Here is a 144,179-nt window from a genome sequence, read left to right on the forward strand (position 1 = left end):
TTTTTATACGAATGTACTAATGCAGCCAAGTAATTTAGGATGGGATCAACTCTAGTGGACTTCACAAGCAGGTTTACTTTTGTTGGACAGCTACTTCTTTTAAGTGTCTTGTTGCTAAAAATGTGACAGAGTTACTGTTTCTCCCATGAGTGTTCTGAAGACATATTTAAACATTTCAACCTGTGAGAATCTGCTAAATTCCTCTGCAGAATATTAAAGGGAAAAGAAGTTACTCTTTGACCAGGAAAGTTTAAGGCATTTAAATATGATCAGATATCCAGAAATAAAATAGTTCATTCCATGAAGAAACTAGGAAATCACAACACAGATACTTCATTGTACATGAACAACTCAGAAACTTAGTATAAAAGAAATATTAAGTGATATTATTAAAGTAAGCTAACTAGAATAAGAAAATAACACCAATACCACATTAATTCTATTGGTTTTTCTTGCACAGAACAGAGGAAAAACAACGATAAAAATTGGACATATTAAATTTCTCCATTCTTTCCACTTAAGGGTAAAGTCTAGTTTGAAAATGTCCTCATAATTTCCTTTTATTTTATTATTATTATTTTAATAATATTTATTATTATTTATATGGAGCCCAATGCAGAACCTGAACTCATGACCCTAAGATCATGATTTGAGCTGATACCAAGAGTCAGACACTTGATCAACTGAGCCACCCAGGTGCTCTGAGAATGTTTTTGAGAATTTAATGGATAATTATTTCTCTTCAATCCAAATTTTTCCTTAATAGATTTTGAGAGAACCATATGTCCCTCAATAGTACTTAGTGTTGGCTTATGAATAAGATGAAAAACGTTTGAGGGATAATGGCTTTTATGTACGGACCTGGGTGTGCATATGCACACACACACACGTGTGTGTCTGTATTTCCATCAACTGTTTATAATGGAAGTGTATCCAGAATAAGGATAAAACTACAGATTGGAGGGGATCCCTGGGTGGCTCAGTGGTTTCGCGCCTTTGGCCCAGGGCGCGATCCTGGAGTCCCGGGATCGAGTCCCACGTAGGGCTCCCGGCATGGAGCCTGCTTTTCCCTCTGCCTGCGTCTCTGCCTCTCTCTCTTTAACATAAATAAATAAATAAAAATAAATCTTTAAAAAAAACAACAACTACTGACTGGATTCTTAAATGATATAACTACTGCCTCAGAGTCTTAGAAAAAACTGTTGCTCAGAGGCTGCCAGGATTCTAAGAAATCAACCAGGAAATCTACAAGCAAATGTGCAGAACATTGATTAAAAGTCCACTACCTAATCTAAGGTGATTTGAGTACATCGTTAGGTGTTTATGAGATTTTATCACATATCACTATGGTTAATAAAACACATTATTTATACAAACAATAACCACAGAAGTCCAACTCTCTAAACTTTCAAGTTACCACTCAGTAGAGCAATCAATTACTTTGATTTAGTACACTGCTCTGGATTTTTCCTGGATGGCAAAGCCTAGATATTGGGAAAGACGCTAAAGACACGGCCAAGCTTCAGACCTTATCCTTTCTCCATAAAAGGCATTTAAATAGTACCTACCTGTTGGAGACAGATATCATGTTGGTTTATGTAGATTTTCATCTATATCAAGTGTTAGTACCTTGCAGTACAAAAGATCCTTTTGGTCTTCCTAAAAAACAAGGGAAAAATTGAGCAAAGGCATTCCTCATATGTGTGCTTTACTCAGTTACTTTTGCCACTTTGGCTTTGAACTTTTTGGAGTGGAAGGTGAAATCTAGATGAAAATCAGACCCTTATCGTACCCTGTTAACTCTTAACTCCTTTTCTTTTAATTCCAGTACAATACCAACTTTATTTCTTAAAGGCCCTTCCAGTTCTGTGTAATCCATGATCCCATGAAGACTTCCACAGACCCTGACCACAGCAAATTCAAATTATTTGATAAGAAGACACCCTTCAGATAAATGGGACTTTTGTGCTGCTCTTTCAAATAATCTCTGGGACCCGGTCTTGCTATTGTGGTTTGTTGTCTGTTTTTATTTAGGGTTTTTATTTATTTGAGAGAGACGCAGAGACAGTGACAGAGAGCACAAGCTCAGGAGGAGAGGGAGAAGCAGACTCCCCACTGAGCAAGGAGCCTGATGCGGGGCTCCATTTCAGGACCCTGGGATCATGACCTGAGCCAAAGGCAAACGCTTAACCAACTGGTCACCCAGGTGTCTTCTCTTGTTGTTGATCATCCTGTCTTTAGGAATTTTCTCCACATTTGGCCACACTAATCTGACTTCCCCACTTAACCCACCACCATTGCATCTCATGAGCGGCTTTAAACGACAAAAAGGAAAATCCTGAAAGACATCAAACTCCTAAAAGACAGGGGAATTGTTAGGGACACTCCCAGAGCTGCAGCCCACCCCCTGACTTGTGATGGTATTTGAGGGCACTGAAACCAAGGGTAGAGCAGAACACACAGTTGTCTGGTAAAGCTCAGCAGTAATGACCAACTGGTGTTTGGCCAGAAATTCAGTTTTCCCTCCTCTTCCCCTAAAGACCATTAACGTTTTTTCTTTTTTTTTTCTTTTAAGGATTTTATTTAGTTATTCATGAGACACACAGAGACAGAAGCAGAGACAGGGGCAGGGGCAGAAGCAGGCTCGAGGCAGGGGGCCCGATGCGGGACTCGATCCCGAATCTCTAGGATCAGGCCCTGGGCTGCAGGCCACGCTAAACCGTGAGCCACCCGGGCTGCCCACATTTTTTCTTTAATGTGATGGATTTGGCAGGTGAATTTATTCCATCTAAATACGAATGCCCGGTCTCGATTCATTCTTATAGCCTGAACTTTTAAAAAGTCTTCCGCCAGAAACAAACCGCCATCGCTGTACCCTCCGCCACCTCCCGCAGAACATCCGGTCATCAAATTGCATGAAAATCCTCTCCTCACGGGGCTGCAAAGACGCATCCGATCCCTTTCCCCCGTCCCGCCCTCAGAAAGGCAGGCCCGGGGGGCGCACGTACCTCGCGGAGGCCCCGCCGGTGAGGGGGGCGGCGGCCCGGGAGCCCGCGTGCCCTCCACAGAGAGCCGTCCTCCGCGGTGCGGCCAAGGGCTCCCGGACACTGGCCGGGCAGGGCCGCGGCGGGAGAGCGCACCTTGCGGGGTGTTTTCAGGCAGGCTTCCAGCTCGGCGGCCCGGACTCTCGGATGCGCCCCGAAACCCTGGTCTCCCTCGGGGAGTCCCTGCCGCCGCACCGCGCACGTGCCGGCAACTGCAGGTGCCCAAAGGCCTCCCGCCTGCCTCTCACCTGCGCGTGCGCAGTCGCTCCTCAGAGCCAGCGGGCGCCGGAGCACCCGAGGCCTGTGGGAGCGGAGCTGCTTCCGCTCAGGCGGGCGTCCCCGGGCCTGGAGCTGGTCCCGCGAAGCCTGCAGCCGTGCTCGCCATTGACGTGCGGTAGAAAGCAAGCTCGAAGCCGGCTCTTTCCTGCCTGCGGCCAGAAGCCTCTGCCTGTACGCAGATCTGGGTCGGTGCGGCCGAGTCCTAGACGTGGGGTTCACGTGCCGTTCCACAGCCCAGCCGCTCTCGCGGGGGCGGCCGCGCGGGGAGGAGCTCGCCGTCCGGGGGTCTCCCTGCCAGGACCCCCTTAACTGGCCGTCCGGCTCCCCGGGACCCTCTGGAAGGCAGCTCGGACAGAGGCCCAGGAGAGCAGGAGGAAAGGAGGAGAACTTGCTGCCCCACCTGCCGTGCCCCAGAAGGCGCCGTCCAGCCTGGCGGGCGGGGGGCGGAAGCCGGTGGTCACCCCAGCGCGCGGGGCGGCTGTGCAGGCGCCCCAAGGCCCGGAGGAGCCTGCAGCAGCAGCCCAGGAAAAGCTTTCTCAGCTGACAAATGAAACGATTCTTGGAGCCAGAAAGGAAACACGACGGGTCCATAGGGGCTGTGGTTTTAGATGCTCATCTCCTTCAGGGCAGCCCGGGGGCCCAGCGGTTTAGCGCCGCCTGCAGCCCGGGGTGTGCCCCTGGAGACCCGTGATCCAGCCCTGCACGGGCTCCCTGCCTGGAGCCGGCTTCTCCCTCTGCCTGTGCCTCTGCCTCTCTCTCTCTCTCTCTTGCCTCTCCTGAATGAATAAATAAAATCTTCAAAAAATAAAATAAATTATAATCCCCTTCAAACAGTGTTATGCTAATCCACATAGGTGGATTTTCCATTTCCCTGTCTCATTCTTTGTGCCAAAATTTGCGTTCAATTTACTTCTACATGTGTTTAAATAAAACACTGCCAGATTTCAGGTTGTACTACAAAGCTGTGCTCATCAGACAGTGTGGGACTGGCACAAAATCAATCAATGGGACTGGCACAAAAACAGACACATCAATCAATGGAAGAGAACCAGAAGGGGACCCTGAAATTTATGGTCAACTAATATTCGACAAAGGAGGAAAGACTATCCACTGGAAGAAAGACAGTCTCTTCAATATATGGTGCTGGGAAAATTGGACATCCACATGCAGAAGAATGAAACTGGACCACTCTCTTTCACCATACACAAAGATAAACTCAAAATGGATGAAAGATCTAAATGTGAGACAAGATTCCATCAAAATCCTAGAGGGGAACACAGGCAACACCCTTTTTGAACTCAGCCACAGTAACTTATTGCAAGATACATCCACGAATGCAAAAGAAACAAAAGCAAAAATGAACTATTGGGACTTCATCAAGATAAGGAGCTTTTGCACAGCAAAGGATACAGTAAACAAAACTCGAAGACAACCTACAGAATGGGAGAAGATATTTGCAAATGACCTATCAGATAAAGGGCTAGTTTCCAAAATTTATAAAGAACTTATTACACTCAACACCAAAGAAACAAACAATCCAATCATGAAATGGGCAAAAGACATGAAGAGGAATCTCACAGAGGAAGACCTGGACATGGCCAACATGCACATGAGAAAATACTCTGCATCACTTGCCATCAGGGAAATACAAATCAAAACCTCAATGAGATACCACCTCACACCAGTGAAGGGGGAAAATTAACAAGGCAGGAAACCACAAATGTTGGAGAGGATGCTGAGAAAAGGGTACCCTCTTACCCTGTTGGTGGCAATGTGAACTGGTGCATCCACTCTGAAAAACTGTGTGGAGGTTCCTCAAAGAGTTAAAAATAGACCTGCCCTAGGACCCAGCAATTGCACTGTTGGGGATTTACCCCAAAGATTCAGATGTAATGAAATGCTGGGACACTTGCACCCCGATGTTTCTAGCAGCAATGTCCACAATAGCCAAACTGTGGAAGGAGCCTCGGTGTCCAATTAAAGATGAATGGATAAAGAAGATGTGGTTTCTGTATACAATGGAATATTACTCAGGCATTAGAAACGACAAATACCCACCATTTGCTTCAACGTGGATGGAACTGGAGGGTATTATGCTGAGTGAAGTAAGTCAGTCGGAGAAGGACGAACATAATATGGTCTCATTCATTTGGGGAATATAAATAATAGTGAAAGGGAATAGAAGGGAAGGGAGAAGAAATGTGTGGGAAATATCAGGAAGGGAGACAGAACATGGAAGACTCCTAACTCTGGGAAATGAACTAGGGGTGGTGGAAGAGGAGGAGGGCGGGAGGTGGGGGGGAATGTGTGATGGGCACTGAGGGGGACACTTGACGGGAGGAGCACTGAGTGTTATTCTGTATATCGGTAAATTGAACACCAATGAAAATTAATTCATTAAAAAAATAAAACTGGGGATCCCTGGGTGGCGCAGCGGTTTGGCGCCTGCCTTTGGCCCAGGGCGCGATCCTGGAGACCCGGGATCGAGTCCCACATCAGGCTCCCGGTGCATGGAGCCTGCTTCTCCCTCTGCCTGTGTCTCTGCCTCTCTCTCTCTCTCTCACTGTGTGCCTATCATAAATAAATAAAAATTTAAAAAAAAATAAAAAAAATAAAAAAAAAATAAAACTATAGCTCTCTCATGTGCATTGTCAATAGGAAACTCTTTAATAAAGATAAAATATGGCCTGTGAGATTTAAATCTGGTGACAATTTCAATTAAACTTAAATTAATAATGCTGTAGCTAGAAAAATATTGGCGTTAAATATACTGCATATAACGCAACGCTGAATTTATTTGAAAAGGCGTAGATATTTTAAACTAATCAACAGTAATGTAGTTTTCAGGGTTAAAAAAAAATGTCAGGGTACTTGACTAAAAAGGTAATTTATCTCCATAAAGACTTTTTACATCTTGAAACTTCATATATCAATCAATTATTTTATCAATAAGCACATTTGTACTTAAGCATATTTTGAGTAGTGTATTAGTTTCCAAATTAACATCTATCTATTGATAAAATATACTGTTTCCATAAATTAGTTTAATACTCCATAGGAACCCATTCAGTGTAGGTTAAAAAATAAACTAGTGATTAGTGAGTGAGAGAGGGTTGAGTGTCAAGTTCAGCACAGATCATCTTTAAATAGAAAAAAAATACAAGTATGAGTAAAGTCTTGGGGATTAATGTAAAAAAGACCAAAAAATGCCATTTTTAATACAGATTATAAATCCCTATGATATAGACCTAATATATCAGTAGATTTTTGTTTGGGGTGTTGATATTGTGCCTTTCATCTTTTGTTATTTCTGTATGGTTATCATGACACCTAAGTGTGACTCCATGTTTGGACTGAAGTCCGGCAGGTTTAAGTATTGTGATTAGAAGATGAAATTATGTACATGATGAAAAATATATCTTAGGGTATAAAATAGAAATATCACCTACCAGCCAGCTCAACAGAAGTTTGTATAGGACATACTTCCTGAGGGGTTCAGGTGGACACCATTTACACCTACTTCTGCAAACTCACCCCTGGCCGTGTCTCTCATGCAATATCACCAAGCTCTATGACCCTTAGGTCTAGGTGGTAATTTCCTTTGTCCTGGTTATTAGTTCTCCATCCTTTTTTCTCTGCCAGAATCCTTTGTATGAGACTCTTCCTAGTTCCTGGCTCTAGAATTGAATCTCTCCTAGTTTAAGCCAAATCTTCACTCTCTTCCCCATGGATTAGATATCCTGTCTTTAAACATGTGCATTTCTGCAAATACAACTTTTTTTCCTCAGATCTCGGCAACTCCACATCATTCTATGTAGCCAACTCTGTTGAAGGCAGCTACCTTAATAACTGCCCCTTCCCCCATCTCTTATACGTTAGACCTGAATTAAATTCCTCACCACAGCTTAAATAAAATCATTAAAGATTATTGTATTTGACCTTCTGTTGAAACTCCCAATTAAATAATCCTGTTTTTCACCTTCATGTTTTAAATATTTAAAAAAGACGATTTAACATATCTTGTCAAAAAATTTTCAGTCGGAATCACCCTCCTGATACCCACTGATACATGACAATTCCTAATAAGACAAAGTACCTCAATTATTTGAGTTCACTGTTGTATAGCTTATGATATACCAAAATATCAAATATTCCTAGATATTTAGGGCCGATTGTTCAGCTTCACAGTTGACTTTATCTGTTTTTCTACTGTGTTCTAAATTAGGTGGAAAGCACCCAAGGTTTGAGAGTTTCTTCTTTAAGCATGCCACTTGTCTTCCTTGACCTCATTTCTTTATTTTTATCCCTATTGGAGTCCTGTGTTGAGCTCCAGCTTCAACCAGAAATAATTTTCAGTCCTACTTTAAGCCAGGTGCAGAAGAAGATACAAAAAATGACTTTAAAATATTCTTGCTAATACAGTTATTTGAGATGATTTCAGATGGTTATTCAATGGGCTCTCAAAAGACTTGTGGTGATGCCTTCAAAACAAGGCCTTTAAAATACAACACTTCTTAAGTAGAAGGATCTACTTTTAAATTACATTTGCTTTTTCGCCCTTCTCTACCAAGTATAATCCATTACATTGAAAATATACAGCTAAGGCCTAAACACAGTAATGGAGACATACTTTGTTTATATCATTCTATAGTCTAATACAAACCAATATGGGGATCCCTGGGTGGCATAGCGGTTTAGCACCTGCCTTTGGCCCAGGGTGTGGTCCTGGAGACCCGGGATCGAATCCCACATCAGGCTCCCAGTGCATGGAACCTGCTTCTCCCTCTGCCTGTGTCTCTGCCTCTCTCTCTCTCTCTCTCTCTGTGCGACTATCATAAAAAAATGATTTTCCAGATTTTAGGGATGAGAATATGATCCAAATCAGGCCACTCAGATTTGGGGGATGTGTGAGGGAACTATAGGAAAGAGAATCTCTTTTTTTCTTTTTGCAGGTGGAACTACATAATATGACAAAATATGACAAAAAATAAAGAGACAAAAAATAAATATGACAAAAAAATTACCCTGCATATCCCCCAAATCTAAGTGGCCTGATTTGGGCCATGTTCTCATCCCTAAACTGCTGGCTGAGTACAGGGGCCAGGGAATCTCTATTTAGTCAGATGTAGGTCACATAAGTACTTCCAGATTTTGGGGGACGACAACCTATGAAAATCTGTGGAGTGAGGCACGTTTTTCTAAAAGAAAATCAGACTGCTGAAGCCAGAAAACAGACACTGCTTAAAAAAGAACATCCATCTAACACACACAAACTTGATATAAAATGTTATATACTCAAAAATTCATGAGTTTAAATTATAATTAATATATAGTAGTTTTAATATTCAGATCAAAGAAAGACATTATATCTATTTGTACATCAACACTTATGTTTATGAAATGAAATCAATTTAGTAATCATAGGATTTTTTAAAATTTTATCTTTTTTTGAGATAGAGAGAAAGCAGGAGAGCAGGAGCTGAAGGAGAAGGAGAAGCAGGTTCCCTGCTGAGGGAGGAGCCTGATGGGGGCTTGATCCTGGGACCCTGAGATCATGACCTGAGCACAAGGCAAATGCTTAACTGACTGAGCCACCCAGGGGCCCACAGGAATTATTTAAACATCATTTTGATGACACTGACTGTATTGATTTCCTCGAGCTGCCATAATAAAGTACTACAAAGTGGGCAACTTAAGTAAACAGAAATTTTCCTCTCACTTTTCTGAAACTTGAAGTGTGCCATCAAGAAGAATGGGTCCTGGGACTTTCTTCCATACTCAGGAGGAGACCCTATTCCATGGCTCTCTCCCAGCTTCTGAGACTGTTGGAATCCTGGGAGTGCCTTGGTTTGTGGCAACCTAACACTATTCTCCGCCATTGTGGCCACATGGCCTTCTCCGTTATGTCCATCTGTCACCTTGTTCCTCTTGTTCCTCTTTATATAAACACACCAATCATACTGGATTACAGTTTACCCGAAATTGGTATAATCTCATCTTCATTTGTGTATATCTACAAAGACTCTATTTTCAAATAACGTCACAAATACAAGTGTGAGGGGCTAGGATTTCAACATATATCTTTTTTGGGGACACAATTCAACCCATAATAGTGGCTTTTACCTTATTAGAGAAAATAGTGATTAAAATCTAGTAATTAGAGCCCATTTAATAGAAATAATTTAAATCCAGGACTGACACTTAGCTGACTATATATGTCTTTTTTTTTAATTTTCATTTCTTCAGTTATATATAATCTCTATTTTATTTCCTAATGTTTTCAATTTAAAATGGGTAGGGAATAGAAGTTTGTGCATAGGTGCAGTTCTGACCTCCATTTACTAAGAGTGCTCAAAATCCACACAAAATTTACAGTATAGTGTGTCAAAACTAAGTGGAAATCTATATGTTCTTTAGTTCCTTTTTTGATAGGAGTTCTTTTTTAAATTCCCGTATAGTTAACTGTTATACTAGCCTCAAGTGTATAATATAGTGATTTAACACTTCCATACATTAGTCAGTGCTCATCCTAAATGTGCTCTTAATCCCCTTCACCTATTTCTCCCACCCCCTGCACTTCCCCTCTAGTAACCATTAGTTTGTTCTCTATAGTTAAGAGTCTGTTTGTCTCTTTTTTGATAGGAATTATTGATATTTTAGAATACAAGCTTCTGTGCATAGTTTAAGTGCTCTTGAAAAAAACATTTTTAAATGTGTGAAATATATATATATATATATATATATATATATATATGACAATATTGTGTAAAACAGTAAGATGCTTTGACCCTAAATGACAGCCTATTAGTTTTCCTACATCTCTCCTCTTGCTTCTTTATCAATTATTTCCTGAAAGCCCTCAGGGCTTTAGTTAATTACCTGCAAACATTACCTTTGGCTTTGGGTTAATTAATTTTTCCAAGTTAGAAAGACTAATAAATAGTAGAGTGCAGACTCACTTTATACTATTTGATTCTCAAGAAAATTCCCACAAAATTTCCTAAAATAATGCTACCTCCTTTCTTGCATTAAAGTCTGAAAATTTAAACATGTTGTTGCCCATCTTGCACTACAATTTATTTTAATTTCTAAATGCTCTGTCCTTACCTGGAGACAACCGCCTCTACTGCAGTACAGCCGTTAATTAGCTTGTCTTTAGGATGATGGTTAAAAGTAGCAGGTAAGAATTGTGGGGGGTATAGTATAGTGAGAGGCACAGGGCTAGGTGATAAATGACATAAAACCTAGCTCCAGATGCACTACTTAATATAAATAGTTAGCATTATAGGCTCTTTAATGTAATTCTGGGCAAGTCCCTTAACTGTCTGACTGAGTAGCTGCAAAGTTAAGGAGGAGCAAGCCCTGTTCTTCCAATCATATGAAACTGAATCATATCAAACCTGTAAGAATATCGTGAAATACTACAGATCTAATGCATATGAACTGATGATCAGCTGACTGTATGGATGTTGATAAACTATTTCAAACTAAATTTGATAAATTAAGTTGCTAACAAAGTTTTCTCTAGATATTATTTTAAAATGTTACTTTTGCAAAGTCCTCCTGAAAATCAAAGTCATCCTTCTAATGCCAAGCTACTGCTCTGTTTCAAATGATATAAATAAAAATTATTGGCAGAGTTAAGTGTTACAACATTTCAACCTTTATGATTAAAGACCTATTCACTAGCCTGCCATTCACAGGGCTTGCAGAACCCTAAAAAGACAAAACAGGAGATAGGAAGTTTAGAAAGCATTCTCTGCAGACTTCTCATTTTAAAGATCAGAAATTAGAAGCTAAATGCATTTGATTAAATGATTTTATACAAAGTTACAGTAAGTGGAAATAATTCCATCCTTTTCCTAGTAGCAACAGCAACTTCCCTAAGAAGTCTAACTTGAAGTTGTAATGAATGATTATGAAAATAGCCAGGTCCGAACTGTGTAAATCCGACCCAGGTCATGATTTGGAGAAGCCTCAGAATTTGGAATCAAATGAGATATATATGAATTCTAGTTCTTACTCCAAATAGCCGCATGATCATAGGCAAATTATTTGCATTCACTGAACATCAATTTTCCTTCTCGTTGTAATGGGAGCAATGAAAGGAATAAAAATGTGAGCAAAATAAAAGCAAGAAAGATTAAAGTTGGTATTGAGAACTGAATGAGATAAAAGCTAAATTCTCATGGTATGTAGTAAGTATTCAACAAATGACAGCTTTTTTCTGGACTCTTAAAAATTATGCTTTAACACAATGAGCTAAATAAATAGGTTGCTTTGCTTTTAAACCATTAGTAAATTAACAGAAGCTGCATTATAGCTTGGAAAACATCGAGGTCAATATCTAGGAAATCTGACTTCTAATTTCAATTGCATTATCAGTATTTGTGAGCAAATCAAAATCCAAATTATTCTGTTTGTTCATATGTTGCAATTAACAACAACCTCACTCCCCTTAAATAAAACTTTGAAAGATTTTTTGTGTGTGAAGGTCAAATGAAACAACATATTTGAAAATGCTAGGAAGATGCTCCTCCATAGAGAAGCCAAGTTACTATCAATAAACAAAAGAGTAAACGTAAATTATAACTTAAATACAATAAAGCATAACTTCCTCAGCATTGTATCAAATAGTCAAATTCATCTGCTTGTATTTGAAGGAAGCAAAATCACACTCAAAATTCCATTCTTCTACTCATTGAGGCATTTATTCAGTCCTTTAATTAGATATGTCAAACGTAGTAAGAAATATAGCAAAATAACAGATAATTCAATGTATAGAGCATCGAGTTAAAAGAACAAAGAAGGTAGAGTAAGGAGTCATGTAACTTTTTTTTTTTAACTTAAGCTCAAAACAGGTAGAGGACAGATGCATTTGTTGGAGAGTTTGTGAAAAGTAGAAAGTAGAGGACTCCATGCCCTGAGTTGATGATGCAGCGGGTAGGGTACGGGGCTATGCATACAAACACTGCCCACGTGAATTTGATGAGACCTTTGAAGCATATTTAATCAACTTCTTGCTCTATAAATTTGATTCACAATTTAGTAACACACAAGGTCATTGAAAGGAAATAAATATAATTTGCCTTCCTACACATGTATGTAGGCTACCGTGATACGCACCAAACGAAGCATTGTTAATCTTGATTTTATCGCTTACATTGAAAATGCAAACCTTTATACAATATTTATTACTCAATGGAAGAAATAGCACTGACATAAAAGAGAACAATGTAAGATTTCTGATTCCTACATTTTATGGAATATTCCTATATTTATTTTCCTAGATTGTGGGATAAAACAAATTAAATATCATTCTTGTATAAGAAATCAGAATTGGATAGGAAGGAAAAATACATTTCTCATGTATAAACCCTAGATAGTTCTTGTGTACTAAGCTTGACGTGGACTAAATTAACATGTGCCGTTCAATTCTAAGCTGAATGCTATTTTTTTTTTTTGTAGGTTTTCTAGTGCCGAGGTTGCTACCCTGGATGGTCTAACTAATATACGGTGCAAACTGACATGGCTGGTGTCATCTGAATACCTCATAAGTAATTCATTCAAAATGATACAAAAATACGAAATCCTTTCTTGTGAGTTGATCAGATGATTGTTGAAATCACATAAGGGGTCAGAATTTACATTTTGAATGGTTGAAAGGGTTTTTAGAAGATATTGCAATCATCTCCTTATCTTTGCACATGTCCTCACTGAGCTTCAGTTGGGAGAACCCCGGTTTCCCACTGCAGAGGCGCCCGGAGGCCCAGCACTGGCCCAGGGCAGTGCTGTGGGAGCCCGTGCCTCTGCTGTGAAGCAGGCAGAGCACCGACCACTGTCCCTGCCACTACCATGGCCACCTTTTAAAGACAGGAAAAAATTAATAAGCCCCCCCCCCCAGCAAGCCGGGATCCAAGTCATCCATGGGAAGTTACAGCCGCGTGTTGCTTGAAAGGAAAGAGAAGTTAGGGCTGTGTGTGCTCAAACCCTGGTCCTTTTCAGTTTGGAGAATGAGCAGAGGCAGGAAGCACTGAGAAGCTCTGCTCACTGGGGAGCTCAGGCTTCAGAGGGGCCTGCTCAGCTCCTCCCCTGTGGCCAGAGGTCACGGCCAGGGGTCATGGCCATGGCCCCCAGGCTGGGCCTGCTGGAAGGAAGGCCTGTGCCACAGAGGGGGGCTGGCGGGGTCAGCCGGGGCCCCACAGAGGTGAGGGGCGGCTCAGCCCGGCCCGGGGCCCCACCATCGTTGCAGGTGCAGCCCCCGCCTCAGAACCAGTGCGCACCTGCCTCCGGTGGAGCGGCCAGCCCAGCCCTGCGGTGTCCCCAGCACACCCACCAGGACACACCAGCGCCACCAGCAGACCTGCCGTGACCTCTCTGCATCCATTTAGCTGCAGCTTTGTTATCACTAGGCCGCTGACTGACCCACTGCCACGGGAGGCCCCGGGGCACAGCACGTTCAGGGAGAGGCAGGCAGAGCCCTGGCTGCCCCCAACCACGTCGCCTGGGGGCCTGCATATCACACCCTGTGGAGGAGAACTTTTCAATAGGAGGTATTCCTTGTACACATAGCACTTCAGCACCTGCAGATTATCTAAACAGCTGATAGGAATTCCTACTAGAAATGTCAATACTTACCCATTATAAACCCAAATTAATCCATGGCCAGGGCCCCTGGTTGGCTCAGCTGTTGACTGTCTGCCTTAGGCCCAGGTCATGACCCCAGGGGTCCCGGGATTGAGTTCTGCCTCAGGCTTCCTGCAGGGAGCCTGCTTCTCCCTCTGCCTGTGTCTCTGCCTCTCTCTCTCTCTGTGTCTCATGAATAAATAAAATCTTTTTTAAAAAGTCCATGACTTAAAACAAGGCAGGGTTAATGAAATGAAAAGGAAAACAGTGATTTTTTCGAATTTCTTTTTTATTTTTTTACAAAGATACTCATTTATTTGAGAGAGAGAGTATAATAAGCAGGGGGGTGGCAGGCAGAGGGAGACAGCGGCTCCCAGCTGAGTGGGGAGCCTGACCTAGGGCTCCATCCCAGGACCTGGGATCATGATCTGAGCCTAGGTCAGACCCTAACGCACTGAGCCACCCAGGTGCCCAAAAAGTGATTTTTTTCAAAGTTACAGCCTATCTAAAGCTTATTAAATTGTTTAAAATCTTGATCATGCCACCACTGTATAGTTTCATCCATGCAGTTACCCTCTAAATTTGTCATAGTAAACATTAAATTTTCATGTCATATTCAAGAAGATGCATGTCCTCATTAAAACTCTCTTTCAGTCAATTTCTGTTGTGTCAACTCATGATTAGCCACACTAATGAACAGAAGCAATGGCACAGAAGATCCTACGTGGGGAAATACAAAGAAGTCTATTTTTGGCTTCAGTATGCTTTCCTTTATTATAAAGCAGATTTTATCACACCAAAACAGTTGTACTTGAATTTATTTGAAACTATTATATTTTCCTAAAACTCTTACCATTTTACCGGAAAAACAAAAAAACAAAAACAATGCTGATATATTGTGATTTATGAAAAGTAACTCAGAAGAGGAAAAACTCTTCACAGGTAAACCGCAAGGTAGATAAGCTATATATGAACAATCAGTTGGGTCCTAGTCAGATAGAAGAAAGTTTATAGAGGCAAAGACGTGTGTGTCTACACATGTGTAAATGATGTATATGCTTACGTATGTACACTTGTACATATTTATGCATATATGCAGAAATGGCTTGGTGATGAGAAATTGCACCATTTGTCATGAAACATTATTTTTTCCATTAGTAATATTTTAATTTCTGCATATTTCGTGGGCCATTCTGTAGAAAAGGAAGATATAATTCACAATGTGGATGGTTAAAATGGTGTAAATATCGGCATTAAAAAATGTAATGCTAAAAAAACGTTATGCTAAGGCAATATTTTTTTCATTTCTTTCAAAAATATGCAAATAGTCCCCAAGAGACTGGAGAAAATCAACTGATATTGATATGAGATATGGATGTCCACATACCATGAGAGTATATTAAAAATTATAAATACTTCTAAAAAGTCATAAATTATTTTATGTCCAAAAGTTCAGATTTTGAAAATGGAACTTAGCAAGATTCTTTCATCATAAAAACACAAGAAACATTACAAATCAGCAAATCTCAAGCCTCTTCTATCCAAATGATGCCCACCATCTATCTTAGTCAGAGACAGATGAGAAGAGGACAATTTGTCTCACCCCTCAGGGAGTAACCCAGGGTCCACCAGTGGGTTAATATGACTGAAACCAAAACAAATATATGTATATCAATCAATCTAGTTTTTTGCATTTTTCTTTTTCTTTTTTTTTCTTTTGATACAAAAAAAATAAACCCACTTCCCCATATATGTTTATCAACTATGCATGTTCAATCAATCAGAACCCTGGGCCTGAAAATCCAAAAAATATTCTTTTAAAATATAGAAACACAGCTACTAGATCTATTTCTAATGTTCACTCAAGCAAATACTCATTTTCAAAGCATAAACGTCAAAGTACCAGCAGGATGTCATTATTTCATTTTAATGCTATCGTGGGAGTGGCAGTGACACACAGGAAGTAGGGCTATTTCCTAGTTAGGAAATTGGGCTCAGGGGTCAGGTTGCCTGGACCCAAATCCTGACTCTGCCACTTTGTGGGACTATGAACTTGAGCAGGAGCTTAAGCCTCTTAAGTGCCTCACTTTCCTCCTCTACTTGACAGGGTTACTGCAGAGATTCAATGGACTCATATACTGAGTACTTAGAATAACACCTGTAACCATTAGCTATTATTATGTTGGGAGCTTTTCTCTGCCCAATAAATAGGATATTTTTGACGACTTAGTAGATTAAAATCATCTTTGAAAAATTAAAGTAAATCAATCTCACCAGGGTTTGGAAGCCTCCTTATAACAATCTTTTCTTTCCTCTTTTTTTTTCTTTTTTAAACAGGAGATAAAGAGTAATTCAATAAATTATCACACATACACGCACACACACACACCACAAACAATCTTTATTGTAATTGGATGCATCCAGTATGCCAATTTAAGTGTTAAGATCCATTTCATAGATAATTCTGGTTTTTCCAAGGTTTATGATTCCATCATAAAAATTCATTCCCCATGAAAGTTTGCAAATGTATCTCAGTCTATATCTCATTATTTCTTTATTACCTGTCTTTTAGTACATTTGGCTTGGTTTACATATTGTTAGCAAGATCAAAAATACTTTTCAGAAGTATAAAATGCAGATTCCACAAACACTCTAGATATTACTAGTGAAATCGGGTGAAGTATAGCAGAGAGAAACTAATATTAATGAGGGGACTGGATGTGAGCGACTCTTTGAGAGTGCACACCAACATCAGTGTTGATGGGCGTCCCTAGCTAGGGCCGCTCAGGTTGGTCTCACGCGAGGTTGGCTGTTGTAGCCGACCTTGCGCATGTGAAGTCAAAAATTGGGAGACACAGCAAAACCCCTAAGATTCCTTTAATAACTTACAAGTCATACTTAAAAACTTCTATTTTTAATTGGTCCCACTTCAGGAAGTCCTATCTTCTGTAAGGTTTACCATAGTTAACGTAAAGTAGAAAATTCTTTTGTACTAGACTCTAGAAGGAGTCCCTGGTCCTAATGCTGCAGAATTTCACAAACAAGTGTGCTTAATTGTCCTTATCATTATGATTGCATTGTGCTGGATATTTCTATTCTCATGTGCATCTTCCTTTCCCAAGCATCTTTTCTGCTTTCCCTTCTCAAGGGCAAACCATGTGTGGAGGTGAGAGAACTTCAGTTTCATCCACGACTTCTTCTTTGGGGTCTTACTAAGACCCCGACTGAGTCTAATTACCAGTCTGCGCTGTTTTAAATGAAAGCTTTGATTAACTGAAACACAGACTGCAAAGGCATTTGTTTTGAAATTTTGCACAAATAAGTCTATTTCTTAGTGAATGCACTTGAGTGTATTTGAGAACTGGATGAAGTGATTCGTATCAGCTAATAAAAATGGGCAGGATGAAGCTCAGAAGCCCGGATCAGGCAACGTAAGATATGTATCTAAAAATGAAAGACGTCCTAACATAATCAAGGCATCTAATTCGTTTATTCTTGACTACATATTCTAGTAATGAAATAATTGTTGTATGAACCTTTCCATGATCTAAGCTCTCCTATTTAGTATCGGAAGAATCTAACAAACAATAAATATCAACTTAAAGTATGGTGATTATAAACATGTAAGGATTTTTATTTAAAATAGATTCTTACCCTGATCGAAGGCCTTTCCTGGACTCCAAGTGTGGAAATAATCATCCTAAGGAGGAAAATAATGTGAATTGAGTGGATGTGAGTAATTCAGTTCTAAAGATTCATATAGGGATCCCTGGGTGGCGCAGCGGTTTGGCGCCTGCCTTTGGCCCAGGGCGCGATCCTGGAGACCCGGGATCGAATCCCATGTCGGGCTCCTGGTGCATGGAGCCTGCTTCTCCCTCTGCCTACGTCTCTGCCTCTCTCTCTCTCTCTCTCTCTGTGACTATCATAAATAAATAAAAAGATAAAATAAGAAAATAAAGATTCATATAAAATCTAGAATAAAATATGAAATACAGAAGCTAAATACAAACTTCTACTTCCTGCGATGGCAAGCAGCAAATAAATAAATAAATAAATAAATAAATAAATAAATAATAAAAAAGGAACAAGAGAAAAACAGTAGTTATCAAAAGGGAACACGTTGTTTACATGTCATAGAAATGTTTTTCAAAAATGTGTTCATTTTCATTGCAAGTCAAAGTTTACTATGATAATTCAATTATATTTGGTTGCCACGTCACATAAATATTATAATGCAACACCTTCAATTGCAATTCAATGTGCAATAGAATATGCAGATAATTACCCTAAGCTAATAAGCTACGAAAGTATGTCACCAGTGTCTAGTTACACAACTTCATTTTCCACTAGTATGACACAGCAGCGAAATACCAAGGGGTCTGCACTAGCTGGTACAGTATATATAGACTTTGCAAATCAGTTACATGATAATTGAATATGTAAGTTCATCAAAATGCAATTGGAAGCTTGAAAAGAAAATACACACCTAATTAAATCTTGCCTGAAGCTTAACTCCTTAATATGGAAAAAATCATTACAATATACTTACTATGTATACACTTAATAAATATGAGTATAGGACACTACGGAGGGGCCATGTAAACTGAAAAGATTTTTTAGAAAGCAAAAAAAGAAAAAAAAAGTTTACTGACTATTGTATTTGCTATTTTACCTGCCAGGCTCCACAGGGAGGCTGCTCTGTTTCCCCCTTTCCCTCTCCCCCCTCCCCACTCCCAGGCTCCAGCACTCTCCCCTCTGTCTCTCTCAGTCCCACCTCTCTCAAATAAATAAGTAGAGTCTTAAAGAAAAATACAATTATGTAGGCCTCAGATCCTGGACTGAAGTTGGGAAAAGAATACCTGTGCCTGTGAGCAAGGTGCCTGCGGTTAGTTGCAGAGTGTAGATGTGGTCTGGCCCACGTGTGCACGAAGGGGCTGCCAAGGCCTCCCTGCTCCACAGAGGCACTGGCCAGGGAACCGCCGGTCTGCAAGTGCCCCCCAAAATACCCAGCAGCAGACACGGTGAGCTCCCCAAAAGCTGACCACTCATCACTGGGGTCACTGTGAGGAGGCCAGGCCTCCGCTTCCAGCCGAGCCTCTCATGCAGCACGGCCCCGCCGTTGCCCCGGCATCCGGCTCCCCGCACTCAGGTGTCAGCGGGAGGACAAGGAGCAGCGCTGAGCTCCTGGCACCTTCAGCACTGACGCTCAGCCATGGCGAAGCAACATGCTTGGGGGTTGTTTAGGATTTTATTATTCACTCAGGGGAGACCCAGAGAGAGAGGCAGAGACCCAGGCAGAAGGAGAAGCAGGCTCCCTGTGGAGAGCCAGATGCAGGACTCGATCCAGGACCTGGGGGCATGCCCTGGGCCCAAGGCAGGTGCTCAGCTGAGCCCCCTGGGCGCCCCTGAAAGCAACATGTCTCATGCAACACACAGTGGTTGAAACACCAGCCTCCCACGCGGAGGGGGCTACGCGTCCCGGGAGCTGCTCGGAGGGGCTCGGGCAGAGGCTCCACGCAGGGGGCTGGGCCGCCAGGAGCACGACTCCAACAGCGCAGGCCCGGGAGCACAGGGCGCCGGGACACAGCCCAGGATCCGACCTCCCCCGGGACAGGCAGAGGCCGGGAGGGCCCAGGACAGCGAGGAGGCTCCTGCCCCGAGCTGAGCAGATCAGCGGCCCCGCCCTGGAGCCTCCAGGCCCTGCAGACGGAGAGCCCCGGAGTTACTGCGGGAGCTGACTCCAGGGCTCCAGAGCTGGCCTGCGCCTCTGGGGTTGTTCCTCCTGGGGCTTCACAGGGTAAAGAACCCCCACTGAGCCTCACAGTGGCCTCACAGGGTAAACAGCTTAAACATCTTTCAGTGAGCCCTGCACCAGGCAGGAGGCTGAGCGGCTCCCCCAAGTGCTAACACCTGAGAACCAGCACAGCAGGCCCCTCCCCCAGAAGACCAGCTACATGGACAGGGGAGAAACAAATTATTGACCAAGCAGCACTGGAAAGTTCCAGGGGAAGTGGAGGGATTTACAGTATACAGAATCAGATGATAGTCCCCCTTGTTTTTTGTTTTTTGTTTTCTGTTTGCTTCCCCCCTTTTTCTTCCCCTTTTTTTCCTTTTTATTTCTTTTTCTTTTCTTCTTTTTATTTTCACTTTTTCTCCTTTTCCCAATACAACTTGTTTTTGGCCACTCTGCACTGAGTGGAGAAGGAAAACCCCACCTCAAAAGAAAGAATCAGTCCTCTCTGCCACAGAGTTACAAAATTTGGATTACAATTCAATGTCAGAAAGCCAATTCAGAAGCACTATTATAAAGCTACTGGCGGCTCTAGGAAAAAGCATAAAGGACTCAAGAGACTTCATGACTGCAGAATTTAGATCTAATCAGGCAGAAATTAAAAATCAATATATGTTATCCAAATACCCATATATTTGGGATCCCTGGGTGGCGCAGCGGTTTGGCGCCTGCCTTCAGCCAAGGGCGGGATCCTGGAGACCCCGGATCGAATCCCACGTTGGGCTCCCTGGATGGAGTCTGCTTCTCCTTCTGCCTGTGTTTCTGCCTCTCTCTTTCTCTCTCATGAATAAATAAATAAAATATTAAAAAAAAACAAATACCCATATATTTTCCCATAGAGATAAGAAAAAATTCCACATAAGACATTTTGAACATAGTGGTTTCTAAGTTTCACACTGATGCAGATAAGGTACGTCTATAAGATCTGATACTAGCCATGTGTTTAGGATGGATGCATCTGGAGCTTGACTCTCCATTGCCAGGGATACCTAAAACTACTTTGAAATGTAAAGTGCATGATGCTAAGAAATTGGAAGAACCTCTAAGCTCTCTTTCTCTCCACTTTGGTAAATTATCCAAAGGAACGTTTTTCAGCATGTGTTACTTAAAATGTATAGGGTCATTGGGTGTTTGTAAAACAACTGGTTAATTTTAACAGGTTTCTTTATTGCAAGCTTTCCCAGAACATTTGCTAAACTAATGTGCAGGCTCCCTGCGGGGGATATATGAAATATCAGCTCTCTAGGCTTATTTTCCCATAGAAGAAAGGTATTGTTCTTTTTCCTGAGCCCATTGTCCCTCAGAACACTGACTTCAACCTACTGCCACCCCTCATTTAGGGCAAGAAAGGGTCAATATGTGTGCAGCATAAAAAAGAGGATGGGGGTGGGGAAATTAGTGAAGGTAATAAAGGCAGGAAGAGAAAAAAGAAAATTTCCACAGGGCTAAAATTAAAGCCCCAGAAAATCAGGGCCATGTCTTTATTCAAATTGTTCAATTTACAGTGTGAGATAAATAACTTTTCTGAGCTGAGACCAGACTTGTTACTATTAGCTAGACTCATTCTGTTATAGTGTATAGCAGTATTTTTTTTTAGCAGTATGGTTTTTTGATGCACTAACTGATCAGGCTGTCCTGCCTGCCACAGCCCTCCTCAGTCTATGTGGGCCTCCCCCACGCTGACCCACCTGGAGGATCCCCACAAATCCCCACCGTCTCAGCAGATGGTCTTTACATAGGAAGTGGGAAAGGTGCCAGTGATTCAAAGACTTGATTTTCCAATTTCAGAAAAAAAAATTCCAGTTTCAAAAAACTATTCTGACCTAAGATAGTATCCCTTCTCAGGGACTAGACAGTTGGAGAGGGAGGGGTGAATCAGAATGGACATAAGAGATTTAAATTCTGTTGAGTCCTTTAAGAGGGCCTGGTGCTCTACTCCCCTCTAGTTTCCAAGGTCACAAAAACATTTTATAGGTTTGGCATACAAAAGTAGGAAGGTTCTCGGTGGCTTCTCTCTCCTGAAAGGGACATAGGAAACATTTCCAGTGTTTTCAGCATGGAAGGATGTGAGGCAGTGGTGTGAAGGGGCCACAGGTGTTTGTGGGATGGAGCCTTGAGGTGGTCTTGCCCAGCTTCCTGGAACCCAGAGGCAAGAGGCTGCAGTTCACTGAGTCAGAAAAACCCCGAAGGGAGGCTGAGAAGGAAGCAACTGCTTGCACCAGAGCTGAAGCAGGGGGATGAAAACAGCTGTGGCAAGGGGCTGGATGACCACCCTGAGTCTTTTCCCTTTCTTCACCCTTGTCGTTCAGGATTATTTCATCTACTTGCAGAAGAGAGAATCAAGGAATACAGAGAGTAGGTGTCCTAGGAAGGTTCACATAGGTTAATAAATGGCCCAACTGGAGCTCTATGAATCCAGATTTGATGCTCCTTGAACTACTTCATGGCAAATGGAAACACAGTTGGCTTAGGGAGAAAACAATGAATTGCATTTTTAAAAATTGTTTTTGTTTGAAATCCCAGTTAGAAATTTATTAGTTGGAAATTAAAGGCTCAATATCAGAAAGGAAGGCTTAGGGAAAGAAGCCAAGGTCTTGGTCATGGAGTAAGAGAATATGGTGAAGGGGAATGTTAGTGGTGGAGATGAAATGGAGGGCAGGCCTGGGGGGGAGGCCTGCAGGTTGGCAGCCAAGGAGGGGAAGAGCCCAGTTAGAAACAGAGGGTGAGAATGTGAAGATGATCCCACAGTCAAAGAATGTGTTTCCTACTCTCAGTTAAAAAGTTAATGGAGAGCCAATCACAACTGTTCTGGAGGCCTCCTATCAGAAGGACAATAATTAAATTTTGAGCAATGAATCCACAGGAAAACAAGTCATTTTCTCAGTCACTTACTATACACCCAATTCCTATAAATGTAGTTATAGAATTTCCTAATACTACACAGACAATTTGGAGGAGTAAATCAGGAGGAGTAGGAAACATTCTAGAATGAAAAGAAAGCATAGAATAGAATACGCAACATATAAAATCACGTCTATGCTAAAGAATGCAGAAAATTATTCAAAGAAGATCTAATACCCCCTAAAAAACAGCAATGGCAATAAGGGTATGGTAAGCAGCTTTACAGACTTCCATACTTCTGAATCCATTACCTAGAACACAAAGTTAGAAAAATCAAAGATATTTTGATTGATGTTCCAGAATCTGCATAAAAAATTTGCAATTAATGAGCTCTGGCAAAGAAATCACAAACGTACACAGTTTCTTTTAGAATAAATACTCCTCAGAAGTATCAGCTAAAGGAACATGTTAAATTAAAAGGAAGATTTATTTATGTGGAACAGTTTAATCCTAAGGTAATTCTTCATTTCCCCAGGGCTTTGGTCAGTCAGGATTCTTCTTTAGGCAATAGCAACATGACATAAATGTGTTTGACAAAGTATCCATGCACTTTAGTGTCTCCAGAGCTTGCCCTCTGGAGTTAGCAGTTGGAGTTAGAACCCTGGATCTGATGTTCAAACTGTATGACTTTGTGCAGGTTTTCTGTGTCTCTCTGCCTCGGTTTCTTCATCACAAAATGGGAATAATAAATACATTATTTTGTGGGAATTCATATAAAATAGTGCCTGGGACACTGCAAGTTAACATACTCTATAACTTTGCCATTATTGTTTCATGCCGTGTGATTTCATTAATTACAGCTTTTGCGAGGTTTTTGGAAAATGCAGAGAGCAGAATAACCTTGGATAAATTTGATGAAACTATCCAGTAATAATTTCCCTTTACTGTGACTTATTCTGTAGAATATCTTCTCATATGTTTCAGTGTAACTACTTTTACTTGGCCTTAAGAAAAATAATCCAGAATATTATCATGATTGAAGAAAAAGAAAAGACCGCAGTATTCTAAATACCATATATGATGATCTTAGAGAAATGTCTCTTAAACTCCCCTGTCAAATCTGGATGTCTGCCCTAGGGAAACGAAATGAATATTAGACTTTTCCGGTTTTTTGTAGATTTACCAAGTTACTGTGTGAATGTCTGGACACAGGTATACAAAGGCTTATAAATTTGAGCTGTCCTGTACATAGATCAAATAATCCTATTGTGGATGGAGGTGGAGACAGATGGAGAGCACAGCTACTGCCCATAGGTATTAGTGATTACCTTCCCTTTTTTTTTTTTAGATTTTATTTACCTATTCATGGGAGACACACACAGAGAGAGAGAGAGAGAGAGAGAGAGAGGCAGAGACACAGGCAGAGAAAGAAGTAGGCTCCATGCAGGGAGCCTGACATGGGACTCGATCCCAGGTCTCCAGAATCACGCCCTGGGCCAAAGGCAGGTGCTAAACCACTGGGCCACCGGGGCTGCCCAGTGACTACACTCCTATCGGGGTAGGGGGACTGCTAAGCTTTCAGAAAATAGACCCAATAGGAATTTTTTAACAATGTACATCTTTCCTTCTGGAAATAATACACCAGTCTGCAAATAATCTTGTTTGTCTTTCAGTTGTTGGAATTTAGACTACTTTGAGTTTTTGTCTCTGACAAGGATTACTTCCCAATGGACATGCTTATTGGGAGTTTATTCCTTTCTTTCTTGATGGCTCTTCTTCTTGGAAATTCACACCTGCTTTATATATAGACAGACATAGTTATGGACATAAAAATAGATATAGATTAACAAATCATTTCTTTTTGATTTTTGCTAACATTCTTTCAATTTTATTCTCACTCAAATAAAATTCTTGAAAAGACTCTTTTCATCATTTCAAGATGAAAACGGGGCTGCAAATAACCAGGTGAAAAAGTACCAATTGGAAGGAGGGGCAAGATGGTGGGAGAGTAGGGTCTCCAAGTCACCTGTCCCCACCAAATTACCTAGATAACCTGTAAATCATCCTGAAAATCTACGAATTCGGCCTGAGATTTAAAGAGAGAACAGCTGAAACGCTACAGTGACAAGAGTTCGCGCTTCTGTCAAGGTAGGAAGACGGGGAAAAAGAAATAAAGAAACAAAAGGCCTCCAAGGGGGAGGGGCCCCGCGAGGACCTGGGCTGAGGCCGGGGCGAGTGTCCCCAGGACAGGAGAGCCCCGTCCCGGAGCAGCAGGAGCTGCACCAACCTTCCCGGGCGGAAAGGGGCCCGCAGGGAGTTAGAGCAGGACCCAGGAGGGCGGGGATGCCCTTGGGCTCCCCAGGACACTAACAGGCACCTGCGGCGAGCAGTGCGCCGAGCTCCCTAAGGGCTGCAGCGCGCACGGCGGGACCCGGAGCAACTCGGAGGGGCTTGGGCGGCGGCTCCGCGGAGGGGGCTGCGGGGCGGGAGCGCGAATCCAACAGCGAAGACCCGGAGCACAGGGCGCCGGGACACATCCCAGGATCCGGTCTCCACAGGGGACAGGCAGAGGCCGGGAGGGCACAGGACAGCAAGGACGCTCCTGCCCCGAGCTGAGCAGATCAGAGCCCCCGCCCCAGAGCCTCCAGGCCCTGCAGACAGAGAGCCCCGGAGTTACTGCGGAGGCTGACTCCAGGGCTCCAGAGCTGCCGCAGCCACTATACTTGTTCCTCCTGGGGCCTCACGGGGTAAACAACCCCCACTGAGCCCTGCACTAGGCAGGGGGCTGAGCAGCTCCCCCACGTGCTAACACCTGAAAAGCAGCACAACAGGCCCCTCCCCACAGAAGACTAGCTAGACAGACAAGTTCCAGGGGAAGTCAAGGGAATTAAAGTATACAGAATCAGAGAATACTCTCCTGTGTTTTTGTTTTTGTTTTGTCGTGTTTTGTTTTGCTTTTTGATTTCTGTTTGCTTCCCCCATCCTTTTTTTCTTTCTCTTTTTCTTCTCTTTTTTTTCTTCCTTTCTTCTTTTTCTCTTTTCTTTCCTTCTTTCTCTCCTCTCTTTTCCTCCTTTTCCCAATACAACTTGTTTTTGGCCACTCTGCACTGAGCAAAATGACAAGAAGGAACACCTCACCTCAAAAGAAAGAATCAGAAACAGTCCTCTCTCCCACAGAGTAACAAAATCTGGATTACAAGTCAATGTCAGAAAGCTAACTCAGAAGCACTATTATACAGTTACTGGTGGCTCTAGAAAAAAGCATAAAGGACTCAAGATACTTCATGACTGCAGGATTTAGATCCAATCAGGCAGAAATTAAAAATCAATCGAATGAGATGCAAACCAAACTAGAAGTCCTAACAATGAGGGTTAACGAGGTGGAAGAACGAGTGAGTGACATAGAAGACAAGTTGATGGCAAAGAGGGAACCTGAGGAAAAAAGAGACAAATAATTAAAAGACCATGAGGATAGATTAAGGAAAATAAATAACAGCCGGAGGAAGAAAAACCTACGTTTAATTTGGGTTCCCCAGGGTGCCAAAAGGGACAGAGGTCCAGAATATGTATTTGAACAAATCCTAGCTGAAAACTTTCCGAATCTGGGAAGGGAAACAGGCATTCAGATCCAGGAAAGAGAGAGCTCTCCCACTCAAAATCAATAAAAAGCCCTCAACACCAGGACATTTAATAATGAAGCTTGCAAATTCCAAAGATAAAGAGAAGATCCTTAAAGCAGCAAAAGACAAGAGATACCTAACTTATATGGGGAGAAATTTCAGATTAACAGCAGATCTCTCCACAGAGACCTGGCAGGCCAGAAAGAGCTGGCAGGATATATTTAGGGTCCTAAATGAGAAAAACATGCAGCCAAGAATACTTTATCCAGGAAAGCTCTCATTCAGAATGGAAGGAGAGATAAAGATCTTCCAAGACAGGCAGGAACTGAAAGAATATGTGACCTCCAAACCAGCTCTGCAAGAAATTTTAAGGGGCACTCTCAAAATTCCCTTTAAGAAGAAGTCCAGTGGAACAATCCACAAAAACAAGCACTGAATAAATATCGTGATGACACTAAACTCATATCTGTCAATAGTAACTCTGAACGTGAAGGGCTTAATGACCCCATCAAAAGATGCAGGGTGTCAGACTGGATAAAAAACCAGGACCCATCTATTTGCTGTCTACAAGAGACTCATTTTAGACAGAAGGACACCTACAGCATGAAAATGAAAGGTTGGAGAACCATTTACCATTCAAATGCTCCTCAAAAGAAAGCAGGGGTAGCCATCCTTATATCAGATAAACTAAAATCTACTCCGAAGACTGTAGTGAGAGATGAAGAGGGACACTATATCATACTTAAAGGATCTATCCAACAAGAGGACTTAACAATCCTCAATATATATGCCCTGAATGTGGGAGCTGCCAAATATATCAATCAATTAATAACCAAAGTTAAGACATACTAAGATAATTATACACTTATACTTCAATCTAGCGCTTTCTACACTCGATAGGTCTTCTAAACACAACATCTCCAAAGAAATGAGAGCTTTAAATGATACAGTGGACCAGATGGATTTCACAGATATCTACAGAACTTTACATCCAAACTCAACTGAATACACATTCTTCTCAAGTTCACGTGGAACTTTCTCCAGAAGAGACCACATACTGGATCAGAAATCGGGTCAGAACCGATACCAAAAGATTGGGATGGTCCCCTGTGTATTCTCAGACCATAGTGCCTTGAAATTAGAACTAAATCACAACAAGAAGTTTGGAAGGACTTCAAACACGTGGAGTTAAAGGACCATCCTGCTAAAAGATGAAAGGGTCAACCAGTAAATTAAGGAAAATTAAAAAGATTCATGGAAACTAATGAGAATGAAGATACAACCATTCAAAATCTTCGTGATGCAGCAAAAGCATTCCTGAGGGGGAAATACATTGCAATACAAGAATCCATTCAAAAACTGGAAAGGACTCAAATACAAAAGCTAACCTTACACATAAAGGAGCTAGAGAAAAAACAGCAAATAGATCCTACACCCAGCAGAAGAAGAGAGTTAATAAGGATTCGAGCAGAACTCAACGAATTTGAGATAAGAAGAACTGTGGAACAGATCAACAAAACCAGGAGTTGGTTCTTTGAAAGAATTAATAATACAGATAAACCATTAGCCAGCCTTTTTAAAAAGAAGAGAGAGAAGACTCAAATTAATAAAATCATGAATGAGAAAGGAGAGGTAGATCACTACCAACACCAAGGAAATGCCAACGATTTTAAAAACATATTATGAACAGCTATATGCCAATAAATTAGGTAATCTAGAGAACTGGACATATTTCTGGAAAGCCACAAACTACCAAAACTGGAACAGGAAGAAATAGCAAACCTGAACAGGCCAATAACCAGGGAGGAAATTGAAGCGTCATCAAAAACCTCCCAAGACACAAAAGTCCAGGGCCAGATGGCTTCCCAGGGGGATTCTATCAAACGTTTAAAGAAGAAACCATACATATTATACTAAAGCTGTTTGGAAAGATAGAAAGAGATGGAGTACTTCCAAATTTGTTCTATGAGGCCAGCATCACCTTAATACCAAAGCCAGACAAAGACCCCACGAAAAAGGAGAATTGCAGACCAATATCCCTGATGAACATGGATGCAAAAATTCTCAACAAGATAGTAGCCAATAGGATCCAAGAGTATATTAAGAAGATTATTCACCATGACCATGTAGGATTTATTCCTAGGACACAAGGCTGGTTCAACACTCATAAAACAATCAATGTGACTCATCATATCAGCAAGAGAAAACCATGAACCATATGATCCTCTCAATAGATGCAGAGAAAGCATTTGACAAAATACAGCATCCATTCCTGATCAAAACTCTTCAGAGTGTAGGGATAGAGGGAACATTCCTCAGCATCTTAAAAGCCATCTATGAAAAGCCCACGGCAAATATCATTCTCAATGGGGAAGCACTGGGAGCCTTTCCCCTAAGATCAGGAACAAGACAGGGATGTCCACTCTCACCACTGCTACTCAACATAGTACTAGAAGTTCTAGCCTCAGCAATCAGACAACAAAAATACATAAAAGGCATTCAAATTGGCAAAAAAGTAGTGAAACTCTCCCTCTTCACCGATGACATGATACTCTACATAGAAAACCCAAAAGACACCACCCCAAGATTGCTAGAAATCATACAGCAATTTGGCAGTGTGGCAGGATACAAAATCAATGCCCAGAAGTTAGTGGCATTTCTATCCACCAACAATGAGACTGAAGAAAGAGAAATTAAGGTGTCAATCCCATTTACAATTGCACCCAAAAGCATAAGATACCTAGGAATTAACCTAACTAAAGAGGTAAAGGATCTATACCCTAAAAACTATAGAACACTTCTGAAAGACGTTGAGGAAGACACAAAGAGATAGAAAAATATTCCATGCTCATGGATTGGCAGAATTAATATTGTGAAAATGTCAATGTTACCCAGGGCAATTTACACGTTTAAAGCTATCCCTATCAAGATACCATGGACTTTCTTCAGAGAGTTAGAACAAATAATTTAAAATTTGTGTGGAATCAGAAAAGACCCCGAATAGCCCGGGGGAATATATTAAAAGAAAACCATAGCTGGGGGCAGCACAATGCCAGATTTCAGGTTGGACTACAAAGCTGTGGTCATCAAGACAGTGTGGGACTGGCACAAAAACAGACACATAGAACAATGGACCAGAATAGAGAACCCAGAAGGGGACCCTGAACTTTATGGTCAACTAATATTCGATAAGGAGGAAAGACTATCCACTGGAAGAAAGCCAGTCTCTTCAATAAATGATGCTGGGAAAATTGGACATCCACATGCAGAAGAATGAAACTAGACCACTCTCTTTCACCACACACAAAGATAAACTCAAAATGGATGAAAGATCTAATTGTGAGACAAGATTCCATCAAAATCCTAGAGGAGAACACAGGCAACACCCTTTTTGAACTCGGCCACAGAAATTTTTTGCAAGATACATCCACGAAGGTAAAAGAAACAAAAGCAAAAATTAACTATTGGGACTTCATCAAGATAAGAAGCTTTTGTACAGCAAAGGATATAGTCAACAAAACAAAAGACAACCTAGAGAATGGAAGAAGATATTTGCAAATGACATTATCAGACAAAGGGCTAGTTTCCTAGATCTATAAAGAACTTATTTAACTCAACACCAAAGAAACAAACAATCCAATCATGAAATGGGCAAAAGACATGAAGAGAAATCTCACAGAGGAAGACATAGACATGGCCAACATGCACATGAGAAAATGCTCTGCATCACTGGTAATCAGGGAAATACAAATCAAAACCACAATGAGATCCCACCTCACACCAGTGAGAATGGGGAAAATTAACAAGGCAGGATACAATGAATGTTGGAGAGGATGTGGAGAAATAGGAACCCTCTTGCCCTGTTGGTGGGAATGTGAACTGGTGAAGCCACTCTGGAAAACTGTGTGGAGGTTCCTCAAGGAGTTTTAAAAATGGACCTGCCCTATGACCCAGCAATTGCACTGCTGGGGATTTTTCCCAAAGATACAGATGCAATGAAACACCGGGACACCAGCACCCCAATGTTTCTAGCAGCAATGTCCACAATAGCCAAACTGTGGAAGGAGCCTCGTGTCCATCGAAAGATGAATGGATAAAGAAGATGTGGTCTATGTATACAATGGAATATTACTCAGCCATTAGAAATGACAAATACCCACCATTTGCTTTGATGTGAATGGAACTGGAGGGTATTATGCTGAGTGCAGTAAGTCAATCGGAGAAGGACAAACATTATATGGTCTCATTCATTTGGGGAATATAAATTATAGCGAAAGGGAATAGATGGGAAGGGAGAAGAAATGGGTGGGAAATATCAGAAAGCGAGACAGAACATGGAAGACTGCTAACTCTGGGAAATAAACTAGGGGTTGTGGAAGGGGAGGAGAGTGGGGGGTGGGGGTGAATGGGTGACGTGCACTGAGGGGTGCACTTGACGGGATGAGCACTGGGTGTTATTCTGTATGTTGTCAAATTGAACACCAATTAAAAATAAATTTATTATTAAAAAGTAGAAGATGTGGTTTATGTATACAATGGAATATTACTCAGCCATTAGAAATGACAAATACCCACCATTTGCTTCGACGTGGATTGAACTGGAGGGTATTATGCTGAATGAAATAAGTCAATCGGAGAAGGACAAACATTTTATGGTCTCATTCATTTGGGGAATATAAATTATAGTGAAAGGGAATAGAGGGGAAGGGAGAAGAAATGGGTGGGAAATATCAAAAAGCGAGACAGAACATGGAAGACTCCTAACTCTGGGAAATGAACTAGGGGTGGTGGAAGGGGAGGAGGGCGGGGGGTGGGGGTGACTTGGTGGCGGGCACTAGAGGGGGGCACTTGACAGGATGAGCACTGGGTGTTATTCTGTATATTGTCAAATTGGACACCAAGAATGTTGGGAAATATCAGGAAGGGAGACAGAACATAAAGACTCCTAACTCGGGGAAACGAACTAGGGGTGGTGGAAGGGGGGAGGAGGGCGGGTGTTGGAGGGGAATGGGTGACGGGCACTGAGGTGGACACTTGACGGGATGAGCACTGGGTGTTTTTCTGTATGTTGGTAAATTGAACACCAATAAAAATTAATTAAAAAAATAAATTTATTATTAATAAAATAAAAATAAACAAAACAAAACAAACTTTAAAATTGAAAAAAGAAAAAAAGAGTTAGCTGTGAAGGGTGACCTAATGTGCATTTATATGATTCAAGTGCAAAGGAAATGGATGTTGCACGCATACATAGAAATGTGTGAGTTTTACAGGCTCTCTCCTTTTACCCACGATTTTTTAATTGAGCCACTTTTCATTCTGATCCCTTTGGTTAAAAAAAAAAGCCTCCTGGGCACATCAAATTACCAGCTCAGTAGAACACCAGAATTAATCACTGAAGATGGAGGACACTGCATATCATTAGTGCAAAGGACAAAAGGGAGGAGTGGGAGTGACTGGGAAATGGGAGACTCCTCTCACACAAACTGGCAACCCTGAACTCTCTAACCTATCAAAAATAATTAAAAGTGCCATCTTCTTAGTAATTTTAACCTTACTAACAGGTGACCTGCACAGAGAAGTTGCATGTGTCAGCTCGCATCTTGGTTTAGGAAGCATTTTCCCCCCAAGGATATAGAACTAGCAAATTACATGCTCAAAACAAAAGAAAGAAGCAACCTTACTATTTATAAATCTAGGCAGAGTAAAAATACATAAAATAAGTAGCTGGAAAAGTTTTAAATAACAGCTCATTCTTCTTTTCTTGTATCTCTCACTAAAGAAGTTCCAAGGAGCTAGGTCAATTATTTGGGGAAAAAAGAACAACTTTATGTTAATGAATCTACTAAAATCACATTTATAGTGCTATGAGCAATGATTTGCATAAAAATACTGAAGTGGCATTTTGGGGTCTTTTGATGTTTGTAAGTCCCATAGATGTATTTGTTTGTTTATTTCTGGCCATGAGTAGAATTGCAGTGTTGCGATAAAACATTTCAGGATTTCAGGATAAAGAGACACATCTTAAATCTGTTCTTAAATTATCAAGCAATCCTTCCTTACCAAATGGAAATTACTAAAGTTGTTTTCCACCTCATATTTTAGGGGAAAAAATGATGTGATATCTGTCTTCATGGAAACTACAGTATCTGCAACACATGATAAATGAGGTCATATATTTGATTACAGTGGCCCTAGTCGAGACCCTGGTTATTGACACTAGCAGCATTTTCTGCTCTTTCCACCACCTTTCCCCACAAAGTGATGTAAGTTAGATCTCAATAAAACTGTTCAATCTATGTGGCTAGAAGTTTTACATCTATGAACGTGTGTCAGTGTCTGTGTGCATGCGTACTTGTGTGTCAATGAGGACTAGTAAAGCATGATATTGGATATTGAGCCCTTGTTTTTGAAATGATTACCGATTCTCAAAATGGTCTGTGCGTTTAACACATGGGAATGTTAACATTTAGTGTAAAATTGATTGTTCCTAGATGGTTTTGTGCTGTGAATTCTTTTTGTGCTACATTCTCGATCATATGTCATTAGAGGAATGTGATTTTGGCAGTTCTCATGTCAGCGACTGTTATTTGGTGCAAGTGTTTAAATGTTTAATGGACGGGGACCTCCTCCGAAGTCTCTTAATAATTTCTTAGATTAGCAGATCATGTGAAGTTCTTTTAAATGAGCTCATAAAAATGATCTCCCAGTATTCTTGTAAAGAGATTTTCCTGCCATCTTCTGATATAGAAGTATAAATACAAGACCAACATATAAAGACTAAATGTGATTATACAAGTTATGTCAGTAAATTCTGACAGTATGGTCCTTCAGGTAAAAGAGGGTTATTATGGGTGACAATGCATGATTCATAATAATCACATTTTCTTTCCCTTGCCTTTGTCAAAGAACTAAAGAACAGTTTGGTGCATATAATGTTTCAAAGAAGTTTCCTGGAGTGTTGGGATTGATCTTCATGCCTCCAGATCTTGGTCCTTGCAAGTTTGTCCCAAGCCTGAGACACACATCTACTCATTAGGTGCAGCAAAAGCTGATTTCTGAACTCTCAAGAATGTAGGACGTAACCTGGGCTGCAGAGAATCCAATACCGTGATCCTGTTAAATCAATGATACTGCTTCAGAATGAGAGAGTAGGTACAGAACAAAGAGTGTTTTTATTCCTTTTCGAGTCCTCTTTTAGTCCACTGCAAACATTTAGTCAGGAAGCCATGCTTTGTTAAAGAACAAATGTTTTTCAATTTCAAAAGCTTCTCTTTACAATTGAAGGTGGTGGCCTTGATTCATTTAATTTCTATAGTATTGCATTTATAAGAAAACATAGTATAAAGAACAGAGACCATATTGCAAACAAAGTTTCCTTACAACAGGAAGGAAAGTTTCCTTTACTAAGAAGCATAGGATTTGGAAAGGAGAGAAAGAGGAGAAGAGTATAGGTATTAGTGACCTACCCACCTACTTGGGAACTAATGCTCCAGGGAGAGGGAAGAGGGAATGCTGTACACTCCTTTGCAAAGCCTTATATTATGCCTTTTGTTGGTGTTATATAATCCCTGGGCAGAGAAGCAATGTCTGAGGAAGTATCTGAAGCCTGCCTCTTTCAAAGAATTCTGCATACTGTGGCATGATGAGGAAAATCAGTGATAGCTTTTGGGTCTCCAGCAAGAATCACAGATTTGAGACAATCAGAAAAATGTGAAAGAGCCACTGTGGGGTCATGACAAGATCCAGAGGCATTAACAGACATGACACCACAGAATAAGCCAGACCAGTCATACCTCAGTAGGCACTCCAGTGGGCCATCCAGTGATGAGAGAAGGAAAGGAAAATTCCAGAAGACAGAATGTGGACCTCTTTATACCCACCATGCTGGCATGCACCCAGAAGCCAGTTGTACAGGAAAGAAAGTTAGAGAAGACTCTGTAGAGGGGAGAAACAGTTGTGACTAGCGTTTAATAGATTTTTTCCCCCATAGTATTTTGTTGTTTTTTTTTAATTTTTATTTACTTATGATAGTCACAGAGAGAGAGAGAGAGGCAGAGACACAGGCAGAGGGAGAAGCAGGCTCCATGCACCGGGAGCCCGATGTGGGATTCGATCCCGGGTCTCCAGGATCGCGCCCTGGGCCAAAGGCAGGCGCCAAACCGTTGCGCCACCCAGGGATCCCTCCCCAAAGTATTTTGAATTCAAGTTGAATTAATCTTATTTGGCCAGTGTTACTGTATTTTTTCCTGCTAGTAAAAGGACTCAGATTCTGGAAGACTTGTGAGATTAAATAACAAAGGCAGCTAACTTTTCTTTTAACAGCTGAATTTACATTTAGTTCTATTATGTTCATGTCAGAGACAGGAAATTTCAGGATTTTCTAAAACCAACCTTCCTGCTAAATGTTGTGAGAATTTGGCCACACACAAGAGACAACAAGGATTTCAATTACCCTCCATCCATAAACAACTAGAAAACTGGACATAGTTTAGGAAGTAACTACTTTAAGAAACTTGATGGTAGGCAGTATAGGAGAATAATCTTGGAGGAAAGAGAAAGGAATGAGGTGAACTCTACCTTTGTCTAGACCTTCTGCCTAGAAGAATTTCTACTGAAGTTCAGGAAGGGGAATTCTAACAAAACTTGTGTATATGAATGAATTGAGGAGATAGAAATCATCATTTGGGGAAGCCAAGGCAATTAGAATTTGTGAGGCAGACTACCTAAGAGGAGGGAGCTATGCAGAAGTGCTCAGGATATTTTCATGGAAGTTGCATCAAGTCTTTGGCTGAAAATGAATTTGCAAACCCATCACTGGATATGAATAATTTCAGAGAACAGAACAGTTACCAGTGAGCTGAACAATTAATTCCTGGAGATTGTAAAGGTCTGAGAATCATTCAAGTTCCCATAAACCCAAGCAAAGAGACCTTCATGAATACATGGTACATTTAGTGGAGAGCCCAGAGAAGCCTCATCTTAAAAGTGGGGCTAAATGAGCATTAAAGGTATTCTAAATTCACCCAAAAAGATGTAACAAACGCAGTACTCAAGAACATAAAACCATGATGTCCCACATCACTAAAATCACTGCATATATGAAGAAGCAGAAAAATGTGACCCATAACTTGGAGAAAAGTCAATCAATGAAACAGACCCAAAATTAAACATATAATATATAAAAATATATAAAAATATAATCTTGATTAACAGACAAGAACTTTAAAACAGCACAAATCCAATATGTATATTGGATAGTGATAGAAATGCGAGAACGAAGCCCAGAAAACTAACAAAGGCTGAAGAAAAATTAGTCTTTAGTGACCTTCTGAGACAATAACAAATGATTTGACACTTGTGCAACTGGAATTTCAGTAGGTAAGGAAAGGAAGAGAAAAAAATACTTGATGACATAATAGTACAACTTTTTTTTCAAATTTAATAAGTTATAAACTTTCAGAACCAAAAGACAAAATGAAGCCTAAGTAAAATAAACATAAATCAAATCTCTCCAAGTTTTATTGTAATCAAACTGCCAAAAAAGTGTTAAAGAGGGAATCCTAAAAGCATCAAGAAAACAGACACATTGCACGCAGAGACACAAAGTTAAACAAAACAGCAGACTTTTTGTCAGAAATCATTCAAACCACAGAAAAGAGGCTTATCTCTCTAAAATGCTGACAGAAAAAAATAAAAAATAAAAATAAAATGTTGACAGAAAAAAATTCTAAATTCTATATTCAGCAAAATATCTTTCATAAATGAGAGTAAAGAGAAATTGACAAACTTAATATATAACTGATAGGGAAATTCAAGTGATCTAGAATTTGCAAATGATTTTTAAAACTAATAAAGTTGGAGGATTTATACCATTTGATTTCAAGATTACAAAGTTAAAGTACCAAGGCACTATAGTAATGGCAGAGAATAGACAGATAAATGGAACAGAAATGACAATGCAGAAATACATCAATTATATAACCAATTGATTTTTCAACAAAGATGTCAAAAATTTACGGCTGGGGGAAAGATTGTCTTTTTAGTAAACTATGCTAGAATAATTGGATATATATATATATGTATGTATATATATATATATATATATGTATGTATATATGTACGTATACACACACACACACACACACACAAATGGATCTCAGCCTTCTCATTACACCATACCTGAAAAATAATTCAAAATAAACATAGGAGCTAAATCTTTTAAAAGAAAATATAAGGGAAGATCTTTATAACCTTGATTTAGGCAGAGATTTCTTAGGCAAGACATAATCATAAGCCCATAAATGAAGATTTTGTTAATTGGACTCCACCAAAACCAAAAATTTTACTTGTCAAAGGACACTATTGAAAATGAAAAGGCAGCCACAAAATGAGAGAAAATATTTGCAAAACATACATCTGTCTAAGGTAGATCCAGACACATAGCACAAAATATACAAAGAACTTGTATAACACAATAACAAGAGAAACTTTTCAATTAAGAAATGAGCAAAAGAAAGACACTTCATAAAAGAAGACACTCTGGCTAACAAGCTCCTGGAAAGATACTCAACATCATCAAGCATTAAGAAAATGCAAACCAAAATTATAAAATACCAGTATAGAACCATTAAAAAGCTTGAAATAAAAAGGCTGACAAATGCAATTATCGACAAGGACATAGAGAACACTGGAAGTCTCCTATATCTCTGGTAGGAATGCAAAACACTGCAATCACTTTGTATAATAGTCTGGCAATTTCTTTCTTTTTTTTAAATTTATGATAGTCACACAGAGAGAGAGAGAGAGAGAGGCAGAGACAGAAGCAGGCTCCATGCACTGGGAGCCCGATGTGGGATTCGACCCCGAGTCTCCAGGATCACGCACTGGGCCAAAGGCAGGCGCCAAACCGCTGGGCCACCCAGGGATCCCTAGTCTGGCGATTTCTTTAAAAGTTAAACATAGGGCACCCCGGGCGGCTCAGTCCTTTAAACATCTGCCTTCCACTCAGGTCATGATACAGGGGCCCTGGGATTCAGCCCGCATCTGACTTGTGGGCAGGTGCTCTCGCTCCCTCCCTCTCAAATAAATAAATAAACTCTTAAAGGAAAAAAAAACCATACAGTTAACCATGTGTCTACAGAAACAATAGTAAAAAATCTTTAAAAATAAATAATAGTAATGTTTGCCAGTGTTTTTTTAAACATATGTAGAAGTAAACCGTATGCAAATTTTGGCACAAAGAATGAGACAGGGAAATGGAAAATCCACCTATGTGGATTAGCATAATACTGTTTGAAGGGGATTATAATTTATTTTATTTTTTGAAGATTTTATTTATTCATTCAGGAGAGGCAAGAGAGAGAGAGAGAGAGCGAGGCAGAGGCACAGGCAGAGGGAGAAGCCGGCTCCAGGCAGGGAGCCCCTGCCGGGCTCGATCCCGGGTCTCCAGGGGCACACCCCGGGCTGCAGGCGGCGCTAAACCGCTGGGCCCCCGGGCTGCCCTGAAGGAGATGAGCATCTAAAACCACAGCCCCTATGGACCCGTCGTGTTTCCTTTCTGGCTCCAAGAATCGTTTCATTTGTCAGCTGAGAAAGCTTTTCCTAGGCTGCTGCTGCAGGCTCCTCCGGGCCTTGGGGCGCCTGCACAGCCGCCCCGCGCGCTGGGGTGACCACCGGCTTCCGCCCCCCGCCCGCCAGGCTGGACGGCGCCTTCTGGGGCATGGCAGGTGGGGCAGCAAGTTCTCCTCCTTTCCTCCTGCTCTCCTGGGCCTCTGTCCGAGCTGCCTTCGAGGGTCCCGGGGAGCCGGACGGCCAGTTAAGGGGGTCCTGGCAGGGAGACCCCCGGACGGCGAGCTCTTCCCCGCGCGGCCGCCCCCGCGAGAGCGGCTGGACTGTGGAACAGCACGTGAACCCCACGTCTAGGCCTCGGCCGCACCGACCCAGATCTGTGTACAGGCAGAGGCTTCTGGCCACAGGCAGGAAAGCGCCGGCTTCGAGCTTGCTTTCTACCGCACGTCAACGGCGAGCGCGGCTGCAGGCTTCGCGGGACCAGCTCCAGGCCCGGGGACGCCCGCCTGAGCGGAAGCAGCTCCGCTCCCACAGGCCTCGGGTGCTCCGGCGCCCGCTGGCTCTGAGGAGCGACTGCGCACGCGCAGGTGAGAGGCGGGCGGGAGGCCGTTGGGCGCCTGCAGTTGCCAGCACATGCGCGGTGAGGCGGCAGGGACTCCCCGAGGGAGACCAGGGTTTCGGGGCGCATCCGAGAGTCCGGGCCGCCGAGCTGGAAGCCTGCCTGAAAACACCCCGCAAGGTGCGCTCTCCCGCCGCGGCCCTGCCCGGCCACTGTCCTGGCGCCCTTGGCCGCACCGCGGAGGACGGCTCTCTGTGGAGGGCACGCGGGCTCCCGGGCCGCCGCCCCCCTCACCGGCGGGGCCTCCGCGAGGTACGTGCGCCCCCCGGGCCTGCCTTTCTGAGGGCGGGACAGGGGAAAGGGATCAGATGCGTCTTTGCAGCCCCGCGAGGAGAGGATTTTCATGCAATTTGATGACCGGATGTTCTGCGGGAGGTGGCGGAGGGTACAGCGATGGCGGTTTGTTTTTGGCGGAAGACTTTTAAAAAGTTCAGGCTAGAAGAATGAATCGAGACAGGGCATTCGTATTTAGATGGAATAAATTCACCTGCCAAATCCATCACATTAAAGAAAAAATGTGGGCAGCCCGGGTGGCTCACGGTTTAGCGGGCCTGCAGCCCAGGGCCTGATCCTAGAGACTCGGGATCGAGTCCCGCTTCGGGCCCCCTGCCTGGAGCCTGCTTCTGCCCCTGCCCCTGTCTCTGCTTCTGTCTCTGTGTGTCTCATGAATAACTAAATAAAATCCTTAAAAGAAAAAACGTTAATGGTCTTTAGGGGAAGAGGAGGGAAAACGGAATTTCTGGCCAAACACCAGTTGGTCATTACTGCTGAGCTTTACCAGACAACTGTGTGTTCTGCTCTACCCTTGGTTTCAGTGCCCTCAAATACCATCACAAGTCAGGGGGTGGGCTGCAGCTCTGGGAGTGTCCCTAACAATTCCCCTTTCTTTTAGGAGTTTGATGTCTTTCAGGATTTTCCTTTTTGTCGTTTAAAGCCACTCATGAGATGCAATGGGTGGTGGGTTAAGTGGGGAAGTCAGATTAGTGTGGCCAAATGTGGAGAAAATTCCTAAAGACAGGATGATCAACAACAAGAGAAGACACCTGGGTGACTAGTTGGTTAAGTGTTTGCCTTTGGCTCAGGTCATGATCCCAGGGTCCTGAAATGGAGCCCCGCATCAGGCTCCTTGCTCAGTGGGGAGTCTGCTTCTCCCTCTCCTCCTGAGCTTGTGCTCTCTGTCACTGTCTCTGCGTCTCTCTCAAATAAATAAAAACCCTAAATAAAAACAGACAACAAACCACAATAGCAAGACCGGGTCCCAGAGATTATTCGAAAGAGCAGCACAAAAGTCCCATTTATCTGAAGGGTGTCTTCTTATCAAATAATTTGAATTTGCTGTGGTCAGGGTCTGTGGAAGTCTTCATGGGATTATGGATTACACAGAACTGGAAGGGCCTTTAAGAAATAAAGTTGGTATTGTACTGGAATTAAAAGAAAAGGAGTTAAGAGTTAACAGGGTACGAAAAGGGTCTGATTTTCATCTAGATTTCACCTTCCACTCCAAAAAGTCCAAAGCCAAAGTGGCAAAAGTAACTGAGTAAAGCACACATATGAGGAATGCCTTTGCTCAATTTTTCCCTTGTTTTTAGGAAGACCAAAAGGATCCTTTGTACTCCAAGGTACTAACACTTGATATAGATGAAAATCTACATAAACCAACATGATATCTGTCTGCAACCGGTAGGTACTATTTAAATGTCTTTTAGGGGGATCCCTGGGTGGCGCAGCGGTTTGGTGCCTGCCTTTGGCCCAGGGCGCGATCCTGGAGACCCGGGATCGGGTCCCACGTCGGGCTCCCGGTGCATGGAGCCTGCTTCTCCCTCTGCCTGTGTCTCTGCCTCTCTCTCTCTCTGTGACTATCAAAAATAAATAAAAATTTAAAAAAAAATAAATGTCTTTTAGGGAGAAAGGATAAGGTCTGAAGCTTGGCCGTGTCTTTAGCGTCTTTCCCAATATCTAGGCTTTGCCATCCAGGAAAAATCCAGAGCAGTGTACTAAATCAAAGTAATTGATTGCTTTACCGAGTGGTATCTTGAAAGTTTAGAGAGTTGGACTTCTATGGTTATTGTTTGTATAAATAATGCTTTATGAACCATAGTGATATGTGATAAAATCTCATAAACACCTATAGATGTACTAAAATCACCTTAGATTAGGTAGTGGACTTTTAATAAATGTTCTGCAGTTTGCTTGTACATATCCTGGTTGATTTCTTAGAGTCCTGGCAGCTTCTGAGCTAGTGTTTTTCTAAGACTCTGAGGCAGTAGTTATATTGTTTAAGAATCCAATCAGTAGTTTTATCCTTATTCTGGATACACTTCCATTATAAACAGTTGATGGAAATACACACACACATGCATGTGTGTGTGTGTGTGTGTGCATCTGCACACCCAGGTCCATACATAAAAGCCATTATCCCTCAAACTTTTTTCATCTTATTCATAAGCCAAAACTAAGTACTATTGAGGAGCATATGGTTCTTTAAAAATCTATTAAGGAAAAATTTGGATTTAAGGGAAATAATTATCCATTAAATTCTCAAAACATTCTCGAAGCACCTGCGTGGCTCAGTTGATCAAGTGTCTGACTCTTGGTATCAGCTCAAATCATGAGTTCAGGTTCTGCATTGGGCTCCATATAAATAATAATAAGTAATATTAAAATAATAATAATAATAAAATAAAAGGAAATTCTTAGAACATTTTCGATCTAGACTTTACCCTTAAGTGGAAAGAATGGAGAAATTTAATATGTCCAATTTTTTATCATTTTCCCTCTGTTCTGTGCAAGAAAAACCAATAGAATTAATGTGGTTTTGGTGTTATTTTCTTATTCTAGTTAGCTTACTTTAATAATGTCACTTAATATTTTCTTTGCTTTTATACTAAGTTTCTGAGTTTTTCATGTACAATGAATGTATCTGTGTTGTGATTTCCTAGTTTCTTCATGGAATGTACTATTTTATTTCTGGATATCTGATCATATTTAAATGCCTTAAACTTTCCTGGTCAAAGAGTAACTTCTTTTCTCTTTAATATTCTGCAGAGGGATTAAGCAGATTCTTACAGGTTGAAATGTTTAAATACGTCTTCAGAACACTCATGGAAGAAAGAGTAGCTCTGTCACATTTTTAGCAACAACACACTTAAAAGAATAGCTGTCCAACTAAACTAAACCTGCTTGTGAAGTCCACTAGAGTTGATCCCATCCTAAATTACTTGGCTACATTAGTACATTCGTATAATAAAGAGCAAAACATAACAGGAAGGTAAGATAGCTGTGTCTGAAACACATGAGGTACTGATATATATTAACAGACATCAGTTTCTTTTCTTTTTTTTATAATAAATTTATTTTTTATTGGTGCTCAATTTCTAACTTGTGCTTTCAAATTATGAAGGGGAATTTGAGATGCTTTCTATCTCGTTTTTGGAAAATTTAAGATAATTTTAGAATAGGTTAGATTTAGAATAGGGTTTTTTTCTTAGTTTGAAGAAATAGTTGAAAAAGTAAATAGGAATTGTGTGCCATGGCCCCTCCTCCATCAACTGGGTCTCAGAAACAGTGTTCTCTTCCTCTTGGCTTACAGAAACCAAGTTTCTGTACTTGTGCTGCTAGGTGGACACTGTGGGTGAACAGGGAGGGACAGAAGGACCAGAATGCACAGACTTCTCTTTCCATTTCAGTTTTCTATCATCTATCGGCTATGAATGACCAAGCCTTGTTTCTGTCCACTTGCAGCCCCCTTAAATGAGGCTGTAAGAGAAGACCCCCTGCCCCGGCAGCATTCACAAATTGATAGCTTCTGGGTCACATTAGAATGTTTTAATTTTTTTAAATTCAACTTTGCTTTTTTTCTTTGCTTAAGGTACTTGTCATACTTGAATACAGAATGATACACAAATTAAAGTGTATTATATTAATTGGAACTGATCACATCATGGGGAAAGTTGGCTGGGGCCTGAGTGGCAGTTATAAATCCCAACTGCTTGAGTCCTTGATGAACATTGGTTTACTGAAAGGTGTTAGGACCAGGTTTTGCCAAATTCTAGAACTATTCTCAGATTGTGGTATGTGCCTTTATTCTGTAATTACATTGAGGCTGCTTCAGATCTTTATTACTCCAGTAATATAAAATTGTGTAGTCACAGAATATCCCAGTTACTATTTCCTGCAAATTAATTGGCTACCTTCAAAGGCTGATGAACAGGATACCTCTTATTGATTGTAGTATTGAGTATTGTGTGACTACTGAGTAATAGCTCCTGCATCCCTCCCCACTTCTTTCTAATGCTGATTTTCATTCAGGTAATATAATCTTTCACATGACCATATGCTTTCCTAATCCAATTACGGTAATTTTTTTTTAAATTGTATTTAAGTTCTACTTAACATAGATTTGCAATATTGGTTTCAGGAGTAGAATTCAGTAATTCATCACTTACATACAACACCCAGTGCTCATCCTGACAAGTGTCCTCACCACCCATCTAGCCCATCCCTGCTCATCTCCCTCCAGCAGCCCTCAGTTTGTTCTCTGTCCTTAAGTCTCTTATGGTTTTTTCCTTCTCTCTTTTTTCCCCCTTTTCCCATATGTTCATCTGTTTTGTTTCTTAAATTCCACATATGAATGTGAAATCATATAGTATTTGTCTTTTTCTTACTGACTTATTTCACTTAGTGTAATGTGCTCTAGCTCCATCCACATTGTTGCAAATGGCAAGATTTCATTCTGAGTAATACTCCATTGTATATAAAAGAATGCATATTCTACTTTGGGATGAAATGTCCTGAATATACCTGTTAAGGCCATCTGGTCGAGTGTATCATTCAAACACTTGTTACTGTCTTTGTTTTAAAATCTAGTTTGATATAAGTTTGGCAACCCTGGCTTTGTTTTGCCATCCATTAGCATGATAAGTGGTGCTCCATCTCCTTAGTTTCAATATGGGGGTGTCTTTAGGTCTAAAATGAGTCTCTTGTAGGTAGCATATAGATGTGCCTTTTTAAAAAAATCTATTCTGATACCCAATGTATTTTGATTGGAAATTTAGTTCATATACATTCAGATTGCTTATTGAAAGATATGAATTTCATGGCACTGTGTTACCTATAAACTTGGTGTTTCTGGTGATGTTCCTTTCTAGTCTTTGTTGCTTTTTTTTAGAAAAGATTTTTTATTTATTAATTCAGAGAGAGAGAGAGAGAGAGAGAGAAGGCAGGCAGAGAGGCAGAGACACAGGCAGAGGGAGAAGCAGACTCCATGCAGGGAGCCTGACATGGGACTTGATCCTGGATCTCCAGGATCACACCTTGGGCTGCAAGCAGTGCTAAACCACTGGGCCACCGGGGCTGCCCGTCTTTGTTGCTTTGGATCTTTTTTCTCCCACTCAGTTCCTCTTAATATTTCTTGCAGGGCTGGCTTAGTGGTCTATGAACTCCTTTAGTTTTTGTTTGTGTGGGACACTCTTTATCTCTCTTCCTATTCTGAATGACAGGCTTGCCAGATAAAATATTCTTGGCTGCATATTTTCCCCATTCAGCACAATTATGGTAATCTCATTCTTCTTGGCTGCTCATATTTTAGAAACAGGTATGATGCATTTCTGGTCAATGAGCTATGAAGTGGAATATTGTGGGAGCTCAGGGAAAAACTTTGTCATAATTAAAGAGACACAAAAACACAGCATTTTTACTGGATATCATTTTGTCACATATGGTGTAAGGTAGTTAACATAAGGATAAGCCTATATCCTGAATAATGCAATATTGAAAAATGGAAAGATCCTTGATGATGTTGTCGAGGCACTGAATTAAGCAACCGTGTAGCTGCCTAACTGCAGAATTTCTCTTATGAAATGATCAATTTCTTAAGACGTCAGCTAGTGAGGCCAGGATTTTCTGTTTCTTGTAGCTGAAATCTTCCTCATTAATACACTATGGGAACCATTTCATTATTGAATAATTTATAATTATAAGATTTATCAGGCTATGTAGAAAGGTTTTTATCTCAGCCTGTTTCGCAGAATAAATTATCCTTGAAAGGAGAGGGAAAATTGGATGATGGTAGAAAGATAAAACAGAGTAAGGTTAAACGACAAAAAAGATGTGATGGTAGCCGAGACCAGGGGTCAGAATGTATTCTAACACATTCATTTAGATTAAAATGTTATATATATATATCATAAGTCTATAGGTATATGTAAATCTTTCTTCTAAGATTGTGCAGATAGTTCATATAGTTTGTGCTTCTGATGAATCTTGAGTACTTTCATGTTTCTTAAATTGCTAAACCTAAATTATGAATGTTGTGTTTACTCAACAAAGTCCTCTTATCTACCATTTATTGAGCTTAGCTTCAATAAACTTTGAACATAAATTAAAGGTTTCTATGAACTAAGCTTCTCTTCTGAAACTGATTTATGATCTCAGTATAAGCAGGAACAAAGAATACTGGCTTAAGTAAAAGGCAGGTAGGGATCCCCTCCTCTAGCCATCTCCCACCAATGTGTCCCAGAGCCCTGAGAGTGGGGCAAAGCTCTTTTTTTTTCTGGATGGAGAACCCTCTCTGGCAGTTCCTTCTCAGTTGCTTGTGATCTACTAGCCTCTGGAAGGGGAAGGGCAAGGGCAAGATGTGCAGACTTCCTATGTTACTTTCCAAGAGCTTCAGACTACTTGAAGAGTCAAGGAGAAGGATATTGTGGATCAAATAGACACAAATCCTGAGTATATATTTAGAAATGCTCAGCATACTTGGTTTGAATTTAGAGACAAAGAGTTTTTCATTGTGATCAGGTTCCTATTCCTTTGGAGGCAGGTATCTTATCTGTCCACCTGTCTGTCTATTCACCTATAGCTTCCTAGTTCAGCCTCTCTGGTATGTTCTATTTAATCTGCCAAAGAAAAGGAAACAGTTACACCATCACATCATTTGATAGGAACTTTATATTACAAGTTAGAAGTCATAAAGGAGGAACAGAAATATTTTTTAGGATAAGTTAGATGAGTAGAAGATAACTTCTCTAAAGTCACATATGCCAGAAAATACACATAGGTTTTTAGAGTCCTGGGGAGAGTATGGGAGGAGGGGTAACCTGCTGGCTAAACAGTGATGTGGCATTAGCCTAGATTAAGACTACTGACTCTGATCTACAGGCCAGATCCTACCTGCTGCCTGTTTTTTTTTTTTTTTAATGATTTTATTTATTTATTTATTTATTTATTTATTTATTTATTTATTTATTTATTTATTTATTTATTCATTCTTGAGACACATAGAGAGGCAGAGACACAGGCAGAGAGAGAAGCAGGCCCCATGCAGGGAGCCTGATGTGGGACTCGATCCCGGGTCTCCAGGACCATGCCCCGGGCTGAAGGTGGCACTAAACCGCTGAGCCATCCGGGCTGCCCTGCTGCCTGTTTTTGTATGGTACACAAGCTAAGGGAAGGTTTCAACATTTTTAAATGGTTGAAAAAAATTAAAAGAATATTTTGTGATACATGAAAATTGTATAAAATTGAAACTTCAGGTTCCATACTTGGTTTTATTGGCATGGAACCGTGCCCATTTATTTACATATTTTTTTCTGGCTGCTTTTGAGATAGGAAGGCAGATTTGAACAGATATTATAGTCCTGCAACAAAGGCTTAAATATTTACTCTCTATCCCTTTACAGAAATTTTGTTAACCTCTGACCTAGACCACTGTTTCTCAACCCTTAATGTTTGTAAATCATTTGAAGATTTTGTGAAAATATATAGTTTCTGATTCAGTAGGTCAAGGGAGCCTACGTGTCTGTATTTCTTTTTTTTAAAGATTTTGTTTATTTCTACATGAGAGACACACAGAGAGAGGCAGAGACACAGGCAGCGGGAGAAGCAGGCTCCATGCAGGGAGCCTGATGCAGGAATTGATCCCCGGCCTCCAGGATCACGCTCTAGGCGGAAGGCAGGTGCTAAACCACTGAGCCACCCAGGGATCCCAGTGTCTGTATTTCTAATGAGCTGAGGACCACATAGTAAGTGGCGATGCTCTAGTGCAGGATTAACACACTTATTGTTTAAAGAGCCAAGTAATAAATGGTTCACAGTCTGCAGCCTATTCAGTCCTTTTGTTACAACTATGTACATCTGCTGGGTAACGTAGACATAGACAACATATAAAAGATCAGGAGTGGCTGTGTTCCGATAAACATTTACAGAAGTAGGCTTTGGGCTGGAATTGGCACGAAGATTTACTTTAGCATTCACTGGTCTCAGCTGTTCAGTGTGGGTGTCCATTAAGTAATAGGCACAGTCCTACCCTCAACTTGCTTACTAGTTTTATAACATATTCCAGTAATGATGATAAAGACAGCAGTTAACTTGTATTGGGTAATTATCATATGCCAGGCTCTATGTGAAGTCCTATGAGCCATCTCTTATTTAATTACCACAACAAATCCTAGGAAGCAGATACCATCATTATCCTTGCTTACAGATGAGAATACTGAGCTTCAGGAAAAAAAATTAATCAAAGCTGCCAACAGCAAATCAGTGGTGAGCCTAGGGTAAGGCATAACTCATGATTATTGAATGACTGTTGGATTATAGATGACTGGATCAAATCTGTGCATTCTTGGGAGTTCCAGAAGCTGGAGAACCAGACTGTGACTATACTGACTTCCTTCATTGTGAGGCCTGGTTCTCAAGGACCTGAGCAGTGAAAGACAAGACATCTCTTTAGAGGCAACATTGAATGTAGGTGTCAGAAACTGGATGTTTGACTCATGCCAGAGCATTCTTTTTCTTGAAAGATTTATTTAGTACCTTCACTGCATGTTTTTGAAGTTAAGGCTCTTAGAGATCTCAGAAAGCACATTTTTCATAGTTTTGGGATTTTCCATGCTCCAAAAATGAAATTGCTTTACTTTATAATAACATGTTATTTTAGGCACCAAATAAGTATGGCATTTTGCCTTCCTTGTGTACTTTGGATTTTTTAATATAAATTTATTTTTTATTGGTGTTCAATTTGCAAACATATAGAATAAACCCAGTGCTCATCCCATCAAGTGCCCCCCTCAGTGCCTATCACCGAGTCACCCCCCCCCGCCCACCTCACCTTCCACCCCCCGCCCAGTTTGTTCCCAGAGTTAGGAGTCTCTCATGTTCTGTCTCCCTTTCTGATGTTTCCCACTCATTTTTTCTCCTTTCCCCTTTATTCCCTTTCACTATTTTTTATATTCCCCAAATGAATGAGACCATTTAATGTTTGTCATTCTCCTATTGACTTATTTCAATCATACAATAAATGTCCCTTCTAACCACAGTGACTGAAATTACATTTCTCCTTCCAAATTCTATATTTTTTCCTTCCTTCTTAGCTGCAATTACTAACGTAAAGAGTAGATAGACCTTGATTCTGGCCTAAATATAAGACTACTTTTATCTGTCTTTACACTGTTATTTCCATGTAAATGAATGTTTTTAGGTAAGATGCCTATCAGTATAACTACATTATAATAAATTAATAGGTCCCTGAGAGCAAACATGTTGTTAATAAAAATGCTTTGGAAAAAACTTTCTGGAGTCTCAGACACAATCTCCTTGGACTATAGATACCATATTAAGATGAATAAGTATGCCATTTTTTACGAATCACCTGTTGAAAAACTTTTATGTCATTGCTCTGATGAATAAGACTAGGTTTCATTTTATAAGCAGTCAGTGTAGGTACAGGGCAAGGAGGAATATGTCAACATTTTCTAAGTCTTAAGTATCAATCTTGATATGCCTAGGTGGCTCAGTGATTTGGCACCTGCCTTTGGCCCAGGGCAAGATCCTGGAGACCCAGGATTGAGTCCCGCATCGGGCTCCCTGAATGGAGCCTTCTTCTCCCTCTGACTGTGTCTCTGCCTCTTTCTCTCTCTTTCAGTGTCTCTCTGAGGCAGAGACACAGGCAGAGGGAGAAGCAGGGTCCATGCAGGGAGCCCGATGCGGGACTCGATCCTGGGTCTCCAGGATCATGTCTTGGGCCAAAGGCAGATACTCAACCACTGAGTCACCCGGGGATCCCATGAATAAAAAAATCTTAAAAGAAAAAGCATCAATAACCTTAATTTTTTAGGTGGGCAAGGAAGTTAAATATGATACTTAAATAGGAAATCAGGTACTTACAGATTCTTAAAGCCAGAATTTAGGATGGTCTAATCTAGCCATCTCTGTACACTCCTATTTTTCTATGTAAGTCCCAATTGATTAAGTAAAATTCTTAAAGTCATTTGCTTCTTTAACACAAATATGTTAGTTTTTCCCCCTGAATCTGGGAACATGTATTGGTTTCCTCGGGCTGTTATAATGAAGTACCATAAGTTGCTGGCTTAAAACAACGGAAATTTATTATCTCGCAATTCTGTAGTTTAGAAGTCTGAAATCAATGTTTTGGTCGGGCCACAGTCCTTCTGAAGGATCTGGGGCAGAATTCTTTGCCTCTTCATAGGTTCTGATGAAGGCCAGCAATTCTTAGCACTCTTTGGCTTGAGATATATATCACTCCAATCTCTGCCTCTGGCTTCATATGGTGCTTGTGACTCTGTGTCTTCACATTGCTGTCTTCTTAAAAGTATATCATTTGTTTTGGATTAGGGCTCCACTCTACTCCAGTATGATCTTAACTAATGATATCTGCAACAACTCTGTTTTCAAATAGGTCACATTTTGAGGTACTGGGTATTAGGACTTTACTATATCTTTCTTGGGTGAGGGATGGTACAGTGTACCCATAACCGAGTATGGGGATGTCAAGATATTATTGTTTTCCATGCAGATCTTACACTATAGGAAGAACACATATATAGAGATTTATGAAGATGCAGGTTGTAATATACAATATTCACAAAATGCTGTAAGCGTATTTCAGTGGGGAAAGCTACCTTTTCCCAAGTGAAATGGTAAAGGAAGGCTTTCAAAGGCAGGTGCCATTTGAACTAATCTTTGAGGGACATATAGGAGTTCATTGAGAAAAGGATGCCAGATGGGAGGACACATCAGCCAGAAAGTTTGGGGTAAAGGCATGGATTAAGTGTTTGTTTGCTGTGATTATTACTAGCTACTCTTTCTTTCTTTTCTTTCTTTCTTTCATTCTTTCTTTCTTTCTTTCCTTTTCTTTTCTTTTCTTTTTGTTCTTTTCTTTTCTTTCATAATAAATTTATTTTTTATTGGTATTCAATTTGCCAACATACAGAGTAACACCCAGTGCTCATCCCGTCAAGTGCCCCCCTCAGTGCCCGTCACCCACTAACCACCCCCCCTCCTCCTCCCCCTCCACATCCCCTAGTTCATTTCCCCGAGTTAGGAGTCTTCATGTTCTGTGCTACTCTTTATTTAATATTAGTGTGTGTCATTTAATTAACAACAACCTTTTGATCCCAATTGTACAGATGGGAAAACTGAAATTTCAAAAAATAAAGTATTTGGTCTCCCGCTAACACATTTTGAAGGTGATACTATTGAGATTAGAACCCAGGGAGCCTGATTATATAGTCTATAATTTGCCATTGTGATGAAAACTACAGTTTAGGATATTTGGGAGCGCATATGGATAGTTAGACATAAGGCCAAAGAGATAGGTTAGAGACAAATTGTGAAGAGGTTGGTTTATCAATTGATTTGCTTAACAGAAAATTGTTGACTTACTAGAGTTTGAACTTTAAGGGCTATTGACATTTGAACAATTTCCAAAGCTCTGTTAGGACAGGTGTCAAATGGCCACATTCCTATGGAGTGTAGGGTAGTTTGGAGGCCCAGATGCTAGAGAGGAGGTTACTGTCATGGACCATTTTAGAATTAATGAAGGTTGGAACTAAACAAGACAATGGAACCGGAGGGGTGATAAAGTCAGAGATACTTGTGAGTCAAGGTCAGTGAGGTGTTGAAGTCATTGCCTCTGTTGTGTGGCCATTCCTGATCCTTTGGCTCAAGTGCTGAAAGTAGAGCTGTCTCCACTAATGTGGTTAAAAACAATAATTTAATTCATACCCCTAACTTAGGAAGAGTCTAGTATGTGGAAGTGTGATGGTTGTATTAGTACACATATAAATGATTATATTAGAGAAGATATAAAAATGTCTTTAAAATTCCAAAGACTGAGTTGACATATTTTAAAACAAACTACATAAAAGTGGTAAAAAATATTTTGCCATGTGCTCTGATGAAATCTCATCTATCTGTATTTTTTTTAAAGATTTTATCTATTTATTCATGAGAGATTAATAGAAAGAGGCAGAGACATAGGCAGAGGGAGAAACAGGCTCCCTAAGGGGAACCTGATGCAGAACTCCATCCTAGGACCCCAGGATCATTACCTGATCCAAAGTCAGACACTCAACTACTGAGCCACCCAGATATCCCTCATCTATTTGTATTAAGTTGTAATTCCTTTAGGTTAAATTCATCCAAGTGTTATTGGAGTTATAGCCACACTTCAGCTCAGCTTATTCAACTAAAGCCTGGTTATTGTAAAAAATATATTATTTCTTTAAAATAGCTTAATTGATTCCTGGGTTAATGTAATAACATTTTGCATTAATTTGAAAGCAAGGCATTATTTAAGAGTCCCAAGTTGTCTTTGTGTGGGACAGAGGGAACCAAAACTGTGTCTCCCTGTTAATTATGGCCCTCGTGAGAAAAGCTGCCCAAACAATCATAAATATCCAGCAGGATATTTATGGTATTTCCTAAAAAGATAACAATTACTGGAGGAAAGTTAATTAAAAGAAGCTGCATTTCTCTTAAGTGAATTTTCTCTTATTTTGAGAATTTATTTTATGCAGGTATCTGGTGCCACCACAGATGGTGCATTGTGACTTGCTCATCTTTAGTGACTTTTGGCTTGTCTCTGTGTACTTGGCTGCTTTCCCCAAGTGTTGGCCAAGGCCTTCTGATATAACTGCCATTAATCAGGCTAAAGCAAATATAAGCAATGTGAATCTTTTTCCATTTTTAGCCCATAAGTTAAAAGTGTGGAAATGTTATGTCTTCTTGTGGTTGATTTTCAACTTGATACTTTGCATCATTGCAAGATTTAAAAAATTCCTGGAATGTTGATTTAGAATGTTGAGGCACTAAATTAGAATTCAGTTTTAAGATTTGAAACACACAGTGCAATTAAGGGGTTTAAAATTCTTGTACTTCATCTCTTGTAAGAGACCATTCTTTTATAAATTAGGATGTTTTGTAAAATAGCAGCCAAAGGACAGGGAGGTGGAAAAGGAAAATAGAAAAACAGGAAGAATTATCCTTCTTTGTTCCATTCAAAAACACACCCAAGAGAAATATTAAGTATAGATAGTGAGGGAAAAGGCTGACAGTGCCAACTTACTAGCATTGATTAAGCAGTTCAAATGTGTTAATATAGTGATTTTCAGATTACTGATAAAATATGTAACACAACAGGAGGAAAAAACCCACAACCGTATTCTCAGTATCCAAACTATTGCTGCCAACGTGAAGAAAGACTGTGCGTCATATAATGTTCTGCTGGACTTAACTGTTGTTTAGGTCTGTGGGGATATATCAATACCTAGAACTATATGCCAGCATGTGAAGTGAGATCAGCTGTGAAGGGCTTCTTCCTTTGCTTAATAAAACTCCTGGAATCTAACAGGGAACCAACCTGGAATCAGATGCCTATGTGAGATTTGCAATGCCTTTTTCATAGTAAAGAATCTAAACACATCCAGAGAGTGATTATATAAATATGCAGTTCATATAGGTATATGGTCTACCCAGAGTTTCCTAGCAGTTTAAAAATGGTTCCGTAGATAAGAGGGATAGACCTAGAGTCTAGAACTAGAGCTGAAGCTGGAGCTGGAGTGCTTTCCAAGACCACCACCAGTTCTTCCATCCCTGGGAAAAAGGACAGAAAGGGGTGGTTCTGCTTGGCCCATTCAGAGATTTACTTGATTAGGATTCAGTCTGGACTAGACCACCTCATACTTTGACACTCTTAAGTTCTAGTGTTCTAATACATGGCCTCAAATTATTCAGAATCAGTGGGACATGGTCAGGGAACCCTTGCATTTCTGTCCCTCCTGTAGAGAGAATTCAGCATTTGCCCAGTGCCCTCCAAGACAATAAAAAGTAGTGGACACAGCCAGATCCACACCAACCAGCTTATATCCTATTCTTATGGATTCTTAAGTGATGACACATTGATCAAGTTCATGAATATCACTGTTGCATGGAAACAGCAATATCTCTGATACCTGGTATGTTCTAAGAAAAAACATTGTCATTTTACTTTTCAGAGTTAAAGTCACTGAAGTAGGATTTTAATAAAGAAAATTAATACTGATATAATGTCTACATTATACAGTTTTACAAAGATACTTGATTTCTTTAATACAAATTTAGAGAAAAACTATAAGTAATGGTGATGATGTGAATAAAAGAGATAAGAGTAACCGATCTGGAGGGCTTGCCCTGCCTGAACTAGAAGACTTTGTTCTTTTTCTTTTTTAAGATTCTATTTATTTATTCATGAGAGATAGAGAGGCAGAGACATAGGCAGAGGGAGAAGCAGGCTCCCTGTGGGGAACCCAATGTGGGACTCAATCCCCGGACCCTGGATCATGACCTGAGCCATTGAGCCACCAAGGTGCCCCTGGAAGACTTTGTTCTTATGTGTTGTATGGATTGTAGACAAGTGATCTGGAGGGCTCGAGTCTGAATCTGCTGCCCTAAATTTGGTAGTGAGTTTAGAATATTTGTTTAAAGCAGTTATTTAAAATGAGACAACATTTACAAAGAGATATTAGAACTGTGGCTAAAGTTTCTGGAAAAACCATGGAATAAGACAATTTAATGAACAGAATAAGTAGTGGGGATTTGGAATGATCTTTACGAATCGATAACAAGTGGAAGAGAAAAATGAGTTACCAATTTTCCAGCTATGTGGAATGAAACTGCACTTTCTGGGATTCACATTTCATATCAGAATTGTTTAACTAGCAAAATGCTGAAATGATTAAATATAAAACCATGAAGTTAAAGCTCGAGAAAACTTTGGTCAGAGATGTTTCTGGAATGAGCCTTCAGCTTTCGTAGTTGTTTCTGTTCTGTTGGTCAGTGATGAAATGTGCTCTAATCAACCTACTAAATTATCCACAATGGAAGGTTTACTTTGGTGTATATTTGTATACAGATACAGCCATCTGTATCTCCTTTCAGAGCTGTGATTCACAGAGCAGCGCATCCCTTAACAGCTCATTTCCTCAGGGATACTAAGCAAGATCCACACCCAGGAAAAGAGAAAAGTTTAAGATCTCTTCCCTTACTGTGAACCCTTTCCATGTTTAAACACAGATGGCTCTCTTATTTGCAGTCTGGCTTAAACTGAACACTGCCACAAAGGCGCTAAATACTTCCTGTGCAGAGACCCAGGGTCCATTTTTCACCAGGAAAATAAGAGCTGTCTTTACCAGCAGTGTGCTTTGCCCAGATGTGAAACTGAAGCCGAAATGAATGAAACAACTTTATTTTTCCTATGACAATTTAGATGGAGAACACTGTAATAAGTTGATATACAGTTTATTTTTTTTATTTTTTATTTTTTAAATTTTATTTATGATAGTCCCAGAGAGATAGAGAGAGAGGCAGAGGAAGAAGCAAGCTCCATGCACCAGGAGCCCGACGTGGGATTCGATCCCGGGTCTCCAGGATCGCGCCCTGGGCCAAAGGCAGGCGCCAAACCGCTGCGCCACCCAGGGATCCCTACAAACAGTTTAATATGTGTTGGTTGCCTGTTAGAAACTGCCAAGAGTTCAGGTCTTATTTAGTAAAGCATGGTGCTGATTTAGGTCTCAATCTGGTCCTTCCTCTGTCTTGGAAGTCCTCCCTGGCCATCACAGTAAACCAATAATGTTGGGCCTGGGAAGCTGTCTCCTCCTAAGGTTTTTTTACATTTTAATTGGTGTTTATTCTAATTTCTATTGATTTGACCATTGCCTTCTGACTTTTTTGTCTTACTTCAGCAGAGTAATGTCAAATGACTATGTAAACATACATATTTCATTTATATAGTTACTTATAAAATAATGTGTTCTTTGGATGTCCAATTGCTGTATCAGCAGAGTTAACTCCTCAAAACAGGTGGGACAGCAGGAAGAGACTACAGTGAATGGAGAAATTCACTAACTTACTGTGTCTGAGTAAAATGAATATATATCTTTGAAGGACATCATTTCCAACTTTAAAATCAAAACAGAGAAGCCTAATCTAATGTGATTTGACTGGCCCATATTTTTTAAGCTTAGTAGTACCAATTCTTGAAATTTTGAAATTATTAATACAAAAAATAAACATAAAATATTTTAGAAGGCATTTTGGTCAAAGTTGTATTATATAGTAGGCTTTATTTTCCTTGGCATATTATGAAAAAGTCAAAGAATAGCTCTGACCAACGGTGTACTTATACTTACTGGTAAATATTTATTAACTAGCTCTGGATATGGGGTTAGAGAAGTCCTGATTCGTAGCATTTGACAATTAACATGATGTAAATACTCCTACATGGGGCCAGTTTCAGACTACCCCTGGGATGTCAATTGGCTTGAAAACCTCTTGAAAGTTTAATAATTAATTCTTACAATGCATAATAAGTCCACTCCAGCATATTGGCCAAGGATGAATTTATACAAACCTTAAAATGATCTTCACAAGTTAAGAGTTTGTCAAATCAGTTATCTAATGGGGACATGGAACCTCAAATATCTGTCTTATGATCCTCCAAATACCTCTAGAAAAAAAGAATAAAAACATAATAGGGATAAGAATGGGAAAATTCTACTATATTTGCTATATTTAGAATCTTACATCAAATATATTGGAAAAGTGTATTAAATGGAATGAATAGTTCCTTAAGCCTTTGAGATAAATAAATGTTTCTCTAAAAATAAAGATTTTAGTATTACTTTAGCATGCTGTTGGAAGTATAGTATCAATAAATGGCCATGAATAAATGATTTACTGTCAGTCATGAAACCTTTTCCTCATATTACTTTTTAATTTATTTTCTTGCATTGTGTCTTCTTTGGTATCCCTTTTCCCTCAAATCAGTTTCTATGCATCAGTGCCGATTTATTTCACCGAAAAAAATATCCCTACAAAAGCTCTTTATTGTTTTTTTTATAATTTATTTATTTTTTTTTTGGTGTTCAATTTGCTAACATATAGCATACCACCCAGTGCTCATCCCATCAAGTGCGCCCCTTAGTGCCCATCACCCAGTCACCCCTACCCTCTGCCCACCTCACCTTCCACCACCCCTAGTTGGTTTCCCAGAAAAAAAAAAACCTTTATTGAATTCTGTCTTTATTTTACATGATACTGGAAGCAATTTTGGGGTAGTTTTAATTTGTGAGGACAAAAAAATTGTACTTAAAATAATTATTTATTTTTCCTTAAAGTTCGAATGAATTTTTCAAACATATATTTCTGTATAGAGTCTCAGTTATGAAAATTTGTTCCAGGTCTTAGATAATATTATACATTTGTATGTAATTTTGCTATATAAACATTTTATGTTAATTATACATAATTAAATAATAAGACAAACTAAAAAAAACAAAAGCTCTTTATCAGCTAGACTGTTTACAATGCTTAATGATTTTATTCCCCCCTCCTTCCCACCATTATTTAAATTAAAAGAATTAGAAGGATGTTGCTAATCCTGTGCTAGAGTATGGGAATTATATGAAAAATAACCTCTGAATAATCCCACCTTACCTGGAAATATTAATAATTTAGGAAAAAGAGACTTAGTTGTTTAATCTGCCAGAATGAAAAGTTACAAGTAAAAGCTTCTTAACTTTATTCATTCCTTTCAGCATCTCAGGCCTGGGACTCAGAAGGTCTATGTTGATTAAATTCATTGCTGCTTGAGAATTTTTTTAATTGGCAGCTGATAAGGAGTGTTTTCAAATAAATGTATTCTAATGTGGTCCTTGGGTGTGATCTTTTCTTTTTAGGAATAGCCAAGAAATAGATTTACCAAAGAACATAATCCAATAATCTTTACTGAGTTGTCATCTTTTTTTTAAAGGGCTTATATCAGCACTGGGGGTTATATGCAACTGTGAATTATTAAAAACGACATCTGAAACTAATGTTGTACTATATGTTGGCAAATTGAAGTTAAGTAAAAATACATAGATAGATAGACAGACAGACAGACAGACTGATATTTTTAACTTGCCTAGTCCTCTCTCATCTGTTCTTGTTTGCTCAAATACAGGAGAAGCATAATGGCAATGCTCTAGAACAATGAAGAAGAAATTGTTCCAAAGTGTTTGATTTCATCAGGACCAGAATAAGATTAGGTGTTTGTAATACAGTTTGACTCACAGATTAGATCATCTTCTGACAGAAAGTGGTAAGAAAGTCATAGCTTTGAGATATGCCTGCAAACTAACACATCTGCTCATAAATAATAGTTTCTGGGAGAAGGAAGACCAAAACAAATGTAAAACAAAAGACATAACAATGTCAACAGCAACAGAATATAAAAATTTGATATAAACCAGGAGTCAGATTTTGTAGCATACCAGTAAAATTCCCCTGAGTTACCAAGGGAAATGCTATTTCATCAGTTTTGAAATGACTTTCCACTAGACCATTGACAAGTACTTCCAATGCCGGCTTCCAGTCTAGCTTAGTGGAACATATTACTCTTCTGTGAAGGTTTGAGGGACTGTGTACAGCATTGCTGTTAATATTCCCATTTCATGTGTGAAACTGGGGTATGAAGGGTTAGTCTGTTTCTCTGGGCTTGCACAGCTCTCTGAAGCAAGAATATCCAGAGGAATTATAGAAGTATGATTATATTGAAGCTTATTTTAAAAATTGTATACTATTTTGAAACATAAGTTAATCGGAAAATTGGGCTGTTATCAATTATAATTTAACTTGAATGTCTGAAAATAGTTCATAAGTAGGCTTTACTTTCTATAATTGAGGTTTCCATGTAAAACATGTTTTATTTATAACATGCTGTACCTTATTTTTTTACATGGTTACTAACCATGTACCTTTTGAAATAGTTATGATTTTAAAAATGATAATTCTGAAAGGTCTATTTCTATGCCTAAGAAAATATTTGAATACTCTTGCTGTGTCATTTAATTTTGTATTGACTCCAGCTGCTGGTTGCAATCTATTTTCTTCCAGCCAGTGGCCATGAAGATGACTTTCTAAGGTGCCTCAAATCCATATTTTATTTAAGATGTATGCTTTCAAAGGTGATCATCCACTTTAAAAGTAAGAAACACCAAAAATAAATAAAGATACTAAGTCCTTTATTCCATTGAATATTCAAGCTAGAGGGAGTGTGTGAGGTCCTGCAGTCAGGGCTCCTCATCTTCTCTTTTTTAAAGATAAGGATACTAAGCCTAGTGAGATGGTGCAGCTTGCCAAGGCCACACAGCTAGTAAAGGAGGAGCCAGCACTGGAGCCCACATCTCTTGGCTTGCAGTTGAGACCTATTTCAAGGAGACCATATTTAGCAAAGATTAAAATGCTGAAATTTTGTCTCCACATCTGTATTTTTCAGTAAATCAATCTTGGACATGAATCATACTCACCATTTCCAGTATTTATCTGAAAAGTCCTAGAGCTCTGAACATTTTGGGGTTTGCCTTTCATTAGCTACAGTGAAAATAGTGAAAGAGCCAGTCCCACCTCCTGTCCTGAATATACTGTTCCTCTCTGATATATTGGGTTTGCAGCTACTTTTTGAGCCTCTCTCTTGAACACCATCCTCTTTACCTTATTGAAAAGTTATTGGGAATTTGGGAATCAAGTGAAATATTTCATAGTTTACAACAATGTAATTTAATGTTCACCATTAAAAATCACAAACATAATGATACTCATTTATAGTCTGCCTTCCCTCTGGCTATTATTAATAATTTAAATAATGTTAAGATATTGTTTCAAAGGAATATTTCCATTTTCACCATATGTGACATTTAACATCTTAATGCATAGAAATAAATGCTTAGGGGTATCCCTGGGTGGCTCAGCGGTTGAGCGTCTGCCTTCAGCCCAGGATGTGATCCTGGAGACCTGGGATCGAGTCCTGCGTCGGGCTTCCTGCGTGGAGTCTGCTTCTGCATCTGCCTGTGTCTCTGCCTCTGTCTTCCTTTCTGTCTCTCATGAATACATAAATAGAAAGAGAGAAAGAAAGAAAGAAAGAAAGAAAGAAAGAAAGAAAGAAAGAAAGAGAAAGAAAAAGAAAGCTCGATTTGAGGAATTTTTTTTTTAACTATAGGAAGTGCATTAACTGAAGTATTTGTATCTGCTTTACTTCCCTTGAGGACCAGAATAATAGTAATCACATTTTTCCTGAGTGCTTACAAGCTGCCAGTTCTGGGAATAAACACTTTATTTGCATCATCTTATTGAATTCTTATGGCTACCCTGTGAGATGGTTATTATGGACCCCATTTTAGAGATGAAGTAACTGAGGCTAAGGGATTAAGATCACAAAGTTGATAAATGGCAGAACTGTGGAAAAATCCAAGCAGTCTCAATTCAGTTCCCAGCTCTGTGCTAGAATATAAAACCCTCTGGAGAGGGGACAGCTTCCTAGGCCCAGCATTGTTTGGTTGCTTCTGTGAGCATGGAGGGCCTCTGGGAGTGGGAAATGATTGGGTTCAGACTGAAGAAACATCATGGAATAGTGGTTGAAAACCTGGGCTCTAGACAAACAGTGTGCTGAGGGTGGCATCCCTGCTTTGCTACCTACCAGGCTTTAATTACCCTGTCTGTATAATGAGAAAAATATTACTACACATGTCTGTAGGTCTGCTGTGAGCACGGGACAAGATAATCCATGGAAAATACTTTACACAATGCTGGGCATGTAATATACACTCAGAAAAGTTTAGCTATACTTACACTTGACTGATAACAAAAAAAAAAAAAAAAGAATTCCTAGACCATTGTCCATATCTCCAAACCATAAAAATACCCCATGAAAAAGGAAGATCTGAAGAGTGGTCTGGGGGCTCTGGGTGAGAACTTTCATTCTCCTTTGAATAGCTCAGATGTCATTAAGCCTTGCTCACAAGAAAGTAAAGCAGCCAGGCAGCAGTTATGATATGATAACAAGTGAAAACAAGACAAAACATCAACCAGACATGGCCCTAACCTTGGAAAAGTTGAAGAAGAGACTACGTAGCCAGGGATACTGTGAACAGAGGTGCACACGGGTATTACAAAGTGCACTGCTGTTGGGAGTGAGGCATGGGGTCTTTGTAGAGACTAAGGAAGTACTATATGATAGCATCCTAGAGATGATAAAGCCCTTGTTATGTGAAACACATGAGGCAGACCTGTTGTTGAGTCAAAGAGTTGTTCTCTGCACCTAGGATATTTAATTTGGCAAAATTTCTGGGATAGGAGTTGCAAAATAAACGCACAGATCTTTCCTAGCACCAATGAAGGTTTTTGGCTAAAGCATAGAATGGGATGGGAGTGGTTGGGCAGGGTAAAAACCTAGTGTGAAGAGTCCTAAAGAATGTGGTTTAGAGTCAAGGTAATTTGCAAACTACTAGAGGTTTAAAGAAGAAGAGTTTATGGACTGTGTTCCTCTTTCTCCCTCTTTCCCTCTGTCTCCCCCTCTACTCCACCACACTTCCTGGATTATGTATCTGGAATACCTCTCTATCCTTCCTCTCCCCATTCCCCTCCTGTTTGCTTAAACTAACTCCTGCAGTCTTCATGTCTCAGTTTAGGACTTTCTTAAAAAGCCATCCCTGACCATAGAGTGGTTAGGTCTATTCCTGCGTGTACTACTAATATCCTCCTCTTACCCGTCAAGTTTGTTTTCTTTATGTATTGCTTTGTAACATATCACCACAAATGTAGCAGCTTGAAACAAAATTTATTTTCTCACAGTTTTTGTGCCTTAGGTATCCTGGACACTCTGCTCAGGAACTAAAGCTAAGATCAGGATGTTGGCCAGCTGTGTCTTCATCTGGAGACTTGACCAGGGAAAATTAAGCTTCCAGGCTTCTGTAGCTTGTTGGAGGAATTTGTTTCCTTGCAGCTGTAGAACTGAGGTTCCTATTTCTTTAATAGCTGTAGGTGGGGACCTACTCTCAACTCAGGTCCTTACCATGTGACCCTCTACAACATGGTAGTCTGGCACTTCAGGGCCAGCAGGGAATCTGCTAAAATAGGAGCTTATGTAACATACATAATCATGGGAGTAACTTTCCCATCATATTCAAAAATTCTGCCCATACTTAAGCGGGAGGGGATCATCCTGTTTGTGTATACCAAAGGGTAGGGGATCTAGGGAGTCATCTCAACATTCTGCCATTTTTGCTTTATGACCGAGACATCAGTCATCTCAAAATATCCTTTATCACATTGCATTATAATTGCCAAATTGCTGAGATCCTAGAAGGATTATCTCTTGGTGGACCTGGCTTGTGCTTTGCATAGTGCTTGGCAGATATTGGACTCTCAATAAATACTTGCTCAGTCACTTAATAAATGTTGACAGTTGTGTTTGGGTGGTAGAAAGCATGGAGGCCAAAAGAGAAAAAAATCTTAATAATCAATACATTCAGTAGAGTCCTAGGTGAAAAAATGTTTCTGAATTGAATTGTTTCTGAATTGAATGAAGGACAGAGAAATTTTGAACTAAATCTGGAAACTACAGAATCTATTAATGAGGTGTTAGGGAGCAAGAATTTTCTGTTCCCTAGTAGGTCATTCTAGGTGGGCTAAAATCAAATTGACGTGAGACAGATTAATAGAAGAAAACAAAATTTAATTTCCTACATATGGAGAATCCACACACTCAGAAATACACCAAAGATAGTCAAACCAAGGGAGGTATATATATGTCATTCTGAACTAATAAAAAAGAGATAGGGATCTGGTACTTCAAAGGTAAGGAATGCAATTGTCAGGAAGACATAAAATAATTAATGTTTGGTAAAATGTTGTTTACCACTCAGAAACAATGGGAGAGAAAGGACTTTGATCAAACAGGCCCTGCTATGTTCTTTCCTCTCTACCGTATCTAGTTTGTAGTGTACTATAGTTAGCTCTGATGATAGCTCTCTTCCTGGAGCAGGGTGTCTATCTAAACTATTTTTAGTCAGTTGTGGGGGAGATGAACTTTTCCTGAATCTTCTAAGTTTTGATTACTTTTTAACTCAAAGTAGCTATCCATCCTGGGGTGGTCTGCCTTTTGGCCCCTGAGAGGATGGTACCAGCATTGTGGTGATGGGGAAACTTGACACTGTATTTTTGGAGGTGGTGATTAAGTGATACTCAGTCAACACTGTTTGGTTGATTATGTTGCATGGGGTGTTGAATAAGTAAGAATGAACAGTTCCCACTAATTTGCTGACGTGTGGGAGGCTGTCCATGATAATCATTGCTTAAAAAAATATTTTAGCTTTTCCTCTGATTGAGGCACAAGGATAAATACTATAGGAGAGTTATCAGGGCTGAACCAAGAAAATATAGGAAATTTAAAGCAGGGAATTCGTTTACTCAGTGATGGGAATGCTGAGAAGACAAAGGAGGGACCGTGAGACTAACCAGAGATCAGTAGACCCAGGAAGCCTCTACCATCTAGGGTTCTAGGTCATTCTAGGGAGGAGGTGATCACATAGGAGCTTGGAGGTCAGGGTTAGGGAATTCATATGATAAAAGAAAACAAAACACAAAAAAGAGTCAATACTTATAATGTGCCTACCAAGTAAGAAAAAGACAACTAACCAAATAGAAAAGTACGCAAATGTATTAGCAATTCATGCAGCAAAGTAAGATAATATAGTTCAGTTTTTATAAAGCAAGACATTAAACAACAGTCCTCCATGGATGATTTCTGAAATGGAGAGAAATGTGAAAGGTTGCATAAATGGCTGGCTTCTTACATTGGTTACTGGAAAGGAGGAGTGTGGAGTGTGGGATGGAGGACTAGGGAACGGGAAAATAAAAGAAAAAATGAGTACACAAGAAAAGTTTAAAGAACACATTCAGCATATACCTAGTCCCATTCATGTAAAATTATTGAAGTATATGTCTATGTATAGGTCTGTGTATATACTACTTCCACTGCTCCCACCCAAGTCCAAACATCAGCTCTTCACCCGGATTCCCTTTAGAATCTTCTTTCTCATTTCCCTCTTCCATGCTTGCCTTCTTGCAGCACTCTGCACACAGCCAGAGTGATTATTTGAAAAGCTAAATCAGATCCTTCTCTGATGAGTACTGTCATGATAGTACTCTCTGAGTACATGATAGTACATGGTAGTACATGATAGTACTTTCCATCTCACTCAGAGTAGAATGTGGCCCCTGTAGCTTCTCTAACCTCAGGTCATTCTCTCCCTTCCCTCAGGACACTCCAGCTACACTTGTCTTCACTATTCCTCGGATGTGCTGAATGCCATGTCACCTTACAAATTTAGTACTTTTGCAATCCCCTTTGCCATCTCCATCTTCCTGCCCTCTCCTCCATACTTCTGCTTAAATGTCACTTCTTTAAAAAGGATTTTCCTGACAACCCTACCCAAAATAACATCTCTGGCACTAATACCCTTCTTTACTTTTCTTTAGAGCATATTACCACCTGACATATGACTAGAATATAAACATCTTGAGGACATAAGCTTTGTGTCCCATGGCACACAGTAGGCACTCAAAAATTATTTGCTGAATGAATGAATAAATGGAGATATTTGGACAAGGATAGTCACCAAAATATTAACACTTATAGGTTTCATGTGCTTTTTGTTTCTTCTTTATAATCTTCTCTATTGCTTGAGTAACAAAATTCTTTTTTTTTATTTTTATTTATTTATGAGAGAGAGAGAGAGAGAGAGAGAGAGAGAGAGAGGCAGAGACATAGGCAGAGGGAGAAGCAGGCTCCATGCACCGGGAGCCCGACATGGGATTCGATCTCAGTTCTCCAGGATCGCGCCCTGGGCCAAAGGCAGGCGCTAAACTGCTGCGCCACCCAGGGATCCCGAGTAGCAAAATTCTTAAACATTATTTTTCCTCAGTGACAAATCAGAGGTTTGGCTTGTTTATAGGAGTCTCTGATAGTTTTAGATGAAGAAATCTTAAGGAAAAATGAACTTATTACTTATTATTATCAATAATAATCTCTGTAGCTTTCATTTTCCCACAGAACCTCAAGATGTTACTTAGCTATTGCCTTATTTTCTAGACATGAGTAGGAAGTCATATATTCAGGGTCCTAGTTCCTATACTAGTATATGTGCCTTGCATCTTCCTGCTTATTGTAGTGGAGATAAATGTATCTTGTCTGTGTCAAAAGCTACATCACTAGTGTTTGCTGTAGTACTTAAGAAAAAGGAGATTGGTGTTTCCATTTACTTTGAAGTTCATAAAGAAAGACCAAGATAGGGGATCCCTGGGTGGCTCAGTGGTTTAGCGCCTGCCTTCAGCCCAGGGTGTGATCCTGGAGTCCCAGGATCGAGTCCCACATCAAGCTCCCTGCATGGGGCCTGCTTCTCCCTCTGCCTGTGTCTCTGCCTCTCTCTCTCTCTCTCTCTCTCTCTCTCTCTGTGCGTCTGTCATGACTAAATAAATAAAATCTTAAAAAAAAAGAAAGACCAAGATGTATTAATGGATGGAGAGTTGGATAGATATAGAATGAAACAAGATAGTGAGATATTAATGTTAGAATCTAAGGGGTGAGGGATGCCTGGGTGGCTCAGTGGTTTGGTGCCTTCCTTCCGGCCAGGGCATGATCCTCGAGTGCCAGGATCGAGTCCCACATTGGGCTCTCTGCCTGGAGCCTTCTTTTCCCTCTGCCTATGTCCCTGCCTCTGTCTCTCTGTGTCTCTCATGAATAAATAAATAAAATCTAAAAAAAAAAGATTCTAAAGGGTGAGTATGTAGGTCTTCACAGTTTCACTGTGAAATTCTTTCAACTTATAAATATTTGAAAAATTTTATAATAGAATTTCTTTTTTCAATAATAAATTCATTTTTTATTGGTGTTCAATTTGCCAACATACAGAATAACACCCTGTGCTCATCCCGTCAAGTGCCCCCCTCAGTCCCCGTCACCCATTCACCCCCACCCCCCGCCCTTCTCCCCTTCCACCACCCGTAGTTTGTTTCCCAGCGTTAGGAGTCTTTATGTTCTGTCTCCCTTTCTGATAATAGAATTTCTGAAAAGTTAAATGACTAGATATAATGGAATGTAGTATAATATTATTTATTTCTTTTTGATGAGAGAACAAAATGAAATTTAGATACTCTGATGAAAGCATTTAACAATATTCTTAGAAATAATAAATATTATAGTCCATGTATTGTGTTACTGAGATTTATGGTCGTGTTAACTACATTTATTTCATTGGGAAAAGTCCATTTTGATCATTTGGTAATGTAGTTTCATCAAGCATCTTTGGTACTTTAAGCATGTATAGAAGAAGCAGTGAGAGTCTGGTCTTTTCCATTAATTAGGGCTTTCAGAAGCTTACTGAAAAACACCCTCTAAACATGACAAGCATTGAGAGCTGTTGCACTGAACTACAATTAGCACAGTTAATAATAGCTTTTCCAGGAAAAGAATTTAAGGACTGTGCAGAACCAAAAAATCTAAATTAAGCATCATTATGTATATCACTTCAGGGTGTTCTTTGCTTTTCATGTGATAAATAGGCAGAAAAGTTTGTCTCGATGCTAAATACTATTACCTTCTAAACCTCTAAAAACACATTCATTCATTTCAATGTGTCACGCTGTTCATTACACAGAAGCCATAGAGAGGCAGGGACAGAATTTCAACTCATGGTCTCCCCCTCCCTTTCCCCTGATCCTCTCTCTCTGTCTCCTTCTTGTTCTTTACCCTCTTCTCTCTTTTTTTTCCTCCCTCCCTCTTCCTTATCTCCTAGTCCTTCTTTTCCCCCTCCTGTCTCTTTCTTTTTCTGTTCCCTTTCTCCTTCTCCCTTAGGCTGCCAGAGAGAGGCAGTAGGCCATTTCTGCACACTCATTTCTCCTCTAATAAGACTATGCTGAGTTAGAGTGTGGAGAGATACTAGATTCTCTATTTAAGATATATAAGCTATGTATTTATAATTGTGGGTTATACTTTTCAAATTCTCTGTTTTTTTTTTCTGACTAGGGCTCTGATTTGAAAAGAGATGTATTTCAATTTCAAGCTGTAAATACATTTTTAGTCAGATTCCCCTTCTATTATAATAGTTTTTGCTTTATATGGTTAGCACCTGTGTTGACTGGTACATTCATACAGTGCATTCTTTTGTGCCTTTTATGAGGATATGACTTCCCTTTTTATCTAGTTTAGTGCTTTTCCCTGTCTATTGAATTTAATATAATACTTAAGTTATATATTGTCTGCTATTAACCTTGCTATTTGTCTTTTTTACTTTGCTTGGATTTACCTGGTATTTTTTTCCTATTTCTTTATTTTCAGTTTTCAAATTACTTTATATTTAATAATATTCTCTAATTTCTTCTTTTATTAATCCAATATGACTGACTTAATGGAAGCATATAGTCCATTAACACTGAGCATATTGACTGATCTGCTTTCCTTAATTTTTTTCTTATTTTACATTATTGTTTGCAATTTATTCTTATTTCTCTGGTTTATTCAAGTTACTATTCATTCTATTCCCCTTTACCTTTATGTACCCCTCTTCTGCTCTAAGTCAGACACACATTTCTCTCCTACTGTTTAAAAGCAAGATATATATATTTTTAAACCCATACTTAAAGGAACTATACTGATTCACAGAAGATGAAGTCCAAGAGGTATAGCAGGATGAAGAAATTCAAAACTTCACTAGACTTATTTTCTCTATCTTGTTCCTGCTCTCTTCCATTTTTTCAGTTTTATTGAGGTATAACTGACAATAAAATTGTGATATATTTAAAATGCACAATGTGATGATTTGATGTACATACTCATTGTGAAAAGAGAGAACAGTTGCCTCCCCACCACCCCCCCAACACCCTGGAGGCTTCCCTCCTAATTATCATAACACTCAAACCAATAAGATGAGTCCTTTAGCAAACTTTCACTTGCTGCTTTTCTGTGTTTCATCCCATCAGATGAGAGGTTTGGAATGTGGGGTTTTAAAAATCATTTTTTTATATATTCATTCATTCATTCATTCATTCATTCATTCATTCATTCATGAGAGACACAGAGAGAGAGGCAGAGACTCAGGAGGGGGAGAAGCGAGAAGTAGGTTACCTGTGGGGAGCCCCATATGGGACTGAATCCCAGAACTCTAGGATCATGTCCTGAGCCAAAGGCAGATCCTCAACCACTGAGCCACCCAGGTGCCCCAAGGAATGTTTTTATCACCTAATCACTCCACTCTAATCCAACCCTGCCACCATCTTCAACTTCTGGGTTTTGCTGAGATAATTAAATACTTTTATTCTAAACCAATTCCACTTTCATTTCAAGAATTCTTATTTAGTACTTTTAAAAACACATTCCCAGACAGTCTACCAATATCTACTTAGACTTAAATATATATTTAGATTGTGTGTGTGTGTACTCTACTAAAATGCTCTTCAAGTTTTTTGTACAACTTGTCATAAATCTGTCCAGCAGCACTATTTCACTGGATACCTATATCCTTTGATCTTGCTCTTTCTCTTTCAGATTCTTATTCTAAAAGGTTGTTATTTTTTTGATGTAGACCTGGGTACAAATATTGAAGGTTCCCTAAGTGATGGGAAGCAAAGCATCACCTGCCTAACTCCCTGGGGAATTGCATAGAAGGTAGACAGTTAGACTATCTAGACAGCAGAGAGTCTTCCTGTCCCTTTTCCTACTCATACCTTCCTGCCCTCAGAAAAAGGGATGTTTAGCCTTCTAGATATGCTTTTTCAGCTTTGTAGGGGTCAGACTAAGAGCCCTTCACAAGAGACCAAGTCATCCTTAGATGCTTGGAGTATACAGAACTTTGAAGCTATCCCTAGTATTCATCAAATGCAAACTTAATCTTGAGTCTCTGAATTTGGCTTTCAAACTCATGCCTCACCCATGTTGGAAAAGGCCCCACATTTTCTCCTCTGCCAAGATCTTTTCATAACTCAACATCTTACTTATACTCAGTGGCTCACCACCACCAACTGCTGCTTGGCTCAAGGTAGACAAATATATTTAAGCCAGAAATGGATAGGAAATAAGACATTCAAATTTGATCACTGTTGTCCCAGAATTCTCTTAAAACAGATTCTAGCTTTTAACAATTAATTATTTTATACATCATTAGAATGCCTTCAGAATGGGGACGTAGAAATGAAAATGATCAGGATTTGGTCATGTATAGATTGTGATAGGAGTTTTTATTGACTGTGCAAAATTCCTCCAGGAACCACTACCCTTTCCCTCAGCCAGTTCATGCAGTTTCAGCCTTGGTAAATTGAACTATTAGTTAAGGATATTTGTTTTGCAAATAACAGAAAAATATAATAAGGCTTATGTAAAAATGGTATTTTTTTGCTAGTATAACTATCTTGAGATAAACAGACTTTGAGGAAATTAAATAGAGATATATTGAACTTTGGGTAGCTGGATAATTACTTCTGTCATCATCAACTGGTTTCTGCTTAGCTTCTATTCCTTCTGTGCCAAAACTGTTCTTTTTCAAGACTGAAGATGTCTGCTAACAATTCCCAGGGATAGCGATCTTGGTCACATCCAGTGGCAGAACGTATGTCTTTCCATTAGCTATCTGAGAAGCCCCCAGAAAATATCACGTTCCTTATTTGGATCATATGCAGTAATGGACAAAAATCTGCCTCAGTGGCTTGGACATAAATCATCAAAGTTACATACATGTGCTAACATAGAGACACAAACAGTGTCCACCAGCCTTCTCCTGTCAAGGTCACCAAAGATTTCTGTTTTTTTTTTTCCTGCTAAATCCAGTGATCAATACTCAGTCTTCATTTTACTTGACTTATTAGTATCATTTGACTCAATCGATCATTCCTGAAACACTTTCCATTGCTCCCATGACTTTGTTCTCCTACTTTTGCTCCTACCTCACTGCTCCAATTTAGTCTCCTCTGTTGGTTCTTTCTCAAAATCCTAATATCTTATATGCCAGAAGACTCTTTAGACCTCTTCTCTTTTCTGTCTCTACTCCCTGCTTTCATGGTCTCATCCAGTTCCATAGTTCTTCATATGAGCTATACAACTGTGTATAATCAATATCCTCATCTTCATTAGCAAAATATACCAAATTAGCATTATCATTCTTATCACTAAGTGTCAGAGAAATGTTATCTCATTTACTCCTGACAGAACTTCATGATGTAGATGAGTTATTATCTCCATTTCACAGGTGAGAAAACCGAGACTGAAGACCACCTCACTCTGGCACAGTCACAAAGTGGTATAGAGCCAGGCCTTGAATATGGATAGGTGATTCCAGAACTTTTTTTAAAGATTTATTTCTTTATTTTAGAGAGAGAGGAAGAGAGGGCAAGAGGATGTGATTGGGGGCAGGGAGAGAGAGAGAGAGAGAAAGAGAAAGAGAATCTTAAGCAGACTTCCTGCTAAACACAGAGCCCAGCTTGGGGCTACATCTCACGATCCATGAGATCATGACTTGAACTGAAACCATGAGCTGGATGTTTAACTGACTGAGCCACCAAGGCACCCGCAGAACCATTCTTCCGAGATCAGACGAGATCGGGCGTGTTCAGGGTGGTATGGCCGTAGACCGCAGAACCATTCTTAACCACCATGCATTACCGCCTCTACAGTGCCAATAGCTTTTTGATGTGTAGGATCTCTGAAAGACATTCCTTTGCTCTTTATGCCAGTATCTGACATTATGGTGCCCTGCTTTTAGAAGGTTGTTTCTCTGTTGCCAAGGATTTCCAAAATGTTAAAATTTCTGTTGTTTCAAATGACTTCAAAATTTTTAGTAGTGAATTTTCTGGCTACCAGGAAAATTTTAGAGGCCAAACTGCTAGTGATCCTATTTTCTTAAAAGGAAGACAATGAACTGACATTAAAAAGAAGTCTAACAGGGACGCCTGGGTGGCTCAGAGGCTGAGCATTTGCCTTTGGCTCAGGGTGTGATCCTGGGAGTCCAGGATTGAGTCCCCACATTGGGCTTCCTGCATGGAGCCTGTTTATCCCGCTGCCTATGTCTCTGACCCCCGCCCACGGTGTCTCTCATGAATAAATAAATAAATCTTAAAAAAAAAAGAAGTCTAACATACTCTTTGAAACTTTTTTTCCCCTGGCTAATGCCTTTTTTTATGTTTGTCTTCTCCACCATCTTTCTGGAATAATAGCTTTATAAAATAAAACATAAAAAATTGAATAAAATAAATAAAATAATAAATACATCACAAAATAAAAGAAAATACCTTTGTTTTATTGCCCTCCATTTGAAATCTGAATTCTAACTTCCCAATTCCACTGAAATTACCACTGTGTTATTTTTACCTCAATTGCCAAATCCAATGAACATTTTTCAGTCACTATTTCACTTGGGTTTTCTGTGGTACTTAACAGTGTTGATTATTTCTTTCAACTATTTTCTCACTTGAGTTCCATGACAACATAGTCTGGATTTCTTTGTATTTCTGTGACCTCTTCTTTAGAGCACCCCTTACTTGAATGTATGATTAACTTTGTTTTTCTCCAGGGTTATTATTCCTCTTCTCATTATATTCTCTCCCTGGATAACATCATTTGTCTCTGGGTATAATTTAAAAACGGATAACCCTAAATATGTACCTTCAGCTGGAGGTCTTATAAGTCCCTTAGTCAACATCCCCAGAGTTTAGTAATGTGGTTCCTCTTTCTTTACTCTGAAACGATTCCACTTTTCTTGTCACTGTCTGCATTAGTGATATGGCACCACTGCTATCTGAAGTCCATAACATTCTAAGCTATCCAGTGCTTCCTTTCTTCTCTCACCTTCAATACCCATGTGCTCACTCAAGTGATCTGTCAGGCCTGTCTTCTCTGCAGCATCACCAGTAGCCTTGTGTTAGTTCAAGCACGTCACCTCCAGCCTGAATTATAATAATAGGCTGCTTTTTGGTCTTCCTGGTTTCCTTCTTGCCCATGCAGTTTTTTCTTTTTGTATGTTGTTACTGGAGTGACCTTTCCAAATTTCAAATCTGACTATATTGTTCTCCAGATGAATTCCTTCAGTGACTTCCTGATGCCTAAAAGAGGAGGTTCCAGCTCAACAAAATCCTTTCTAATCTGTTCCCAGCCTACTTCTCCAGCCTCCTTTCCTTCTACTTCTTTTTTTATTTTTTTAAAGATTTTATTTATTTATTCATGAGAGACACAGAGAGAGAGGCAGAGACACAGGCAGAGGGAGAAGCAGGCTCCGTGCAGGGAGCCTTATGTGGGACTCGATCCCAGGACTCCAGGATCAAGCCCTGGGCTGAAGGCGGGCGCTAAACCGCTGAGCCACCCAGGGATCCCCTACTTTTTACTTCTTGCCTTCTTCCTTCTCTTTCTCTTTTTCCTTTTTTGATCATCTTCCCCTCCCCTTCTTTTTCTTCTTTTTCTCTCCATACCCTCCTTTTCTTCCTTTTAGCATTAAATTGTTTGTAGTTCTCTGAAGATGACAAGGTTGTTTTATAGGTCTGGGCCATTTGAAACACTTTCACCACCCATTGAACTGCTACTTATCCTACGAAGGCCAGTTTCCATATTATTCCTTCTAGTTTCTCCAAACTGAATTCATTATTGCCTTCTTTGTACTACTTTTGTAATTTGCCTTTACTTCAGTATACATAAAGCTCCCTAGTTATATCTGTTTAAATTCTGTGGCTCTGTCAGATTGAAAGTTTCTTAAAGGTAGTAATTCTGCTTTTATTATCTTTTTATCTCCTGTTAGAATGTTCAGCATATAACAGAGTGGCAGCATTTGTTGAGCTGGCTTAACTGAAACCATAGCTAGACAATTTCTCTTGGGATATTAATAATTCTATTAGAAATGATATTATATATTTTATTTTATTTTTTTTTTTTAAATTTATGATAGTCACAGAGAGAGAGAGGCAGAGACACAGGCAGAGGAGGAAGCAGGCTCCATGCACCGGGAGCCCGATGTGGGATTCGATCCCGGGTCTCCAGGATCGCGCCCTGGGCCAAAGACAGGCGCTAAACCGCTGCGCCACCCAGGGATCCCGATATTATATATTTTAATAACACCTTACTGTGTACTATGAATTTCTGTGCAACCTTCTATTAAGCCTAAGCAATTTTCACCATAAATTAAGCATATAAGGAATCACATCTGTTATTCCATGTCAGTAAGATAACCATTTATTATTTTTAACAAAATACATATGTTATTTTATGCTAAAAATCTGTAAAATTTTCCAAATGGAAAAATCATTTCTGTTTTCTCATAGAAATGACAGCAAAGGCAGTACCATCTGGGATAACATTAATAGCTGAATCCAAATTGATTACATCATTCTCAAAGAGTTTAAGTCTCATATTCTTAAGTCACTATTTTTGCAGTTTCAAATTTATGACACATATTGAGATAGATTATTTATTTTATTAAATTTATTTTTTATTTGTGTTCAATTTGCCAACATACAGAATAACACCCAGTGCTCATCCCTTCAAGTGCCCCCCTCAGTGCCCGTCAAACATTCACCCCCACCCCCCGCCCTCCTCCCTTTCCACTATCCCTAGTTCATTTCGCACAGTTAGGAGTCTTTATGTTCTGTCTCCCTTTCTGATATTTCCCACACATTTCTTCTCCCTTGCCTTATATTCCCTTTCACTATTATTTATATTCCCCAAATGAAAGAGAAGATATAATGTTTGTCTTTCTCCGATTGACTTACTTCACTCAGCATAATACCCTCGAGTTCCATCCACGTCAAAGCATATGGTGGGTATTTGTCATTTCTAATGGCTGAGTAAATTCCATTGTATAAATAAACCATATCTTCTGTATCCATTCATCTTTCGATGGACACCGAGGCTCCTTTCCAGATTGGCTATTGTGGACATTGCTGCTAGAAACATCGGGGTGCCAGGGTCCTGGCGTTTCAATGCATCTGCATATTTGGGGTAAATCCCCAGCAGTGCAATTGCGGGGTCGTAGGGCAGGTCTATTTTTAACTCTTTCAGGAACCTCCACAGAGTTTTCCAGAGTGGCTGCACCAGTTCACGTTGCCACCAGCAGTGTAAGAGGGTTCCCTTTTCTCCTCATCCTCTCCAACATTTGTGGTTTCCTGCCTTGTTAATTTTCCCCATTCTCACTGGTGTGAGGTGGGATCTCATTGTGGTTTTGATTTGTATTTCCCTGATGGCAAGTGATGCAGAGCATTTTCTCATGTGCGTGTTGGCCATGTCCATATCTTCCTCTGTGAGATGTCTGTTCATGTCTTTTGCCCATTTCATGATTGGATTGTTTCTTTGGTGTTGAGTTTAATAAATTCTTTATAGATTTTGGAAACTAGCCCTTTATCTGATATGTCATTTGCAAATATTTTCTCCCATTCTGTAGGTTGTCTTTGAGTTTTGTTGACTGTATCCTTTGCTGTGCAAAAGCTTCTTATCTTGATGAAGTCCCAATAGTTCATTTATGCTTTTGTTTCTTTTGCCTTCATGGATGTATCTTGCAAGAAGTTACTGTGGTCAAGTTCAAAAAGGGTGTTACATGTGTTCCCCTCTAGGATTTTGATGGAATCTTGTCTCACATTTAGATCTCTCATCCATTTTTAGTTAACCTTTGTGTATGGTGAAAGAGAGTGGTCTATTTTCATTCTTCTGCATGTGGATGTCCAATTTTCCCAACACCATTCATTGAAGAGACTGTCTTTCTTCCAATGGATAGTCTTTCCTCCTTTATCGAATATTAGATGACCATAAAGTTCAGGGTCTACTTCTGGATTGTCTATTCTGTTCCATTGATCTATGTGTCTGTTTTTGTGCCAGTACCACACTGTCTTGATGACCACAGCTTTAGAGTACACCTGAAATCTGGCATTGTGCTGCCCCCAGCTATGGTTTTCTTTTTTAAAATTCCCCTGGCTATTCGGGGTCTTTTCTGATTCCACACAAATCTTAAAATAATTTGTTCTAACTCTGAAGAAAGTCCATGGTATTTTGATAGGGATTGCATTAAACGTGTAAATTGCCCTTGGTAACATTGACATTTTCACAATATTAATTCTGCCAATCCATGAGCATGGAATATTTTTCCATCTCTTTGTGTCTTCCTCAATTGCTTTCAGAAATGTTCTATACTTTTTAGGGTATAGATTCTTTACCTCTTTGGTTAGGTTTATTCCTAGGTATCTTATGCTTTGGGGTGCAAATTGTAAATGGGATGGACTCCTTAAATTCTCTTTCTTCAGTCTCATTGTTAGTGTATAGAAATGCCACTGACTTCTGGGCATTGATTTTGTCTCCTGTCACACTGCTGAATTTCTGTATGAGTTCTAGCAATCTTGGGGTGGAGGCTTTTGGGTTTTCTATGTAGAGTATCATGTCATCGGCGAAGAGGGAGAGTTTGACTTCTTCTTTGACAATTTGAATGCCTTTAATGTCTTTTTGTTGTCTGATTGCTGAGGCGAGGACTTCCAGTACTATGTTGAATAGCAGTGGTGAGAGTGGACATCCCTGTCTTGTTCCTGATCTTAGGGGAAAGGCTCCCAGTGCTTCCCCATGGAGAATGGTATCATGGTATCTGCTGTGGGCTTTTCGTAGATTGCTTTTAAGATGTTGAGGAATGTTCCCTCTATCTCAACACTCTGAAGAGTTTTGATCAGGAATGGATGCTGTATTTTGTTAAATCCTTTCTCTGCATCTAATGAGAGGATCATATGGTTCTTGGTTTTTCTCTTGCTGATATGATGAATCACATTAATTGTTTTACGAGTGTTGAACCACCCTTGTGTCCCAGGGATAAATCCTACTTGGTCATGGTGAAAAATTTTCTTAATGTCCTGTTGGATCCTATTGCCTAGTATCTTGTTGAGAACTTTTGCATCCATGTTCATCAGGGATATTGGTCTGTAATTCTCCTTTTTGGTGGGGTCTTTGTTTGGTTTCGGAATTAAGGTGATGCTGGCCTCATAGAACGAATTTGGAAGTACTCCATCTCTTTCTATCTTTCCAAACAGCTTTAGTGGGATAGGTATGGTTTCTTCTTTAAACATTTGATAGAATTCCCCTGGGAAGCCATCTGTCACTGAACTTTTGTGTCTTGGGAGGTTTTTGATGACTCCTTCAATTTCCTCCCTGGTTATTGGCTGTTCAGATTTTCAATTTCTTCCTGTTCCAGTTTTGGTAGTTTGTGGCTTTCGAGGAATGCGTCCATTTCTCCCAGATTGCCTAATTTATTGGTGTATAGCTGTTCATAATATGTTTTTAAAATCGTTTGTATTTCCTTGGTGTTGGTAGTGATCTCTCCTTTCTCATTCATGATTTTATTAATTTGAGTCTTCTCTCTCTTCTTTTTAATAAGGCTGGCTAATGGTTTATCTGTATTACTAATTCTTTCAAAGAACCAACTCCTGGTTTTGTTGATCTATTCCACAGTTCTTCTGGTCTCGATTTCATTGAGTTCTGCTCGAATCTTTATTAACTCTCTTCCTCTGCTGGGTGTAGGATCTATTTGCTGTTTTTTCTCTAGCTCCTTTATGTGTAAGGTTAGCCTTTGTATTTGAGTTCTTTCCAGTTTTTGAATGGATGCTTGTATTGCGATGTATTTCCCCCTTAGGACTGTGTTTGTTGTATCCCAAAGATTTTGAACGGTTGTATCTTCATTCTCATTAGTTTCCATGAATCTTTTTAACTCTTCCTTAATTTCCTGGTTGACCCTTTCATCTTTTAGCAAGATGGTCCTTAACCTCCACGTGTTTGAGGACCTTCCAAACTTCTTGTTGTGATTTAGTTCTAATTTCTAGGCATTAGGGTCTGAGAATACAGGGGACGATCCCTTTCTTTTCGTATCGGTTCAGACCCGATTTGTGTCCCAGTATGTGGTCTATTCTGGAGAAAGTTCCATGTGCACTTGAGAAGAATGTGTACTCAGTTGAGTTTGGATGTAAAGTTTTATAGATATCTGTGAAATCCATCTGGTCCAGTGTATCATTTAAAGCTCTCATTTCTTTGGAGATGTTGTGTTTAGAGGACCTATCGAGGGTAGAAAGAGCTAGATTGAAGTCACCAATGTAAGTGTATTATTATCTAAGTATGTCTTATCTTTGGTTATTAATTGATTTAAATATTTGGCAGCTCCCACATTGGGGGCATATATATTGAGGATTGTTTAGTCCTCTTGTTGGATAGATCCTTTAAGTATGATATAGTGTCCCTCTTCATCTCTCAGTACAGTCAACGGGGTAAATTTTAGTTTATATGATATAAGGATGGTACCCCTGCTTTCTTTTGAGGACCATTTGAATGGTAAATTGTTCTCCAACCTTTTATTTTCAGGCTGTAGGTGTCCTCCTGTCTAAAATGAGTCTCCTGTAGACAGCAAATAGATGGGTCCTGCTCTTTTATCCAGTCTGACACCCTGCCCCTTTTGATGGGGTCTTTAAGCCCGTTCACGTTCAGAGTTATATTGAAAGATAATGAGTTTAGTGTCATCATGATATCTATTCAGTCCTTGTTTTTTGTGGATTGTTCCACTTAACTTCTTCTTAAAGGGGAATTTTAAGAGTCCCCCTTAAAATTGCTTTCGTAGCTGGTTTGGAGGCCACATATTCTTTCAGTTCCTGCCTGTCTTGGAAGCTCTTTATGTCTCCTTCCATTCTGAATGAGAGCCTTGCTGGATAAAGTATTCTTGGTTGCATGTTCTTCTCATTTAGGACCCTGAATATATCCTGCCAGCCCTTTCTGGCCTTCCAGGTGTCTGTGGAGAGGTCTGCTGTTACCCTAATACTTCTTCCCATAAAAGTCAGGGATTTCTTGTCTCTTGCTGCTTTAAGGATCTTCTCTTTATCTTTGGAATTTGCAAGCTTAACTATTAAATGTCGAGGTGTTGAACGGTTTTTATTGATTTTAGGGGGGGGGAATCTCTCTATTTCCTGGATCTGAATGCCTGTTTCCCTTCCCAGATTAGGAAAGTTTTCAGCTAGGATTTGTTCAAATACATATTCTGATCCTCTGGCCCTTTCGGCGCCCTCGGGAACCCCAATTAAACGTAGGTTTTTCTTCCTCAGGCTGTTGTTTATTTCCCTTAATGTATCTTCATGGTCTTTTAATTGTTTGTCTCTTTTTTCCTCAGTTTCCCTCTTTGCCATCAACTTGTCTTCTATGTCACTCACTCATTCTTCCACCTCGATAACCCTCTTCTTTAGGACTTCTAGTTTGGATTGCATCTCATTGAATTGATTTTTAATTTCTGCCTGATTGGATCTAAATTCTGCAGTCATGAAGTCTCTTGAGTCCTTTATGCTTTTTTCTAGAGCCACCAGTAGCTGTATAATGGTGCTTCTGAATTGGCTTTCTGACATTGAGCTGTAATCCAGATTTTGTAACTCTGTGGGAGAGAGAACTGTTTCTGATTCTTTCTTTTGAGGTGAGGTTTTCCTTCTAGTCATTTTGCTCAGTGCAGAGTGGAGAAAAACAAGTTGTATTGGGAAAGGGAGAAAAAGAGAGGAGAGAAAGAAGGAAAGAAAAGAGAAAAAGAAAAGAAAGGAAGAAAAAAAAGAAAAAGAGAAAAAGAAAGAAAGTAAAAAAAGGGTGGGGAAAGCAAACAGACATTAAAAAGCAAAAAAAAAAAAAAAAAAAAAAACAGAAAACACGGGGGAGTATCTTCTCTTTCTGTATACTTTAAGTCCCTTGACTTCCCCTGGAAGTTGTCAGTCTAGCTGGTCTTCTGGGGGAGGGGCCTGTTGTGCTGATTTTCAGGTGTTAGCACTTGGGTTTGCTGCTCTGCCCCCTGCCTGGTGCTGGGCTCAGTGGGGGTTGTTTACCCCGTGAGGCCCCTGGAGGAACAACCCTGGTGGTGGCGGCCAGCTCCAGAGCCCTGGATTCAACTCCCGCAGTAACTACGGAGCTCTCAGTCCGCAGGGTCTGATGCCCCGGGGCGGGGCCGGTGATCTGCTCAGCTTGGGTCAGAAGCGTCCTTGCTGTCCTGTGCCCTCCTGGCCTCTGCCTGTCCTGGGGGGAAGCCGGATCCTGGGCTGTGTCCCACACGCAGTGCTCCCGGGCCTGCGCTGTTGGATTCGTGCTCCTGGCCGCACAGCCCCCTCCGCGGAGCCGCCGCCTGAGCTTCTCCTACCTGCTCCCGGAGCCGTGCAGCCCACTCTGCACGGAGACTCTTCCTCGCCCGAGCCCCTTCGAGGTGCTCCAGGTCCCGCCGTGCGCGCTGCAGCCCTTAGGGAGCTCGGCGCACTCTCCCGGGGCGCAGGTGTCTGTTAGTGTCCCAGGGAGCCCGAGGGCATCCCCGCCCTCCTGGGTCCTGCTCTAACTCCCTGCGGGCCCCTTTCTGCCCAGGAAGGTTGGTGCAGCTCTTGCTTCTCCGGGCCGGGGCTCTCCTGTCCTGGGGACACTCGCCCCAGCCTCAGCCCAGGTCCTCGCCGGGCCCCTCCCCCTTGGAGGCCTTTTGTTTCTTTATTTCTTTTTCCCCGTCTTCCTATCTTGAGAGAATCGAGAACTCTTCTCACTGTAGCGTTTCAGCTGTTCTCTCTTTAATCTCAGGCCGAATTCGTAGGTTTTCAGGATGATTTGAAGGTTATCTAGGTAATTTGTTGGGCTCAGGTGATTTGGGGACTCTACTCCTCTGCCATCTTGCCCCTCCCTCCCGGTATATAAACTTATTGTTAGTATCCCCATAACTTAGATGAAAACAGAGGCCAGTCATGTGGCTAATAAGTGGAAGTCCCCCAACTTAACCACCACTCTAAATTACTGACACTAAAAGAAAATTCTCCAGAAAAACATGTGAGATTTTTCCCAAAGTAGGAAAAAGAAGGGTAAACAAAAGAACATAGTCAAAGAAAAGGAGTTAAAATCACTGTAGCTGTTTTACAAAATTATCAGTATTATTGTGAGATTTTTATCTTATTTTACTTATATGGAGAAAAGAATAAAATAAAGATGAACTAAAATAAAGATGATTAATGTAAATTTATCACATTAAAATCAAGAAGAAACATAGTACTTAGTGTGCAAGTTCTCAATGTTTTGGTATTATCATTGAAACAATTTTTTAATTTTATGAGTCTCTAGAACAGGGCCATATACTAATGTGTATTTCATTAAATATAGCTTAATTAAATACATTTTTGCGTGTAAGATTGTATAAACCAAATATAACATTGCTTTCACCTTAGGACCAACAGTGACACATCCAAAATATTTACAAATTCAACTCCAAGAGCCTGGAAGAAAGATGCAGCCCTTCACAGACATTCTCAAGAAGCAGTTAAGAGACTTTACCCCCATATAACACAGTATTCCCTCAGTCCCATTTCACATGGCAGCTGCTGTTTCTATAATATTTCTTTTTGTCTCTTCTGCCTATTTTGGAAGAGACACCCTATGACCTTACTTATATAGGACTATTTACTTCCTCTTCTAGGCTTCCTCTGAATCGTGGCACATTTCTCCACCTGTATATTAAAGGCCCTTCCTATCTTCCCATGAAAGAAAGGACCTTCGTTCAAACAAAAGAATAGGGAGAAAGGCTGATAAAGGTCAAATGATAGCAATGCCATATTCTAGGCAAGTACTTACTTAATATAGCTTCATGAAAATGAAGTTTCCCATACATAGAAAACCCAAAAGACTCCACCCCAGGATTGCTAGAACTCATACAGCAATTCGGTAGTATGGCAGAATACAAAATGAATGCTCAGAAGTCAGAAGCATTTCTATACAATGAGACTAAAGAAAGAGAAATTAAGGAGTCAATCTCATTTACAATTGCACCCAAAAGCATAAAATACCCAGGAATAAACCTAACCAAAGAGGTAAAGGATCAATACCCTAAAAACTACAGAACATTTCTTGAAACAAATTGAGATAGACACAAAGAGATGGAAAAATATACCATGCGCATGGATTGGAAGAATTAATATTGTGAAAATGTCAATGTTACCCAGGGCAATTTATACGTTTAATGCAATCCCTATCAAAATACCATGGACTTTCTTCACAGAGTTGGAACAAATTATTTTAACATTTGTGTGGAATCAGAAAAGACCCCAAATAGCCAGGGGAATATTAAAAAAGAAAACCATATCTGGGGGCATCACAATGCCAGATTTCAGGTTGTACTACAAAGCTGTTGTAATCCAGACAGTGTGGTACTGGCACAGAAACAGACACATAGATCAGTGGAACAGAATAGAGAATCCAGGAGTGGACCCTGAACTTTATGGTCAACTAATATTCGACAAAGCAGGAAAGACTATCCACTGGAAAAAAGACAGTCTCTTCAATAAATGGTGCTGGGAAAATTGGACATCCACATGCAGAAGAATGAAACCGGACCATTCTCTTACACCGTACACAAAGATAAACTCAAAATGGATGAAAGATCTAAATGCAAGACAAGGTTCCATCAAAATCCTAGAGGAGAACACAGGCAACACCCTTTTTGAACTCAGCCACAGCAACTTCTTGCAAGATACATCCAAGAAGGCAAAAGAAACAAAGGCAAAAATGAATTATTGGGGCTTCATCAAGACAAGAAGCTTCTACACAGCAAAAAAACCAGTCAACAAAACAAAGGCAACCTACGGAATGGGAGATGATATTTGCAAATGACTTATCAGATAAAGGGCTAGCATCCAAGATCTATAAAGAACTTATTAAACTCAAAAGAAAAGAAACAAACAATCCAACCATGAAATGGGCAAAAGACATGAACAGGAATCTCACAGAGGAAGACATAGATATGGCCAAAAAGCACATGAGAAAATGCTCTGCATCACTTGCCATCAGGGAAATACAAAACCACAATGAGATACCACCTCACACCAGTGAGAATGGTGAAAATTAAAAAGGCAGGAAACAATGAATGTTGGAGAGGATGTGGAGAAAGGGGAACCCTCTTGCCCTGTTGGTGGGAATGTGAACTGGTGCAGCCACTCTGGAAAACTGTGTGGAGGTTCCTCAAAGGGTTAAAAATAGATCTGCCCTAACAACCCAGGAATTGCACTGCTGGGGATTTACCCCAAAGATACAGATGCAGTGAAATGCTGAAACACCTGAACCCCGATGTTTCTAGCAGCAATGTCCACAATAGCCAAACTGTGGAAGTAGCCTCGGTGTCCAGCAAAGGATGAATGGATAAAAGAGCTGTGGTATATGTATACAATGGAATATTACTCACCCATTAGAAACGGCAAATACCCACCATTTGCTTCGTCGTGAATGGAACTGGAGGGTGTTATGCTGAGTGAAATAAATCAATTGGAAAAGGACAAACATTATATGGTCTCCTTCATTTGGGAAATATAAAAACAATGAAAGGGAATAAAGGGGAAAGGAGAGAAAATGAGTGAAAATATCAGTGACAGTGACAAAACATGAGAGAGACTTAACACTGGGAGATGAACAAGGGGTAGTGGAAGAGGAGGTGGGCGGAGGGTTGGGGTGACTGGGCGATGGGCACTGAGGGGGGCACTTGGTGGGATGAGCACTGGAGGTTATGCTATATGTTGGCAAATTGAACTCCAATAAAAAGTAAATTAATTAAAAAATGAAACTTCCCACCTTTGATAAATAATAAAAGAATTGGAGCAAAATCCTATTGATAATTTATTTTCCTATGGCAACATATGGCAAAAATAACAGTCACTGATTTCACAGATCTTTACTGTGAAACAGAGGCAGGAAAGTGAAAGATAAAGATAATGACTAAAAAGACATAAAGCAACAGCAATAGTTACATTTTTGTTAGCAGACCATGTGGAACTGGAAAGGCACTGCTGGAAATAGGAATTTAAAAGTAGAAGAAGAAACACAGTATTAAACTATTTAAACTTAGCAGTTTTTCCTTCAATTATTTATTTTACTGACAGCGTTGTGATGTTAGAGGAGGATAGAAGAGGAGGGAATTTGACAGTCACACTAATTTTGAAATGCTTATTGGACATACAAGTAGAGATGTGAAGTAAACTGTTGGATAAATGTAACTCAAACTCAGAGGAAAAGTCTAGACTTTAGATATAAATTTGGAGATCATCATGAAACAATGGTGTTAAGTCATGAAATTGGCTGGTATTACCTCAGAAGATGATAGAGAAAGAGAAGGAAAATTTATATTAGGGTAAGAGGAGAATAAAAAAAAAGAGGTAGAAAAATAAGTCAGTGAAATAAGAATAAATGGATGAGTGTGTGGTGCTGGGAAAACAAGGAAAAAGTCAGAGTGGTCAGATATGCTTAAGGTTAGATCATTTGGAAGAAAAATTTCACTGATTTGGCAATGTCAAAGTCAACGGTGAACTTAGCATGAGCAATTTCAGTGGAATGTGGAAAAAGAATCAGGATTGAAGTGGATGTAAATATTAAGGGGAAGTGATTGTGAGTAGAAAGCGCCTTCAAAAGAAAAGAAAAAAGAAAGAGCCTTCATAGGATAATTCCACTAAACTTCTTGTTATTCTCATCAGGCAAAACCCAACTTTAATTACTGCCCTCCTTACCTCTATGGTAGCATCGTCCAGTGATGCCCTCATTTTCTGTATGTTTGTTTATCTCTTATTTATCCCTCTACTTCATCTTACCTTTCAAAATTTCTTCACTGTGTCTCAGGGAATTCATTTTCTAAGGTAAAAAGACTCCCCTAATATCCTCAACCATATTTAAAATGTTATCTTGGGGACGTCCGGGTGGTTCAGTGGTTAAGCTGAGCCTTTGGCTCAGGGCTTGATCCTGGAGTCCCGGGATCGAGTCCCACATTGGGCTCCCTGCATGGACCCTTCTTCTTCCCCTGCTTGTGTCTCTGCCTCCCTCTCTGTCTGTCTCATGAATAAATAAATAAAATCTTTTTAAAAAGTTATCTCAGCTTCCTTATTTTATTTTTGCCTTGACTGGAACATTGTTTGTCTCCCCTCACATGCTATAGTGGCCAGGAGTGGGAGCATTATTGTTGCTCACTTTTGCTATTTCCATGCAATACTCCTCCTCTCTTGAGAGTTTCCCCAAAAAGTTGAGTAGGCTTGTTAGTTATCTTTAAAGTAGGAAAGTTCTAAGACAGTATTACAAATAGCCTTTCTGTTGCTGATGACATCCAGGGCTCTTACTAGCGTTTGTTTATTCTCCATAATTATTATTTGGTGTCAGAATATAACTCAAAGAAATACTATTTCAGTTATGTCAGAGGGCAAGGATTTTGATCATGAAGTTTTTAGCTGCTTTAACTCCCTCTGGATGTTATCTCTGAATAATAAGCTAACATATTTTTCGAAGTATAAAATACCAAAAATAGTCATGTGTGGAAGAATATTGTGAAATAATGTGAGTTGAGAAAACCCAGGAGCTAATACAGTGCACGAGAGAGTAGATAGAAACTTTGTTGTAACTGTATGATAATGAAAATATTCCATATGCTAATTTCCATTCTAATTTCAAAATTAGGTTATAAAATGCTTTGGCAAAGCAAGATTTTTCTCTGAGTGTATGATCCATTTTGTTTTCATGAAACGTTCATCAGCCTTTAACCCTAAGAAACATTTGAACCTAGGAAGATTATCTCTTTGGTGCAAGAATTTTCCTATTAAATGGCTCATTATTCAGTTTTTATTAACTGAATTTGATCAAAAAGATCAAGTGCCCAAGAAGTTGTATAATCTGTAATTTTAGATAATCTTTTAATAATCAAATACGTTTCTTTCATATGCTCATAATTAAACCCATGGTTCATTAAATGACATTAATTTTTAAATTTTCTATAACATTCACTCATCATCTCAAATCCCTTAAGTATTTCCTTAGTAAGGATAAATGATATATTGGATCATGACTAGTTTCATTGTTTAGCATAACAACTTGGAAATGAATCTACCTTCAGGATTATTTTCCACCTATGAATAGGCCTCAGTGGAGATAATAAACCCTTGGATACCAGAGAGATTAATTAGTGTGATGGTCTCCAGAGGTCCTCACTGTCAGTTCTCTGCTTTATCTTGGGATAAAGCCTTCTTAGTGAAAACTTTCCTCTGCTTTGTGAGTGTAATGTGGTTTTTCTTTTAGAAAGTGGTCACGTATCCCAAGAGTCTAATTTAATGTATTTGCTGGTCAGTTTGACTTTTCCTTCTCATAGTGTTCTCATAGAACATAGTTCAAGGTAGAGACTGAATTCTCTAGCTGAACTTTTCAAACTAGTGTTGCAATCATTAAAATAACAACAAATAGGAAATCTGTGGTTACGTAGACTGTCAGTTCCTTGATTGCAGATAAAACATAACTGTGAATGTAGATTGCTTTCCAAATTTCTTAAGACAATTTTTTTTGTAAAAACACTTCCAATTGCCTATTCCCAGAAAATACCATTGACTCTGTCAAAACCATAGGTTAGTATTAAATACACACACCTGTAGATTTTTTTCACATAAAAATTATGTATATGTCATTTTGTTTTTGCTTCCTGTTTGTAGCAATCACACTGTTTTTCTTACACTGAATATGAAATGTTTTCCTTTTATGAATTAAACAATTACCAGTAGAGTACATTTGGAGATGTACAAAGTGATCTGATATGTTTATCTTTGAGTATAAGAGAGAATTTGCAAGTGAGAGCTAAGTATTATGCCTTACTTTACAAGTTCTTGGGGCTTAATTTACCTCATCTATGAAGTTAAAAACTTGTACTAAATTATAAATCCTTGAAGAGCTGAAGGGTTAGTAATTGTTAATAGATGGCCATGAGCCCGTCTAAGATTAAAAATTAAAAGTTGAACAATGGATATTTAATAATCATAAAAGAATTATTAAGCACTAAATTTATGCATGACATTTAATTTCTTCAAGAAAATGTAAAGAATAAAGTCTCTTGCCTTAAATTGGCTTATTTTATAAAGAAAGAATCACACAGGCAACCAGATACATTAAAGAAGATGTTCTATATATCTTGATTTTTTTTCTTCATCCAATCTATTTACTTAAGTCTCTTAGCTACACCTTGTGCAATGAACAGTGGATTGAAAGATGAATAAAACATAGCCTCTTACCTCAAGGAATTTGTAGTAAATATGTTTAAAAATCACAGCAAAGGGGCTGGGTGACTCAGTTCATTAAGGGTCTGACTTTGGCTGAGATCATGATCTCAGGGACCTGGGCTTGAGCCTCCCGTCAGGTTCCCCACTCAACGGAGAGTCTGTTTCTCCCTCTACCTCTCTCTCTCTGCCCCTCCTTCTATTCATGCTCTTTGTTTCTCTCAAATAAATAAATAAAATATTTTTAAAAATCACAGCAAAAATATGACCATGGAAAAGGAAATATTAAATTTATAAATTTATAACTTAGGCTGTAGAACTTACCATTCCGAACTGATATGATTTCTTTATTAAATCAGTGGCTTTCAATGTAAGTGCTAAAGTCTTGAATTTTCCTAGTATGGCGTTTCTTAATGCCATATTTTTCCTAGATAGTAAGCTTGATGAAATTAGGGATGTGTGTGTGTCTCTCTCTTTTTTTGTTTTTGTTCTTGTTTCTATACATAAGTTTATTTTAAAAAATGTATGGCCTTTTTACAAAATTTTTCCTTAAATTCCAGTTAGTTAACAGACAGTACAATACTGGTTTCAGGTGTAGAATTTAGTGATTCAACAGTTACAAACAACACCCAGTGCTTATCACAAGCGCACTTCTCGATCCCCATCACCTATTTAACCCATCCTGCTGGGCACCTCCCCTCTGGTAACCATCATTTTGTTCTCTATGGATAAGAGTCTGTTTCTTGGTTTTCCTCTCCCTCTCCCATGTTGTTTGCTTTTTTTCTTAAATTCCACACATGAATAAAATCATATGGTATTTGTCTTTTATTTAGAGTTGCGAGGCTAACACAGCATCATGGCTGGCATGAGAAGATGCTCAATGTGTTTACTGGAGTGAATTTAAGGGTGTAAGCATGAATTGACATTTCTTATCGTGGTAAGTTTTTACTGTCTACTTTGAAGTACAACACACAGAGAAGTGCACAAAATACTAATGTGCAGCTTGATGAGTTAGGGCAAAGTAACACGTGTATAATGACCACTAAGAAAAAAAGAAAGATCATCATCCTTTCTTAATCCTTACTCCCTCCTTCCTTCCAATAAGCCACTATTCTGAATTCTTACACTGTCTACTGTGGCCCCAAGGCTGTCAAAAGCACTGCTCATCTTCTAATCACCTTGAAGAGAATCAGGAGACACTACAATGGGAAATGCTAGACTCCCCTCCTGTGTTTCTTTTTTCTCCTGAATCTTGGTCCTTAACATTTGGTCTACCATAGCTGGAAATTCATGACAATACTTTAAATAAAGATTAGAGGTCATATTGAAAATTATGGCTGTTTTTTACAACAGAAATACAAATACACATGTTAATTTGTTGGTTTTCAAGTTATCTTTATTCCTATTTACCAATATTTGTTCTTCAGGTGTGATTCTTAGACTTAAATACGTAAATATTGTCATATACAAAGAATGTATTCAGTCAGATGCACATGAAGTAGGTAGAGTTGAATAGGTTTGAATGTGAAAGTAATACTTTTGAGGTGTATTTTCTATAGAATTAGCTTTTCTTCAAGCCAAGAGGACAATATAGAAGATACATATTTAATTGTATATTTACTTAGGTTCTAATTATAGGACAGTTTTCTCCTTTCATATTTATTCCAGGTAGTCCTAGAAAATTTTTATAATAATCTAATCACAGCTCAATATACATTATATATATTGAGGATATATATTATATTATCTTCTTCCAACAAATTAATTTATCATAGTTATTTAAGTGTTAGTTTCTTCATAGAATATTTAAATATGATTGAATTTGGGAAGAAGGTATTCACATATGCATTTTCAGGATCACAGACTTAGGAAAAACATACTCATATTTTATAATTGGACAGTAATTTCAATTATTATGTCCCTCACATTCCTGGAAATTTAATGGATACATATAGGAAGAGAACCTGGAATACACAGTATAACACTAAGACATGGATTAAATTCCTCTCAGGAATCCTTTTTGCCCTTATGAAGTCTGTCCTACTCTCTTTTCTGTCACTTCACTTTCTTGTTTGATTATCTGTATTTAAAATTGCAGTTAGTCAGTTGCCTTTTTGTTACAATTTACATGTGGCAAACCTCTTGCTCTCATCATAAAGAAGGGTCACTGAAAGTTAGGGAAAATCAGCACGTATCCACAATAATAGGCTGAAGTTCCTATTGTCTGATAGGCTTGTACTAGACACATTTTCCCATCCATTTCACAACACCTGATTTCTTGTCTCTGCCTGTCTATAGATGGAATGTTCTTTCAGCCAACCCTTGAATAGACCAATTCCTACTGAGAGTAGGGTAAGACTAGATTCAGATCTAATTTCTCCTACCTTCAAGCAGGCTGAGGTCTCTATGTATTTAATCCCATTCACTTTCCTCTATGTATTCAATCCCATTCACTTTCCTCATACCTATTTACTACACTGAGCTAAATAAATAGCTCTGTCAGTTTTCTGTGGACAAGGATGATTTCTTATTCGTTACATCCACTAACAATTATCCCAGGAGTAGTACATGGCAGATGCTCAATAATGTACGCATACTGAGTGCCTGATTTAAAATAGAGCTACTGAAAACTGACAAAATCTAGGTGATCTTGGAATGTCTAAAATTGGGGGAGGGTTTAGTGGTCTGCCTATCTATTTACCTACCTACCTATCAGTTTCCCTGCCCACTTATTTATGTATCACTGAAAACCTTCAATAGTATGATAACTAAAATTAATAAACAATTGCTCTAAGTCAATGGAATTGAAATGGGGGATGAAATCACCAAGTCACTGCAACCTTAAATAAATGTTTTACTTCACCTGTCATCAATTTCTTCATTTGTAAATTGAATGGCTTTAATAGATCCCCTCTGAGGACTTCTTTTACTCATTTTGTGATTTAAAAAATTTTCAGTTCTGTCTACATTTTGATCCAGTTGTTAATTAACAGGGATATAACTAGTTAATAGAAAAAATCAGAAGGAAAATTTGGGAATTATCATAATCGACAAACAGGGAGATAAGTCCTTTAATAGTCAGTGATCTATGTAGTTTCTTATTAAGTCATTTTCATTCTGTTGATATTTCTATTTTCATGATTTCTTTGTTTTTATATTTCTGAGCAGATTTCAGTCATATAAAACTTTAGGGATTTTTCCAAGGAAGTATTGCAAATTCTTTTAATAAGTTGTTTGTGAAAAACAGCATTTAAAACTGGAATTATTAGAATTAATGTTAATCCTCTCTAGGTATATTTCTCAGCAGATGGGAGAATACTTAGGCTATTAAACCTAATTCATGAATCACTATCTAGGGTAATGAGACTTTAATATTCATTTCAATTTTTTCATTAATTCAAAGTGTCCAGGGCTTTCAGATAAGCCCGAATGAATAGATAAATAAAAATATTAAAAAACAGTTTAATGTACTTTTATTTTATTATTTTTAAAGATTTTATTTATTTATTCATGAGAGAGAGAGAGAGAGAGGCAGGCACAGACACAGGCAGAGGGAGAAGCAGGCTCCATGCAGGGACCCCGATGTGGGACTTGATCCTGGGACTCTGGGATCATGCCCTGAGCCGAAGGCAGACACTCAACCCCTGAACCATTCAGGCATCCCTGAATGTACCTTTAAAAGGTGAACAAGTAGAATTATATCTCTGTTTCTTACCTGGCAATTATACAGTATGAATGGTTTCCAAAAATACAGCCAGAAGATTGAACGTAATTTTTTTCTGAGGATAAATTGACAATTGGTGGATTTGGTAAACTGAAATAGCCTCCCAATAAAAATTCCATAAAAAATTTGGAAACCATTTATCTGATAAAGGGTTAACAACCCTAATATATGAGAAACTCCCACAACTCAATAGCAAAACAAAAACAAGCAAAACAATCTGATTTAAAGATAGACAAGACAACTGAATATTTTTCCAAAGAAGACATACAGATAGCCAACAAGCCACATGAAAAGATGCTCAACATCACTAGTCATTAGATAAATGCAAATCAAAACCACAATGAGATATCATCTCATGTCTGTTATAATGGCTATTATCAAAAAGACAAGATATAATAAGTGCTGGCACAGATGTGGAGAAAAGGCAATGTTTGTGGCTATTGGTGGAAATGTAAATTGGTATAGCCACTATGGAAAACCCCCACTGTCGATGTTTCTTGAAAAATTAAAAATAAAACTACCATATCATCCAAGAAATCAACTTCTGGACATTTATCTGAAGAAAATGAAAGCAGCATATCTGCACTCTCATGTTTATCACAGCATTATTTATCGTAGCCAAGACATAGAAACATCCTAAATGTCTAACAATGGACAAATGAAAAAAGAAAATGTAGTGCATGTATATTGTGTATATATACACATTATATTCCATATATAATAATGCATTATTAATCAGCCATGAGAAAAACCAAAGAAAATCCTTCCCATTGTGACAGCGTTGATGAAATTGAAGGTATTATGCTAAGTGAAATAAATCAGAGAAAGACAAATACTATATATTACTTACATGTGGAATAAAAAAAAGAATTCATAGGAGCAGAGAATATATGTATTTATTCATGAGAGACACAGAATGAAAGAGATAGAGGCAGAGACACAGGCAGAGGGAGAAGCAGGCTCCATGCAGGACTCCATCCCCGGTCTCCAGGATCATGCTCTGGGCTAAAGGCAGCGTTAAACCGCTGAGCCACCCGGGCTGCCCTAGGGTCTGTTTTCATCTATTTCACCGAACACCTATATTTTCACCCTAAATATCAAATAGAAGGGATACTGTAAGGTGATCTTTATGCCCATAATACCATACCATTGATCAATTGTCTGTTTTTGTCAATACCATACTGTTTTGATTATTACAGCTTTGTAATATATCTTGAAATCTGGGACTGTGATACCTCCAGTTTTTTTCTTTTTCAGATTGCTTTGGCTATTTGGGGTCTTTTGTGGTTCCATACATGCTTATGAATTACTTGTTTTAGTTCTGTGAAAAATACTACTGGTATTTAATAGGGATTCCATCAAATCTGTAGATTTTTTTTGAGCATGGGATATTTTATTAATACTTGTTCTCTCATCTATAAACATGGAATATTTTTTCATTTGGTCTTCAATTTTTTTCATCAATGTTTTATAGTTTTTCAGTATCTTTCACTTCCTTGTTTATGTTTATTCCTAGGTATCTTATTCTTTTTGGCGCAATTGTTAATGGAACTGTTTCTTAATTTCTCTTTTTGCTTCTTCATTATTAGTGTATAGAAATGCAGTGGATTTCTGTATATTGGTTTGTATCCTGTGACTTTCCTGAACTCATTTATCAGGTCTAGTCAATTTTTGGTAGAATCCTGAGGGTTTTCTACATATAGTATCATGGCACCTGCAAATAGTGAAAGTTTTACCTCTTCCTTACCCATTTGGATGCCATTTATTTCTTTTTCTTTTCTTATTGCTGGGGATAGGACTTCCAGTACTATGCTGAATAAAAGTAGTCAGGTGGAAATCCTTGTCTTGCTCTTGATCTTGGGGAAAAGCTCTCACTTTTTTCACCATTGAGTATGATATTAGCTGTTATTTTTTCATATATTGTCTTCATTCTGTTGAGTTATGTTCCCTCCAAACTTATTTTGTTGAGAGTTTTTATCATGAATGGATGTTGTACTTTTAAATGCTTTTCTGCATCCATTGAAGCAATCATGGTGTTTTACACTTCTCTTGTTGATGGGATGTATGATGTTAAATGATTTGTGAATATTGAATCACATTTGAATCCTAAGAATAAATCCCACTTGATCATGGTAAATGATTTTTTTAGTGTATTTTTGGATTTGGTTGGCTAATATTTTGTTGAGGATTTTTGCATCTATGTTCATCAGAGACATGGGCCTGTAGTTCTCTCTCTCTCTTTCTCCCTCCCTCCCTCCCTCCCTCCCTCCCTCCCTCTCTGTAGTGTCTTTATCTGGTTTTGGTATCAGGGTGATGCTGGCCTCATAGAATACATAGGAGCTTTCCTTCTGTTTTTCAAGTAGTTTAAGAAGAGTAGGTATTAACTCTTCTTTAAATGCTTGTTAAAAAGAAATATTTAAGAACTTATTTATTTATCCATGACAGAGAGAGACAGAGGCAGAGACACAGGCAGAAGGAGAAGCAGGCTGCATGCAAGGAGCCCAATGTAGGACTCGATCCCGGGACTCCAGGATCACACCCTGAGCTGAAAGCAGATGTTCAACCACTGAGCCACCCAGACATCCCCCCTCTTTCTCCTTTTTATGAGTCTGGCTAAATGTTTATCAATTTAGTTTATTTTTAAATTGGATTTCAATTTTCCAACATATAGCATAACACCCAGTCCTCATCCCACCAAATTCCCCTCAATGCCCATCACACAGTCACCCCAACATCCCGCCCACTTCCCCTTCCACTGCCCCTTGTCCATTTCACAGAGTTAAATGTCTCTCATGTTTTGTCACCCTTACTGATGTTTTCACTCATTTTCTCTCCTTTCCCTTTATTAGCTTTCACTAATCTTTATATTCCTCGGATGAATGAGACCATATAATATTTCTCCCATTCCGATTGACTTACTTCACTCAGCACAATACCCTCCAGGTCCCTCCACATTGAAGCAAATGGGGCTATTTGTCTTTGCTAATGGCTGAGTAATATTCCATTGTATACATATAACACATCTTTTTTTTAAATTTTTTTAATTTATTTATAATAGTCACAGAGAGAGAGAAAGAGAGAGAGAGAGAGAGAGAGAGAGGCAGAGACACAGGCAGAGGGAGAAGCAGGCTCCATGCACCGGGAGCCTGACGTGGGATTCGATCCCGGGTCTCCAGGATCGCGCCCTGGGCCAAAGGCAGGCGCTAAGCCGCTGCGCCACCCAGGGATCCCCCATATACCACATCTTTATCCATTCATCTTTCGATGGACACCGAGGCTCCTTCCACAGTTTGGCTATTGTGGATATTGCTGCTATAAACATTGGGGTTCAATTGCTGGGTCATAGGGCAGATCTATTTTTAACTGTTTGAGGAACCTCTACAGTTTTCCAGAGGGGCTGTACCAGTTCACATTCCCACAAACAGTGCAAGAGGGTTCCCCTTTCTCCACATTCTCTCCAACATTTGTTGTTTCCTGCCTTGTTAATTCTCCCCATTCTCACTGATGTTAGGTGGTATCTCATTGTGGTTTTGATTTGTATTTCCCTGGTGGCAAGTGATGCGGAGCATATTCTCAAGTGCTTGTTGGCTACACCTATGTCTTCCTCTGGGAAATTTCTGTTCATGTCTTTTGCCCATTTCATGATTGGATAGTTTATATCTTTGCTGTTGAGTTCAAATAAGTTCTTTATAGATTTTGGATACTAGCCCTTTATCTGATAAGTCATTTGCAAATATCTTCTCCCATTCTGTAGGTTGTCTTTTAGTTTTGTTGACTGTTTCTTTTGCTGTGCAGAAGCTTCTTATTTTGATGAAGTCCCAATAATTCTTTTTTGCCTTTGTTTCTCTTGCCTTCATGGATGTATCTTGCAAGAAGTTGCTGTGGCCAAGTTCAAAAAGGGTGTTGCTTGTGTTCTCCTCTAGGATTTTGATGGAATCTTGTCTCACATTTAGATCTTTCATCAATTTTGAGGTTGTGTGTGTGTGTGTGTGTGTGTGTGTGTGTGTGTGTGTGTATGGTGTAAGAGAATGGTCTAGTTTCATTCTTCTGCATGTGGATGTCCAATTTTCCCAGCACCATTTATTGAAGAGACTGTCTTTTTTCCAGGGGATAGTCTTTCCTCCTTTATCGAATATTAGTTGACCATAAAGTTGAGGGTCCACTTCTGGATTCTCTATTCTGTTCCACTGATCTATGTGTCTGTTTTTGTGCCAGTACCACATTGTCTTGATGACCACAGCTTTGTAGTACAACCTGAAATCTGGCATTGTGATGCCCCCAGCTATGATTTTCTTCTTTAGTATTCCCCTGGCTATTGGGGTCTTTTCGGATTCCACACAAATCTTAAAATAATTCATTCCAACTCTCTCAAGAAAATTCATGGTATTTTGATAGGGATTGCATTAAACGTGTAAATTGCCCTGGGTAACATTGACATTTTCACAATATTAATTCTTCCAATCCATGAGCATGGAATATTTTTCCATCTCTTTGTGTCTTCCTCAATTTCTTTCAGAAGTGTTCTGTAGTTTTTAGGGTGTAGATCCTTTACCTTTTGGTTAGGTTTATTCCTAGGTTTCTTTTTTTTAATTATTTTTCTTTTTTCATTCATTTTTTATTGAAGCTTGATTTGCCAACGTATAATATAATGCCCAGTTCTCATCCCATGAAATGCGCTCCTCAGTGCCTGTCACCCAGTCACCCCAACCCTCTGCCCACCTCCCCTTCCACCACCCCTAGTTCGTTTCCCAGAGTTAGGAGTCTTAGTTTTCTTATGATTTTGGGTGCAATTGTAAATGGGACTGACTCCTTAATTTCTCTTTCTTCAGTCTCATTGTTAGTGTATAGAAATGCCACTGACTGCCACACTGCTGAATTGCTGTATGTCTGGCACTCTTGGGGTAGAGTCTTTTGGGTTTTCTATGTACAGTATCCTGCCATCTGCGAAGAGGGAGAGTTTGAATTCTTTGCCAATTTGAATGCCTTTTATTTCTTTTTTGTTGCCTGATTGCTGAGGCTAGGCCTTCTAGTACTATGTTGAATAGCAGTGGTGAGAGTGGACATCCCTGTCTTCTTCCTGATCTTAGGGGAAAGGCTCCCAGTGCTTCCCCACTGAGAATGATATTTGTTGTGGGCTTTTCGTAGATGGCTTTTAAGATGCTGAGGAGTATTCCCTCTATCCCTACACTCTGAAGAGTTTTGATCAGGAATGGATGCTGTATTTCGTCAAATGCTTTCTCTGCATCTATTGAGAGGATCATATGGTTCTTGTTTTTTCTCTTGCTGATATGATAAATCACGTTGATTGCTTTACGAGTGTTGAACCAGCCTTGTATCCCGGGGATAAATCCTACTTGGTCATGGGGAATAATCTTCTTAATGTAATGTTGCATCCTATTGGCTAGTATCTTGTTGAGATTTTTTGCATCTGTGTTCATCAGGGATCCTAGTCTATAATTCTCCTTTTTGGTGGGGTCTCTGTCTGGCTTAGGAATTCAGGTGATGCTGGCCTCATAGAAGGAGTTTGGAAGTACTCCATGTCTTTCTATCTTTCCAAACAGCTTTAGTAGAAGAGGTATGGTTTCTTCTTTAAACGTTAGATAGAATTCCCCAGGGAAGCCATCTGGCCCTGGACTTTTGTGTCTTGGGAGGTTTTTGATGACTGCTTCAATTTCCTCCCTGGTTATTGGTCTGTTCAGGTTTTCATTTTCTTCCTGTTCTAGTTTTGGTTGTTTGTGGCTTTCCAGAAAAGCATCCGTTTCTTCTAGATTGCCTATTTTATTGGCATAAAGCTGCTCGTTATACGTTTTTAAGATTGTTTGTATTTCCTTGGTATTGGTCATGATCTCTCCTATATTATTCATGATTTTTTAAATTTGAATCTTTTCTCTCTTCTTTTTAATAAGGCTGGCTAATGGTTTATCTATCTTAATTCTTTCAAAGAACCAACTCCTGGTTTTGTTAATCTGTTCCACAGTTCTTCTTGTCTCGATTTCATTGAGTTCTGCTCGAATATTTATTAACTCCCTTCTTCTGCTGTGTATAGGATCTATTTGCTGTTTTATTTCTCCAGCTCCTTCAGGTGCTAGGTTGGCTTTCATTTTTGAATTCCTTCCAGTTTTTGGATGGATGCTTGTATTGCGATGTATTTCCCCCTCCGGACTGCTTTTGCTGCATTCCAAAGATTTTGAACGGTTGTATCTTCATTCTCATTAGTTTCCATGAATCTTTTTAATTCTGCCCTAATTTCCTGGTTGGCCCTTTCATCTTTTTGCAGTTTGGTCCTTTAACTCCTGGTGTTTGAAATCCTTCCAAATTTCTTATGATTTAGTTCTGATTTTAAAGCATTATGGTCTGAAAATATGCAGGGGACGATCCCAATCTTTTGGTACCAGTTAAGACCTGATTTGTGACCCAACATGTCATCTATTCTGGAGAAAGTTCCATGTGCACTTGAGAAGAATGTGTATTCAGTTGCATTTGGATGTAAAGTTCTGTAAATATCTATGAAATCCATCTGGTCCAGTGTATCATTTAAAGCTCTTGTTTCTTTGGAGATGTTGTGCTTAGAATATCTGTCGATTGTAGAAAGCACTACATTGAAGTCACCAAGTATAAGTGTATTATTATCTAAGTATGACTTCACTTTGTTTATTAATTGACTGATATACTTAGCAGCTCCCACATTTGGGGCAAAAATATTCATGATCGTTAGGTCCTCTTGTTGGATAGATCCTTTTTATTTTTTTATTTTTTATTTTTTTGGATAGATCTTTTAAGTACGATATAGTGTCCCTCTTCATCTCTTACTACAGTCTATGGGATAAGCTTTATCTAATATAAGGATGGCTACCCCTGCTTTCTTTTGAGGACCATTTGAATGGTACATGGTTCTCCAACCTTTTATTTTCAGGCTGTAGGTGTCTTGGAGAGCTGGTTTGGTGGTTACATATTCTTTTTGTTCCTGCTTACCTTGGAAGCTCTTTATTTCTCCTTCTATTCTGAATGAGAGCCTTGCTGGATAAAGTATTCTTGGCTGCATGTTCTTCTCATTTAGGACCCTGAATATACCCTGCCAGCCCTTTCTGGCCTGCCAGGTCTCTGTGGAGAGGTCTGCTGTTATCCTAATGCTTCTCCCCATAAAAGTTAAGGATTTCTTGTTTCTTGCTTCCTTAAGGATCTCTTTTTCTTTGGAATTTGCAAGTTTCACTATTAAAGGTCGAGGTTTTGAGCGGTTTTTTATTGACTTTAGAGGGGGGAGGGGATCTCTCTATCTCCTGGATCTGAATGCCTGTTCCCTTCCCAAGTTAGGGAAGTTCTCAGCTATGATTTGTTCAAATACACATTCTGGACCTCTGTCCTTTTCAGCGCCCTTGGGAACCCCAATTAAACGTATATTTTTCCTTCTGAGCCTGTCATTTGTTTCCCTTTCCCTTAACCTATCCTATGAGCTTTTAATTGTTTTTCTCTTTTTCTCCTCAGTTTCATTCCTTGCCATCAGCTTTTCTCCAGTGTCAGTCACTCACTCTTCTACCTCATTAAACCTCATTGTTATGACCTCCAGTTTGGATTGCACCTCATTTAATTGATTTTTAATTTCGGCCTGATTAGATCTAAATTCTGCAGTCATGAAGTCTCTTGAATCCTTTATGCTTTTTTCTAGAGCCACCAGTAGCTTTATAATTGTGCTTGTGAACTGGCTTTCTGATATTGAATTGCAATCCAAATTTTATAACTCTGTGGGTGAGAGGACTGTCTCTGATTCTTTCTTTAGAGGTGAGTTTTTCCTTCTAGTCATTTTGCTCAGTGCATCGTGGCCAAAAACAAGTTGTACTGGAAAAAGGAGAAAAAGAGAGAAAAAAAAGAAAAGAATAAAAGCGGGGGGGGAACAAACGGAAAACAAAAATCAAGGGGGAGTGTCCTCTGATTCTATACACTGTAAATCCCTCGACTGCTCTTGAACTTTCTAGTGCTGCTTGGTCAATAACTTTATTTCCCCCTGTCCTTCTAGCTGTTCTTCACCTGGGGGAGGGGCCTGCTGGGCCTGCTGTGCTGATTCTCAGGTGTGTGCACCTGGTGGAGATGCCCAGCCCCCTGCCAGGTGCATTGCTCCATGGGAGCTGTTTATCCTGTGAGGCGCCTGCTCAGTCCGGGGTAAAAGGTGACACCAGTAGGAACAACAGTGGCAGCGGCCAGCTCTCCAGCCCTAGAGTCAAGTCCCGCAGTAATACCGGGAGCTCCCAGTCCACAGGGACCTGGATGCTCCCTGGGCAGGGGCACCAATCTGTACAGCTGGGGGCGGCAGCAGGAGCATCCTTGCTCTCCTGTGTCCTCCCAGCCTCTGCCTGTCCTGGGGGGTGCCGGATCTTGGGCTGTGTCCCCCGTGCCCTGGGCTCTGGGGTCCTAACCGTTGGAATCCCGCTCCTGGGCTCGCAGCCACCTCCGTGCATCGCCGCCACCTGAACTGCTCCAGGGCCATAGTGGTCGCATGCTCCAGGCCTTTAGGGAGCTCTACCTGGGGTGTGTGGCTCGCTCTCCCCCAGGGTGCACTTCCTCCATTACTGCACCTGGGAGCCTGAAGGCATCACCACCCCTCTTGGGATCCTGCCCGAGCTCCCTCCCAGCGCCTTGCCATCTGGAAAGTTTGGTAAAGCTCCCGCTTCTCCGGGCCTGTGCTTTCCTGTCTTGGGGGCACTTGCTGCGTGGCCTTAGCCTGGCTCCTCACGGGGCCCCTCCCGCTTGGCTGCTGTTTTCTTTATTTTTTGTTTCCATCTTCCTACCTTGATAGAAGTGCCAACTCTTCTCACTGTAGCATTCCAGCTGTTCTCTTTTTAAATCTCAGACTGAATTCGTAGGTTTTCAGGATGATTTGAAAGTTATCTAGGTAAGTTGGTGGGGACAGGTGCCTTGGGGACCCTACTCTTCCGCCATCTTGCCCCGCCTGGCCACGCTCAAAATTTTTAATGATTCTTAGAACCTGGATATCCTGACTGATGCAGCAAGAGGGCAACAATCCGTGTATATTCAACTGTTGCCTTTCTTCCAGGGCAAAAGCCAAGTCAGAAGAGTTAGAGGCCATGCAGTCCCATTGTTTGAAGAATGGAGTCACCGACCTCTCCATGCCCAGGATTGGATGTGGTCTTGATGTCCAGAGCGTGTGAAGGATATCTGAGGCTCTCAGAACGCCTCTTCATCCAGGATGGACCGGCAGGGCCCCTTCTCTCCAGAGCAGCCTCCGGGAATTGCCCCACAGAGGGGAAGCGGTGAGTTGGGGGGCACGTCCAGCAGGGGCTGAGCAGGCGCCCACCTGCGGTCTTCACCAAGTGCACGATGCCTTCCCAGAGCCTGATAGTCCTTCCTTGGCTGGACGGCCAAAAGGAGTAGCCAAAAAGGACTATCAACGGGTTACAGCCTCTTTTCCCCCAACGGGCTGCTGAGGGGCAGCAGCACCGGGTGCCCACCCACCTGGGGGCATGGAGCCGCATGTGGCCCCTGCAGGCCCTTAGCCCCAAGGACAGCTCCCCGGGAGGGCCGGCAGTGGGACAAGGCCAAGCTGGGGACCCTCTGCAGGGCTGCATCTGCCCAACAGTGGCTGACAGGGTCGGCCAGGGAGGGCGGCATGCAGGGCAGGAGGCAGAGGCTGCTGGGGCCCTGGTACAGGCTGGTTGATCTTCTTAAAGAACCAGCTCCTGGTTTCATTGATCTGTTCTATTGTTTTCTTAGTTTCTATTTCATTTATTTCTGCTCTATGCTTTATTATTTTCTTTCTTTTGCTAGTTTGGGGTTTTATTTGTTCTTCTTTTTCTAGCCTCTGTAGGTGTAAGTTTAGGTTGTTTATTTGATATTTTTCTTGCTTCTTGAGGTAGGGCTGGATTGCTCTAAACTTCCCTCTTAGAAAGGTTTCTGCTGGATTGCAAAGTTTTTGGACCACTGTGTTTTCATTTTCATTGGTCTGCAAGTGTCTTTAAATTGCTTCTTTGATTTCTTCTCTTACAATTTTAAATATTTGATTACATGTGTATATTGGAAAACATTATGTAATGTCAAGAGCATGAGGTCTGGAATCCCATTACGTAGTTTTAATCCTTCCTCATAATTTACTACCTACATGACACTGGATAGACTAGTTACACTTCTGAAGCCTCACTGTTGTCATTTATAAAATCAGGATGGTGATAAAAGCACCTGCTTCCAGAGAAGGATACAGTCAACAAAACTAAAAGACAACCTACAGAATGGGAGAAGATATTTGCAAATGACATATCAGATAAAGGGCCAGTTTCCAAGATCTATAAAGAACTTATTAAACTCCACAGCAAAGAAACAAACAATCCAATCATGAAACGGGCAAAAGACATGAACAGAAATCTCACAGAGGAAGACATAGACATGTCCAACATGCACATGAGAAAATGCTCTGCATCACTTGCCATCAGGGAAATACAAATCAAAACCACAATGAGATACCACCTCACACCAGTGAGAATGGGGAAAATTAACAAGGCAGGAAACCACAAATTTTGGAGAGGATATGGAGAAAAGGGAACCCTCTTACACTGTTGGTGGGAATGTGAACTGGTGCAGCCACTCTGGAAAACTGTGTGGAGGTTCCTCAAAGAGTTAAAAATAGACCTGCCCTACGACCGAGCAATTGCACTGCTGGGGATTTACCCCAAAGATACAGATGCAATGAAACGCTGGGACACCTGCACCCCGATGTTTCTAGCAGCAATGTCCACAATAGCCAAACTGTGGAAGGAGCCTCGGTGTCCATTGAAAGATGAAGGGATAAAGAAGATGTGGTTTATGTATACAATGGAATATTACTCAGGCATTAGAAATGACAAATACCCACCATTTGCTTCAACATGGATGGAACTGGAGGGTATTATGCTGAGTGAAGTAAGTCAATCAGAGAAGGACAAACATTATATGGTCTCATTCATTTGGGGAATATAAATAATAGTGAAAGGGAATAGAGGGGACGGGAGAAGAAATGGGTAGGAAATATCAGAAAGGGAGACAGAACATGGAAGACTCCTAACTCTAGGAAATGAACTAGGGGTGGTGGAAGGGGAGGGGGGTGGGGGTGGGGGCGACTGGGTAGTGGGCACTGAGGGGGGCACTTGATAGGATGAGCACTGGGTGTTATTCTGTATGTTGGCAAATTGAACACCAATAAAAAATAAATTTATTATTAAAAAAAAAGCACCTGCTTCATCGGGTTGCTATGAGAATTAAATGAGATCATACTGCAGAAATCTTAGTAGGATACCTAATAGAGTAATCCAGAGGATGACTGCTGAGATTCCAAATACAGAATGAAAGAGCAGCTCAGATCCACTCTTACCTAGCCACACTCCATCAGTCTTGAAATATGTATCAGGTACAGTTTTAAAGACTTCATGAAAATTTACTGCTAGCAATAATGACACAAATGATACACCATCCATGATGTGAATTCAGTGGCAAATGTGTATTAACATTTTGAGATCAGCCTGCCACATATACATTTGCTGCTTTCACTCATTGTCTCTTCCACCAAACCTACTATGCAGGAAAACCTCTGATACACAAAGCTGTTGGGAATTTGGTCTTTGTGGCTAGAGAGAGCTCTTTGAACTCCTGATTAGTTCAGAGATTTTAGGTCTGTAGCAGATTGGAGACCCTTACAAGGCTCAAATCATACTGCATTTTATTTGGTCGAGTAAGGTAAAACTAAGTAGAGCAGAGTGAGGGAAAGAAAACAGAGCCTAATAGGTAATGACACACAGTGATGGTTAATTTTATATGTTATTGTGGTTATGCTATGGTGGTTATGCTATGGTGCCCAATAATTTGTTCAAGAACTAGTGTAGACATTACTGTGAATATATTTTTTAGATGTGAATAACATTTAAATTAGTAGGCTTTGAGTTAGGCAGATTACATTCCGTAGTGTGGGTAGGCATCATCCAAACACTTGAAGGCCATTAGAGCAAAGACCAGTTTCCTTAGAAGGAATTCAGCCTCAAGACTGTGCCATAGAAACCTTGCCTGAATTTCTCATTTGCCTGTGCAATTTGGGCTCAAGACTATAACATCAATTCTTACCTGAATTTCTAGCCTGCAAGCTTGCCCTATAGATTTGAGACTTGCCAGACTCCACAATTGTGTGAGCCCATTTCCTCTTTTGAAATAACGATTTGATTGATTGATTGATTGATTGATTGAGAGCATGCAAGAAAAGGGGCAGAGGGAGAAGTAACACGTTTCTAGATAAAAGTTGTGGTTGTTTTTCCCTCCAAATTCTAATCTTCTCTTAAGGATAATACTTTCCTCTTAAATTATAGCCATTTACAGATTTTCTTAAAATCCATTCATGTGCTTTGGAAAGAAATCTAAAATTTGTGGTCTGGAAAGAAATACTAATGCTATAAAATTCGTGTTCATTCTGGGAGGCCTGAGACACTTTTTTTTTTTTTTTAAAGAAAATGTTAGAAGGGAACTAACATTAGGAGATTGGCACAGAGTTGTTTGAAAAAATTAAGAGGTTGATCACTATGGATGTAGTCTGCATGTTTGCACACAATCCAATCAAGAATAAGCTGACCCAATTATCTAGACATAACTGTGCCAGTCTCTTTGGGTGCAGAAGCCTGTGTTCTCCTAAGAGAGACAAAGCTAAAACATACTACACATTTATAACAATATTTTTGGGTTCACAAAACTTTTTGCTCAGATCCATAAATAAAATAATAGAGCAAAAAGTATCAAAAAAAAAGAGTTGAGCTGCTTGTTCAAGGCTGTAGGAGTGACCAGGGCAAGGCTCCACTGGTTTGCTTAAATTTCACACTGCTCTAGCCCTGCTCTTGTAGGTGCCATGGAGAACCATCTGAGAACCATTCAGAACTCACATTTTCTATTTCCTCATATTCTAGAACCCGTGGATTACATGTGTGTTATCCATAAAAAGCATTTGAGGCTAGCCCTAGAATTGCTGAAAAGATATACATATATACATAGACAAAAGAGTAACATTGAAATTTCAATTTCAGAAAATGTTAAATTAAAAAAAGAAATGGGCATTAAAGACTACATGTCACAAAAATCACAGGAAAATGATTATAAGGCTACAGAAATTCACAAGAGAAAATGCCAACATGACTGAACAAATCAAGACAGACTGTTGGGAAGCTGACTCTATAGGTCAGACTTGGATGGGAAGAGGACAAGAAGGGAACTGTCTAGGGGCAGCAAGAGCATGAGTACAAGTGCTAGAGCAGAGATGACAAACTGAGAAATTCGGAAACTTGATAATTTTCCACATCTTTGAGTCCTGACTTCTTTTTGCTTTATACCTTCTTCAACTCATTTCTCTCTTCTTGCATTTTAGTATAAGCAGTCAGGAGGACACAAGCTCCTTTAAAACTTTCCTGAGCAATCTACTCAGATAAATATCTGATTTTATTGTTTCCAAGTTCAAACTTCCACAAAATACTAGAACACTCGTTAAGCCAAGTTTCAGCCATTTTATGACAAGGTTCTCCTTTTTTATGGTTTCCAATAACATGTTCCTTATTTCCATTCTGAGATCTCACAGAAAGATCTTCAACATCCATGTTTCGAACAATCTGTTTCTGATTAGTTATGTATTCTCTAAGAAGATAGAGTCTCTCTCTGAAGTTCTTGCTTTTATTTCTGAACTCTTACCAGAATTACCTTCAGCATCTATTACTTCTACCAATAGTACCTTCACAGCAATGTGGGCTTTTCCCAGCATGGCCCTCCAAACTCCTACAGCCTTATTACCCCTTATCCAGTTCTAAAGCTGCTTTGACAGTTTTAGGTATTTGTCATAGTAGGACCCTACTTCTTGCTACCAAAATCAAAGGGGAAAATGAATGAAATGATCTTTTTAAAGATTTTTATTTAATTAAGAGGGAGCGAGAGAGAGCAGGGAAGGAGAGAGATAGACAAGGTATCCCAAGCAGACTCCCCACCCAGTGAGGAACCCCATGTGGGGCTCCATCTCATGACCTGACCCGAAATCCAGAATTGTATACTCACCCGACTGAGCTACCCAGGTGCCCCTGAAATGATCTTTATTGAAAAAATATAAATTGTATGAAGAGGAAAAAGATCTGATTAGTAATCTCAGAAAATATATAGGTGTCAAAAAAGGAAAAAAAATATGAAAGTAAAAGAATAATCTCTAGAATGACCAAGGTTAAGGAATTAATAAACTGGAAAAAAGAACTGAGAATTTTACCCTGGATGCAGTATGAAGAGAAAAAGTGAAAAAGTTGTTCATATCGAGTGCTCTTTGAGAATCATTGTTTCTTAAAATTTTAGTGGATTCTCGTAAAAGATACTAGAGGAATATTGGAACAAAGTGGTCAAAGACCTAATAGCTGAGAAATTTTAATATAAATAAAAATTGACACAGAGGATACTAAAATAAGATTTATGAGTCTAACAAATCTTACTTAAGGAAGATAAAAGGAACCAGAAGAAATCTTTGATGAAACAAAAATGCAAAATATGGTGTGTCAGTATAACTCGAAATACACTATAATGACAGTAAATGTAATAGATTAAATCGCTTTAATAAATATCAGAAATTGTCAGTGTGGATATAAAAAAAAATCAATTATATGCTGCTTACAGGGGACACTGCTACACAAACAACCTAAAACAGAAAATATAAAAAGGAAGAAAAAAAAAGAAATAGACTAAGCATATATGAAGCAAAAAAAAAAAAAATTGCTAGTGCAACAATATCTGTCAAAGTAGAATATGAAGGGGAATCCCTGGGTGGCTCAGCAGTTTAGCGCCTGCCTTTGGCCCAGGGCGCGATTCTGGAGTCCTAGGATCGAGTCCCGTGTCAGGCTCCCAGCTTGGAGCCTGCTTCTCCCTCCTCCTGTGTCTCTGCCTCTCTCTCTCTCTCTCTCTCTCTCTCTCTCTCTCTCTCTCTCTCTCTGTCATAAATAAATAAATAAAATTTTTTAAAAAGTAGAATATGAAGTCAAAGCATTAATGTGAATAAAGCATATAAGCTATAATTCATGAAAAGGCTCTAGAAATTATAAATTTGTATGTGCCTAATAATATAGACTTAAACTATAAAATACCAAAAGCCAACAGCTACCAAAACTCAGAATTACAAAATAAAAGGGAAAAGCTCATAGAAGCATAATGGCAAAATTTAACACCTCTCTCAGAAGCTACACATTTGGAGAATATATAGAGAATTTGAGTAACATGTTTGACATAATTGTGAGTTTACATATCCTTGCACTCAAAAGAGAATACAACAGAAAATACACATTCTCCTAAAGCATGCATGCAACATTTTAAATATTTATAAAATTAACTGTATACTCTCAATCACAAAGAGTCATAGTTATTCAAACCGTATTATCTGATTACAATGCAGTTTAATTAGAAATTAACTATTACAACTAATAATTAAAATCCTACAGGTTAGAAAAATCTGAAAAAAAACACAAAAGCTTAAATAATGACTAGGTTAAAAAAGACTTCACAAGGAAAATCATAAACTGTAATGGTATTACCAACAAACTAAAATATGAAAAATAAATTTGTGAGGTATAGCTAAAGCCATACTTAGAAGTTATGAATAGTCTTCAATATATTTACTACAATGAGCTAGCATTTAATCCAAGTAGATAGATGAAGAAATCAAAAGAGTAAGAAAGTTGAAGCAACAGAATTATAAAAACAAAACACAAAGAGCCTAGGAAAAACATTTATGGAGATGATTTTAAAAATCAATTTCTTTGAAAGCTAATAAACTAGGTAAGCCTCTAGAAAGTTTGACTAGATGTGCCCACACATAAATGTATCATCATATAATGGAATACTACTGTTCAGCCACTTGGACTGAGTGAACCAGATCATCAATACAGAGGAATCACAGACAAAATTGCTGAATGATCAGAAATTCTGTTTTTTAGGGACCTCTGGGTGACTCAGCGATTGAACATCTGCCTGCCTTTGGCTCAGGATGTGATCCTGGTCTGGGGATCGAGTCCCGCATCTGGCTGCCTGTGAGGAGCCTGCTTCTCCCCCTGTCTGTGTCTCTGCCTCTCTATCGGTCTCTTATGAATAAATAGAAAATCTTAAAATTTCTGTCGTTTATTTACTTATTCATTAAACAGTGTTTTGTATGTTTACATATACAATTCAATGTGTGCGTTTGTGTGTGCATGGGTATGTGGTAGATATTTATATGATCAAGTTACCTACAACATGTTCTTCATTAGTATGAAGCACATGGTGAAGTGTAAGCATTTTGAAATCTTCCAAGAATTTAAATTGATGTATGTGTGCTTGGAGTTTCTTTCTTTCCCCTTTCTCCTAATCCTACTCTTTCCTTGCCCAGAGATAATTATTATCCTGAGGATGGTGTTGTTTTGTTTTGTTTTGTTTCTCAGCTAGTTTTATACTGTTACATTTTGGAAAACCTTCCATTCTAATAAAGCAGTTTCTCTTTATCCACTTTAAGAAATTACAATTTTCCTTTGGCAATTTGGTTTTTCTACTTGTTTCTTTTATTTGACAAAGGAATGACTTCATTCTTTAAAAGAGCAAGCCAACTAAATTAATACTGACATTGAGGCCCAAGACTATGAAGAAACCAATTTGTTCATAGCACCAGTTATGCAATGGGTGAGTAAAACAAAACAAAACTGGAAAATAGTCACCATCCACTATAAATCTTCAGAGTATGTATTGGCCCATTTGACTAGCATAGAAAGAATTACAGAAAAATATAAAAGGCATTGTTCAGTGCTCTCTGAAAAAAAAAGTTGGTTTCTTGTACTAAGATATATTTCATTCACCAAATTCTTACATGTTGCTCATATAAATAAAAATTGAGTGATATATATATATATACTTTTATATATATATATATAATATATACTAATATATATATAATATAATAGTATAATAGTATACTAGTATATAGTATAATAGTATAATATAGTATACTAATATATATAATATATATATATATACTTTTACTATATATATATATATATATATATATATATATATATATATATAATTTTATTCATCATGGTAATTGATCCAGACCAGCTATGAGAATTAGTTTCCTTATATTGGTAGCCTCAGAGTAACTTTCTTTCTGGAATAAAGTAAGATAGTCATTCTAAGTACCTTTATTTTACTTTTAGAAATGTTTAACCTTAACTGTATCACTAAGTGCGTATTAACTAATGATTACACACATCTTACTCCCAGGTATGGTAAAGGCCAATATGGGAACACCTAATTGCCTGTCATTCATTCTAGATTACGCAATTAGATCCTTTTGCAGTTTATCAGAGTTCTCAGGATCTTTTCCTCAAAAATAGGAAATGAATTGCTGTTCTCAGAGATATTATGCTTGAGTATCCTGAGGGAAAAACTAACACTTATTAACTATTTCCCTATGTGAGAAATCTCTTCTCTGAGTCACAGTTGACAAATTAGTTCAGTTTCAGCTTTTCTATGCCTCCTTGTATTTCTATATCCTCTTCAATTTCTTTCTTTCTTTCTTTCTTTCTTTCTTTCTTTCTTTCTTTCTTTCTTTCTTTCTTCTTTCTCTTTCTTTCTTTTTCTTTCTTTCTTTTCTTTCTTTCTTTCTTTCTTTCTTTCTTTCTTTCTTTCTTTCTTTCTTTCTTCAATATCTTCTTTGGTTTAAAAACTCATAGCTGCATTGCCCAGCTATGTTTTTTGCCCCTTTTATTCTGGATTGTTGATATTTAAAAGAAATTTCATACAAACTTGCAATCATTCCCAAATATATCACACCAATATCACTTTTTTTGGTATAATGAATGAAAATAGTATATCCAAGCACATGTGAATCAGCCTGTGAAGTCATATCTAAAACAATTACTCAAACCTATGTCTTATTGTCACCCCCTAAAATTTCATGTGCTGTGTTCTACCTCTTGTTTTAAAACTTGCAGTTTTTACCAGTATCTATAAAATCTCTATACTCTTAGGAAAGTGAACATATTCATCTGTACATTTTTTTGAGTAGACATTTAGCCAGGCTTTAAAAGTAGTATAAAACTAACACAAGATACAGTTGTTTACCACAGGAGTTTGGATTTTCTGGATAATGTATGAGCACATCAGCATAATTCCTGATGGTCAAAGCAGCATATCAGCCAATGTCTAGTAGGGTCAAGTGCTCATGTTTTATAAAGAACAATTAAATTGATATCCGAAAGGCTTTGTGAAATTTCTCGGAGTGGAGAGCCCAAATGGCTAGCCTACTTTGTGTGTGGCAATGCAGAGTCCAAGAAGAGGTGAGAATTATAGTAGAAAAGTGAGTGTGATTTGTTCAAGAGCCAAGGAAATGTCTGAACCAGTTAAGTAAAGGATCTGCACTGGGAAAGAGTGAAGACAATACTAATTACTAGAGCAGGCTGCATTGTGGAGGATCTTAAAGACGACATTTTTTTTTTTCACGAAAAGAGGAAAAAAAACCAAAGATTTATTGAAATCCATTGATGGCTTCTTAGCAGGGAGTGGAATGTTAAACTATGACTTAAAATAAATTTAGAGAAATGTTTATTAATGTTTCAAGGCTCCTTAATTAACGGGGTCACTTCAAAAGGGTCAAATAATGACAAATAAATATGGGGAAAAACTGCGGCATTTGACTTCCAAAAGGAAAATATGAATTTCCCAAAACTATTTGACAAGGGAATCCTTTCAGGGAAAGGGAAAACAATGCATGGATCATATATTCTATATGCTCTGATACCAATCTCAGTCTATACACTGGGATATGTCAGAAATGTACAGTTCTGTAGTTCTAAGTAGCTCACTTGATGTCTAGTTTGATTGTCTGGTACTAGGAAATTGGTCGGTACTCCTGTTGCTGAGGCATCTCTCCATCTCAGTGGCTTTCTATTTCTTCCATACTATTCTGGGAATGATGGAAATACTTTTACTATCTGATCTGTCCATATTGAGGTATAAGAAACTGCGTGGACATAGAGGGCCCCATCTCTCTTAGACATGTCAGCTCGCTATTCTGTGAGGAATTTCTGCTTCCTGTTGGTTTCCATGCAGGAAAAGGTGCAGATATCCCATGTACCTACCTAGTGGTTTTGGGCTTTTCCCATGAGATTGCCACCTAAATCTTCGACTCTATGCCATGAATCATTTTTGTTTCCTAGAAAGCTAAATCTGTAAAACTCATAAGCAACAAAGAACTCCCTTTTCCTCCTATTCCCCTCTTGCTTCTATTCCATGAGGAGGAGATTTAGTTGCCTCTTAAGGCAGCTTAAGACAGGAAGAAGGATGAGGAAGGAATACCTGAGGTAAAAATGAGTTATTATTTCAAATATTTTTCCTACCGTACTTGGAATACCCTTTAGGAAATGCTAGAGTTCAGAACTGAGGATTAAAAGCCAGTGAAGAAGAGGATATGTGTAGTAGTGGTGCTGCCATGAGTTTTATGATGTGTGGTCTCAAGAAATAATGCCTCCTTGTCTTGTGAACCACCATCTTTGCACATCCTCTCCCACATTAACTCTTGAGAAGTCTCTCTTGCTTCTGGGAACTCTTCCTCCACCCTATGAAAGGAGGAGAAGCTACCTTATGGAAGACATGGGGACCAATTGAGAGCCAGCACCAATAGACAGACACCTAGGTTAACTCCAGATGAGCTGCAGGCTAACTGCAAGTGCACAAGTGACCTCAGCTGAGACCAGACCTGCTCAGATGAGCCTCCACTGAAGTGTTATATGAATCATAACCAAATGAAATGGTTGTCTAACTGAGTTATGGAATGATTTTTATTATCCACATAAAAATATACAACACAACACAATACAAAAGTATGTAATATGATAGATATGGTAGGCATTGAAGATAGAGGAGATATTTTGTGGGGAAATATCCTCAATATGAATATATGGGACCCAGGAAAAAAACTTTAAATGGAAATAGCTGGGTCTTGGAAGGGGTTCATTTTTCATTCATTGGAAAAATAAAGAAAAAGGAAGTGTCAAGTGTCATTATGGAGATTCCAGTCTTCAGTGACTTAATAAACTGTAGACATGTAGGTGGATGGTCCCATGCCAGATGGGGACTTGGTATCATTCTGCAGGTGTGCCTTTTTGGAAATCACTATCACTCCCACTGGCTTGGATTCAACAGGTGATTTTTCTGTTACTGATGAAAAAAACAAACAAACCTGTGTCTTATATCAGAATACTATCAGACCTGACACTAGATTCATCTTAATTCATTAAGACATGAATTACACTATAGAAAAAAAATGAAGACATGTCAAAACTATGGAGGGTTGATGATATATGTCTCTAGGTTCTGAATCTAAACTCTGTTTTACAAAATTGGGTGTTGCCAGTTAGCTGCGATTAGCTAGACTCCAATAATACACTAGTCTCAGGGGAACTTCTCCTAGTTCTATTAACTGCTTTATTAGAAATGTATTTTACATCCATTATCTTATTTAATCTCTAGAACATTTCTAAGATTTAGACATTATTTTCATCCAAATTTTAGGGATGAATAAACTGATAGCAAGCTTGAGGTATAGGCCAAAGGTCATATAGCTGATAAATGGGGGGCACTGGAGTTTGTATTCTGGAGAGGTGGTTTGACATCAAGTCAAGTCCTTTTCTCTCAATGATGCTGATTCTTTTCAACTCATTTTTTTTCTTTCCTTTTTAATAATACATTTATTTTTTATTGGTGTTCAATTTGCCAACATAAAGAATAACACCCAGTGCTCATCCCGTCAAGTGCCCCCCTCAGTGCCTGCCACCCAGTCACCCGCACCCCCTGCCCTCCTCCCCTTCCACCACCCCTAGTGCATTTCCCAGAGTTAGGAGTCTTCAACTCATTTTATTTTTTTTATAGTAAATTTATTTTTTATTGGTGTTCAATTTACCAACATACAGAATAACACCCAGTGCTCATCCTGTCAAGTGCCCCCCACAGTGCCCGTCACCCATTCACCCCCACCCCCCACCCTCCTCCCCTTCCACCACCCCTAGTGCGTTTCCCAGGGTTAGGAGTCTTTATGTTCTGTCTCACTTCAACTCATTTTAAAGAGCACTGGAATCCTGTGGTGCCTCAAGAGCCACTGAGCAAAAAGAGGAGGGAGGAGGAATAAAAGCCTCATGCTCGGGTTTCAACCAGAGCACATTTATATATTACAAATAGAAATTCATAATTATGTATTATATGCTTAACTACATATATAATATAATATATATGTGGGATCCATTTAAAATTGTGTTTGAAAATATTCCCCAAAATGGTATCATTCCATGCTATCTCCTAATACTGCTAGAAACCTCTTGAAGTCTATGCTTTTATTGGTCTCCAACAGTGTGAAACCTCCCTTGACCTGTGAGCCAGCCTTCGGAAGAAGGAGCAGCTGAGAATCATTGCCCTGGGGATGCCCTGGGCTCCAGAACAGGGGTAAGTATCTGCCAGACCAATGGCAACCTTGCTGTCTGCTTCTGGCTAAAGCCAATTAAATTATTCACAGTACCTGCAGCCTTCTCATTGTTATCACAACTCATTGAATTCTCTCCCAAGAGAGAAGTGATGTCTACTCCAAATATCTTGAGGCAATTTTCAATCAAAAAGTGTACAAGACAAGCCTGTAATGCAAAAAGACCACAAAGGGGTGCTCTTTTTCATATGGCATAGCTATAAGTCACATTTTGTTTATAAATCTTGGATCTAACCATTAATATGAAAGACTTCTAAGAAGAATTCAGAGTTGATAAAATATAGAGAGACCAGAGTTCTCTAACAAAAATAACATAGAGTGATACTTTCTGGTGTACTTTGGGTACAGATTTGAAGTAATTATCATCAGTGGGCTATAGTTCTAACTTTTGGCCTATTTTTACAGCTAATATTGTGATACTAATAGTTACATCTTTAAAACTACAATAGTTTTCAAAGTAACCCAATTCATTAAAATTTACCTCTCTTTTAAAATTTTGTTTCCAGTAGATATTGGGTTGTAACCTCTGTATAATATCCTATTAAACTGTATAAAACATAGGCAAAACTTTATGAAATCCATTTCTTTTTTTAATAAATTAATTTTTATTGGTGTTCAATTTACCATCATACACAATAACACCCAGTTCTCATCCCATCAAGTGCCCCCCTCAGTGCCCGTCACCCATTTCCCTCCACCCCCCGCCCTCCTCCCCTTCCACCACCCCTAGTTCGTTTCCCAGAGTTAGGAGTCTTTATGTTCTGTCTCCCTTCCTGATATTTCCCGGACATTTCTTCTCCCTTCCTTTATATTCCCTTTCACTATTATTCATATTCCCCAAATGAATGAGAACATACACTGTTTGTCCTTCTCCGATTAACCTACTGCACTCAGCATAATACACTCCAATTCCATCCACGTTGAAGCAAGTGGTGGGTATTTGTCGTTTCTAATGACTGAGGAATATTCCATTGTATATATACATAAACCACATCTTCTTTATCCATTCATCTTTTGAGGGACACTGAGGCTCCTTCCACAGTTTGGCTATTGTGGACATTGCTGCTAGAAACATCGGGGTTCAGGTGTCCCAGCGTTTCATTGCATCTGTATTTTTGGGGTAAATCCCAGCAGTGCAATTGCTGGGTCGTAGGGCAGATCTATTTTTAACTCTTTGAGGAACCTCCACACAGTTTTCCAGAGTGGCTGCACCATTTCACATTCCCACCAACAGTGCAGGAGGGTCCCCCTTTCTCCACATCCTCTCCAACATTTGTGGTTTCCTGCTTTGTTAATTTTCCCCATTCTCACTGGTGTGAGGTGGTATCTCATTGTGGTTTTGATTTATCTTTCCCTGATGGCAAATGATACAGAGCACGTTCTCATCTGCATGTTTGCCATGTCTATGTCTTCCTAGGTGAGATTTCTGTTCATGTCTTTTACCCGTTTCATGATTGGATTGTTTGTTTCTTTGCTGTGGAGTTTAATAAGTTTTTTATAGATCTTGGAAACTAGCCCTTTATCTGATACATCATTTGCAAATATTTTCTCCCATTCTGTAGGTTGTCTTTTAGTTTTGTTGACTGTATCCTTTGCTGTGCAAAAGCTTCTTATCTTGATGAAGTCCCAATAGTTCATTTTTGCTTTTGTGTCCTTTGCCTTCATGGATACATCTTGCAAGAAGTTACTGTGGCCGACTTCAAAAAGGGTGTTGCCTGTGTTCTCTAGGATTTTGATGGACTCTTGTCTCACATTTAGATCTCTCATCCATATTGAGTTTACCTTTGTGTACGGTGAAAGAGAGTGGTCTAGTTTCATTCTTCTGCATGTGGATGTCCAATTTTCCCAGCCCCATTTATTGAAGAGACTGTCTTTCTTCCAATGGATAGTCTTCCCTCCTTTATCGAATATTAGTTGACCATAAAGTTCAGGGTCCACTTCTGGATTGTCTATTCTGTTCCATTGATCTATGTGTCTGTTTCTGTGCCACTACCACACTGTCTTGATGACCACAGCTTTGTAGTCCAACCTGAAATCTGGAATTGTGATGCCCCCAGCTATGGTATTCTTTTTTACAATTCTCCTGGCTATTTGGGGTCTTTTCTGATTCCACACAAATCTTAAAATAATTTGTTCTAACTCTCTGAAGAAAGTCCATGGTATTTTGATAGGGATTGCATTAAACGTGTAAATTGCCCTGGGTAACATTGACATTTTGACAATATTAATTCTGCCAATCCATGAGCATGGACTATTTTTCATCTCTTTGTGCCTTACTCAGTTTCTTTCAGATGTGTTCTATAGTTTTGAGAGTATAGATCCTTTACCTCTTTGGTTAGGTTAATTCCTAGGTATCTCATGCTTTTGGGTGCAATTGTAAATGGGTTTGACTCCTTAATTTCTCTTTCTTCAGTCTCATTGTTAGTGGATAGAAATGCCATTGATTTCTGGGCATTGATTTTGTATCCTGCCACACTACCAAATTCCTGTTTGAGTTCTAGCAATCTTGGGGTGGAGGCTTTTGGGTTTTCTATGTAGAGTATCATGTCATCGGCGAAGAGGGATAGTTTGACTTCTTCTTTGCCAATTTGTATGCCTTTAATGTCTTTTTGTTGTCTGATTGCTGAGGCGAGGACTTCCAGTACTATGTTCAATAGCAGTGGTGAGAGTGGACATCCCTGTCTTGTTGCTGATCTTAGGGGAAAGGTTCCCAGTGCTTCCCCATTGAGAATGATATTTGCTGTGGGCTTTTCGTAGATGGCTTTTAAGATGTCGAGGAAAGTTCCCTCTATCCCAACCCTCTGAAGTGTTTTGATCAGGAATGGACGCTGTATTTTGTCAAATGCTTTCTCTGCATCTAATGAGAGGATCATATGGTTCTTGGTTTTTCTCTTGCTGATATGATGAATCACATTGTTTGTTTTACAACTGTTGAACCAGCCTTGTGTCGCGGGGATAAATCCTACTTGGTCATGGTGAATAATTTTCTTAATGAACTATTGGCTAGTATCTTGTTGAGAATTTTTGCATCCACGTTCATCAGGGATATTGGTCTGTAATTCTCCTTTTTGGTGGGGTCTTTGTCTGGTTTCGGAATTAAGGTGATGCTGGCCTCATAGAACGAATTTGGAAGTACTCCATCTCCTTCTATCTTTCCAAAAAGCTTTAGTAGAATAGGTATGATTTCTTCTTTCAACGTTTGATAGAATTCCCCTGGGAAGCCATCTGGCCCTGGACTCTTGTGTCTTGGGAGGTTTTTGTTGACTGCTTCAATTTCCTCCCTGGTTATTGGCCTGTTCAGATTTTCTATTTCTTCCTGCTCCAGTTTTGGTAGTTTGTGGCTTTCCAGGAATGTGTCCATTTCTCCTAGATTGCTCAATTTACTGGCGTAGAGCTGTTCATAATATGTTTTTAAAATCGTTTGTATTTCCTTGGTGTTGGTAGTGACCTCTCCTTTCTCATTCATGATTTTATTAATTTGAGTCTTCTTTCTCTTCTTTTTAATAAGGCTGGCTAATGGTTTATCTATCTTATTAATTCCTTCAAAGAACCAACTCCTGGTTCTGTTGATCTGTTCCTCAGTTCTTTTGGTCTCGATTTCATTTAGTTCTGCTCTAATTTTAATTAACGCTTCTTCTGCAGGGCGTGGGGTCCATTTGCTGCTTTTTCTCTAGCTCCTTTATGTGTAAGGTGAGCTTTTGTATTTGAGTTATTTTCAGTTTTTGAATGGATGCTTGTGTTGTGATGTATTTCCCCCTCAGGGCTGCTTTTGCTGCATCCCAAAGATTTTGAACGGTTGTATCTTTATTCTCATTAGTTTCCATGAATCTTTTTAATTCTTCCTTAATTTCCTGGTTGACCTTTTCATCTTTTAGCAGGATGTTCCTTAACCTCCACGTGATTGTGGTCCTTCCAAACTTCTTGTTGTGATTAAGTTCTAATTTCAAGGCATTATGATCTGAGAATATACAGGGGACTATCCCGATCTTTTCGTATCGGTTCAGACCCGATTTGTGACCCAGTATGTGTCTATTCTGGAGAAAGTTCCATGTGCACTTGAGAAGAATGTGTATTCAGTTGAGTTTGGATGTAAAGTTCTATAGATATCTGTGAAATCCATCTGGTCCCATGTATCATTTAAAGCTCTCATTTCTTTGGAGATGTTGTGCTTAGAAGACCTATTGAGGGTAGAAAGAGCTAGATTGAAGTCACGAAGTTTAAGTGCATTATTATCTAAGTATTTCTTCACTTTGGTTATTAATTGATTTAAATATTTGGCAGCTCCCACATTCGGGGCATATATATTGAGGATTGTTAAGTCTTCTTGTTGGATAGATCCTTTGAGTATGATATAGGGTCCCTCTTCATCTCTCACTATAGTGTTCGGGGTAAATTTTAATTTATCTGATATGAGGATGGCTACCCGTGCTTTCTTTTGAGGAGCATTTGAATCGTAAATGGTTCTCCAACCTTTTATTTTCAGGTTGTAGGTGTCCTTCTGTCTAAAATGAGTCTCTTGTAGACAGCAAATAGACGGGTCCTGCTTCTTTATCCAGTCTGAAACCCTGCGCCTTTTGATGGGGTCATTAAGCCCGTTCACGTTCAGAGTTACTATTGACAGATATGAGTTTAGTGTCATCATGATATCTATTCAGTCCTTGTTTTTGTGGATTGTTCCACTGAACTTCTTCTTAAAGGGGAATATTAAGAGTCCCCCTTAAAATTTCCTGCAGAGCTGGTTTGGAGGTCACATATTCTTTCAGTTCCTGCCTGTCTTGGAAGCTCTTTATCTCTCCTTCCATTTTGAATGAGAGCCTTGCTAGATGAAGTATTCTTGGTTGCATGTTCTTCTCATTTAGGACCCTGAATATATCCTGCCAGCCCTTTCTGGCCTTCCAGGTGTCTGTGGAGAGGTCTGCTGTCACCCTAATATTTCTTCCCATAAAAGTCAGGGATTTCTTGTCCCTTGCTGCTTTAAGGATCTTCTCTTTATCTTTGGAATTTGCAAGCTTAACTATTAAATGTCGAGGTGTTGAATGGTTTTTATTGATTTTAGCGGGGGGGGGGGGGTCTCTCTATTTCCTGGATCTGAATGCCTGTTTCCCTTCCCAGATTAGGAAAGTTTTCAGCTAGGATTTGTTCAAATACATATTCTGGACCTCTGTTCCTTATGGCGCCCTCGGGAATCCCAATTAAACGTAGGTTTTTCTTCCTCAGGCTGTTGTTTATTTCCCTTAATCTGTCTTCATGGTCTGTTAATTGTCTGTCTCTTTTTTCCTCAGTTTCCGTCTTTGCCATCATCTTGTCTTCTATGTCACTCACTCGTTCTTCCACTTCGTTAACCCTCGTCGTTAGGACTTCTAGCGTGGATTGCATCTCATTGAATTGATTTTTAATTTCTGCCTGACTGGATCTAAATTCTGCAGTCATGAAGTCTCTTGAGTCCTTTATGCTTTTTTCTAGAGCCACTAGTAGCTGTATAATAGTGCTTCTTAATTGGCTTTCTGACATTGAATTGTAATCCAGAGTTTGTAACTCTGTTGGAGAGAGGAGTGTTTCTGATTCTTTCTTTTGAGGTGAGGTTTTCCTTCTAGTCATTTTGCTCAGTGCAGACTGGCCAAAAACAAGTTGTATTGGGAAAAAGAGAAAAAGAGAGAGAGAGAGAAGGAAAAAAAAGAGAAAAAGGAAAAAGAGAAAGGAGAAAAAAGGGGAAAAAAGAAAAAGAGAAAGAAAAAGAAAGAAAGGTGAAAAAAAGGGGTGGGGGAAGCAATCAGAAATCAAAAAGAGAGGAAAAAAAACACAAAACAAAACAAAAAATACAAAAAACACGGGGGAGTATCTTCTGATTCTGTATCCTTTAAGTCCCTTGACTTCCCCTGGAACTGGTCCTTCTAGCTGGTCTTCTGGGGGAGGGGCCTGTTGTGCTGATTTTCAGGTGTTAGCACTTGGGGGAGCTGCTCTGCCCCCTGCCTGGTGGAGGGCTCAGTGGGGGTTGTTTACCCGTGAGGCCCCAGGAGGAACAGCCACAGTGGGGTGGCAGCTCAGGATACCTGGATTCAGCCCCCGCAGTAACTCCGGGGCTCTCTGTCTGCAGGGCCTGGAGGCCCCGGGGCAGGGCCGCTGATCTGCTCAGCTCCTGGCAGGAGCGTCCTTGCTCTCCTGGGCCCTCCCGGCCTCTTCCTGTCCCTGGGGGAGGCCGGATTCTGGGGTGTGTCCTGGCGCCCTGTGCTTTGGCGCCTGCGCCCTTGGATTCGTGCTCCAGGCCATGCAGCCCTCTCCACGGAGCCGCCCCCCGAGACCCTCTGAGCTGCTCCGGTCCCGCCGTGTTTGCTACAGCCCTTAGGGATCTCAGCGCACTCTCCTTGGTGCGCCGCAGGTGCCTGTTTGTGTCCCAGGGAGCCCGAGGGCATCCCCGCCTTCCTGGGTCCTGCTCTAACTCCCTAAGGGTGCCTTTCCACGGGGAAGGTTGGTGCAGCTCCTGCTTCTCCGGGACGGGGCTCTCCTGTCCTGGGGACAGTCGCCCTGGCCTCAGCCCGGCTGCTCGCAGGGCCCCTCCCTCTTGGAGGCCTTTTGTTTCTTTATTTCTTTTTCCCCGTCTTCCTACCTTGAGAGAAGCGTGAACTCTTCTCACTGTAGCATTCCAGCTGGTCTCTCTTTAAATCTCAGGCAGAATTCGTACATTTTCAGATTGATTTGAAGGTTATCTAGGTAATTTGGTGGGGACAGGATATTGGGGACCCTACTCTTCCGCCATCTTGCCCCTCCTCCATGAAATCCATTTCTTAAATGAGGAAGTATCTGAGTTGGAACGTGGAGAATCTTGTGGGTTTTTTTTTATTTTGTTTATTTTGTTTGTTTGTTTTTGTTTTTGAGGAAAAACTCACATGGCTGGAGAGAACTGGAGAGAAAACATGTCTGTCTGTATAACTGCAGTCCCTCCTTATGTCTTGCTTTGCCTAATGCTGGCTGTCGTCGTGAGCTTGGGGTAAAGCTGTCATCTTATTAGACAGTGTTATGACCAGAGGAGCTCATTGTGTTATGAGGAAGCCATGACTTTGCCTATGTTTACAAGCTCCACCCCCCATCACAGATCAGGTTGAGAGTTGAACCTTGGCTTGTCAAACTCCAGAGCCCTGGTTCTTTTCTATCTTATCACACCACTCTTCTCTCTCTTTTGTGTAGTCAGTCTAGTATGTAATCTCCTGGACGGGAAGAAAGCGACTCAACTGCTCTCTGTTTCACACTTTAACAACACCCCTTCCCATATTCCACCAGCGTAGGATAATGAACTCTGCCATTCCAAGGAAGCCTATGAGGATGCGCACTTTTCAGAACTGAACCAGTTTACTACTACACATTTCAGATTCAAAGCATGGATTCTAAACCCCAAGGGACACAAATGAGAACTCTCTTACCTTTTTTATAAAGTTGTTTATCAATTCAAAGCTGGAGGAATTAGGTGGACAAAGAATGCATGGGGCTCTACTCTCTGATAAATTAAAATCTGTCATCTGATTGGATGAGGATTGTTGCTCAATGTTGTATAACACTCCAAAAAGGCATCACAAGAGAACAGCATTCGCTTTTGGCAGCTGGGCTAGAAGCCTAAAGTCAGACAGATGCACTTTTGAATAAGGCAAGTCATTGCACTTAGGAAGCTGGAAGTATAGAGACGGAGAACAGAGAATATCATTCTAGATCTAGTACACAACGCGTTGTAGCAGAGTTCCAGGCATTAATGTATACAAAAAAAAGTTACACTGAATTCAATTTCTGAGCCAACCCACTCCGGTTAAAGGTTTGATAAGCTTATGGTTATACTTCTGGCTACTGATGCTCTAGCATCTCTCTTAGGCCACTGAGTTTTGTCTACCAGTTTCATATATTCAGATTGTGTACAATGGTAAAGGATTCTACATTAATAAGGTCAGGTGAAGAGCAAAAATAGCCATAACACATGCCTGTATTCTGAAACATGCCTCCATGGGTATGTAGAATTGAAACTCTTTGGCATTGATCATTATTTTAGTGGACAGAGTGGCAAAAATTAAGCCAATATTTTCCTAATAGTATATTGGCTATACTTCAGATACATGACCAGAGTCGAGTAATTATAGCATCATTACCTTTGGGCTACATTTATTTTCTCCTCCTCAGTCGATTCATCAATAACACCAAGCCATTTATCATAGAGGTCGAATGAAAACATACCTCCTTGGATATTTTGAAAAAAATCCTTATGGTTATAAAAAATATAAACACACAATAGAAAATATATGTTGGAAGTATTACAGAGAAAACAGTTGAAAACTTCAGTTAAGTCCCTACTTCCTTCATAGATACCCAAACTGTGTCCCACACGGAGCTCAGCTCTGACTCTCCATTGATGTGCACATTCGAAAGCAGGTGTAGATTTTCTCCAACAAAAACGAAAGCTTCAAAGCAGAGCCTAGGCTTTAGTGGAAATAAAGACAAAGCTCCGTTCTATCATATGGCACTTACTCTTTTGTGTGCTTTTTTGCAAACTACTACAAAAGCTGCTCTCATAATTGCCTCACTCTTCCTTTCCTTTACTGTATAAAATAGACAGTCTAATGGCAAACTCATGATGGTCCTGAGGATATATTAATTTCTAGTGGAGACCAATTATCCAGATAGTTTGACATGATACTATTCAGGCCAAGGTTGCAGAGACTGATTCTCCACAAAGATTAGACAGCTTTAAGAAGGGAAAACTTTAGAAAGGTCTAAGAACCTACGCACACGTGGACACCATATAATCTGTGCTTGTAACATGGAAATAGAAAGGACCCTACTAAGTCTTGGTAGAAAAGTCAATTCCATGTGTGCACATTAAAGAGGACAACACTTATCCTGCGATTCGGGTACGTAATGTATCATCATTCTTTCCCCTGTCTCTTGATGGCTATATATATTTTTTTACTGGTGTGTTTTACTGTTGCCCAGTGTAGTAGTGGTCAGGGACTATTGCTATTTATCATAGAGTTGAACAGTAATGGGGGACAAGGAAATTCCAAAGGTGAAAAAGAAGGATGAAATATGACCTTGATTCTAAGAGTGTCATCATTACTGCATTAACATCCCTTTGTTTAGAGCTGTTAGGTGCCAAGGTAGATGGATTAAATTGTCTGTTCTAATTCTCACTTCTTTCTCCATTTCCCTTTCAGAAATAGAGCTGGATATCTGTGATTTAGCTGTATAATTTCGAAACTAATCTATTTCTTGGTTGATCTATAGAATTTTCAGAATTCCAAACTACTTTTCTCTGTTGCACCTACTCCAAAAGTTAGATTTATCAAAAGAGGCATGTAGCAAGAGCTGGTTACCATGTTGTTATAACCTTGCGTGGTGGGCTAGACATCACAAATATTAACCAAAGGATGCTTAGGATGTGGTGAAAGGAGGCACAATTGGCAAAATCCTTCCTCCATGACTTACAAAGTATAAGGCATTAAGAGACAGGAGAGAATGATGGTTAAGAATGATTTGGTCACCTCACTGAGCCTTTTTGGATTCCTCATAAAGTAAACACTTGCTTACTATTGTAAACTTCTATACCAATTTTCAAATGTTTCATATTATTTTCCTTTTGGAAACTGCCTTCATTAGGAGGGTGGTGAGGAAGTCATCAAAAGCAGGATGTTTGCTTTGGTAAACATTATGTATGTGCCAGTGGATATTTTGAAATTTATTATTATTACTAGTAGTCATATTAGTATTAGTATTTTTAAGGGGTCTTCAGGTGGGCGGTGTGTGGTGAAAACAAAGTATTTCTAATCTATGTGGCTTTTAACCCCTACAGTATCTTCCTTAAATTTTCATTTCATGAAGTGTTTTCCAGTGTGTCAAGTTCTTAATCAGTTATGCCTATGATGGTTCTTGGGAAATCTTAATGAAAGACACCAATCAAACCTTGAGTTACTCATGTGTGGATAAGGCTAGAACTTTCCCGACCTTTAAAACAGATGCTACCACAATAACATTCACTGTCAAAGTTCACTCTGTCCCCAGAATTTAGTTTCCTTTATGATTCTGTATGAATTTATATGGGCTGATTTTCTGAAGATGCCTTCTGTGAGTGGTCCTTTCTGATTGATAAGAAAGCATATCCTGTAGGAAAAAAGAAGGGTATATGGCATGTCATATGCCAATCCCAGAGCAAAAGCTTGCTTCCTTTGGGAAAGAGGTAGGGAATGTGATGGTATACGGTTTTAGAGCTGGAAAGACTAAATTCAATTTAGATTCTTTAGTCAATGTCTCTCTATAGTTTCTACCCAAAAGTCCACCTTACACTCATACACTGAAACATTGTAATCACTTACTTTAATCAGATTTTTTCATTGAATTTACCCTTTTAAACAAACTTCCATGTTTCAAGGCCTTTGTGGAATCCTCGCCTGTCTCCTACTTTGCCAGTCTTTTCTCCTTATTCCCTTCCATAGATGCTCTTCCCCCAAGTATGGAATACTTTTTGCCATACTCATTTCCCATTTGTTGATTCCCCTTAAGTGATTACATCCTCCATTCCTACTACCTCTATTTCCTTTCCTTTTCAAACCAAGCTCAAATGCTCTCTTATTCTCTTATTACATTCCCTTCATGAGTCTTTCACTGTCCTTTGATCTATCTTCATGTCCTCTCCCTGTGGTGTAGAACGATAATAAGGGCTGGAGTCAGAAAGACCAAGGGATTGGAAACCTATTATGCTTCTTATTGTGTGACCTGGGGCACATGCAAACTGTTCTGAATACCTTTCTAACTTTCTAACTCATTTGTAAAGTGTGGAGGACAGTAGTTCTAGCTACCCCCTAAAACTGCTGTGATGCAAGGACTGGGGTAGTAGGTAGCATGTAACTAACATGGTAAATTTCTCCACATCTAGCATAACATTCCCAAATCTAGTGTAGCCCTTGCAGAGGTACTGGGTATTCAGTAAATTTCCACACTAACAATTCAGTACACCAATTTGAGATAACACAGGCCAAACTCTGTGGCTTTCATTAAGCATATTCTGTTAGAATTAATGGACTCATATTTGCCACAGGATGCATCTTTATGCTTAGGTAAGATGTTTTCTAGTGTTAGATTAAGTAGACTCAGTTGAAGGAGACCTGAGACTACTGTGAATTCAGGAAGACAATGGCAGAATGTGAAGATGATTCATGCACACAGAGTCCATTTTGACTGATCTTAACAGGCCTACATGGGTCTCTGTGCAAACAAGTGGAATGGACAAAAAGTTGTCCTGCTGTATTGGCCTCATGACTCTGCAGTGGCTAAATCAAATGACACTATCAATGCTCCTCAGCCACAGCCAGGGGCTGTCTAATAATTTCCACATTTGAGGGTAGGTTTGTATGAAAACACTTGGCCTCTCCAAGTTCCTTCTCCTCAGGAAGGCAATAAAAGACCAAACTGAGACCTACCAGAATTGGAAAGGGCAAGTTGTCATTATCACAGATATCTGTGAGGGAAAATCCAAAGAGCTGTCCTGGTTTTGCAGATGGTGCAGTTGTGCACTGGTTGTTCTTGCAAGTGCCAGCACACCGCCAAAATGCCGAGTTTCTGAAAGCACTGCTTTTCATGGTCTTGTGGCCTGTATCTAAGGAAGAAGGTTGATTAGTGTATTTTAATTCACTTAGCCTTATTTTCACCATGGCCATTATACAGCATGTCATCTAGTGTAAATGTCCCCAGGATGATTAATTAATGGGGTCACTTCAAAAGGGTCAAGTAATGTCAAATAAATATGGAAAAAAATTGGGGCATTTGACTTTCAAAGGGAAAGTATGAATTTTCCAAACCTATTTGACAGGGGAACTCTTTCTGGGAATGGGAAAACAATCCTTGGATCGTATATTCTATATGCACTGATAGCAATCTCTGTCTATACACTGGCATATGTAAGAAATGTACAATTCTGTAGTTCTAAATAGCTCACTTGATGTCTAGTTTGATAATCTGTTCCAAGATTGCTGGAGATTTAGGATTTCTTAATTGCCCTCATGAGTGTGTCTATGTTCTAGAGTCTTTTGGTGCTGTGGAGGCTGTAAAATAGTGAAGTGGCACTTATCTGGTTGCTCTGTGTCATTGATGTATACTAATAGCCGCTGAGGTGTCCAAACTGCTATCTGACCATGGGAAATTGGTCTGTGTGACTGTTGCTGAGGCATGTCTTTCAATCGCAGTGGCTCTCTATTTCTTCCATACTATTCTGGGACTGATCGAAATACATTTACTAACTGATCTGTTCCATGTTGAGGTATAAGGAATTCTGCATGGACATAGAGGGCCATCTTTCTTAGACATGTCAGCTCGCTATTCTGTGAGGAATTTCTGCTTCCTTTTGGTTTCCATCCAGGAAATGGTGCAGATATCCCATGTACCTAACCTAGTGGGTTTGGGCTTTTCCTGTGAGATTGCCACAGAAACCTTTTACTCTATGCCATGATCATTTTTGTTTCCTAGAAAGTTAATCTGTAAAACTGATAAGCAACATGGACCTCCCTTTTCCTAATATTCTCCTGTTGCTTTATTCCCTGAGAATGTGATTAGTTGCCTAAGGCAGCTTAAGACAGGAAGATGGATGAGGGAAAGACCTGCGGTAAGAAATGAGTTTTTATTTCTAAGACATTTCCAACCATACTTGGAATATCCCTTAGGAAATTCTGGGGTACAGAACTGAGGATTAAAAGGCAGTAAAGGAAAGGATATGTGTAGTAGTGGTGCTGCCGTGAGTTTTTTGATGTGTGCTCTTAAGTAATAATGCCTCCTTGTCTTGTGAACCACCATCTTTGGCATGGTCCTTTGCACATCCTCTCCCACATTAACTCTTGAGAAGTCTCTCTTGCTTCTGGGAGCTCTTCCTCCACCTTATGAAAAGAGGAAAAGCTACCTTATGGAAGACATAGGGACCAATTGAGTTCCAGCACCAATAGACAGACACCTACGTTAGCTCCAGATGAGCTCCAGGCTAACTGCAAGTGCACAAGTGACCTCAACTGAGACCAGAACTGCTCAGATGAGCCTCCACTGAAGTGTTATATGAATCAGAACCAAATTAAATGGTTGTCTTACCTACTGAGTTACGGAATCATTTTTATTATCCATGTAAAAATATACAGCACAACACAACACAGTACAATACAGTACAATACAATACAATACAAAAAGTATGTAATAGGATATGGTAGGCATTGAAGATAGAGAAGATATTTTGTGGGAAGTTTTCCTCAATATCAACATATGGCACCAAGGAAAAAAATTTAAATGGAAATAGCAGGGTCTTGGAAGGGGCTCGTTTATCATCACTGGAAAAATAAAGAAAGAGGAAGTGTCAAGTGCCGTTATGGAGTATCCAGTCTTCAGTGACTTAGTAAACTGTAGACATATAGGTGGATGGACCCATGCCAGATCGGGATTTGGTATCATTGGGCAGTTGTGCCTTTTTGAAATTTACTGTTCTTCTTACTGGCTGGATTCAACAGTTTGTGTTTCTGTCACAGATGAAATGAAAAACAAACACTTGATTTATACCAGCGAATTCTCAGACATGACACTAGACTCATCTTAATTCCTGATGACATGGATTACCCTAAAGATTACCTCAACACAATGTGGTATATGTCGTAAAAAGAAGACATATCAAAACTATGGAGGAATCGATGATATGGGTCTCCAGGTTCTGAATCTAAACTCTGTTTTATAAATGTGGTGTTGCCAGTGAGCTGTGTTTAACTAGGCTCCAATAATACTAACACTAGTCTCAGGGGAACTTCTCCTAGTTCTATTAGTTGGCTTTTTAGAAATGTGTTTTACATCCTTTATCTTATTGAATCTTGACAAAATTTCTAAGATTTGGACATTATGTTTTTCCACATTTTGGGCATAAATAAAGTGATACTGAGCTGGACTAATTGGCCAAAGGTCATATAGCTGACAAATGGGGGCACTGGAGTTTGTACTCTGTAGAGGTGGTTTGACATCAAGTCAAGTCCTTTTCTATCAGTGTTGCTGGTTCTTTTCAACTCATTTTAAAGAGCACTGAATTTCTGAATGCCTCATGAGCCACTGAGGAAAAAGAGGAGGGAGGAGGAATAAAAGCCCCATGCTCTGGTTTCAACCAGAGCACATTTATATATTATAAATTGAAATACACAGTTATGTATTATATGCTTAACAACATATATAATATAATATATATGTGGGATCCATTTAAAATTGTGCTCAAAAAAATTCCCTAAAACTGTATCATTCCATGCTATCTCCTAATACTGCTAGAAACTTCTTGAAGTTTCTATGCTTTTATTGGTCTCCAACAGTGTGAAACCTCCCTTGACCTGTGAGCCAGCCTTCGGAAGAAGGAGCAGCTGAGAATCATTGCCCTGGGGATGCCCTGGGCTCCAGAACAGGGGTAAGTATCTGCCAGACCAATGGCAACCTTGCTGTCTGCTTCTGGCTAAAGCCAATTAAATTATTCACAGTACCTGCGGCCTTCTCATTGTTATCACAACCCATTGAATTCTCTCCCAAGAGAGAAGTGATGTCTACTCCAAATATCTTGAGGCAATTTTCAATCAAAAAGTGTACAAGAGAAACCTGTAATGAAAAGGACCACAAAGGGGTGTTCTTTTTCATATGGCATAGCTATAAGTCATAATAGTCATAGCTATTAAACTAGGCCACAAATTATAACTTTAGCCCACTGACTAGTACTATTTTAAAATCTATACCCAAAGTACAACGGAAAGTATCACTCTATGTTATTTTTCTTTGGGAACTCTGCTTTCTGTATATTTTTATTAACACATCACAATTAACATTGTGATACCTATGGTTACATCATTAAAACTAAGATAGTTTTTGAAGTAACCTAATTTGTTAAACTTTACTTATTTTTTTAAATTTTGTTTCCAATACATATTGGGTTATAACTTCTGTATAATATCTAATTAAAATGTATAAAGCATAGAGAAAAACTTATGAAATCAATTTCTTAAATGAGGAAGTATCTTAGTGGAATTTGGAGATTCCTGAGGGTTTCTTTGTATTTGTTTTTTGTTTTTTGTTTTTTGTTTTTTTTTTTTTTTTTGAGGAAAAACTCACATGGCTGGAGAGAAAACATGTCTGTCTGTATAACTGCAGTCCCTCCTCATGTCTTCCTTTGTCTAATGCTGTCTCTCGGCATGTGCTTGGGGAAAAGCAGTCATCTTATTAGACATCTGTGGCTCCATTAGGATGTTCTGGAATATTCTAGTAGTTTCTGTCTGATGTAACAGAGGCAAAACAGTAGCCATGTATTTTTCTAAATGAGCCACAACTTACAGAGGAAGGTCAATGTGTTTGGAGCCATGGGTACTCATAGTGCCCGATCCACCTAGGATGTGCCAGTACTGACTAGAGGACCTAGGTGTTGTTACCATTGTGTTATCAGGAATCCATGGCTTTGCCCAAAATCCATGGCTTTTGCCTTTACAAGCTCCCCCACCCCTCAAAGATCAGGCTGAGAGTTTAACCTTGGCATGTCAAACTCCAAAGCCCAGGTTCTTTTCAATCATATCACACCACTCTTCTCTCTTGTTTATTTAGGTAGTGTAGTATTGAACCTCCTGGATGGGAAGAAAGCGACTCAACTGCTCTGCGTTTCACACTTTAACAACATCCCTTCCCATATTCCACCAGAGTAGGATAACGAACTCTGCCATTCCAAGGAAGCCTATGAAGTTGTGCACATTTAAGAACTGATCCATCCAGTTCACTACTACACATTTCAGATTCAAAGCATGGATTCTAAACCTCAAGGGACAGAAATGAGAGCTCTCTTACCTTTTTTATAAAGTTGTTTATCAACTCAAAGCTGGAGGAATTAGGTGGACAAAGAATGCATGGCGCTATACTCTCTGATAAATTATAAACTGTCATCTGATTGGATGAGGATTGTTGCTCAATATTGTATAACACTCCAAAAAGGCATCACAAGAGAACAGCATTCGCTTTTGGCAGCTGGGCTAGAAGCCTAAAGTCAGAAAGATGCACTTTTGAATAAGGCAAGTCTTTGCACTTAGGAAGCTGGAAGTATAGAGATGGAGAACAGAGGACATCTTTCTAGATCTAGTTCACAACCTGCTGTAGCAGAGTTCCAGGCATGAATGTATACAAAAATGTTTCACCGAATTCGATTTCTGAGCTAACCCACTCTCGTTAAATGTTTGACAAATGTAAGATTATACCACGGGCTGTTGATGCTCTAGGATCTCTCTTAGGCCACTGAATTTTGTCTACCAGTTTCATATATTCAGAAGGTGTACAATGGCTAAGGAGTCCACATTAATAATGCTCTTCAGGCGAAGAGCATTAATAGCCATAAGGCATGCCTGTATTCTGAAACATGCGTCCATGGGTCTGAAGAATTGAAACTCTTTGGCTTTGATCATTACTGTAGTGAACAAAGTGGCAAATGTAAGCCAATATTTTCCTAAAAGTATATTGCCTGTATTTCTGAGACATGACCAGAGTAGAGTAATTATTGCATCATTACCTCTGGGCTGCATTTATTTTCTCCTCCTCAGTCACTTCATCAAAAACACCAAGCCATTTATCCTAGAGGTCAGATAAAAGTAAACTTCCTTGGATATTTAGAAGAAAATACTATGTAGATAACAAAAATACACACACACACACACACACACACATATTGGAAATATTACAGAGAAAACACTTAGTTGAAAACTTCAGTTAAGTCCCTACTTCTTTCATAGATACCCAAACTGTGACCCACACGGAGCTCAGCTCTGACTCTCCATCGATGTGCACATGCGAAAGAAGGTGTGTGGATTTTCTCCAACAAAAACGAAAGCTTCAAAGCAGAGCCTAAGCTTTAGTGGAAATGAAGACAAAGCTCCGTTCTATCATATGGCACTTACTCTTTTGTGTGCTTTTTTGCAAACTACTAAAAAAATACTCTCATAATTGCATCATTCTTCCTTTCAATCACTGTATCAAATAGTGTAATGGCAAACTCATGATGGTCCTGAGGATATATTAATTTCTAGTGTAGGCCAATTCTCCAGATAGTTTGACATGATACTATTCAGGCCAAGGTTGCAGAGTCTGATTCTCCACAAAGATTAGTCAACTTTAGGAAGGGAAAACTTTAGAAATGTCTAAGAACTCTACACACACTTGGTCACCATCTTCCTAGTCTGTGCTTATAACACAGAAATAGAAAAGACCTGACTAAGTCTTGCTAGAAAAGTCAATTCCATGTGTGCAGCTTAAAGAGGGCAACACTTACCATGCTATGCAAGTACTTAATGTATCATCATTCTTTCCCCTTTCTCTTGGTGTCTATACATATATTTACTGGTGTGTTTTATTATAGCCCAGTGTAGTAGTGGTCAGAGACTATTGCTATCTATCATAGAGTTAAACAATAATGGGGGACAAGGAAGGACCAAATATGACCTTGGTTCTAAGAGTGTCATCATTATTGCCTTAACATAGTTTTGTTCAGAGTTGTTAGCAAGTGCCAAGGTAGATGGATTAAATTGTTTGTTCTAGTTCTCACTTCTTTCTCCATTTCCCTTTTAGGAATATAACTGGATATCTGTGAATTAGCTGTATAATTTCAAAAACCTATTGTTTTAGTCAATCTTTTGAATTTTAAGAATCGAAACTATTTTTGTATGTTGTGCCTACTCCAAAAGTTAGCTTTATCAAAAGAGGCATGTAGCCAGAGCTTGTTACCATGTCGTTATAACCTTGGATGGTGGGATAGACATCTCAAATATTAATAAAAGGATGCTTAGGATGTGGTGAAAGGAGACACAAATGGCAAAATCCTTCCTCCATGACTTATAAAGTAAAAGGCATTAAGAGACAGGAGAAAATGATGCTTAAGAATGATTGCCTCACTGAGCCTTTTTGGATTCCTCATAAAGTAAACACTTGCTTACTATTGTAAACTTCTATACCTATTTTCAAATGTTTCATATGATTTTTCTTTTGGAAACTGCCTGCATTAGGAGGGTGGTGAGGATGTAATCAAAAGCGGGATGTTTGCTTTGGTAAACATTATGTATGTGCCAGTGGATATTTTGAAATTTATTATTACTAGTAGTCATATTAGCATTAGTATTTTGCATGGGGTCTTCAGGCGGGCGGTGAATGGTGAAAACAGAACGTATTTCTAATGTATGGGGCTTTTAACTCCTACAGTATCTTCCTTAAATTTTGATTTCATGAAGTGTTTTCCAGTGTGTCAAGTTCTTAATCAGTTATGCCTATGATGGTTCCTGGGCAATCATAATGAAAGACAACAATCAAACCTTGAGTTGTTCATGTGTGGATAAAGCTAGAACTTTGCCCAGCTTTAAAACAGATGCTACCACAAGAACAGATTCACTGTCAAAGTTCACTCTGTCCCCAGAATTTAGTTTCTCCTTTATGATTCCGTATGAATTTATATGGGCTGATTTTCTGAAGATGCCTTCTGTGAGTGGTCCTTTCTGATTGATAAAGGAATGCATATCCTGTAGGGAAAAAAAAGAAAGAGTATATAGCATTTCATATCCCAAGCCCAGAGCAAAAGCTTTCTTCCTTTTGGAAAGAGGTAGGGATGTGATGGTATACATTTTAGAGCTGGAAGTACTAAAGTCAATTTAGATTCTTTAGTCAATGACTCTCTATAGTTTCTAACCAAAAAATCCACCTTACAGTCATACACTGAAATATTGTAATCACTTATTTTAATACGATTTTTTCATTGAATTTATCCTTTTAAACAAACTTCCATGTTTCAAGGCCTTTGTGGAATCCTCGCCTGTCTCCTACTTTACCAGTCTTTTCTCCTTATTCCCTTACATAGATGCTCTTCCCCCAAGTATGGAATACTTTTTGCCATACTCATTTCCCATTCATTGATTCCTCTTTAAGTGATTGCATCCTCCATTCCTACTATCTCTATTTCATTTCCTCTTTTCAAATCAAGCTCAAATGCTCTCTTCTTATTCTCTTATTACATTCCCTTCATGAGTCTTTCACTGTCCTTTGCTCTATCTTCATGTCCTCTCCCTGCAGTGTAGAAAGATAATAAGGGCTGGAGTGAGATAGACCAAGGGACCAGAAACTTATTATGCTTCTGATCTATTGTGGGACCTTGGGCACATGCAAACTGTACTGAGAACTTTCTAATTCATTTGTAAATTGTGGAGGATGATAGTTTTAGCTACCCCCTAAAATTGCCATGATGTAAGGACTGGGGTAGTAGCTAGCAAGTAAGTAATGTGGTAAATTTCTTCACACATAGCATAACATTCCCAAATCTAGTGCAGTGCTTGCAGAGGTCCTGGGTACTCAGTGAATTTCCACACTGAAAATTCAGTACACCAATTTCAGATAACACATAACCAAACTCTTTGGCTGTCATTTAACATATTCTGGTAGGATTAATGGATTCATATTTGCCACAAGATGAGTCTTTATGCTTAGGTAAGATGTTTTCTAGTGTTAGATTAAGTAGACTCAGTTGAAGGAGACCTGAAACTACTGTGAGTTCCGGAAGACAATGGCAGACTGTGAAGATGATTCATGCACACAGAGTCCATTTTGACTGATCTGAACAGCACTACGTAGGTCTCTGTGGAAACAAGTGGAATGGACAAAAAGTTGTCCTATTGTATTAGCCTCATGACTCTGCAGTACCTAAATCAAATGACACTACGAAAGCTTCTCAGCCACAGCAGGGGCTGTCCAATGATTTCTCCATTTGGGTGTAGGTTTACATGAAAACACTTGGCCTCTCCAAGGTCCCCCTCCTCAGGAAGGCAATAAAAGACCAAACTGAGACCTACCAGAATTGGGAAGGGCAAGTTGTCATTATCACAGATATCAATGAGGGAAAATGGAAAGAGCTGTCTGGGTTTTGCAGAAGGTGCAGGTGTGCACTGGTTATTTTTGCAAGTGCCAGCGCACCCCCAAAAGGCCAAGTTTCTGAAAACACTAATTTTAATGGTCTTCTGGCCTGAATCTAAGGAAGAAGGGAGATTAGTGTATTTTAATTCACTTAGCCTTATTTTCACCATTGCTATTATACAGCGTGTTCATTGTAGTGGCTAGACGAGGGAAACTGAGTCATTTGTTGTATAGAATTCTGCACGTTCTGATGTTGGCTAATACCATCCTCTTGGTGTTGAAGACTTCTTGCCCATATCCTTCAGACTGATGGTTAAGCCTAGAGACTCGATCACACTCAAGGTCAGTATTTCCTGTGCCATCAGTTACTGTCGATTACACTGCATCAGGAGACACTGAACCTGTAGACGTTTGTTTTCTACTGGTGTGATCAGTGGGTTCAGGTGTCGGATCTCATTTTAAAAGCTAGAAGGATTTATATTCAAATCACGTGGAGTTTGCTAATCATAGGCTTTCCCAGCCCTTCTCCCCTCAGCCTCAGATATCCTCTTTGGTTTTCTCAGTGCTCAAGTTTCTCCCATGCAGAGGATCTGCCTCTTGTGACACAATTTGCCTGAGCCCTACTTCTCTGGTTCCTCTGCTCTGGGTCATCTTCAAGGACGACTTTCTGCAGTCAGGGTCCTTGGGAAGTTGTCATCACATGCTGGCTATGTGGTGGCTGTGTTTTCTTGTCATACCCCACCAACCCACCCAGAGATGATGTTTTTGTTTAAATATGTTTAACATTTACTGAAAAGAGCCTAAACCACAATGAACTGTGGAAACACACTTCCTCATACACACACTCAAACATACATGTATATATACATCTACACACAAGTACAAGGCTTGAGAAAACATAGAAAAAGCAAAACAATGAGAGGTTATAAATGCATTTATTTACCACCAGTTTCCAGAGATGATTTTTAATTACTCAACATTCCCTATCAAAGGAAGAGCTTTCCAAAGAAAAGGTGATCAGCAGTGAAAAGCTGAATTCAGTGTTTCGAGTGGTCAGCTATGAATGTTTTCCTTTGAAGATACCTTAACATTGCTTAAATAAGTGAATTCCTTAAAAGTCAACAGATGAGCCAAGCTGTTGAAGGATAAAGAGATGAGCAACATTTCACCAAATGACCTTAAACACCTGGCCTCTTGGCTTTTCTGGAATGTAGTGAGTACATCACCACCTCCACTGATGTGGGTGCCAGCACTCCACCAGAAGCATCCTGGTTCTGCCACTTAGGAAGCTCAGCATTTTAAAGCTTCGGTTTGCTCAACTTTAACATAAATGATGCTGCCTACAACTCTTAAACTAAATATATAATATTCTACTCAGCACAAGGCAATAAATGTCCCCAGGATGATTAATTTTCGGGGTCACTTCAAAAAGGTCAAATAATGACAAATAAATGTGGCAAAATTTGGGGCATTTGACTTTCAAAATAAAAATATGAATTTTTCAAAGCAATTTGACAATGGAACATTTCTGGGAATGGGAAAACAATGCACGGATCATATATTCTATATGCACAGATACCAATCTCTGTCTATACACTGGCATATGTAAGAAACCTACAGTTCTGTAGTTCTAAATAGCTCACTTGATGTCTAGTTTGGTTCTCTGTTCCAAGACTGCTAGAGTTTTAGGATTCCTTAATTGCCCCCATGAGTGTGTCTATTATCTGGAGTCTTCTAGTGCCAGGGAGGCTGTAAAATGGTGAAGTGGCACTTATCTGGTTGCTCTGTGTCATTGATGTTCACTAATGGCCATTGAGGTGTCGGCACTGCTCTCTTGACCTGGGAAATTGGTCTGTGTGCCTGTTGATGAGGCATGTCTTTCAAACCCAGTGGATTTCTATTTCTTCCATACTATTCTGTGACTGATGGAGATACTTTTACTAACCGATCTGTTCCATGTTGAGATATAAGAAACTCTGCGTGACCATAGAGGGCCATATTTCTTAGATATGTCAGCTCGCTATTCTGTGAGGAATATCTGCTTCCTTTTGGTTTCCATGCAGGAAATGGTGCAGATATCCCATGGACCTGCCTAGTGGTTTTGAGGTTTTCCCATGAGATTGCCACCAAAATCTTCGACTCTATGCCATGAATCATTTTTGTTTCCTAGAAAGCTAAATCTTTAAGACTCATAAGCAACAAAGAGCTCCCTTTTCCTCATATTCTCCTCTTGCTTCTATTCCCTGAGGAGGTGATTTAGTTGCCTCTTAAGGCAGCTTAAGATGGGAAGAAGGATGAGGGACAAAATACCTGAGGTAAAAAAATGAGTTAGTACTTCAAAGATACTTCCTACCATACTTGGAATACCCCTTAGGAAATGCTGTTGTAGAGAACTGAGGATTAAAAGCCAGTGAAGAAGAGGATATATGTAGTAGTAGTGGTGCTGCCATGAGTTTTATGATGTGTGGTCTCAAGAAATAATGCCTCCTCATCTTGTAAACCACCATCTTGGGCGTGGTCCTTTGCACAGTCCTCTCCCACATTAACTCTTGAAAAGTCTCTTTTGGTTCTGGGAACTCTTCCTCCACCCTATGAAAGGAGGAGAAGCTACCTTATGGAAGACATGAGGACCAATTGAGAGCCAGCTCCAACAGACAGCCACCTAGGTTAGCTCCAGATGAGCTGCAGGCTAACTGCAAGTGCACAAGTGACCTCAGATGAGCCTCCACTGAAGTGTTATGTGAATCATAACCAAGTTAAAAAGTTGTCCAACCTACTGAGTTATGGAATGATTTTTATTATCCATATAAAAACATACAACACAACACAATACAGTACAGTACAATACAATACATTAAAATACAATACAAAAAGTATGTAATAGGATATGGTAGGCATTGAAGAAAAAGGAGATATTTTGTGGGAAGATTTCCTCAATATGAATATATGGGACCAAGGGAAAAAAATTAAATGGAAATAGCTGGGTCTTGGAAGGGGTTCATTTCTCATTCACTGGAAAAATAAAGAAAGAGGAAAAGTCAAGCGTCATTATGGAGATTCCAGTCTTCAGGACTTAGTAAACTGTAGACATGTAGATGGATGGACCCGTGCCAGATGGGTACTTTGTAGCATTCTACAGTTTTGCCTTTTTGGAAATCACTATCACTCTCAGTGGCTTATTTTCAGGAGTTTGTTTTTATGTCACTGATGAAAAACAAACAATTGTCTTATACCAGCATATTCTCAGACATGACACTAGACTAATCTTAATTCCTAATGACGTGGGTTACCCTAAAGATTTCCTCAACACAATGAGGTATATGTCGTAAAAATGCAGACATGTCAAAACTATGGAGAGATTTATGATATGTGTCTCTAGGTTCTGAATCTAAACTCTGTTTTACAAAATAGGGTGTTGCCAGAGAGCTGTGGTCAGCTAGGCTCCAATAATACTCGCTCTAGTCTCAGGGGGGAACTTCTAGATCCATTAGTTGCTTTATTAGAAATGTATTTTACATACATTATTTTATTTAATCTTTACAGCATATCTGAGATTTAGACATTATTTTTATCCACATATTAGGGATCAATAAACTGATACTGAGCTTGAGTAATAGGTCAAATGTCATATAGCTGATTAATGGGAGCACTGGAGTTTGTACTCTGGAGAGGTGGTTTGAAGTCAAGTCAAGTCCTTTTTTACTCAATGATGTTGGTTCTTTTCAACTCATTTCAAAGAGCACTGGAATCCTATGGTACCTCAAGACCACTGAGCAAAACGAGGAGGGAGGAGGAATAAAGCCTTGCACTCTGGTTTCAAACAGAACACATTTATATATTACAAATAGAAATACAAAATTATGCATTATATGCTTAACTACATATATAATATAATATATATGTGGGATCCATTTAAAACTGTGTTTAAAAAAAAATTCCCAAACACTCTATCATACCATGCTATCTCCTAATACTGCTAGAAACTTCTTGAAGTTTCTATGCTTTCTTTGTTCTCCAACAGTATGAAACCTCCCTTGAACTGTGAGCTAGCCTTCGGAAAAAGGAGCAGCTGGGAATCATTGCCCTGGGGATGCTCTGGGCTCCAAAACGGGGCGAAGTATCTACCATGACCCCCGGCAACCTTGCTGTCTGCATCTGGCCAAAGCCAATTAAATTATTCACAGTACCTGCGGCCTTCTCATTGTTATCACAACTCATTGAATTCTCTCCCAAGAGAGAAGTGATGTCTTCTCCAAATATCTTGAGGCAATTTTCAATCAAAAAGTGTACAAGACAAGCCTGTAATGCAAAAAGACCACAAAGGGGTGCTCTTTTTTATATGGCATAGCTATAAGTCACATTTTGTTTATAAATCTTGGATCTAACCAATAATGTGAAAGACTTCTAAGAAGAATTCAGAGTTGATAAAAATATAGAGAAACCTGAGTTCTCTACGAAAAATAACATAGAGTGATACTTTACAGTGTACTTTGGGTACGGATTTTAAAATACTACTAGTCAGTGGGCTAAAGTTCTAATTTGTCGCCTAGTTTAATAGCTAACATTGTGATATCAATGGTTACATTTTTTAAACTAGCATGGTTTTCAAAGTAACCTACTTTATTAAACTTTACTTATTTTTCAAAATCTCATTTCCAGTTTATATTGGATTGTAACTTATGTATAATATCTTATTTAAATGCGTAAACCATAGACAAAAACTTATGAAATCCATTTCTTAAAAGAGGAAGTATCTTAGTTGGAACGTGGAGATTCTCGTGGGTTTTTTTGTTTGTTCATTTGTCTGTTTTTTGAGGAAAATCTCACATGGCTGGAGAGAAAACATGTCTGTCTGTCTAACTGCAGTCCCTTCTCATGTCTTGCTTTGCCTAATGCTGGCTCTAGACATGGGCTGGGAAAAAGCTGTCATCTTATTAGGTAGGTGTGACTACATTAGGAATTCCTGCAATACTCTAGAGGTTTCTGTCTGATGTAGCAGAGGCAAAACAGTAGCCAAGTATTTTTCTAAATGAGCCACAACTTGCAGAGCAAGGCCAATGTATTTGGAGCCATGGGTGCTCATAGTGCCCGAGCCAACTAGAATGTGCCTTAATGACCAGAGGAGCTGGGTGTTGTTACCACTGTGTCATGAGGAGCCATGGCTTTGCCCAAGGTTCCAAGCTCCCCCCTCAAGGATCAGGTTGAGAGTTGAAGCTTGGCATGTCAAACTCCGGAGCCCAGGTTCTTTTCTACCATATCACCCCACTCTATCTCTTTTGTTTAGTCAGTCTAGTATTGAATCTCCTGGATAGGAAAGGAGCTACTCAACTGCTCTGCATTTCCCACTTTAACAACACCCCTTCCCATATTCCACCCGAGTAGGATAACAAACTCTGCCATTCCAAGGAAGCCTATGAAGATGTGCTCTTTTCAGTACTGATGCATCCGATTTACTACTATGGATTCTAAACCCCAGAGGACACAAATGAGAGCTCTCTCTACCTTTTTTAGGAAGTTGTCTTACAATTCCAAGCTGCAGGAATTAGACGGACAAAGAATGCTTGGGGCTATACGCAGTGATAAAATAAAAGCTGTCATCTGATTGGATGAGGTTCATTGCTCAATGTTGTATAACACTCCAAAACGGCATCACAAGAGAACAACATTCGCTTTTGGCAGCTGGGCTAGAAGCCTAAAGTCAGAAAGATGCACTTTTGAATAAGGCAAGTCATTGCACTTAGGAAGCTGGAAGCATAGAGACGGAGAACAGAGGACATCTTTTTAGATCTAGTACACAACCCGCTGTAGCAGAGTTCCAGGCATGAATGTATACAAAAATGTTTCACCGAATTCGATTTCTGAGGTAACCCACTCTGGTTAAATGTTTGACAAACGTAAGGTTATACCATGGGCTGTTGATGCTCTAGGATATCTCTTAGGCCACTGAATTTTGTCTACCAGTTTCATATATTCAGAAGGTGTACAATGGCTAAGGAATCTACATTAATAAGGTCAAGTGAAGAGCAATAATAGCCATAACACATGCCTGTATTCTGAAACATGCCTCCACGGGTATGTAGAATTGAAACTCTTTGGCATTGATCGGTATTTTAGTGGACAAAGTGGCAAAAAGTAAGACAATATTTTCCTAATAGTATATTGGCTGTATTTCTGAGAAATGACCAGACAAGAGCAATTATTGTATCATTACATTTGGGCTGCATTTATTTTCTCCTCCTCACTCGATTCATCAATAACACCAAGGCATTTATCATAAAGGTAGAATGAAAATATACATCCTTGGATATTTCGAAGAAAATCCTTATGTAGATTAAAAAATATAAATATATGCACATATATATGTATATATAATATAAAATATTTATTGGAAATATTACAGAGAAAACACTTAGTTGAAGCTTCTCTCAGTCCCTACTTCCTTCATAGATACCCAAACTGTGACCCACGCGGAGCTCAGCTCTGACTATCCATTGACTTGCACATGCAAAAGCAGGTGTGTGGATTTTCTCCAACAAAAATGAAAGCATCAAAGCAGAGCCTAGGCTTCAGTGGAAAGGAAGACAAAGCTCCCTTCCATCATATCGCACTTACTCTTTTGTGTACTTTTTTGCAAACTATTACAAAAGCTACTCTCATAATTGCTTCATTCTTCCTTTCCTTAACTGTATAAAAGTAGATGGTCTAATGACAACCTCATGTTGGCCCTGAGGATATATTCATTTCTAGTGTAGGCCAATTCTCCAGATAGTTTGACATGATACTATTCAGGCCAAGGTTGCAGAGTCTGATTCTCCACAAAGATTAGTCAACTTTAGGAAGGGAAAACTTTAGAAATGTCTAAGAACTCTATGCACACGTGGTCACCATCTTCCTAGTCTGTGCTTATAACATGGAAATAGAAAAGACCCTACTAAGTCTTCTAGAAACATGAATTCCATGTGTGCACCTTAAAGAGGGCAACACTTATCATGTTATCTGAGTACCTAATGTATCATCATTCTTTCCCCTGTCTCTTGATGCCTATATATATATATATATATATATATATATATATATATATATATATATATTAGTGCTGTGTTTTACTGTAGCCCAGTGTAGTAGTGGTCAGGGACTATTGCGATTTATCATAGAGTTGAACAGTAATGGACCAAATATGACCTTGATTCTAAGAGTGTCATCATTATTGCCTTAACATAGTTTTGTTCAGAGCTTTTAGCAAGTGCCAAGGTAGATGGATTAAATTCTTTGTTTTCGTTTTCACTTCTTTCTCAATTTCCCTTTTAGAAATAGAACTGGATATCTGTGATTTAGCTGTATAACTTCAAAATTAATCTATTTCTTGAGTCGATCTATTGAATTTTCAGAATTCCAACTACTTGAAGACATGGGGACCAATAAGAGCCAGCACCAATAGACAGACACCTAGGTTAGCTCCAGATGAGCTGCAGGCTAACTGCAATTGCATAAGTGACCTCAGCTGCGGCCAGAACTGCTCAGGTGAGCCTCCACTGAAGTGTTCTGTGAATCATAAACAAATGAAATGGTTGTCTAACCTACTGAGTTATGGAATGATTTTTAGTATCCATATAAAAACATACAACACAATACAATACCATACAGTACAATACAGTACGATTCCAAAAATATGTCATAGGATATGGTAGGCATTGAAGATAGAGGAGATAATTTGTGGGAAGATTTCCTCAATATGAATGTAAGGGACCAAGGAAAAAGCTTTAAATGGAAATAGCTTGGTCTTGGAAGGGGTTCATTTCTCATTCATTGGAAAAATAAAGAAAGAGGAAGTGTCAAGGGTCATTATGGAGATTCCAGTCTTTTGTGACTTAGTAAACTGTAGACATGTAGGTGGATGGACCCATGCCAGATAGGGACTTGGTAGCATTCTGCAGTTGTGCTCTTTTGGAAATCGTTATCACTCTCAGTGGCTTGGATTCAGTAGTTTGTTTTTCTGTCACTGATGAAATGAAAAACAGACACTTGTCTTATCCAGCATATTCTCAGACATGACACTAGACTCATCTTAATTCCTGATGACACGGATTACCCTAAAGATTCCCTCAACACAATGAGGTATATGTCATAAAGCGAAGACATGTCAAAAGTAGGGAGGGATTTATGATATGTGTCTCCAGGTTCTGAATCTAAACTCTGTTTTACAAAATGGGGTGTTGCCAGTGAGCTGTGGTCAGCTAGGCTCCAATAACACTCGCACTAGTCTCAGGGGGAACTTCTCCTAGTTCTATTAATTGCTTTATTAGAAATGTATTTTACATCATTATCTTATTTAATGTTTACATCATTTCTAAGATTGATACATTATTTTTATCCAAATTTTAGAGATGAATAAACTGTTACTGAGCTAGAGTAATTGGCCAAAGGTCATATAGCTGATAAATGGGGGCACTGGAGTTTGTACTCTGGAGAGGTAGTTTGACATCAAGTCAAGTCCTTTGTACTCAATGATGCTGGTTCCCTTCAACTCATTTTAAAGAAAACTGGAATCCTGTGGTGCCTCAAGAGCACTGAGCAAAACAAGGAGGAAGAATGAATAAAAGCCTCATGCTCTGGTTTCAACCAGAACACATTTATATATTATAAATAGATTTACATAATTGCGTATTATATGCCTAACTGCATATATAATATAATATAATATAATATAATATAATATAATATAATATAGATATGGGATCAATTTAAAATTTTGTTAGAAAAAATTGCCAAACGCTCTATCATACCATGCTATCTCCTAATACTGCTAGAAACTTCTTGAAGTTTCTATGCTTTCTTTGGTCTCCAGCAGTGTGAAACTTCCCTTGACCTCTGAGCCAGCCTTTGGAAGAAGGAGCAGCTGGCAATCGATCATTGCCCTGGGGATGCTCTGGGCTCCAGAACAGGGCTAAGTATCTACCATGAACTCTGGCAACCTTGCTGTCTATATCTGGCCAAAGCCAATTAAGTTATTCACAGTACCTGCAGCCTTCTCATTGTTATCACAACTCATTTTTAATTCTCTCCCAAGAGAGAAGTGATGTCTTCTCCAAATATCTTGAGGCCATTATCAATCAAAAAGTGTACAAGACAAGCCTGTAATGCAAAAAGACCACAAAGCGGTGCTCTTTATCATATAGTATAGCTATAAGTCACATTTTGTTTAAAATCTTGGATCTAACCAATAATGTGAAAGACTTCTAAGAAGAATTCAGAGTTGATAAAAATAGAGAGAGACCAGAGTTCTCTAAGAAAAATAACATAGAGTGATACTTTACAGTGAACTTTGGGTACAGATTTTAAAATACTACTAGTCAGTGGGCTAAAGTTCTAATTTGTGGCCTAGTTTAATAGCTAACATTGTGATATCAATGGTTACATTTTTAAAACTAGGATGGTTTTCAAAGTAACCTAATTTATTAAACTACTTATTTTTCAAAATTTCGTTTCCACTTTATATTGGGTTGTAACTTATGTATAACATCTTATTTAAATGCATAAAGCATAGACAAAAACTGATGAAATCCATTTCTTAAATGAGGAAGTATCTTAGTGGAATTTGGAGATTCCTGTGGGCTTTTTTTTGTTTGTTTGTTTTTGTTTTGTTTTTTGAGGAAAAACTCACATGGCTGGAGAGAAAACGTGTGTCTAACTGCAGGGCAGTCCCCTTCTCATGTCTTGCTTTGCCTAATGCGGGCTCTAGACATGAGCTTGCGGAAAAGCTATCATCGTATTAGGCATTGTGGCTCCATTAGGATGTCCTGGAATACTCTAGTAGTTTCTGTCTGATGTAGCAGAGGCAAAACAGTAGCCAAGTATTTTTCTAAATGAGCCACAACTTGCAGAGCAAGGCCAATGTGTTTGGAGCCATGGGTGCTCATAGTGCCCAAGCCACCTAGGATGTGCCAGTAACGACCAGAGGAGCTAGGTATTGTTACCACTGTGTCATGAGGAGCCATGGCTTTGCCCAAGGTTCCAAGCTCCCCCCTCAAGGATCAGGTTGAGAGTTGAAGCTTGGCATGTCAAACTCTGGAGCCCAGGTTCTTTTCTACCATATCACCCCACTCTTCTCTCTCTTTTGTTTAGTCAGTCTAGTATTGAATCTCCTGGATAGGAAAGGAGCTACTCAACTGCTCTGCATTTCCCACTTTAACAACACCCCTTCCCACATTCCACCCGAGTAGGATAACAAACTCTGCCATTCCAAGGAAGCCTATAAGATTGCTCTTTTCAGTACTGATCCATCCGATTTACTACTACACATTTCACATTCAAAGCATGGATTCTAAACCCCAGAGGACACAAATGAGAGCTCTCTCTACCTTTTTTAGGAAGTTGTCTTACAATTCCAAGCTGCAGGAATTAGACAGACAAAGAATGCTTGGGGCTATATGCAGTGATAAAATAAAAGCTGTCATCTGATTGGATGAGGTTCGTTGCTCAATGTTGTATAACACTCCAAAACGGCATCACAAGAGAACAAGATTCGCTTTTGGCAGCTGGGCTAGAAGCCTAAAGTCAGAAAGATGCACTTTTGAATAAGGCAAGTCATTGCACTTAGGAAGCTGGAAGCATAGAGACGGAGAACAGAGGACATCTTTTTAGATCTAGTACACAACCCGCTGTAGCAGAGTTCCAGGCATGAATGTATACAAAAATGTTTCACTGAATTCGATTTCTGAGGTAACCCACTCTGGTAATGTTTGACAAACTTAAGGTTATACCACTGGCTGTTGATGCTCTAGTATCTCTCGTAGGCCACTGAATTTTGTCTACCAGCTTCACATATTCAGAAGGTGTACAATGGCTAAGGAGTCCACATTAATAATGCTCTTCAGGCGAAGAGCATTAATAGCCATAAGGCATGCCTGTATTCTGAAACTGGCCTCCATGGGTGTGAAGAATTAAAACTCTTTGGCATTGATTGTTATTTTGGAGGACAAAGTGGCAAAATATAAGCCAATATTTTCCTAATAGTATATTTGCTGTATTTCAGAGACATGACCAGAATAGAGTAATTATTGTATCATTACCTTTGGGCTACATTTATTTTCTCCTCCTCAGTCAATTCATCCATAACACCAAGCCATTTATCATAGAGGTCGAATGAAAATATACTTCCCTGGATATCTTGAAAAAAATCCTTATGTAGATTAAAAAAGATATATACAAACAAACATAGATATAAAATAGAAAATATATATTGGAAGTTTTACAGAGAAAACACTGAGTTGAAACTTCACTTTGGTCCCTACTTCCTTCATAGATACCCAAACTGTGACCCACACGGAGCTCAGCTCTGACTATCCATTTACTTGCACGTGCAAAAGCAGGAGAGTGGATTTTCTCCAACAAAAAAATGAAAGCATCAAAGCAGAGCCTAGGCTTCAGTGGAAAGGAAGACAAAGCTCCCTTCCATCATATCGCACTTACTCTTTTGTGTACTTTTTTGCAAACTATTACAAAAGCTACTCTCATAATTGCTTCATTCTTCCTTTCCTTAACTGTATAAAAGTAGACGGTCTAATGGCAAACTCATGTTGGTCCTGAGGATATATTCATTTCTAGTGTAGGCCAGTTCTCCAGATAGTTTGATATGATACTATTCAGGCCAAGGTTGCAGAGTCTGATTCTCCACAAAGATTAGTCAACTTTAGGAAGGGAAAACTTTAGAAATGTCTAAGAACTCTATGCACACGTGGTCACCATCTTCCTAGTCTGTGCTTATAACACAGAAATAGAAAAGACCTGACTAAGTCTTGCTAGAAAAGTCAATTCCATGTGTGCACCTTAAAGAGGGCTACACTTATCATGTTATCTGTGTACCTAATGTATCATCATTCTTTCCCCTGTCGCTTGATATATACATTGTGGTGTGTTTTACTGTAGCCCAGTGTAGTAGTGGTTAGGGAGTATTGCTATTATTGTATAGTTGAACAGTAATGGGGTAGAAGGAAAGACCAAATGTGACAAGGAAGGACCAAATATGACCTTGATTCTAAGAGTGTCATCATTACTGCATTACCATAGTTTTGTTTAGAGGTGTTAGCATGTACCAAGGTAGATGGATTAAATTCTTTGTTCTAGTTCTCACTTCTTTCTCTATTACCATTTTAGCAATACAATGCGATATCTGTGATTTAGGGTGTATAATTTCAAAATTAATCTATTTCTTAGTCGATCTATTGAATTTTCAGAATTCCAAACTACTTTTGTCCATTGCACCTACTTCAAAAGTTAGATTTATCAAAAGAGGCATGTAGCAAGAGCTGGTTGCCATGTTGTTATCACTTTGGATGGTGGGCTAGACATCACAAATATTAACAAAAGGATGCTTAGGATGTGGTAAAAAGAGACACAAATGGCAAAATATTTCCTCCATGACTTATAAAGTAAAAGGCACTAAGAAACAGGAGACAATGATGCTTAAGAATGATTTGGTCACCTCACTGAGCCTTTTTGGATTCCTCATAAAGTAAACATTTGCTTACTATTGTGAACTTCTATGTCTATTCTCAAATGTATCATATGATTTTTCTTTTGGAAACTGCCTTCATTAGGGTGGTGAGGACGTCATCAAAAGCAGGTGTTTGCTTTGGTAAACATCATGTATGTGCCAGTGGATATTTTGAAATTTATTATTATTACTAGTAGTCATATTAGCATTAGTATTCTGCATGGAGTCTTCAGGTGGGCGGTGTGTGGTAAAAACAAAGTATTTCTAATGTTTGGGGCTTTTAACTCCTACAGTATCTTCCTTAAATTTTGATTTGATGAAGTTTTTTCCAGTGTGTCAAGTTCTTAATCAGTTATGCCTATGATGGTTCTTGGAAAATCATGATTGAAAGACACCAATCACCACTTGAGCTACTCATGTGTGGATAAAGCTAGAACTTTCCCCACCTTTAAAACCGATGCTACCACAAGGACAGATTCGCTGTCCAAGTTCACTCTGTCCCCAATATTTAGTTTCTCCTTTAGGATTCTGCATGATTTTCTACTTCCTGATTTTCTGAAGATGTCTTTCATGAGTGGTCCTTTCTGATTGATAAATGAAAGCATATTCTGTAGGAAAAGAAGAATAGTATATGGCATTTCATATCCCAATCCCAGAGCAAAAGCTTGCTTCCTTTATGAAAGACCTAGGGAATGTGACAATATGTGGTTTTACAGATGGGGAGACTAAAGTCAATTTAGATTCTTTAGTCAATGTCTCTCTATAGTTTCTACCCAAAAATCCACCTTACAGTCATACACTGAAACATTGTAATCACTTATTTTAATTTGATTTTTTTCATTGCATTTACCCTTTTAAATCAAACTCCATGTTTCAAGGCCTTTGTGGAATCCTTGCCTGTCTCCTACTTTACCAGTCTTTTCTCCTTATTCCCTTCCATAGATGCTCTTCCCCCAAGTATGGAAATTTTTTTGCCGTACTCATTTCCCATTTGTTGATTCCTCTTTAAGTGATTGCATGCTGCATTCGTACTACCTCTATTTCATTTCCTCTATTAAAATCAAGCTCAAATGCTCTCTTCTTATTCTCCAATTACATTCCCTTCATGAGTCTTTCACTGTCCTTTGATCTATCTTCATGTCCTCTTCCTGCAGTGTAGAAAGATAATAAGGGCTGAAGTCAGAAAGACCAAGGGATCGGAAATCTATTATCCTTCTATTCTATTGTGTGACCTGGGGCACATGTTAACTGTACTGAAACATTTCTAATTCATTTGTAAATTGTGGAGGATGATAGTTCTACCTACCCCCAAAAATTGCCGTGATACAAGTACCGGGGTAGTAGCTAGCATGTAACTAACGTGGTATATGTCTTCACACCTAGCATACATTCCCAAATCTAGTGTAGTGCTTGCAGAGGTACTGGGTACTTAGTAAATTTGCACAGCAACAATTCAGTAGACCGATTTGAGATAACACAGGCCAAACTAGTGGCTGTCATTTAACATATTCTGTTAGGATTAATGGATTCATATTTGCTGCAGGGTGAGTCTTTATGCTTAGGTAAGATGTTTTCTGTTTTTAGATTAAGTAGACTCAGTTTAAGGAGACTGGAGTCTACTGTAAGTTCAGAAAACAGTGGGAAAATGTGAAGATGATTCATGCACACAGAGTCCATTTTGACTGATCTGAACAGGCCTACATGGGTCTCTATGGAAACAAGTGGAATGGACAAAAAGTTGTGCTGCTGTATTGGCCTCATGACTCTGCAGTGGCTAAATCAAATGACACTACCAAGGCTTCTCAGCCACAGCCAGGGGCTGTCTAATAATTTCCACATTTGGGGGTAGGTTTGTATGAAAACACTTGGCCTCTCCAAGTTCCTTCTCCTCAGGAAGGCAATAAAAGACCAAACTGAGACCTACCAGAATTGGGAAGGGCAAGTTG

At 39.4% G+C, this 144,179-nt stretch overlaps 1 long non-coding RNA gene across 1 annotated transcript; it reads left to right on the forward strand.

The window, feature by feature from the left end:
- The first annotated feature begins 39,984 nt into the window (after positions 1–39,984).
- On the forward strand, positions 39,985–104,379 carry LOC140597326 (uncharacterized). Its single transcript, XR_011999193.1, has 3 exons — positions 39,985–40,071; positions 97,332–97,548; positions 104,245–104,379. It is a non-coding gene; the product is annotated as an uncharacterized lncRNA (long non-coding RNA).
- Positions 104,380–144,179: the final 39,800 nt, after the last annotated feature.

Source organism: Vulpes vulpes, unplaced genomic scaffold (assembly GCF_048418805.1).
Source record: "Vulpes vulpes isolate BD-2025 unplaced genomic scaffold, VulVul3 u000000682, whole genome shotgun sequence".
NCBI lineage: Eukaryota > Metazoa > Chordata > Mammalia > Carnivora > Canidae > Vulpes > Vulpes vulpes.